The sequence below is a fragment of the Alosa alosa genome, chromosome 11 (assembly GCF_017589495.1).
Source record: "Alosa alosa isolate M-15738 ecotype Scorff River chromosome 11, AALO_Geno_1.1, whole genome shotgun sequence".
Lineage (NCBI taxonomy): Eukaryota > Metazoa > Chordata > Actinopteri > Clupeiformes > Clupeidae > Alosa > Alosa alosa.
In genome coordinates this window covers 9,808,262-9,952,440 of record NC_063199.1, presented here as the reverse complement: position 1 = coordinate 9,952,440, position 144,179 = coordinate 9,808,262, and the positions used below count along the sequence as shown (strand labels likewise).

Sequence of the window (144,179 nt, the reverse complement as noted above, 5' to 3'; positions counted from 1 at the left end):
GGTCTATTGAAATGAAAAAATGCATCCATTTGTTTTTTTTATGCCATATGACAAGAGATAAAAGGACAGGGTCAAGAGTTCAGATGTAAGGTGGTGTACGTAGCTTAGTCAAAACCATAGCTAAGTTAACTTATATGTTTGTAAATACAAAATGTTCTGGGGGAACTGAAGGCAATGTTGCTTTTACCAACTAATTGTAGAGAATCTATGTGGTGTTTCTGTAATTTTGTGTAATTTGTGTAAGTGGCTAAAAGTTACTATGACTATATGGCAGGAGAGACATGCTGGTACAAAACTACTCTGCTGCTATTTAGTTGTGCATATTGCATAAAATTGCTTTCATATCACAGCCATATTCAGTAATATTCTGCTCTGAATACATGTTTCCTTTTTGAGAAATGCCTTCTAGACATACACCTAACCTCTTGGTATCTAACACAGATTCAATGTGATTACTGAAGATACAGTATACATTTAAATGTCAGAGAAGCTTTACTCACTTTACTCCTTATTTGGATGTAGTCTGCCTTATGTTTAGTGAAAATAATACTAGTGTATTATGTCTGGTAAACCTTTCTTTGCTAAGATACATTACCGATTAAAATCACCATATTTTAAATGGGGATGTTGCTACTGTCACAAAGCCCCACCCAAGCACTGGCAGAAAATCAAAGATTTCTAATAATTTGGAGACTGTGTGATGGGTTATTAACTTAGCAGGCAGTTTTAAGTCAGACCAAGTTGCTGGGGACGGCAGTGACAGTTATGAACACTAACAATGCAACTCTCACTAGTTCACTAGGATGAACACATGACCTGGGTATTGATGCTGAAGCCAGTATAATTGCAATTGCCACACATTTCTCTGCACAGTCTGATACAGTTCAAGCCCAAAAATCGAAACCAATGTGTCAAGAATTCAGTTGTCCATAAACGCTGCTATGGGGATAATCACCAAATATAAATGCCCCTGGAAAATGCATGGATAGGAAGCCAGATAGAAAGCCTTTACTGATTTATGGATGTTGGTGTAGATAAGCTGTTTCAGGTGTAGATAAACACAGACTAATAGATAACTGACATCAATAATTGTCTGTAGTATCAGAAAATGTGCAGCTGAAGAGGTGCGTAGTAAAACATTCCTTTCTCTGCCACTGAAGTCAGACATCCAGCCAGGTATTATGCAACTGCAGGAAATAGCAGGAGACGCACCCTTCACTAGCTTGTAAGGAGGAACCATTAGCTGCTCCCTGACAAAGTCCTGTGAACCCGACTAGTCCTCCTGTCACATTTCCATAACTCCCTCACATCTCTGTTTTCTGGCTGTCCTAACTATTGGTCGGATATCAGCACGGATCAGCATATAATGACTTTGTCTTCAAAGACTTCAAAGGACGTTATCTGAAATCCCCTGCGGAAAGCCACCCGTGTGGTGCTGCATAATATCAGGGAGTATAATTCATGCCCGGAAAGAGGCTAACCTGTTGGCTTTATAGAGATTGTGGAAATATGCATGTTTGTCTATGCCCTAATTTTTTAGATCCTTTAACCAACTTTTACAACTTTCCACAATCTGACCACTGATTCAATTGTACACAATATAGGTCAGTGTTGTATAAATAACTGATAGGTCTGACACATATTGTGCAGCTGTGGAGCCCTTTATCAGATTGCAGGCCTCTCACTCACACATGTGTGATGGGGGGCCTTTCTTTCATGATGTGACACGCTCATCAGTGTCTATCCTCCAGTTCTCCTGACAGACAGAGTTGTGTCCGATGCTAGATGCAGTTCACAAGTTCACTTTATGGAACCAAGTGGATGGGGTTGAATACCTGTGGTTTGTTTTGAGTTTTATTTCTGATTTTTCAGTTATAGGATTAAGCTAAATGATCTAATTACAGTTCACTTAACAAACAAATCATTAATCACAGTGTTAATAAGATGTTATCATGCTTTACATAAAGTATCCAACGATTAACATAATTCAATCAGTTGCACAAGATCAAATGTTAAACATACCAAGTGGAGTAGCTAATAATAATAATAATAATAATAATAATAATAATAATTATAGCTAATTTAATCTGAAGTATCCCCCTCTTTTGTTTACCCAGTGTTGTGTCAGCTTTGCCAGTTTGTCAGCCTTTTTCCCTTCAGATGTTTCTCATCCTGTCATATCAGGTTTGGCTCTGTTATTTTGTGCCGATTGCAGGGTGGTAATTAATTCACAGGCAGATCTTAGAGCCCAGTGGATTTCCTGGTTGATTGCACCGAAGAGTTGGTGTAGAAAAATAATTAAAACCAGCAGCCAAGATGCACAGCCCTCGGAGGTCCAGGCTTAAAAGGCTGTTGTTCTCCCTCCCACAGTCCAGCTTTGAAACCTCCCTCACACACTTCTATTTACATATCGATATATAAAGTCTATGACTCAGTACCAAGAGAGGAAAGTGTAATAAGGCAACAACAAGCATATGGGCCAAGTAGCCTTTAGCTACTTGGCCCATCTATATGAGTACTTTCCTCATGATCATCAAAAACTAGATCCTCACTACATCTGGACCTTGCCTAGACAGGAAATGGAGTTCAGCTGTGATATCTGCTTGGATCGAGGGTGTGTGTGTGTGTGTGTGTGTTGCAGGCTTGTTTTTAATTGACACTGATCAAATGATTGTGGCTTGAAGGGTCCGGTTACAACTCTCTGTTCCTAATGTAACTTCTCTGCACTGGGCACATTGAAAGTACACACAGCCTTACAGTCCTTTCTCAGATGTGTGATCAAAGCTTTTTCAGATGTTGTGCATCTGTTGTTGGCACTCTCTCTCTCTCTCTTCATGTGAAAGCTATTTAGCTCCACACCAAAGATCTGTAATCTTGTTGTTGATTTTGAAATGAGAGTTGATCGCATAAAAATGGCCCCGTTCTCTGTTTTTATTTGTCCCGACTGACTTTCTGGGTGCACGCACTGTCTAAGCCTCTTTCAACCCAACTCAGCACATTCCCAGACCTCCTTCTCTTCTCAGACTGATCTTTCAGCAGACGGAGTCCACCGCATAATCCCAAAGGAGAAGTAAAGGGTAAAACCTTTAAAGGAATTATCCGGAGTAAAATGCCCTTTAGATCAATTTGCGGATGATTGGGAGTACATACGTTGAGTTGACATCAAAATCATGTAATTCGGATGTGTTTTGAGAAAGTTCGATTTTACCGTTTTTAGTCAAAACTCATTAGCCTGGAAGTGACCATGCAGGGCAAGTCATTTTGCCGCTACAAAACGCTATTTTTATACCTCTTCTACAGTTCCAAACAATATTACACTTACGTGGTAGTGAGTAGAGGGTCCCTAAAGCCAAACCGAAGTATCCCGAGGTCTTTATGTGGTCGGATAGAGCAGGGGCGCAGGAGGCACAGGGGATGTGGGGGATATGTCCCCTGCAGTGCTGAAGAGACAGCCGTCGTCCCCCTCACTTTTGATAAGGAAAAAAAGCTTTATAGGTACGCTAAATAAATAATAACATATAGGATTTGCGCTAACTATGTAAAACTCCCCATTAACAGCATCACATCACTAACCACAGCCATCTACAGTACTGTAAGACGGCACAATCTCATATTCACTCTTGGATATCTGAAGCCAGTTTGTCTACTAACAATCATAAAATAATCCAGGCTACTTGTTTAGCATAAATCATTCATCATCATCATCTTTATTTGAGGCAGGCTGGTATTTGAGGCAGGCTTTTTAAAATATTTCTAACCTGCATTTAGACATGCGTTTCATTTGGAGCGGCATACCGGTAGGCTATCAAAAGCATTTTCGGTTTGGTTTGGAATTTAATTTACTTTTGGACTGTTTGATTATATTGCTAAATGTTGGGACTGATGGGCACTGAAATCTGGGAGATATTTGATGGTTAACTGTTAAGTTTCATGCAGTTGAAAAAGTGTTGGGATTTCCCTGCTGTTTATTGTGAGACATTGAATAGGGGTTGTGCTGTAATGGAAACTAGGGCTGCAGCTATCGATTCTTTTTGTAATCGATTAATCTAGCACTTTATCGATCGATTAATCGGATATTTTTTTTTTGTTGCATTTTTAAACAACCAAAACGAAAATGCCATGGCTGTAAAATGATCACAGAGGAATTAGTCTAACTCCAACATTTGGCTCCAAAACTAAGCCCATTTATTGCAATTTACCCATTTAGTGTTTATAAGTGGCAGTGCCAACAATTAAATAATGTTCAAAATACTGTCTGTAAAATTGCAGCCTCTTGTGCATGACTTAGCTGGGCGAACAAAGCTGTCCATACTATGTTGTGAAGTGCTGGGAGGGAGAAGAGAGAAAGCAATTTAATGTATTGTAATATGCACAACAAGTTTCATGCTGTAATCTAGACCTGACATCAAAGTAAATATCTGTTTTATGTAGATTTCTACACCTGCAGCATTTACTATTACATTACATTATATTACATTACATTTGGCTGACGCTTTTTTAGCCAAAGCGACTAACAACATGGTAAACAGTTTAAGTTTTAGAGCAATTCTCAACAATTTTAGGACAATTTAAAAAGATTAGAGTACAGTAAGAATAAGTGCATCAGTGAGTGCTGTTTTTAACAGTTACTTGTCAGTTTAAGACGGCTGGTGAGTGCTAGGATCAGTAAGACTTGTTGTAAGTGTTGCTATGAGAGAATATGTTCTCTAAAGAGCTGGGTCTTCAGGAGTTTTTTGAAAATGGAGAAGGATGTCTCTGCCCTTGTAGGAACTGGCAGTGTGTTCCACCAACGAGGAACAACAGATGAGAAAAGTTTGGATTGGCTTTGAGCGCACGGTGGTAGAGCTAGGACGCCGTTCGTCTGGGGAGCGCGCGCGTCTGGAGGTAGTGTATGTATGTATGAGGGCATTCAAGTAGGTGGGAGCAGAACCGGAGACTACTTTGTAGGCAAGCGTTAGAGCCTTGAATTTGATGCGGGCCGCCATAGGTAGCCAGTGTAGCTGGATGAGCAGCGGGTAACATGTGCCTTTTTGGGTTGGTTGTAGACCAGGCGCGCGCCACCGGCGTTCTGGATCATCTGAAGTGGTTTCACTCACGCAGGCTGGGAGACCTGTCAGGAGGGCATTGCAGTAGTCGAAGTCGTGAGATGACTATTGCCTGAACCAGAAGTTGGGTAGCATCTTGAGTCAAGTAAGTCCTGATTTTCCGTATGTTGTAGAGTGCGAAACGGCATGACCGGGCGACTGAGGCAACATGATCTGAGAAGTTTAGTTGGTTGTCGAGAACAACTCCTAGATTTCTTGCAGTCCTGGTAGGTTAAACAGACAGGGAGTCAAATTTGATGTTGATGTAAGTGGTGTATGGTAGGTTTAGCTGGGAGGACCAGCAGTTCAGTCTTTGAGAGGTTCAGCTGGAGGTGGTGTGCCTTCATCCATGTAGCTATGTCTGAGAGGCAATCCGAGATCCGTGCTGAAACCAAGGGGTTATCAGGTGGAAAGGACAGATAGAGCTGTGTGTCGTCTGCATAGCAGTGGTATGAGAAGCCACTCTAACGGATAATCTTTATCCGTCTTTATCTGTCCCAAGGAGGTGGTGTAGATAGCAAAGAGAAGGGGGGGCCCAGCACTGAGCCCTGGGGACCCGTGGTGAGATGGTGAGGTGCAGATAGCTGACCAAGCCATGATACGTTAAACAAGCGTCCTGTGAGGTAGGATTCAAACCAGGAGAGAGCAGAACCGAGATTCCCATGTTAGCGATAGTATAGAGAGAAGGATGCGGTGATTAACCGTGTCAAAGGCAGCCGATAAGTCAAGCAGAATGAGTACTGATGACCGGCGGTCGCCCTGGCTTCTTTTAAGGCTTCTGTTACAGACAGCAGAGCTGTTTTCGTAGAGTGGCCGCTTTTGAACCCAGACTGATTTGGATCCAGAAGGTTGTTCTGTGAAAGGAAGTCAGAGACCTGTTTGGAGACTGCTCGTTCAATGCCTTTTTGGATAGGCAAAGGCAGGAGTGAGACAGGGCAGTAGTTCTCGGGCCGACTTGAGCAGGGTTGAGAGAAGCTTTCCATTTTCGGATTTTGCAAACATTCAGAGTCAATAAAATGCAAATACAAGCAGCTGCAAGTAAGCATGCTAAACTTGACATCCAAACAGTATTCTAACGTTACTTTGAGTGCTTGATTGCATACTGTAAAATTTTCCCACGTATTTGTACTTTACTTAAGTAAAATTTATAGTGCATACTTTTGACTTTTACTTCGTTACATTTTACAGCAATTATCTGTACTTTGTAAACGGCACAAACTACCGCTACATTTCTACAACACCATTTTCGTTACCACATTTTACGCCGCCCGGCCTCCTCTCCGATGAGATTGCTATCCGCGGATCAGCGAGGTTACAGGCTATGCCCATGCTTCTGTCACATCGTCTGATCATTTGCGGCACAAATGAATGGTAGACTATTAATGAACCGGGTGGCGAAAAGACGCAACATTTTCCAGATTAGGAAATATTCCTTAATTGTGTGTGATTAAATAAAGATGCATAGCCTACAATTGTGGCGTAACGTCAGCGCCATTCAATGTCTGGCGTCTGCGCAAGTGAAACTGAATTTAATCATAAAGACACCTTTCTCAGCAACTTTTCTGTTCAATCAGCGTAATTGGCATTACGATCCACCCGACGTTTCCCCTGTCTACCCCGTTAAACTTCAGGCTCTCGTGTTTTGCTGAATGATATTACTCAGCAGATCACCCTAGTAGATAACCAGAATTTCAGTCTCTAGAATTGTAGGTCAGAATGTAATGGGCCACAGATGGTAAGCACAATTGCATTAACTTAAAACTATCTAGTCGAGTATAACCTAAAACTAGCTTAGAAACTAACTAGATTAAAATGCCACAGCCCATACTGATTTTTCCTATTAGAATATAGATATTAAGAGAATAAATCATTATGCAAATACTTTTACTTTTAATACTTAAAGTACATTTAAAAGCAGGTACTTTTTTTTACTTTTTACTTAAGTAGGGTTGTCATTGTGGTACTTTTACTTTTACTAAAGTAAATATTTCTCTGTGTATTTGTACTTTTACTTAAGTACTGAGTTTCAGTACTTCCTCCACCACTGCCTACAACATAGAACATCAATGTGTGGTGGCCGGTTTTGATTTCGTGGTGCCCAGCCACAGATTAGTCAACGTATGGAAAACACTGAAGGTGTAAAATTAAAAATATTTAGCAGCACATGTTATGCTTGACGAATCGATGCTCATATTTTGCGTCGACGTATTTTTTGCGTCGACGTCATCGATTACGTGGACGCATTGTCCCAGCCCTAGTTCTAAGACATTTATTTCAAACACATGCTGGTTTTAATTATTTTTCTACACCAATTTCAAGACACAAATTGGATACTTCAGTTACCTTGGTGCATAAATCCCAGAGAGTAGGCTACCACACCCCAGACTGAGTGATGGGCCTAGCTTTCTTATCCGTTCAGTGTGGGGTATAAACAAGCTGAGATTCGGTGTCACGTCTGCCTGTCACAGACGTGGGGAGCTCTTAGAAACTTGGGATAATGTGATACAGTTACTACAGTAACAATATTTTATTTTACTTCTTATGTAATTAGTTTTTTACATTTTATAAATGCTTTGTTTAAATGCTGTTGGAACAAATAGTTGATTATAAAGGCAACTTTCTGTTGCAATTTTCTGTGTGTTCTGGACTGGTAACTTGTTAAGCCAACACTTGTTAAGTTCTAACGTTGCATAAATATTAACTGCAAACACACAGTGGAGAGTTAATTTGGTTTATACCAGACAATTTAAGTAGGCCTAACTAGGCTATTTGATCATATAGTCTATGTTTGGATCATAGGCATGATGATTCAACATATCATGTTGCTTTTTTCTACCATTGGCCCAAGTAGTGACCAGTATTCCACCATTGGCCCAAGTAGTGTGAAATAAATCTAAAAAAAAAAAAAAAAAAAAAAAAAATTAGAATTGCACATAGCAAGAAGCTGGTCTGAGGGCAGATCTGGTTGTGCTCATCTCACAGTTTTCACCATTTTTATCAAAACATATTTTGAAAACAATCAATGGTATTATCTTAATATTCTGGCAAGTTTAAAATATGATGGTCGAAAGTGGGCCAGAGGTGGCGATCCGATATCTGGAAATCTGATCTCACTATGGGTTTGTGTTCACAATTTGGTCCCCCTCACTTTCAAAATATCTCCTGCGCCCCTGGGATAGAGAGTCCAGAATGAATTTCATCAAGCCAGTACCTTTCCGGAAATGTTGCCATCTTTGCTCCCATCTTCAGGGGAAAGTCCGTAGGAGTTGATTGCTGAGTGTGGAGTAACACGCTCTGGAAATTCACAATTTTGTCGCCATTTAAAAAATAAATAAAAAAAAACATAATTCAGTCCATACAACTTCATTTCAATTTCGAAAGAATACTGGACTATGTTTTTTTTTAAAAAAAAACTTAATTTAAATTGTGAATTTCCAGAGCTGTTACTCCACACTTTCGGCAATCGAACTCCTACGGACTTTCCCCTAAAGACGCCAGCTGCAGCAGCAACATTTCTGGAAAGGTACTGGCTTGATGAAATTCATTCCGGACTCTTTATCCAACCACATAAAGACCTCGGGATACTTCGGTTTGGCTTTAGGGACCCTCTACTCACTACCACGTAAGTGTAATATTGTTTGGAACTGTAGAAGAGGTATAAAAATAGCGTTTTGTAGCGGCGAAATGATTTGCCCTGCATGGTCACTTCCAGGCTAACGAGTTTTGACTAAAAACGGTAAAATCGAACTTTCTCAGAACACATCCGAATGACATGATTTTGATGTCAACTCAACGTATGTACTCCCAATCATCCGTAAATTGATCTAAAGTGCATTTTACTCCGGATAATTCCTTTAAGGAAGCATCCTTTGCTGTGCCGAGAGTTATACGGCTGCCTCGTCTCTTCTTAGCTGTCCCCAGGGAGGTTCCTTTGAGTGACATGCGCTGGCCAGTTCTAAAAAAATCCATCGCTGTGAAGTATAGGAAGGGCATGCATAATTCATGATCTATTTTTCCCATCCCAACAGAGGACACCCATATGACTGGCACTGCTTCGAAATCCCATGCTTTCTAAGAGGTATTCTGTACTTTTTTGTGACACACACTCTAGTCTAATTTGGGTTTGCCTCCTCCTGTTTTTAAGCATAAACCAATTAAACCAAAATAGAAGTAGTTGTTAAATATGTATAATTCCCCGATCACTGCCGAGTGAACGGTACCGCGATGCAAGCTTAGCTTCCCTCTCTGTGTAATACACTGTTGCCAGAGGGAGGCATCTTTAATCGTTGTGATCCTCTTGCCATAAACATGAAAAAACACAGTAGCTTTCTGCTGATTGCTAGATAAGAGGGAACTTCCTTCCCAAAAGTGATGAGAGCACCCACATGAATGAGCTGGTACTAATGAGCTTTAATGAACAGAGAGAGCGGTGGTCAGCTAAGGGCCTATAAAACTGAAGCATTAGAGAAGCTTATCCCAGAAAAGCAAAGTGCTGCTCATCTGCCCAAACCCATCAAGCAAGGTGTGTTTATGGGAGACTGTGAATGGGCAGTAAGGGGCAGAAAGGGCTAGGCTCACTATTGAAAAGGTGATAGTAGAATTGTTTCACAGTCTAATAGCTTAACTTAAAGTCAAGTCAAGTCACATTTATTTATATAGCACACTTAAACACAATGCAATTGACACAAGGTGCTCACAGAAATAAAATTAAAACAGTAATAAAAAATATAAATGACAAAAAATAAGTATAAATACAAAAAATAATAGTAATGATAATGATAAACTGAATATGATTGTAGATAAAAGAAGATACGGTTACTAAAACTAGTACTACTACTATTATAGGCCTAGAAAATGTACAGTAAGAATGTACAGTAAAGTTAAAGATGGCAGTTAATATAATGCTGAAAAGAAATAGAAATAAGATAAATAAATAAACAAGGGGAGAATTACTGGCCATTAAAGGCCAAAGAAAATAGATGGATCTTTAAATTTGATTTAAAGCTACAGATGGTGGGACAGGACTTAATTTCTATAGGGAGATTATTCCAGAGTAACAGAATCCAGAGGAACAGGGCAGCAACAGAAAAAGCCTTATCACCTTTTGTTTTTTTTAAAGATTGCATTGGGGACTGAGAGAAGATGTTGCGAGGAAGGCCTAGAAGGACAGTGGGGACTTAAAAGGTCACAGCTATACTGTGGTGCCATCCCATTTACGGCTTTGGAAAAAAGAAAAACAAAAAAAGAACAAAAAGCAAACTTTAAAATGAATTCTGTTGACAGGTAACCAGTGGAGTTGGGCCAGCACAGGACTTATGTTTCTTAGTTTGAGTAAGAAGCCTAGCTGCTGCATTTTGGACTAATCTAACTAGGGTAGATTAGTCCAAAAGTGGTTCAGAACTAAATGCAGAGTTTCAATAGTCCAGCCAGTGGCCCAAGTGCATTTTTTTAGCTTAGAAACAGAGCTTTGGGACTGTTCGTTATTTATAAACGGGGCCACCGGAAGGATTTTGAGTGCTTCTATCAAAAGTTGCATGACCCTCCCCTGCCTGCAAGAAAATTTTCAACGACCCTCCAGCGGTATTTTCAAAAAAGACATGACCCTCCATGGCCAATTGTCAATGCCTTCCGCCCACGCGCTTAAGCGTTATGAAAACACATCGACATAGCCTTTCGTTCTATACGCAACCTCTGCTTTCTGATCTTACACATCACACTTCACCAAGATGGTGGCCATTTCAGTAGATTTACTCACTGACATTGTTGTGGAAACACAATAAGCATGGAAACTAAATGCACACTTCCTGCAACGGCATTAGCCTACTTGAAATAAGTTACTCCTTTAGTACCCAGGTAAAAAAAAAAACTATTAAAAGTATACTTTTTGAAAGCGTACTAAGTACCGTTTGTACTTTTTTTTAAAATCAAGAAAAATTAAGTGTATTGAATTATGTATTAAGTTCAACTTAATACCAACTTGGCTATACTTTGAGTGTAATTAGTGTGCTAAAATGGAACAACTTTTTTCAAACTTTAAGTGTTCTTAAGTACATTATACAAAAAGAGATTTTATGAGCATTCAAAACACAGTCGCAGTACAATTTTGTAACATCCCAAGTGTATTGGAAATGTACTTAAAAGGCATTACAGTATAACTAATAATAGTGTAGTAGTGTATTTTGAATACACTCTTATCATCCTCATCTCTATTCATTTGGCATGCTTCTGTAATATTTTAAAATTAACTTCAAATGTACTTCCTGACTACAATAAGTGCCAATAAAAGTATAGTCTTAAGATACTTTAAGCACTATAAAGGCATACAATTTAAGTATAATATTAGTGTGATTTAAAATTGTACTATTAGTACTCTCCTACCTATTCTGTTACATGACAAATTACACTTTGATTATGAGAAAAACATTTTATTGACATGAATGAAAACAAAACATAATATTCATCCATAACAAAAGTAAAACATTTTCCTGAAAGTTATGGATCTCTTGAGCATATCTTTTTTCAAGTTGGATGTGGTAACGCTGCGAAAAAACATGCATTTGGGCGTATATTATTTCACATGCATAGATTTTTCGAAAGTGGCTGTTTGAGCGCTGGTCAGATTCCTCCTCATTTCGCAGCATTTTCTTCCATGCTTGGGGAGCAGTTTCCTCTGAGTGCGTACGCGCAGAGAGAATTTGTGCACACACATTTAATATCTACGTGTGTGAAATAATATATAATATAATACACCCAAATGCATGTTTCATCGCGCAAGTGCTTTTTGCCTCTATTGTGTCGCGATACTCTACAGCCTCATTGGTAGACCATCAATTCAAAATGCAGATTTCATGAAAAACAAAAGTTGTTTACCCTCCTAGGTGAGAGAATTTGCCCTCTAAGCTTGAAATTGTTTACTGGACACCCAGCCTACAAGCCAACAACTTAACAGTCTAACATAAATTTTTAATGCATGATCATTTATTGCTTATTTGTTTGCAAAGTCTTCTGGCCCAGAAAGAAAACCATGGTTGTTACGGATCATGGCTGAGGAGGAAAGGTACAACTGGTAGAGTTGTGCAGTGAGTGAACTTCCCTCCCAACACTGAGATGTGGTGGCAAAGGCTGTGGTAGCTAGCTTCCTTACTAGCAAACCATCTTCCAGTCCAAGATGCATAAAGTTTTCGGGTGGCAACCCGGGGCTGGACAGCAGTCAAATGCATTGACCTTGGTATTAGAGAATTTGTCTCTGTTGTCTGTGAACAGAAAGAAGATGGACAACATTTTACAAGATAAACAATATTTTACACAGAAATCCATTGGCAATGATGAGATTAATACAGATTATCTGTACCTATTTGCCATTTACTTTTTATGGGTCAAATTGGTATTGACACCATCTGTTTGCCATCCTGGTATGGGTAGACCTGGCCAGGTAGTCTTTCCTTAAAGCGTTGTGCACCTTGGCACCGATATGAGTGCAACCACCCTGTTTTCTGCATTTGATTACCTTAGATTCCTTTGTTTCCAATACAACCGTATTATCGTTTTCGGGTCAAATGGCATTTTAAATGGGAGTCGTAGGGGCACTAGCCTATTATTTTGATGCATGAATCAAAATCATCATGTATCAAAATAGTTCTGCCCCTATGACTCCCCATTCAAAATGGCATTTGACCCAGAGCGACAATACAGTCAAGCTTAATGGTGGCGCTTCTGACTTAATTATGCTTTCAAACGAATGTTTGACTCAGGTACATTCACAAAAAGACCCTAGGTTGCATTTTGGCTTGAGTTATGCTTTAAGAGTAATGGGACAAGGTCCTGGATGAAGAATATTTACCTTTACTGCTGATTATTTGAGGCGTTCAGACATTCGGTTTCAAAACTGTCCAGGAACACCTGTAAAAACATAGTTAGGCTACAGATTAAAACTAGGTAAATTACAAACACTACTATGAAATGAACTTGAATGCTCTGTCAAACACAAATAATTTAAAAAAATCTAAATCTATCGCATAAACCAAGGCATAATATCAATCATGTAGCCTAAGCTTCATAGCACTAACTTAGTAGAACACCAGGTTTAATTCCCCCTCTAATATCAATGGTGGAAAAAACGCGTTCTACTTTATAAAATGCATGTAATTTCTCCTGTAGACTCATTTTAAAGAACTGTGCATGCCTATGAATAGCATCATCCTAGCACCCTTTGTGTGAGTTAACTTAGCCTACACTATAATATTAAAGAACATTGGTGAACTTTAGGCAAACGTTGCTTAATAAAGAACACACTTTCTTCCATCATAGTTTGTCTAACGTTAGTGCTAGCCAACGCTTGTCAATAATCCCACAAACACAAAGCAGGCTAATGTAACATTAGTTTTCTTCTTGATAGGGATCTGGTCGACGTTTATGACGTTAACGTTAGCTAAATTAGCTAACGTGATCTGGCATTGCTAGCTTGTACTAGCAAGGATAAAAACAAACTCTTGAAAGATTGCTAAGCCATCAATTTAACTTCTCCAAAGACTACCGAAGGTCATAAAGAGTAAGCTACATCAGAATCATTTAACAATATGCTTTGGGACTCACCTGATAACGAATAACTTGGCACTTTAGATCCAACTGGCTTCAGCCCTTGTTATCTCATATGACGAGTCCTTCTGGCTCTGTAGGACCAACGTCTCTGGCATGACTAGAATTTATGGTATCTTTAATTTGGACAAACCTGTAACAATACGGACCGTAAACGTATGCATTTTCTGGTCTCTACAGTCCATCTGTCTTGCAAATAAAGTTACAAGCATAGACTGTATAAAACAGGGGTCGGCAACCTTTGTAACATGGAGTGCCAGTTTGAAATTTTCTTCTCATCTAGTGTGCCATTATCAACGATAAGCGAAAAGTTAAATTATGACACAAAAATACAAAAAACATTTCCAATATACCTGGAATTTTATTCTCAACAATAACAGTATCTGTATTCTTAACAAAATAGCCACATCAACATTTCAAAGACTGAAAAACAGCTAGCCTACACATTTAAAACTAAAACTAGTGTAGGTAGGCTGAGGCAACATCAAATTATCAGTTGCCTACCAGACAGTCAGTGTGATCCCTGGCCCTGCTTTTTGCTTGACTTAGCTCTGTGATCTGGGGCTTGTAGTTAGTTACTTTGAGTTGCAAACAGGCCTCCTCAGAGTTTTGTTGTTAACCGACTGGCGGTGGGGCTGAGCACATGTTTCATGTGTGAGAACACCTGCTCACAGAGATATGTTGACCCCGAAGACTGACAGCAGCGCCAGTGCAATGCCCCTGAGACAGCTGAATTTCTCAGGTGTAGATGCCCAGCAGGTGAGGATGTGGGTCTGCGGATCTTTCACTGGTGTGGCTTCCAACCGTTTTCTGAGCTCTGCAAACTTGGTCACCCACAGTGTTGAGCTCTTCAGCTCAATCAGCTGCATTTCCATGTCCTCTGTATCCATCCAGTCGATCAGAGTGGCATCCAAATCAAGTCTATCAAAGCTGTCGGGTTTTGATCAAGATAGAGAACATTGGTCCGTACATTTTAAAATCCACAAATCGCGTGGTGAACTCCGCTCCAGCACACGATGTATCGTGGTTATTTCAGCCGGGTGCTGATGTTGCAGGAGGGAGGGACAGTTTCAGGTGTCGGAAGTAGCGGAACGTGGAGGTGGAAATGTCATTCGAGAATACTCGCCAGCTTACCGACAAAAGCCGTCCATGTCTCATACATGTCCAAAACAGTTTGTACTGCACCTTGCAGTCTGAGATTGAGCACGTTCAGATGTCCCGTAATGTCCGCCAGAAACATAAGTTTCACAATCCACTTCGTCCTCCAGTTCTGGATATTTTGGCCCTTTTCATTCAGAAAGGCCTTGATAGCATCAAAGCAGCTGACAAATCGCTCCAGAACTTTTTTCCGCGCAACTCAGCCATCTCACCGCTGGAGTGGAGAGGTTGTATATTCGCTGTCCAGCTCCTCGAGCAGGACTGAAACTGCCGGTGCGTCAGTGCAGATCGCTTCCAATATGAAGTTAATAATATTTGTCACCAAGGCCATAACTTCATTGAGATCCGAATTTGACATTTTTGCGCACAGATTTTCCCTGATGTATTATGCAGTGGAGTTTCATGATGGGGTGGCTGACTTTTTTCTTCAATCAGTTTGACAGCTCCCTTGTGTCTCCCAACCATAGCGGGGGGCGCCGTCTGTGGTCACTGCAAACACTTTTCTGATGTTAATCCCTCGTTCTTCAAAATGTTCAATTAATGCCTTGGCACACGTTTCACCTTTTGTAGTGTCAGGCATTGGCTTCACGCAGCATAGTTCCTCTCTGACAGTTGAATCACAGTACCTTGCCATGACTGCCAAACGCGGATGTCATTCACACAATGCAATGCGCAATGCGATAGCTTGTTTCTGTCCCTGATTTTTAGCAGTGGTAAAACCTTGAAGGAGCTAGCTTGTTTTCCATATCTGGACACAGCACGCTTAATTGACTCTACTTTGTCTGCTTGATCTTTGAAGGTCTTCTCGTGCTTCGTCTCAAAATGACGCTTAACACTTGAAGTTCTGCACACAACATTTCACAGCATAAAGTGCACACAGCACGGTCCTTTTCAAATTCAAACAACCATGTTATTGGTCAACTGGACTGCCTATACATTTAACTGTGTTGCCTATAAATTTAACAAAATGCCACATTCATCCTAGTGCCGGCTCTCACAACCTCTACTACATCACAAACGTATAGGCTACTACCTTGCTAAGACACAAAATCAACAAAGAAAAATATTATTTGATGACCAAAACTGATAGATCAGTGTGTCTAGGCTAGGTTATTGCACATTGCCATCCATGTGGCTGACATATCAGGCCTAAAAGCTACACACATTAGTATTTTATCAAAGGTGAGATGACTATGAAACTATACAAACTATGTCTTAGGCCTACAAAAAAAAAAAACTTTCCATAAGTACACTATATTACAACTCTAAGTATTAGCAATTTAATACACTTAAACTAAATAAACTTCTTTACCATTTAAAATACACTAACAACAAAGTACACTTTTTAAAAGTACATTACAAAAACACTTTGAATATTGCACAATAAGTATATTTAATTTTAGTACACTGAAGTTGAACTTAATACTATGACTATGAAACTATACAAACAATGTATTAGGCCTACCAAAAAATAAACTTTCCATAAGTACACTATATTACAACTCTAAGTATTAGCAATTTAATACACTTAAACTAAATAAACTTCTTTACCATTTAAAATACACTAACAACAAAGTACACTTTTAAAAAGTACATTACAAAAACACTTTGAATATTGCACAATAAGTATATTTAATTTTAGTACACTGAAGTTGAACTTAATAACATCTACTTTGAAGTATACTTTCTAAAAGTACACATTAAACATACTTTACATAAAGTACAAAAAGTGTAAGCATACTTGCTTTATACTTCATGTACTTTAATCATATTTCTAACACACTAAAGTATACTACTTTTTTACCTGGGTAAGTATTCACATGAAATAAAACAATAAAACATTGAGACCATTCAACAAAGCACACTGGGTAATAACAAATTCAACACATGAACTTGTTGCTATGGACTCGTCTGTAGGCTTCCTCAGTCATTAGAGTGCATGAAAATGCACTCTACTGTTATCCGAAGTTTTCTTATTATTATTCCGCTGACACTTTTTGTGCGTTTAATACAGCTTCAACCGTTTAACTTAGAAACTTCATTCAAACTGCGTTGTGTAGGTCTTACTCATGTGACTTCAGCTATTTATTCAACTTTGTAACTTTTATACTTTTTAAATTATTAATTAAAAACTACTAAAATTTCCCCATTGACTTAACATTAGATTATGACATCACAATAGAGCAATTAGAATCCTATGCCAGGTGTTCAGGCCACCTGGAGCCACTGTCTCAGGCTTTAAGCATACAATATGGCTGTATTAAAGGAGAATTCCGGTGTGATATTGACCTAAAGTGTATTGAAACATGATACCGAGTGTGAACGTATGTCTCATAGCCCATCTCGGCTTGTCCCCTGCACTCCAAAATCTGCCGCTAGTTAGCCGATGCTACCAACAGCTTTTTCAATGGTGGTGCTTCGGCATCGGGTTAGCCATGCAAATAAATCACTGTTTTACACCATTTACGAGGCTCAATGTATCTTCACACTTCATTGGTAGACTTCCGAGGGCCCTGACATTTAAAACGAGACATTGAGAACTTTGAAAAAGCACTGGTAGTTTACTTACAAGACGATTTATACAGACAGTATCTTCACAAAGTTTAGCGTTTGCAGCCATCTTGAATTTAGTCCGCGATAAGTCGGCGACAGTAAGAATGAACAGGTATGATAAGGGATCAGATTCCAAAAATAATTCAGTGTGCATGGATTCCAGTTGCTGCTACTGGAAGAATCCATGCATTTCCACTGAATTATTTTTGGCGAAAAAGGTAGCAATGGAGTTTCTCAGACATTCGTCATGACAGAGCCAGTGAAAAAGAAGCAAAAACCGAGAAAACAGTAAGGAAATTGCCAATACTGCATAGTTTACCTTTAAGCATGCACACTGTTAAAAGTTAGGCTACACGGTAAACTACAAGTAAACCAAAGTTAAATGTAGCTTTTTTAGGGCTGGATAAAGTTGACCAAATGGATATAGGCTGTTAGGCGTGAATAAAGTAGGCTACTTAAGTGTCAAGTTTTATTTCAGTAAGTTTTATTTCAGTGTCAAGTTTTATTTCAGTATTCTAAGTTTTATTTCAGTGTCAAGTTTTATTTCAGTAAGTTTTATTTCAGTGTAAGTTTATTTTCCTTTTTCAAATTTATGTTAAGTTCTAATTGAATTAGTACATATTATTTGATTGTTATATTATTATGTCTTATTTGCATTTTCATTTATGTTGATATTGTACAGCACTTTGTAACTTTGTTTTGAAAAGTGCTATATAAATAAAGATTATTATTATTATTATTATTACTTTGTTGCTCCAACCCTTACAACGTTAATGGGGACGAATGTTGACATTTTCCGTATTTTGCGTGAGAAACCCGGGAAATCTCCCTTATTTTCATTGTTCAATGTTGACAGAGCTATGGAACGAAAGAGAACGTTATATGGCGACAGAAATCAACAATCAAACAAGCCACTTTGATTTTTTGCTGTTTTCATTAATACAAAAGATGGGTGACCCCCCCCCCCTCCTAGACAAAAGTTAGGAGAAAAAAAGTTAGGTGACCCTCCCCTCAACAAAGAATAAAAAGACATGACCCTCCCCTATTTTCCTCCGGTGACCCCGTTTATAAATAACGAACAGTCCCTGAAAGACTTGACCACTGGGCTTGCAGAAGAGGATGGCTGTAGCAGCCTAATATATTTGTTTTAACTTCAAATTCAGCTTTTCCCTATGGTGTTGCCAGTGGTATTTCAGAACAATTCTTGTGGTATTTGGCAAAATTCTACTTGCATGGCCCCCAGCTATCAGTGTGGTATGCTCTAAGGAAATCCAATGTCTGTTATTATCCAACAGGCTCATTAATCAAAAGACACACAAATCAATTTGCACAATGTATGCAGTTCTGAACACGGAATACTAAAAGGAGGAGCTGTACAGCATTCATCTGGCCATTGAATTTCAAAACAGGTACCTTATACAAATGTGCTACGCATATATTCGCTTCATTGTCAGTGTCAGTGATGTTGTTAACAGTCTCCCAGATGGAATACCTACAGAGATAACCTTTTGTGGGAACCAAGACAAGGTCATATTATTATACAAATTGGTGTTCATTACATGCTGATTTAGAAATAATAAATAATAAATGTTGTATATGATGGTATTTGTGTGCCTTATTAACCACAAGATTAAATCAGACTTACTTTCTTCTCCCCATCCCTCAGTGGGGCTGATGGAGACACACAAATACACTAATTTCTCTCCCCACGTAATTGGATAAGCTCCTTGTTAGCTAGCACAGTCTTGTCTAGACACTGAATAAGCCCCCTTGTTAGCAAATCCACTCTTTTTCAGGCTAGCTTTAATTTTCTTGTAGAGGTGGCTTTCATTTCCCCACAGCTATGGCACTTATATATCTATGTTGTCAATGAATATTTATTTGTTTTTTTGGGGGAAAACAGGTCATTATTCTGTTTCGTTTGGCAGAGACTATGTCGCTAAAACACTAGTTGCAATTACTGAACTAATGTATTATGTGCAAGTAAATGGAACACACTGAACTGCTGCAAGGGCATGAGCAGCAAGTCAAACAGCAGGTTTTCACATAGCTTCCTATCTCTGTATATACACATGAATGTTTGATGAAGAGTAATTAGCTGCCAGCATCTTAAAAGGAAATGGATGAAGACTTCCAGTCACAGGAAGACAGCAAAAAACCAGATACTGAGGGCAAGGCATCACAATCCTGACTGAACAAAATGATTGATTTTCTCTTGCCTCTGAAGGCCATCAAAAATGGGAACAGGTAAAATGGCATTTTTTAAAAATGGCAAGTTTTAGCAGGTCTGTGTAAACCTCTTGTGATTTGTCACACACACAGTGTTAAAGAATAGTCAATGCTGGACTGGACGCTAAGTGGGTATTTAGGTCAGACCTTTCAGTGAAAACAGAGACAGAGGACATCACTGGCACATAGCTGTTCACCTATGGCTTATGCTGTTGCTGTAAGCCTGTGTGTGTGTGTGTGTGTGTGTGTGTGTGTGTGTGTGTGTGACTGTGTGCGACAGAGAGTGTGAACCATGTCTGAGAAACAGGGCTGTCAGCACTTTCGACACTGTGTGATGCAAAGGTTTATGAGGTGTGAAAACGTTTCATTTTTGGGACAGATCCGACAGACTCCAGGAACTTGTGAGGCACTTTGCAAAATACGAAATGCGTGGGCGTGTAGAGAACAGACCATAATTATTTGTCTTTCGCTTATCTTTCTGCTACCATGTAGGAGGAAAAAAATCTAGCAAACTTAACAACCTCCCACACAATACACCCTAGTATCTCTTAATTGTTTTGTTAAAATGCAAACTGTTCGGCACTGACTCACTTCCACGGCCCTGTTAAATACAATGTTGAACATGGCAAGTGCATGGCAATGGCAGTCACTGGAAAAGGTTATTCAGTTCTCATCAAATGAGGAGTGTGCTTTAATGACTCTGAGCCTTCACTTACCTGGTACCTCTAAATCCATTCATAGCTTTTTTGATGAGTTGACCCAGCGATAGTGTCAGAATATTTAAAGCAACACCAAAGAACTTTTCCTCTGTCAAACGCACTATTTGTTTATCCAGCACCGGCTTTGCAAATAACAATGTCCACAGACAAGGTAGAATATGTTGCATGATTTTATGAAAGTACGATGTATTGCGACTTCAGATGCAAGTCAAATTTGTAGTTTTTCTTATGTCTCATTCCATTGAACTACAGATCCGCTACCCGATCTGGCAAACTTACATAGTACATAGTTATAGCCGATAGAGGGCCGCGAAGCGAATGCAGAAGTGCCGTTCACCCTGTTACGAGTTAATGAACCACTTTAACGATTTTGGAAACATTATTTTAAGGTGCAAAAAACTCTTTGGTGTTGCTTTAAGAGTCTGTCAGTTCCCAGTGTAATTGCATGGGAAACCCTGGTTCACACAAAATTCCTGTTACTACAGGTGACTGCAAAAGAGAATTGACTCCTCATTATGCTTGTAGGAGTCCTCGACTGCTTTGGATGAAAATAGACCAGCCAATCTGCTGGTGGATGAGGGATGAGGATGGGGATTGCGAGTCAGTCCCACAGCTGTTGCCTCCCAAAAAGTCTCTCCTCAGACTGTTTCCCCTCCATTTGCGACTCTCCTCCAACAGGTGACGAGGTGCCAGATCCCATTCAGGGACCCTTTGCACCTCGGAGGGATCCCGCTGCTCAATAATTCATTCTCCAAACATTAATTAGGGAGGGAAAGAGACGGAGGGGCTGCTTAGAGAGTGGATGATCACCGCCAGTAATGTTGACCCGCTCCTTCTAACCCACCCTCCAGTGACAAACACGTGTGCATGTATGTGCTGGCACGTGCGTGTGCATACACACACACACACACACACACACAGACATGCACACACAGAGACAAACGCACCCCCCACACACACACACACACACACACACACACACACAGACATGCACACACAGAGACAAACGCACCCCCTTCACACACGCACACACACACACACACACACACACAGACATGCACACAGAGACAAACGCACCCCCTTCACACACACACAGAGACAAATGCACCCCCTTCATACACACACACAAACACACACACACACTCATTCTGCTTTCAACAGCCAGACAAAAGCCTATGACCTCATTTTCCTCCTTTATCATCAGGTTTCAAGGCTGCATTTGCCACGGCCACAGATTGACCCTTTTAAAACAGGTAGCCTACTGATTCCCCCACTGTAGTGGCCTGGGTGGATTAATTTGCAGTTATATGAACTGTGAATGGGGATCCTGTGCATGTACACTGCAGTGCTGTTATCCAGTTAGCCCCCTGAGAATATGGTCCTGCTAGCTGCGTCCTACTTCAGCATGTGCCTGGAATGTGTGCCCATATCAAATGTATCTGTGCTCAAAATTAATGGGGCCTGCCATTCACTGCGGCGTCAAGTATTAAACTACTCCTTCCTGCATAGTTAGTCCACACATTGAGAACACGCCACAAGCACATGTATAAATGTTTGTTGCTTTCCAGCAGAATAAACACAAAACACATGCACATTTAGCTAGTTCCGCTAAATATCCCACCATGTGTTTCACGCTGCATAATGTATCTTGATGCATACATATACAGCCATCTACAGGTCAGCTCCCAAAGCACCGATTTCTATCTAATCTACAGCAGTAGCTGTGTAGAATAGCTAGTAATGTTGTGAGTCTGCTCCAAATGTAATCTGTCAGTAGAATATTGTCAGCCTTCCATAGATAGATATTATCGAGGTTTATGTGTTGGTGAGTACTCAGCTGTTTCCCCCTGCTGTCAAGGATTGTGCTCTCTAGACTGTTGGTGGCGGGGGATCTATCCCTTCATAAAGGTTGGGCGCCTTGCTCCAACTGATTGATGAGGGGTTTCAGAGAGTCAGGGCCACTCAATCTGATCATGACGCACTGTTTTGTCCTCAGATGGCTTTTGCATTGAATGTGTTTGATGCCAAACAGATTTCAATGTGTTTTTCTCTCGTCCTCTTGGTTTTTCCATCAACATTTTCCCTCTCTGCAGGTCTGACATCAGTCATTTGACATTTTAAGCATTTAAGTGGCATTTAAGGAGGCTGGAATCTTGTGTTTTTGGTGAAGTAAAGCTCAGCCTGACCAGGAGTGCTCAGATCTGTCTGTAAATGTCTCCAGTCGAAATCATTGACGAAATACCATGAGGGCTTCACAGACACAGTTGTGATCCATTTATGAGATTGTAACTGACTCTTTACAAGTTTGCACTTGTATGATTTGATGCAAAAGGTCTCTCCCATTACAATCAGGTACGATGAACCAAAGGGTGTGATTACCGATGACATAAAGTTTTATATATAAATATTTGATAGTAACATCTGGTCAGTACAATTTACATACTAGGTGTAGGGATCCATTGTCATGTTACAGTGCCAGTGTTTCCACAATATTACAAGATCTGACAGTTGTCATGAAAGAAATCCAAAAAACAATAATACTGTACAAAACAGAATCCATGCATTGTACTAAAAAAACACTAATTTAACAATGAGTTAGGTGCAGACATGAAAGATGACTATTGAAAAATATTAGCCTCTTAACTAAAACCCTGGTAATTTGTAACAATTATAAAACAAAACACTAGCCATATATAGTCACTGAACATGCAGCTCAATAAAGACCTTCTCCTATTTTCTTAGCACACTGGTGCAGGCATCACAGGAATGTCACGTTTGTGGGTAGGTAACTTCAAAAATCGCCTTGTCACTCCACCTTTTGTTTTAATGTCTATGTCTTGATTGGACCTTCTGGTGCTTGCGTGTTGGCTGAAGTTTGGCGCTGCACTCGTCACGGCGACGGTGGGGTCTTGAGGGAGTTGCAGGACCCCTGGCTCCCGCCCGTCGTGCCCTGCCCTGACCACTGAAGGGGATGGCAGACAAGACAAGTGACGGGGTCAGTCGAGGAGAAGGCAACAGGAGAGCACAACAGTTAGCTGCTCGAGGGGAGGCAGTGAGTTGGGGATGGGGTGAGGGGGGTGGAGGGGGTGGGGTTATGGAGCATCGCACGACAGCTGCAACTCTCTCGGTGGCCGAACTTAGGAGGAATCTAATTTCAGGCAAAACAGTGAGCCATGAGGCGGTACTGTGCAGGGGCGGGGAGGAGAGATTTAATTCCATTTCAGAAATGGCCTGTCGTGTTCGCTCTGCTCCCTTGTGGCTTGACGCTATGCCCCTGTCCTCAAAATGGGTTGTTACGATGCCATCCCTATGATAATCTCCTCCCTGCCTCACAGCACAGTATACCAGCAGAAGAAGAAAGGACTCAGATGCTCTAATTGAATTTCCTTTATTTGTCTGGGCTCAGTCTAATTTCTGTTTCACGTCAAGGATTGTGGGGGTGGAGGTGGTTGTGGGGGGGGGGTTGCCTAAATGAAAATTTCAAAATGGTTACGACTGGAAGAGCTCTGGCCCTCACTGTTTCTCAGTGAGCGTCTCTAGAACCAGGCATCAGCTGTTGCAAAGTGATATCAGTTGCATAGTGAAGTGTGTGTGTGTGTGTGTTTTGGTGGAGAGACTGTAACTTTGGCCTGAGTGGTTTGAAGGATGCATTATTGATGAGGTCTGTCTGTGGTCTGACTGCAGGACAGCGGCATCTCACAATAATGGCCCAAACCAGTAAAGTGTGAAAAGCCCGACGATTTAATAAAATAGAGAAAAAACAACATGCCTTCTCAGATGCTGGCCTAATGGCCAACTGGGCCTTTGAGAAAAGCAGATGTCTTCTAGCCTTTGATGACAACACAAATAAAGTATTATTATTATTCACAGTCAGATCAAGTCTGCTCAGATATAAAGGGACTTTTGACTGAAAAAGAGCACTGAACTTACTTTTCAGCATCAAATATAGTTTTGATATTCATGTTATTCAGCATTTCACAATACTGATTTTTTTAAAACAGTGTACTAACCTAGCATAAATTGTTTGTTCTAGTTTAAGAATTAAATCTACTTAAGGTCTTCCTGAGGTTCCACATAGACTTCAGACCATAGTTTATAGCCCCATTACTTGCCTAGGGAAAACAACATTTTGCATTGTTTTAGGTAGGATGAGTAACTTAAATCAATTGACATAATGGTATCCAATCCAAGATTCTACTACCTCAAGTAAGACTCATGTGTTGTGACAATAGAGCCATAATGACACTTAAAAAAGGTGTTGGGGTCCTCCTTACCTCCATAAGTGAATGCCAGTGGGCTATGGGCTTGCGAGGATAAGTCAGCATGTCATTCCAGTGGTCTCTCCCCAAACTCTCCGCCTCGTTTCCCACCCTACACACACCGATCACCTCATTGTGTCCTACCCTGTGGGAAGAAGTTGAAAACATACAAATGTACTTTAGAAAAATAATAATAATAAAAAAAATAATAAAAAAACGCCGCTCCTGCTGGGCTTGGTTGTTATCGTATCATTTCTCCAAAGGCAGGAACTGCACCCGCTCCCCAACTCTCCTCTCTGCGGATGGCTGTGAGGCCTTGTTAGCCACAGCAATGTTAATAATGTTGGGCAAACTCATCATCTCATTAAATATTTACACTGAGCAACACTGAGCAACTAAAGAGCAAGCCTCTGTGTGCACTCGCTATTGCTCGCTTTCCAAGTCAGCTCTGCCAGTACAGTATGCAAATAAACAAAAAAACAATATCAAGGCAGCTGAAACTACAGTGAGCCAATGATATAGCTATCATTTACTGTGAGAGCATTTAATGACATACTGAGCATTTAATGACTCATGAAAAGCCTACAACATTATATTATGTCACAATAAATATTACCCAACCCTTTTACATTATAGTCTGGAGATTCCAGACCCAAATCCGAAAGATTAAGGGTCTGGCCTAGCCTAGAAATCTAGACGCACCCTAGCGGCGGCAAATTAATTTGCTCAGCCTGTACGTCTAGTATCAAACCATAGGGATTTCTATTGGCTGACGCCGTGGACTCCAATCACAGCAGCTCTATTTTGTTAGAGGAGAGTCTTAAAGGCGGGCTTAACAGGATAACGACAGTCCTGTGACGGTGAACAACAAGGAAGGTGGCTATGGCTAACGAAGAGTGGTTGTTTGAATCAGCATTGGCGTCAACTTTGGAGGAGTTGGACTTGTGCTTTTCTTTGAAAGTTGAGCAACACAATGCACTTAAGTAATTCCTTTCGAAGAAGGATGCATTGCCATTTTGCCGACCGGATACGGATATGGTCGTAGCGCTGCCCTATTGCATGCCTAGGCACTTTGAAAGACAATTCTCTGCCCGCCCCTTGGATTAAGCGAGGTAAATGGTTCGATTCCAGACTATACATTTCAATGATATAGGATGGCCCGCCAGGCTAGGTCTGGCCATGAATAATGTAATGGCCCAACTTGAGGGGCGGCACCAAGCATGCATTTCAAAATGTCACTGCACGCAATTGAATAACACTATACGACCAATGTTTACTGACTGATTCCAGACTTTGAGGGAATTGGATAACACTACGACTGTCATCTGTTTAGCTCACCTCTGGCCCGCCTATATCAGATACACCGATGTGATTGGTGCACCACAATACAAGGGACATAAGTAATGAGCCTCATTATTCATTGCCAAAGTGACTCGCTGAGCAAATTCAAATTGTACTCCCGGGAGAAATTTCCAGGGTATTTACATTAAACCTTTTAGAGTGTATTCACAGCAAGCTCTGGTCAGATTGCAATGCTATACAGGAAACCTGTGTGTGAAAATTGAAATCGTCTCACCGATCATAATCCATCACAGCTATCAAAAGACTTATTTGGTCAATGTTCTCTGGGGGTACGTCAAAAACTATGGCTTCATTGTAGATTGGGTTAAGAGTGTTGCGCTTGGTCGATGTTTTTCTCTTCTTCAGTCTGCGGCCACTGCACATCAAAGAAACCTTTACATAGGGATCTGTCACAGACAGCACAGAGAGACAGACACAAGGAACAGAGAACGCGCCCAACATTAAAAAGTAATGCAGCTAGAAAAATACATTGTACACATTCACTAAATCTCAATAAGTCATTGTAATTATTCATTTATGACCAGTAAGAAGGCCAGGCCCCTTGATTATAAATGCATCCATAATCTTGAAGATTGTACACTCTTACAGTAGCTATGCACTTCTTGATACACTGATTGCAAATGTATCCATGAATCTTTTGCACTTAAGCGCTTATGCTCTTAAGCCTTATCAGTGAGTCACATAAAGGACTGTAGGCCCATGCCATCCTACCCGAGGCTCCTGTGATATCCATGGCTTTCAGATTTCTGGCTTTTATCATTGTGATGGTGAGTCGGCCCGCCGTGGGCAAGTAGCACAGGGAGAACATGAGGTCGCCCAGGTCCACGTTATCCTAAAGTAACACAAACCCAAAAGGAACAACACACAAATCCCATAGTTAAAAAAAAAATAATAGGGGGGGGGGGGGTGTAGGGGTAGGGGTGCTGTGGTGCAGTGGCAGCATCCATGCCATATTCGGGGCCAATGTGTCCACAGGGACCCGGGTTCAACTCCATCCCATGGTCCTTTCCCAATCCACCTCCGATCTGTCTCTCCCACTCATTTCATGTCTTATCATAAGTAAAGCCACACAAATAAACACAACTAAATAAATAACAGTAGCAGATTATTCTACACAGGCCTTGTTAGTTGCATTTAAGTTGGCCAGTATGTCATTAACTGCAGAACAACATATCAATCAGTAATCAACATTGTGTACTTATACTGTAGATGCTAAAACATCCCTTAATCCATCTAGTTTTCATTAAGTAGGCTGCAAGTGGGATAGGATCATGACTAATGTTTATAAACTTTTACTTTATGTAACACTCAGAAATGAATAATATACAAACATATTTGACTGCTTATTTGACTGCTGAACAGTTCAGAAGGATTTGCACCATTAACTCATTAAACTCTTGACAGGTACACTGGACCTGCTCCCAGCACAGAACAACACATGTCCATGATATCTCTTTATTCAGCATACTGCTACTGTATAGGAGGTGGTGGAGTGTAGGCCTTACCGTATGAAGTAAGGTAAGGTAAGGTGCTCTGTGTGAGTGAGTGTTATGGTGAAGGTGCAAATGAGTAAGTCCAACAGTGCAACAGTGCAATAATAAAGTCTAGAGACCAGCATAAAATAAATATGGACAGCAGCGAGTAGGCAAGGTAATATAAGAAAAACTATAGAAAAAACTATATCTATATCTATCTATATATCTATATATATAACTATATTAAGAAAAGGTATAAGTGTGGCCACAATTGCTCAGTGGGGAGAGTACACATTAAGCCCACTACTACTACAGAACTCTAGTACTACAGAACCAGCTAAACTCCAGGAACGCAAGCCTGGTCTAGCTTCACTGGCCTGTGTGGTTGTAAGATATTCCATCTTTGCAAAGAAGTTTGGGAAATGTTTATTAGAGGCAGCATAGTTTAAGCTCTACTGGTTTTAATCATTTTAATAGTATTTCAACTTCTGGATATGAAATCATTTAAAAACTTTATTTAAAATATTAATATTTGGACAATAGATCTGACTCTGGCATTACTGGTATGGTGTTCAGTGGATCACAAAGAGCCAGTAAATATGAGAAGACATCTCAGCGTACCGTGATGGATTCCTTCGCCTCACACAGGCTCGCATTTGCTCATGCAGAACCCTCACTCCAATTATCACCTGTCTGAGAATAGAGCTTAATTACGAGGGTGTCAGGTTTTCCATTAAGAGTCCCTCTGAATCACAAACACACTCTTCAAAGAAAAAAAAAGGCTGTCCCCAGCGGACAGTCCATGTATGAGCATCACATCAGGCCATGCTGGGGCGAACTGGTCCAACTGTCTAAAATGTCCGATAGGCCAGATTAAGTGGCCACAGTATCTGGAGACACACACAGTTACGCTTCGAGAACTCAGGTCGGCACTGATGCACATCATTGCTATTGATTGTTCCATGGTTTTGTTTACTCGGCATGATGTCCGTCATGCTCTGTGCAATAATGGACCAATGACTGACTGTGTTATGGGACGGCATAATGGACATGACTGGACGGATGCTGTCCATACATAAATCATAAACCAGAACGACTAGTGGAGAGTGATACACCAGAGAGAAAAAAAGAGAGAGAGGAACCAGTGTCAATTACTGATCGTATCGTAATGGATGGACCTTATTCACTCAGCCACAATTTCAACTCTCTGGCAGGATCCAAACCTGCTGCAGTGTTGAGCGTGTGGCCAGGCCAGCCATTACAAGCATCCCACCAGCTATCAATCAGGCCCTAATGAGCATGAATCCCACTTGTCTGCCGAGTGGGAAGGCTAAATGCACTTAACTGCACAATGCTGTCCGTGCCTGGTACATGCGAAGACCCTAGACATAAATCCCCTTGCTATGTCCAGTGACTCTGCTATCCTCCCAGGACCTGTTTGAAAAGCTAGTCAAAGTGTAGAGCCTAGCCCCTTCTCTCTCTCTCCCTCCCTCTCTCTCTCTCACACACTCTCTCTTTTTTTTCCCTCCCTCTCCTCCTCACACACTCAACTTTCTCCCTCTCTCAGTCCTCTACCCCTTCACCCTCCCCTCTCAGTGTTCCCCCCTCGCTGCCTCTCTGTGGGAGACACTATTCATTACACATCAGCAGAAAAGGTCACCTGGGCTCTCTGCAGAGAGCGCCTCATTATCGGGTGCGGTCACCTCCCAGAGTCTCACGCCCATTCTCCCTCTCTCCCTCTCTGGCTGCATTCATTAAACGGCTGTGGCTGGTGATGCTCACAGCCAGCAGTGGGGGAGCTAGATTGACTTTTTCTCTCCCTCAAGTCAAAACAAATCAGGGGTCAGTCACACTGCCATGAGAAATGCACAAGCTTAGCTTTTTGCTGACGCATGGTAAAAAATGATATACCTGGCCTTAAGTGGCTTAAGTGTACTTTTTCATGAAACTGTGACTAAACCTGACTTTTTCTCTTCTTGTTTTAGACTGTTCAGTAAAAAATCTTCCAATGAGCTTGTGCTTCATAAGTGGCCTTTCTTCTAAAACCTTGATCCTAACTGACTTAACATAAATAGTGCCAGTGATCAGTGCCAGCCCTGAAAAGTATGAAATTAGCACTATTTATCAATTAGGATGCATTTTCAGATGCATCACATGCCAAAACTGCAAAGGTATTGCTGTACATACACAAAGGTGCTGAAGGTCAAAAAGTACTTAAATCAATATCTACTCATTCAAGTCCAAAATCGTTTCTTAAAGCTTTAAGTTTGAGCCCAGGAGACTTGCCAGAACAATGCTGATAGAACAATCAACACCAACATGGGCGACACAATATTATATTAATTTAAAGTGATCAGTGCAAAAAGCTGACAGTGGCAATATCAAGTGCAATTCCTGGCCCACTGCAGTCCTACTTTTACTACATGTTGCTCAGCCAATGAAAAAAAGGGAAATATGCTATGATGACATTAAGCATATGCTATGCTATTTGATTAGGACAAAAATATTACATTAAATTCAGTGAAATAAATTTAGCATACCGGTATTTAACAACCCTACAGCTGAATTCTTAGAGCAAAGCGCTAACACTAAAGTAAATTCTACAGGTGCACTGTACTTGGTGGATGGTCTTGACTATGCTAAATGACTAATTGTAACATTGATAGACACTAACATAAGTAATGTCTTGGCAGCTGTGTATTTCAAAATGGCTCCCTTTTATTCAGGATGAAGTGCTGGGTGTATGAAGTATGAACCCTCTCATTTTCAGTGCATCTTATGCTGAGATGAGGTAACTGAACCTCAATATTGTCCATGTGTTACAAAAAACAATTAGCAAAAGACAGATGAGGTCTGGTCTGCAGCTGCAGAATTAAACCTCAGAACTGGAGCACACCTGTATGCCCCCATGGCACACCTGTATGCCTCCATGACAATCCCCACAGTCCATGCCCCCATGGCAGTCCCCTCAGTCTATGCCCCCATGGCAGTCGCCTCAGTTCCCTAGCCTGGGTGTTCCCATGCTGCCTTGCGCGCGATTTGATTCACACTGCTAAGGCAGCCTGGAGACCATGGAACAAATTTTTGCCTGAGATAGGGAACCAATCACAGAACAGGGGGGAAAGCAAGACGATGATGAGCTATGCACAGACGCATTTGATAGACATCCGTGGCACCCAATAAACGGATCTGGGCATTTTTTTCAAATACGAGAAAATGAACGTTTGGTTCCCAGACCACGTCTCATTGAGAAGTGGTGGCGCTAGCCAGGCTATCAGTTCCCTCAATCATAATGGCAAACGGCTGATCTCCACTGGATTTGAAAGCAAAAGGAGTAACGGTGTGTTCCCAATCCATGTTTATTTAAACAACCAGTATAAATCCACCAGTACCCGTGCTATTACAGATGTCTGTGCACTGGACTGTGTAGGGCTGCAAATAATTACTTCACATTTCACTGGCTTGATTTCCCATCGAGATTGTGGAGGGGGTGGTGGGCGGGGCGGGGCACCCCAGTGCAAATAACCCAAACACTCTGTTTTCTCATTTATTCAGAGGAGGTATTAGAGGCAGACTCATGAGAACAGATTCCTCTCCAACAGGAGTAATCCAATTACCCACTTCCATCTGCAGACTATAGGATAACAGTCGCCTCCCCTCTCATAAGCACTTAAATCAAGTCAGTGGTGAAATTATGGTCACTTGTGCTCTGTCAATGAAATTACAGCCCAGCGCTGAGGGCCACTGAAGGACTGAGAGTGAGTGAGAGAGAGACAGAAGACACTGAGAGCAGATACAAAGAGTGGAGAAAGAAAGGAAGAAAGAAAGAAAGAAAGAAAGAAAGAAAAGAGAGACAGAAAGAAAGATCGGGCAATAGATAGATAGATAGATAGATAGATAGATAGATAGAGAGAAAGAGAGAAAAATAGAGAGAAAACAGCATCTATCTTATGTGATTATCCAACTCACACCTCTCTTCCCCAAAGACTCCTACAGTCCTTGAAGGACCTCTTAATAGGCCCACAGTGCAGTGCCTGCCTGCCACCATGCAGACACTGAGAGCCAGTGAGAGTGAGAGCGAGACAGGGGAGAGAGAGGGGGGGGCGTGGGAGAGAGAGAGAAAGGGAGTGGGGTAGAGGGAGAGAGAGAGTGGGAAAGAGAGAGAGGGAGAGAGTGGGAGAGTGGGGGTAGAGGGAGAGGGTGGGATGAGGGGAAGAGAGCACAGAGGGATGGGAGAGCAGAAGAGGCTTTGAGGAGAAGAGGGAGAGCAAAGTCCCTGAATGACGCTAATGCAATCAAGCAGCGTATTAATGTTACGTAATTATGACCTGTGCATGCATCATTAAAGCTGGAAAATAGCTCATCTTACTGTGACCCCCATATCATGCCAAAGAGAGTAAGACGGTTTCATACAATGGTATAAATGTTTTATGACTATAGCAAATCTGTAAAACAATATAAGAATAATGGATAATAAAAGAGCTCCACCGGACGCTGGTTTGGTCAATTACAAAGGTTGTTACGGTAAAAGCAGCCCTGGCAGGGAAAGGCTAATTGAATATGTTTTGAATAACTGCATGATTTATAACAGACATTACTCTTTGTGGGTCACCACTGATATATTCACAGTACAGTAGACTCTCAAGCCCTTCAAAGCCCTTCTATTACTCAAAAGTCAAATATGACACCTCAAAAGTCAGAGGAGGCATTGATTGTTTGTGCACCATCTATCCCTTTGCTATGTAGCTTGAAGTGATATACAGGTTATGTTATCCCCCTTGTATGAAAGGCAGGGACACATGTTCCCAAACACTGAAACTTAGTAAATGTGGCTAGACTGCATGCCTAAAAAACTCCGCCTGTACACCTGTACTCACTCTGTAGTGATTAGCCCTGTCAAGCACACTGGTTTGAACATATTTCTTTTTTTAGAATAATTTGTGATGAAAAGTGGTTACAGTGGTCCATTACCTTTTGTCATTGGTAACAATTTCGTCTGCCTGCCAAATGTTCGCTCTTGACACATATGCAAGCCTTTCTGAGCCAGTGAATGGTATCTTTAAATAAGAAACCACTGGAAAGACTATTTCTAATTGGCTAGACATTTTTACACAACCATGTGTTTGAATGTGTCCTAATATTTTGTATTGTGTTAATAGTAGTAGTAGTGGTAGAAGAAGACAAATCAATGTGTGTGTGTGTGTGTGTGTGTGTGTGTGTGTGTGTGTGTGTGTGTTACCATCTCCAATTAAGTTGTTCACACTATGTGAATCTTTGTTACCATCTCCAAATGAGTTGTTAACATTATCGGAATCTCTAGATGTAATCCATGATGGTTGGTGGAGGTGACTCCTGACAGACCATTGCCACCCTGTAAATCATCCCCCATTGACCTTTAAAGGCTTAAAGATTAAGACGGCCTCAATCTGTTCCTCCAGCTGAGAGAAATGGATTGCCATTTGCATTGCATTAATTCAGCTGTGATTTATTTATAGCCAGCCTTTAAATTCAGCACCCCGATGAGACGGCAGAGGAAAAAAGCAGTAGAGGTGTTTAAAAAAAAAAAAACATGTGCTAACACAAAATCCGTTCACAAGACAGGGAGCAGCAGCCAATTGGCAAGGAACTGCCCTGAAGGACAAGGTCCAGCTTCCCTGTGATGTAGTGAGCACATTGTAATAACTGATCTGACCTTGAAGCTGGAGATTATCTGGCTAATGAGATTTCTAGTGAGGTGTTTTAATCAGACATAGCGGAGGGCACGGGGTCAAGTGATGAGCATGTTCTATTTCATCACGCCATTCTGAATCCATTTAATAAGCCCCTCGTTAAACAGCAAGTTTATATAAGTCGATAAATTGACCTACCGCTGAATAAGGAAGAAAGGCGCAGGGCATTTACACTCAGGATCTCTCCTGACTCTAAACTAAGTAAGAGTCTGGTGGAAGACCAGAGGCTCATAGTGGCATTTATTGAGTAGCAGATAAATTAAGAAATGTGGGTGGTAATTAACAAAAGGTCAGCTCCAGACACAAATAAGTTCAATTCATAAAACTCTTAATCTTCATCATAAGACAAACAAAATTGATCTTTTATATCTCCAGGCTTTCAATTAAGGCCTTATAGAGATAGATAGCACCTCTATGAGGCTGTGGGGCAATCAATTCAGTTGTGAGAACAGTGAGAGCAACTAGCCTCTTGTGCTGTCTGTTGTTTCAGGATGTGATTGTATATGGTTTTAATTCCAATGCTCTTAGAAAGTAGAATCACTCCAATTTTCTCTAAGCACATTCAACCAATCCAACCACACATTTCAAAGGTTTTGGATGAGCAATCACAAACGTAATTAGGGGTTGGATAATTAGAAGGCTGGGAACTTGGAATATGGCAACAATCTAGGACTCTTAATTTTTTATGTTCCAGCACACCTCAAGATAAATGAAGTGACCTTTCTATTATGCTTCAAGTTACCTCATAGGAATTGCTCAGCTGAAGTGAAAAAACCAATGAAATAATGCAAGAGTGAAATGAAAAGGGTAAAAATGACTGGACTCATACCGTACTTCTTCAGTACACACATGGAGAGGTACAGCAGGCTGCTGCTCGAGAGACCCTCATTGCACATACCTTATTCATGGTGATGCTGCACTATAAATTTAATGTGAGTTTACGATTTCAAAGTCACATATGGGAGGTTGGATATATAGCCAGGCTTCAAGCAATAATTTATGCATGGACTGTATGGCTGGTCGTCCTGTGTCCCTATCTCACTTGTCCCCTGAGGTGTGGCCCAGTTGTGGGGGGCCTGAAAGTGCCTGATGTCACTCCATCTCTTTGAAACCAACCTCTGGGTCACAAGTGAGATCCCAAAGAACAACATTAGACAACTCACTGAAGGGCATCCCAGGAGTCTTCAGAATTATAACTCTCAAAAGGATAGAAAGTTTGTCCTACACAGCCAAGCAGCATGTTACATGTCAAAGTTTCAGAGTGGTGAACTCCGATAGGCATGTTCAACAGAAACATGTGCAATGTATCGGAATTCTGCTTTGACTGAAAGAAAACCCTTATGACAGACAGTCTGATCATATTTTCTGTTTGTTTACAACTGAGGATTTCCATGGCGATGATGCCTATGTTCAAAAAATCTCTTTGAAGAGCTCTTAATCGCTGGGGGCGTGGATGAGTGAGGATAGAAGTGACAGTTGGAAGGTGATTCTTCCATTCTCTCTCCCGCATCCCGATGCTGTTGAGCAACAACAGAACTCGCCCACATATTCATGTCACAGCCAACTCAGACCTGCTATTTCAGATTTAGGTCACTTCTACACACGCTTCCTGGTGCGTGTGATCATTAAATATTCACTCCTCTCAAAGTATATTTTTATAATACCCCATGTGAAGCAGTGGGAGGATTGGTGGTGGTGGTGGGGGGGATAAGAGAGTAAATAACTGCACGGAAGCATCAGAAAGAATCCGAATCGGAGTCAGAAAGAATTTTGCAGGCATTTGAGGGGAGCCCTTCTGCTTTTCAGAATGGGGCAGAATCGGCCGAAGCTCATGTGCAGGTTTGCAGTGAATCTCATGAGCTTAGCAGCCAGCTGTGCATGGATGAATGGATAGTAACATGGACCAGTCCCCGCTCCACTCCACTCCTTTTTTGGAATGGTGGGCCTCTGCTGGGAACCCATGGGGTTGGGGAGGTGAATATAATCCATTCTGACTGTGGTCACTAAGCACTGCCTAATTAATTAGCGGATGACAGGAGTGCCCCCCCCTCCCTCTATATTTAGAGGAATGAAACGTTGGCCTGATGGATAGCCCACAGAGGGACTGGACTCAGGGGCCTACCTGGACTCTGTCTAGGTCAGGGCTGGTTCGGTTCATATTGGTGCAGACCCGGAAGGAGCCTAGTGGAGTGCACTGGCCTCATTTCTTTGTGCTAACCACTTGAGGATGGAGTTAAGTTGTCTAGGTGAGATTGATTATCAAGTAGGCTTGGAGATGAGGACTCACATAAGTCACAATTTGCGCTGCCATGTTGTAGAGTGTTATATTTGGGATGTCAGCAGCACTCAGATGTCTTTATCTCATTCTTGAGTCGTGTTGCACTCATCAAAGTGATGGCTATCTTAAACCAGAACCGTCATCAAATTAGCACAGTCCACAGGCTTTGGAAGTCTCACAGTGTCTCTCTACAGCTCTCTGTAATGGCATGCTCCACTGAGATCTCCACTGGGGACTGGGCTTGTCCTTGGTTTGCTTGAGGTGGAAATTCACAAAGCTCATTTCCTTTGATCAGGAGAGCACAACCAGATTACCTATGGCTACTGGAGTCAAACAGACACTAGAGCCCTTCCTCTATACCACTCATAACACACTAAACCCATACTAGAATGCAGGCCAACTGCTAACAAGGTTAATACTTTGATTTCCATGTCGATGTATTCCATGTGTTGTATTGAGACTTCAATATCCAAGAAAAATCACTGGCATAAAAAAAAAAACACATTTGATTCTATTAGCTACATTACTGTTCAATCAATTGTCAAATCAATTATCTCTTTATTCTTGCATGTCTACCCCAGTAAATAGCTTTTTTTTTCCCTTAAATTCTCTGAAAATCATGCCTGACAGCTCCGTCAATAGACAGAGTGTTTTCATTGATCTCCTTTGAAAATCAGTGGCCAGCCATGTGCATATGATAGTGCCTGACACATTCAACCCCAGCGATTCCCTGCAGCGTATTGACTGCTGACCGGTGCATACCTCTGCGGTGTGTGTGGAGAGCGTGACGGATGGGCGCTACTCACAGAGGTGACATAGAGGATGTCCCTGCACAGCCGGGTCTCTTGCGGGAAGTCGGGCAGGTCCAGGAAGTTGTCCACCACAACTTGACCGATGATGTCGTGCCGTGAGAAGCGGTCAAAGTCGTAGACGCTGAAGTGCAGCTTGCGCATGGGCAGCTCACCGTAGGCCACTGGGAACAGGAAGACCTCGTCGAACACGGGGTTCAAAGTCTTGCGGTGCACCTTGGTCTGGTGCTTGGTCTTCCGCTCGGGCAGAAGGTAGATCTTGACGTAGGGGTCAGACGTGCCCGAGAAGTCCTTGGCGGGCAGGTCCTCGGCCCGGTGGATCTTCACGATGAGCTGCTCCAGGTCGCAGTCGTACTTGAGGACGAAGTGCAGCCAGCCACAGCCGTCCGGGTGCCGCTCGTCATCAGCGTCCACCGAGCGCTGCTTGTACAGCTCGGGCTTGATGCGGCCCAGCGTGGCCAGCGACTCCTGCCTCTGGAACTGGGCCATGTTGAAGTCGGGGTTGGACAGGTTCATCTGCCGGCGGATCGAGTTATGCCTGTCAACCACAACAATAAAGAAGTTCAGTGTACTTTCATCTGCGGCAATAACAACTGTTTGTTAAATATTTTATTAATTAAAATAAGACATTGATTTTTTTCCTGTCTCTTAATTTCTTTAATTTCTTTTAAATCATATTCTTTATGTGATACACATTTTTATTTGTTGTAGCGCTTAGATTTGAATGTATGAAGAATGGTCTATGTTTCTTTATGCTTGTACAATATTGTGATTGTCATTTTTCTACTTCAGCTACAGCATACATAATGTGGAAGTTGTACAGCTGGTGACCTGTCTATGGTTTTACCTGTCCACTTGCAAGCTACTAAGTGCTGATCGCGATCATAACATTCACATTCACATTCAGACAGCCAGGGGGACGCAGGGTTGCTGTAGGTATGGAGTATAAGCAGACAGGTAGGCTGCCATTAGAGGAGCTGAGCTGCCTAGCCCTGTCTCTGGTAGGAGGGTCATGAAGGGTCAGAGAGCTGAGAGACTGACCGTACAGACGAGGTGGGCTCTGTGATCTGGCGCTGCACGCGTGGGTTGTGGCGCATGTAGTTGGCCTTGGCCTTGCTCTGGGCCTCCAGGTGGATGTCGGGCGACGTGTGGCTGATCTTCATGGCCGACTCGGGCAGCAGCGGCGGCACCGTCGGGCCCGCGGGCTCCTTGGTGCAGCAGTCTTGGCTGTAGTCCAGCTCGGCGCCGTCCTCCTCGCTCAGCACCGGCTGCTGCTCGCCCTCCTTGGGGCCCGAGGGGAAGAAGCGCTCGCGCCATGGCACCCACCAGAGCTTGTAGGACACAAAGACAGAGACCCCAAAGAGGGCCAGGCCACAGGTGGTCACCAGCAGGGACAGCAGGCTCACCGACACATCTGTGGACAGGAGAGGGAAGGGAGGAAGAGAAATGGAGAGAGAGAGAGAGAGAAAGACAGAGAGAAAAGAATGAGAATACAAATGAGACTTGTCATTTGGGTTGATAGCTGTGGGGGAAGAGAATCTTAATTGGAGAGCAGGAAAGGAGAGGAGTTGGATGGATGGATGGCGTAGTTTCATTTATCAGTTAGTATCCCTTGGACAGTGGACTAGCCTACACCTGCACTGTTTTGAAGAGCAAAGTAAGTCATTGCCTTGGACAGGATAGCCAATACTAATATGCAGAAAAACCCACATATGATGTACAACCCTTCTCAATGCAATGGCTCTGAATCATGCCTCAGAGATATTAATGAATGAATGACTCACAGGCTGGTCAGCCTAATACCAGGAGCCCACTTCCTGCTTCATATTTAGAATATCGGAGCTCAGATTTAGTCACGAGCTAAACAAATGGTGTACCATTTCACATGCTGATACACCAACACTGGAGCATACCAGTGGACAAATCACTATGAGGAATATGACTGATTCTACTACACAAGTCTGTTGTGACTTGATTCACCAAAACAGACGCATGTATAATATGATTGAGATGACAGACGCAGGTATAATATGATTGATATGATTTAGCTTTTGCAATAATGCCCCCCCCCCCCCCCACACACACACACAGACACAGACACACACACACACACACACACACACACACACACACACACACACACACACACACACACACACACACTATTGCTGTGCATTTGCTTGGGAGACAAGGTGGAAAAATGTGCAGATATCAGACTAATTTACCTACCGCTGTCTTGCTTACTTAATTAATAGAATGCTATTTTTTACATGTGTGGCTAAATTAACTATTACATTTAACTCACAGCAGCCATACAGGGCCCAAGAACAGCATTAAGATCAACAACTGCCTTTGCCTCAAGCGATATGACATAGACAACAACAACAACAACAACAAAAAAGAGTTATCTCTGCTCTGATCTCATCAATGTTGTACTTTTTATAGGGCTCACTAGACCTTTGTGGTCCCTCTGGGTGGAACTCAGAATTAACACAAAACTCTGGGGTGTGAACAGACCACATTTTGAGGGAAAATCTTTAAAGTGTTTTTTTTTGGTGTGTCCTAAAGCCACGATGACAGAGATGTATACCAAAAGCAAACTAAATACACAACAGTCTTGCTGAGAAACAGTCTACAATCAGACCAGAGGGCTTGTTGTGCAGTCTAAAGACTGGTGAAAATATGCCTTGGTCCTTTCCTAATCATTATCATCTTCCATCAAAACATACTACTCCAAAATGGTCCTCTGGGCCTTAAGTGCTTGACCTTTCTTTTTGATGCAAAATCATTTGATTTGTAGAGTGCCCCGTATGTAGTTTTGGGTCTAATCAACATGCGCACCATAGGTTTGAAATCAAGGGTCTTGTTCGTCACCGAATAAGATGCTGGTTTTGTTTGTGTGTTTTAAATATGTATCTAGGACACCTTCAATTTCATCACTGCTGTCTGCTAGTTGTTTGGATAAAAATAATTTTCCTTATTCAGGATCTATGAATCCATGCAGTCGCTGTGTCAGGGATCTTTTTTAAACCAGGAAATAATCATCTTGACATTACCCTAACCCTCTAGACACTCTGAAGTAATCTCTAAGAAACATAAATAAATAATGTATGTCCTGCTGGACCGTTCCCAGTAACTGCACATTCTACCACAGTTCTGTGGGATGTCTCAAGTGCAGCAACATCTTGTACATATTTATGCCCACTACCTTCTGTAGACAGAGACATTCAGTGTTGTTCATTACACATATAGTATAATTACAGTAACACAAGGGTTAGGCAGCTTGGGACTCTCAGAGAACCTCAACAATTATAACATGCAAGACAGAGAATTCCACACTCGGCACTGAGGGTTTTATTGTTTATTATACCTTGGCCACAGACATATTACTTTTGAGCAATACTCTAGTGTATTCCCAGACCTAATTCTACCAATAGTCTAGCGTAGACTAACTTTTCAACAGAACTACCCTAAGCAGTTTCTATTCCACTATTTTAAAGTTTAGACATCACATACAGTAATCACATACAACAATTAATATTAATTATTAGTGTTTTATAAAAGTTTTCTATCTACTGTGAACTATTTGTGCCTTGTTTAGTTTGTTTGCTTGTCATATTTGTTTTTTTAGGATTTTAATTTACACCTTTGCATTTTTGTTATTCTAGTTACTGATTTGGTTTATTCCTCTTGCTGTCTTTTGTTTTTCATATTTGGATTTTTAGATTGTTGTTATGTTCACCACTTGTCTAAAACTTTTATCTGTGGAGACAAGGTGACATCTCTACTCTTGAGATATACTTTTGAACTAGGAAAACATCTCTAAGCTATGAACCAATTCTTTCAGATATGAGACACCATCTAGAATCATAAAGACATACATTCTTGAAAGTGGAAGCTTCAAGGCTGACCATTACTTTTTAAAGAATTGCACTACAGAACATCTCAGAGAGAACATCTTTTGATAAAAATATAGGTCTGAACCGAACAACAAACAATAAGGTATTTAGCTCAAGGTTCCCGTGTGATTAAATAAACTGTTTCTGAGCGTTTCGATATTGATCTTCAAAACAAAAGAACAAAGATTTAGAGAGCCAGTTTGAGAGTGGAGAATAATTGAAAAGTTCAAGTCACAACTGTCAAGCCCTCTCCACCTTCCCTCAAATATCACCTACAAACAGTAGCCTCGGGTCTTAAGTATGAAGTCACACGTTTCTTTTTATTTGGAGCAGATGAGACTAAATATACACAATTCATGAGGCCTGGCATATGGACTGCTTCCATGCCTTAGAGACCTCATTCTCCCAGCGTGGCTCCCAGTGAAATACAAGGGAGCTCTCATGCTGAATTCATACAGAGAAGAGCGGGCAGTTAGTCTAGTAGTATATTAATGGCCTGCTGAAGAGAGATGGGCCTCCATCCCAAATCACAAAAATCAGTGAAATAAAAACAAATGTAGGTACAGTACTTGACACACGTTCTAAACCAGTGGAGGCATTAACAAGAATTCGACATACTGCTTGCAGTTGTCTTGTATTCTTTTTACAAGACTTAAAAAGTGGTCCTTCAACACATTACCTTGAGAGAACACAGGATGAACTGATACAATGAACTCATCAAGCCTAAAGTCAATTCCATTTTGGCGGCAGCAGCATAAAGGGCAAAAAATTTTAATGTCTTTGACTTGTACTCAAGCACCCAATTATTACTTGTCAAATGAGACTCCCAGGCAGTTGGACTCCGATACTGTCTAGTGCCAGTAGATTTCGGCCACGCTTTGGATACTATTTGGATATGAGTGATATCACTTTGAATACCATCACTCTTTTTGATCTTGAATTCTCACTTACTTTGAACACTGATTCCAAGTTATTTCTCCAACTCACTCAGCAATGCATCTTTCTATTGTAAGTCCTATCTATCTAATCTATCTATCTATCTATCTATCTATCTATTTGTATATATCTAGGCTATCTATCTTAGATGTATTGACTGTGTACGTTAGGGCAAACATATCATTAACCTCTGACAATGTGGCTCTCCCATGAGATTCATTATGGATTTCTACAACAAATTCTCTGTGTTGTGGGTGGTGGAACCTTCCCACCCACCAAGTGAGCGCGCCTGAAAGGAAACGCCCATCATCTATAGAAAGGGCAGTCTCAGCTGTTGCCTTTCATTAAAGCCTAGTTTAATATCTCTTGGGAGAGAAGCTCAACAGTCATGGTTCAATACCGCCTCAGCAGTAAAGCACAGTGCATGTCAATAGCAGAGAGGTTGCGAAGGACTGGCCATTTGTGGGCTACACAGAGAGGGTGGGGCTGATGGCTCCTCACCACTCTCTCCCGCAACGTTCCATTATCAAGCTGGAAGTGAGAAGGGCATGAGTGCCGGGGCTGTGAGGAGGAGATGTTTATGTTGCACACAGCACACCATCATTTCACATCATGAACTCGACTAGCCGGCGCTGTATGAAAAAAAAAGTTGTTGGATGGATACAGTAGAAGCCTTCAGCTTGCATTAGTGTATGCCACTTGGCATGAGCACCACTGGCCATGGTCCTGAAAAAGGGCCTCTGACATTTTTACAGTTGGTTCACTTGGAATATAATTCACCTACTGGTATCTTTGTTGAGATTATCTGACAATGATGGTGAAAGCAAAAGCAATTAGAGGAAGTGATGTATAAGATGCTACACCTTAGTTTCCCTCCATGAGTACACACAAAGGGATTGACTGAAAGATTTAGCAGCAGGAGTAATAATAGTCCTGCACAGCATCCATCAAGTCATCCATACACACATACAATAGCATATACCGGTATGTCACGTACATTAAAAAAGGACACAATTCTAACCAGTCTAGATGAATAGCTCACAAATGTAAGGGAAACAATGTTTAAATTGAACATCCAATAGAAAAGGATCTCATGGTTAAATTGTGTTTAGAGATTATTACATTTCCCCCGTGTTGGCTGAAGTAACTTTAGGGAACTGCTTTAATGCATATTCACTATGTTGTACTGACACATAACACAGATATGTCTTATTTGAGGATTCGCTGATCGTAGGGTGGGGCTGTCTTCTACCCCTAACAGACAAAAAAAAGACAAATTCGACACGTTCTGTCTGAAACGTGCATTAAGATTGATTCAGAAACCCAAATCACTAACAATATATTGTTAGTGTTAGATTTTTAACAAGAAGTGTTTGCTAAACAATTACATGCTTAAATATTAACAAAAGTACTAGCCTACATTTGTTATTAAAGTTGGAAAACTCGCTCATTTCAATTCTAAACAATAAAAGCCTGATATTATGTCGAATAAATTCGCTCTTGTTACCTGACTCAATTCGAGGTCTTGCAAGATTTCGGAAATAATAAATGAAATCCAAACAGTTATCGTTTTGCACTTCCCCCTTTGAGCAAAGATCCGAGAGCAGTTCCAGCGCCTTTCGACAGATCTCATCCTCTCTGTCTGCAGGCATTTCCCCCCAGCATCCTTCTGGATTGACGGGGTCCTGGGCGGCTCCACACCTCTCCGCTCGTTTATTTCAACAGCGATACCCAGCACTTTGCAACTCCACGCATGCCAAAGCGCGCTAAGCATCAGCCGAGTCTGTCCTAAAGCCAAATAAATGTTGATTCAAGTATTTAATAGTTTTACTATTGAAATGAAACTTGCAAAGGTTTTCCAGGAAAGTGCAACTGGTTGTATGCCTGTGCAGCTCTGCAAACGTCCGTAAGACTGCTGTTTCTGCTGGAACTGAATGGTAGACTGACGCTCATGAATGGGTAGCTCCGACTGCGCTCTCTTGTTTCTTAATGTTAAGGCTTTGGGGAATCCCGTTTTCACTCAGCTGGCTTCTATACCACAAGCCGAAAGTGATTCTCTCACATTTATCCAAAGAACCGCCCATTCCAGTATGCTAATGAGATGGATCATTCATATGTTTTTGTCAGCCTGCACTATTTCAAAATACTTGAAAGTTGACTTATTCGATTCATACTTGCTTGATTATTTTCTTTTCTTTACTTTTAGTATAGCATGAGGGATATTTATGACATTCTGGATTGCTATTTGGCCCCGCATCTCAAGGTTTGTAAATGACTAATCAGGATCCTGACATATTTCTACGCATTGCCCACTGATGGTAAAACAACCAATCCAGTATTGTGAAATAACGCGACATTCATGTGATTTTCCAAGGAAACCCAATCATTATTGTTTTTGTAGTGTAATGTACTGTATATAAAGGGTTCAAATGCAAAAAGAAGTCAATTTTTGATGAATTTACAGAAATATATTTATATGGTTTTAACTTGATATCAGTCAAACAGTTGATGGGTTGTGTTAATTTGATTTATTTTACTTAAGAACTTAAAAACAACCAAATGGCAGTTTGATAGAAATTACCTGGAATTGACAATAAAACAACATGTATTTTGCACATTTGTGAAGATGGACTTAACTGTTTTTGCATCTGAACTCTTCATGCATGTATGTATGTATGTATGTATGTATGCATGCATGTATGTATGTATGTATGTATGTATGTATGTATGTATGTATGTATGTATGTATGCATGTATGGATGTATGTATGAGATGTACTTTTTAATCTGCTCTAATCTAATCTAATCTAATCTACAATAGGTGCTAGGCCTACTATTACTATTACAGGAACCATAACATTGCATTTAACTTTGCAACTTCCATTATGGCCTCCAACACTGAGTGTGCACCATAGCCAGGTGTTAGGGCATATTAGGGCAGACTTGAATCTTATTTAAAACTATTAGAGAGAGAGAGAGAGAGAGAGAGAGAGAGAGAGAGAGAGAGAGAGAGATGTACAGTACCATTGTCAACACTATGTTATTCTGCATGAGCATAGATATGGAATGAGTTTGCAATATCTGATGAATTTATTCATGAAAGGTACAACCTCTTCATCTGGAACACATATGCTAATGACTGTATAGACTTATACCACTCAGTGACAGATTCCCCTGCTACTGAGTCATTGACTTCCCTTATTGAAATGCTTTCCTATCATTTGAAATTAAATGTACAATTTCCAGCATCTCTGTTACTCTATATTTGGCCAGACACAGAAGCCAGTGTCATCTCTGATGATATCTTACAGTATTGTCATTATTAGAGATTCTTGGCAGACCAGTCATGTCTGGAGAGGTATGAGGAGATTATAGTGATATACCGGTAACTATTATGAGATTGAAATTCCAAGATAATGTTTGCCTATCATGGGTGTTCATCAATCTGCCTGTTTCAGCATATTCTCCATTTCTTTCCTTTTTTTGGCCTGAAATTTTCCTCATATTGAGGACAGTATGAGACCATTGACCAGCGACGCTGGCCAGACCACTTCAGACCGAATCAATTTGGCAAAAAAAAAACTTGAAAAGAAGAGAGATGAAAGAGAAATGGAAAATCACTACCCGAAGCAGCCACTGAAACAAATCACACATGACATCTATGTTGATTGAGCTGGAGTCACAGTCAATTGTTTAGAAAGTCCTATCTGACAACAGACCACTTACACTTCGCTCAATGCATCCGTGAAAAGGCCTAGCTTACCATTCTGCCTACCTCTTGTAGTTACCTAATTTGCATTTTCTCTCATGCCCTTAAGATTTCCCCAGTAATCTTGACCTTACAAACATGACCTGACTTCCTAGGCAAATAGTGATTATCATTTAACCAACCAACACTAAATGAGCCAGCAGTGCTCAGTGCCCTTTATTTTCGAAGGAGGATGTGCATGTGTTTTCTCTCCAGTTTAGAACCAATGAGAGTTAAGTGGGTTCATGTTTTGTCCTTTCCCTTCCTGTGGTGCATATAGTCTAAAGCAGCTAGCACACTGACAGTCCTTACTGTGAGTCTTTCTGCAATTTCATATAAACAATTTATGTGTCTCAGAGGTGATTCTATACATAGACTTACGAAAGCAAAACGGTTCGTTGATGCTTTCCCAGTCACTATAGGGAACAGAGGCTAATGAGATATGTTCTCTCTGTCTCTCTCTGTCTTTCACACGTACATACACACAGACACACACACACACACACACACACACACACACACACACACACACACACACACACACAGACACATGCCTGTGCTAGTCCACACTGTAACAGCATGAAGCCGGCTCCTCTTGTGTCTTAATTAGGCGTCACACTGATAAGTGCATCCCGCCACCATCCCATCTCCCCTCTCCTGCAGCCAATAGATTTGTCAGAGAGGGATATTCTGTCATGGAAATCACCTACAGAGTTCACACAAGGGAGGAGCAATGAGATGCCCACTCCCTTGTGGAGCTGCCACTGCATCCATCATGACAAACAGGGGCCAATGCTAATTAAGCAGAGGTCAAAGATGCACAAATGAGCACAAGACTATACACATGCCAAAGATGACTGGGGTCTGGATATCAGGACTAACATTCACTTTTCAAAGTGACACAGAGTCAGGAATAACAACAAAATGACTAATAGCTTTTTCAGATTTATTTTGATAACTGATGACTCCTAGCAAACAAGCCTTAAACTATAAAAGATCAGGAAACATTTACTTTCATGTTGTTTGGGTGAGAATTATTTTGCTGTCAAGCACAGATATCAAATAAGACATAATAATATTAAATAAGACATCTTCATCTATTCTGGACACAAAAACTGTAAGACTGATACTAAATATGTTCCCGTCACATTGTTTTCAATGCAGAAAAAAAACATAATTGCTTCAGTGTCGGCTCCTGGTCTTTATTCGTCTCCTCATGTCAAACAGCACTGCTGTGATGAAGTAGATCAGCTCTGATGGAGCGTTCCCCAGCTTAGCACTCTTCTTTTGAATCATGTATATACACTATGGATGTGTCTCAAACAGCAGCTTTCCTTTTTGTAGTAATGGGGGTGTGAGGGTATGATGAGCTGTGAATGGTATTGGTGTTGATGCCTTAGGCGAGAGATCTTACCAAAATGGGCTCTCCAACTGCCTCTGGAGTAAAGCAAACAGCCTTGAGCTTCTGAAGCAAAGTGAAGTCTCTGAATGACGATGGATATCCTAATTCCATGAGATGTTACTAGGAAATGCAATGGCGGTACAGAACAGCTGGGAGAGGCATATTGAAGTCAGGAGCTCAAGGTGTTTCTTAAGAAGCCTCCAAATGACCATAGTGGACTCAGCTGTGGATCACTATTAAAACACATTTGTTGATTTGACATTTGGTGGATAGCAATGTGTAATAAGCTTTTACCACCTGTAGGAAATAGCAGGTTTTGCAATCACACAGAGAGGTGTGAGACACAGTCAAGCGGGTGGGACCACACAATGTCCAGGCAGCTGTTTTTCACATGATGTCATGATCAATCTGTATTTCAGTCTATCTGGAAGCAAAGGTCAGAAGAGAACACAGACATTTTAAGAGGAGATGGCAGCTCACAGCAGGGTGCATATCCTTCTGCTGACCTGGGCTGTTCCCTTTAAACCTTATCAACAACTGCTGCTATCCACAGTGGCAGGTTCTGTTTTCAAATAGCAGCATGATGAAAGTAGTGAATGTGATGAAGCAAAACGAACAGTTTAAATTTAATCACACAACAAAATTTCCCTACACTGACAAATCCTGCTTTCATTTTGTACAGAGCTGCCCACTCACTCCCAGCACCAGATGTTTACAGTGCCTTTGATAGCATCACAGGTATTGCTTGATGTGCAACAATAGATCCCCTATGTCCACACATCAATCTGGTTTATCAGCTCCCATCCCAGCACACTTTGATTAACAGAAGCCCTGGCCACAAGGAATCCATGTATTGGACATGAGACTCTCTCCATTGCAGAGCTGGTTTTCTCACAGTGAGATAAAAATAGACCCAGTGTATAAACAAACTTAATGATATTTACCGCTCTCTACCAGCAGCACATCTTCTGTGTGCTAGAGCTCTGGAGAAAGGGACATAAGAACACAGATACATCACAGGGAGAACTTTCTTTGGTGTTGATATGGTGATAGAATGTACTATATTTAGCAAATATGTTAACATGCAACAGCTCTCTTTTATTTCAAATTAAAGACTAGTGAGCATGGCCTGTACTTTATGGCACAATGGACACGTTATGCCCAATTCAGTAAACATAATGCCAATGTCAATGTTTGAAGAAAGTAGAGATTTTGTTTTTCTTTGGTTACAATAATGGATACAGTGTTGTTGATGTCATGAAAATATGTACAGTGTTGGAAACCTTGGCTAACTGTGTCGATTTTATTTACTGGTCAGTGGTCTCAAAAAGTTGTTCAATTATATTTACATGTCCATGTTGTATTTATAACAGTGACAACTGATGTCCTGAAATTTAGCACTCTATACTTGATACATCTTAAATCATATACACCTTATACAGTATCAACTTAACAATAGTCAGTCCTGTCCTAATATTCTTAGGGATGGCCTGTAGACCCTTTCAACTGCATAAACAATGTTCCTATGGCTAACCATTACTCAGGGACAAAAAACAAACACAAACAAAAACAAGTTTTAAAGTCAACATTTTGCACAACATTATGTTAAAGTCCATTTAATTTTCATTTTAAAGTATGAGCGCTGGTTTTGAATGTTTAAACTGGAAACCCATGGGAACAGATTGATAGGATCTATTACTGTACTGTAAGTGCCCTCCTTTAGTCCACAGAAGTTCTGTGGCTTTTCTGCGCTTCATTATATGCTCTGCGCATTGAGCTTTGCCTGAAATGGTGATGACTGGAATAGATGTCATTACATCAGGTTGCCGGCTGCTACGGTGTGTGCAGACAGCACTGCAGGTGCATGGGTAATGGTGTAGAAAGTTAACGTTGCTATGTCTCAGGAGAGGTCAGGGCCCTATTGTTACTTTCTGTTTCTATGGTGACAGCAGGATGTTTCCTTACACTGTCATGTGGAGCCGTGGGCAATGTGGATAGAAGCTTTTAGCACAGTGGCAATCTGACAGTGACAATTTTAAATGCCACCATGTGCAACCACAGAGCTTTTTCCCTCCCTCTCTTTTTTGCTTTGTCACATGTCTCAACAAAACTATGCTTGTGTGTGAGTGTGCATTCACAAGAAAGCTGCCCCAAATAGGCCATGCAAATATATTGTACAGCTTGCCAAAAATGAGAAAAGAACAAGACCAAGTGTTGTGCTTGTGCATGTGACGAATCAAAAAGAAAGGAGAGTATGCACTATTAAAGGATGGAACTTTTTCTAAAACAAAAGCTACCTTTATTTTTCATTTCCATGGCAACATGCTTCGTTACTGGCTGGCCTGACAGAGACCTTTATGTTCAGTATAGAGGGAAAGAGGAATACATGATGAAAGAGAGAGAGAGAGAGACAGAGCATATTACCATTATCTCATGGTGAGCACATGCTCTATCCCATAATAATAGACTAAACCATGATTCAGACAAGCAAACCAGAATCCCCAGTCTCCCTATACCTATTCCGACTTCAGGAGTTCTCCTAGGCAGCAAGCAATGTTGAGTATGATGTTTTAAACACCTTGCGGCTAGGTGGCAACTAAATCCAATTGATTTACAATTGCAATCTCCCTTGTGCTTCAGCACTTCATTTCGCACAATATTACGTGCAGCGAAAGGTTCAAAATCAGCTTCAGCTTATTTCTCCTTCTCTCAGTATCTCGGGGGGGCCGTGTCTAAAGGGCAGCACAAAAAAAGACAGTGAGCCAAGTCTGAGCACTTGTGCTGAAGGTGTCATATCCCAGCAGCACTGTTAGGTGAGTGGATGTTGGTTTAATGGGGGAGAGAGAGAGAGAGAGAGAGAGAGGTGATCTTAGAGGTAAGAGAGAAGCAAGTGGAGGGAGTTCAGAGGCCACTATTTGTTTGATTTCAGTGTTTACCTCCAGTCCATATAACCCTCATATCTGTCAGCCCCAGTGGAACATGTCTTTTACAACAAACACTAGCCTGGGCATCCCGGGCATTTGATCACAGGAGCAGTGTTTTGCTAAGACAATGTTTTTGGGCATCCAATTAAGCACAATATCCTCTCCTGTGTCCTTCCCCAAAGCTAGGGGACCATCAACTATAGCTGGAGGTCCACTAGTCAAGGAAAAAGCACATGGTACAAAAGAGGACCATTAAACATTCACAAGCAGACAGCAGAGACACCCAGTTGGGCTGTCTTTCCCTTACTTCCAATGGACTGTTCATAGACAAAACTTTCATAGAGTGGAATAGCCTGCTCAATACTGATACAATACAATATCATAAGAGCATTGAATGTCCTATGTATAAATGCATACAGTAGTCTCATACACACGTCAGGCCATACTGAATGAAAGTATTTTGTCTAATACTCAGCTGTTGAATGGCCATTCTCCATTCTCTACAATAATGCATAGAACAAGGGCTGTTCAAATGTAAACCTCAAATGGAACACGATGGTTGGATCCAGCTCTAACTCACAGTCACACCCATCCCAAGTTTGCATTTTGCTGTTTGTGTGGCAGGCACTTACGGAACAGTACAATGTTTCTATCAGTTCACTACTGTACATGGACTGCAAACCAATTACACCACAATAAATAGCATGCAAATATTATATATCCTTTCATGCACCTCATTAATTTAATGTAGTGATTTGATTGCACACAATGAGTGTATACATGCAGACATACTGTATATGCAAATGTATGTTCATTTTTAAAATAAAGAAAACCTTGACAACAGCCCATTAAAATCTGAATCCTAGATTCCTGAGACAATAATACAAGCTGTATGGAGAAAACTTTGAAGTAACTAGGGCATCAGCAAAGCCCATTACTGACTGCCATGCATGCATATGAATATAATAAGATTGTTGTCTGAATGAAAGGGAGTCACTTGTTCAAGGCTTGTCTGCCCTTCTTGCTGCCTGTGATTGTGTCAGGGATACGCTCATTATATCTCTTCCAAATTAGTGTTACAGCTTTAATATGTGAAGAGGGTAGATTTTGAGTCATTCAATTTTGTACTTTTTGTACTTTTGATGCACAATTAAATTAATGGTGAAAAATCTCATGTGACTGTAAAAGGCATATATGGTTCAGGATCTGCAGTTGTCTGGTGAGTCAAGTGGCTATATACAGTATATGAGTGGACATGAGGTATTGCATATGTACTGCAGGTTTCTTCCCTACACCTAAGGTCTGTTAACTGAGTAATGCTAATTTTCATGATGCTCAGATAACTCATGTCATCGTGAAATCTATTTCTGTCCAGTGTGTGACCTTTCAGCTCTATGGAATGGACACATTTCTCCTATATGGACCCGCCGACAGACTGTTGCGATGTCTAGCGCCATGTCTGGACACTCTATTGACCCGTCTGGCTTACCAAATTATAAAAGATCACCTGCCCTCCATGACATTCAACATGACCATAGGCTCATGCAAGGTTGAAGCTGGGCTCAGCAGAGGTCTAAAAGGACTTCTCTCCACACACAGCGTGGTTCATTAGAGCTGGCTTTGCCTTCCCAGGGCTCATGTCTGTTGTATGAGATCATTTGTGTGCCGTCTGAATATTATTGATCACCCTGGAGGAGATTAAAGCTATGAGGGCTGTGAAGGAGGTGCAGTGGCATCCCAGGTTCCATAGCTGATGATGAATTGGAGATGTGCATGTGATAGTGGTACTGGTGGAGTGTGTGTGTGGGGGGGTCATTATTATTTGTCATGGCGACGGAGGTTCTTGATTAAAATCTCCTGCAGTGCAGTGGATAATTATTACTCTTGTAGAAGTTCCTCTCTTAAGAGTCAACGTTGTGTCACACTTCAGAATTTAAAATGAGAGAGGGAATGCCACCATGCTAACACATTCAAAACATGAGAGCAGACCCCGGGGAATGGGCCACACTGCACTAAGTAAGTTCCTTTAGATTGATATACAGTACAGATATACAGTGTGTTGGGATGTTTGACTTGGCATAATAGATGCTGTTTGTGGAGTTCCTTGCCTGTCCATGGCCAAGTTGAAGTTCCTTTTTCATAAAGTACATTGTTTTTATTACTATTAAATATGCTTAATGCAACTTTATTTGAAACTATTATTTTTAACTAATATCATGTTGCTATACTGTAAGTCGCTTTGGACAAAAGTGTTTGACAAATACCATAACCCTAACCATATTTTCTTGCTGGTTGTTCCAGCAATGAGAGTTATACCTGTTCATGCATGCTTTTTCATTTCTCATAGATAGATCATGTTTATATGTAGCCATGGTAACAGTACTATAAATGCTTACTGTCTAAAGTCAAGTCAGTTTTATTTTTAAAGCGCATTTAACATGCACAGAGTGCAACCCAAAGTGCTCCACAAACAAGACACAACAACAAGACAAAAGATGTCGGATGGAGCGGCGTAGTCGTGAACTGAACGTGAAACGTGAACTGCCATTGTCAAATAAACGGGTAAAAAGAGAAAATGAGGTATTCTGGTCAGACAAAGTCCTGTTAATACATGTGGATAAATCATACATTTTATGAAACATGGCATTTCAGCTTATTCTGAGCAATTCTTCTTCTGAACAATTCTTCAAAAAACAGTCTGTAAGTTTTTCCACCACACATTGTTCGTCATTGCTCTAGCTGAGTGGCAGAGGTATGTGAAGCACATGGCTAGATAATAAAGCCGCCATTAGAAGCTCAAGGCTCCGTGCTGCCTTTGAGGATCAGGAGGTGAGGACTCTACTTAGCATGCATGGAGATGTATGCACGGGGGCGATGACTCTGAAACACAGCGTGCGTCTGTTCAAATACAGGGTCAGAGCCCATGGATGAGGAGGAGGAGGAGGAGGAGGATTGAGAGAGGAGGAAAAAGATAGAGCTGATGGGAAAAAAAGAAAAGGGAGGAAGGAGGGAGGAGAGGAACGCAAGGTTATGCCTGCAGCAAGTGGAGGACTGCTCAAGTCTCTCTTGACATTGATTGCTCAATGGCATTGTGAGCTTGGCGCATTAACAGCTCGGCTCTCTCTGTGCCTGGCAAGGCCTGGACCTGCAGTTGACCCAGAGCAGGGCAGAGCGGGTGGAGGAAGGAGAGCAGAGCAAAGCCGAGCAGAATTAAGCCAGCCACGCCTGCCGCCGCCGGTCAAGCATCCAGGCCTTGCTATTAGAGCACAGGGGCTGGACTCTCCAAGGAGGACATCCTAGCCATCAACTGTCCTTTCAATTAGGGGACAAGAAACAGAGACATGCCTGAGCGGAAGTAATACCACAGAGAGTCGTTCCACCCAGTTCACCACACTCCCCCTATCTCTCAGCTATCAGTGCGGATCTCTCAAGTCCATGTCAGTGAAAAGCTCTATTTCGAGTGTATCTTTCATGAATAAACTTTGTGTGTGTGCTGGTTACTATGGCTACTATACTGCTGGATAATACTGGGATGCTTGTCTAAGTCAGTTCCCTTTGTTGTTCAGGGACACTTGGAAAAAGGTGTTCTCTTGCTATTGTGTTGGCTTGCAGTATTTGTGGAAAGGTTACTAGTAGCGTACACATGATGCTTGCACAAGTTAGACAACTCCAATTTATAGAAGATGTTCATTTTAAAGCAGCAGATTTGGTCTCAGGGTCCTCCTACAGTTGATAAGTGCAGTAGGCCTAATAAACAAACTAAATATGCATCTTTTGCAACACAACTCTGATACGATGTAGAGAGAATGCACCGACAGCAGTCTGCAGAAAGAGATCTCCGAATTCCTGTAGCATAGCAACTCTTTTCTGTTTCAATTATAGGAGAGGACTTGGGCTGTTTTATTAGCAAAATGAGGCTTTACAAAGTATTACAAAGTATGGAGGGATGCCAATAATTGTGGAAAATTATTTATTATTAGATGAGGTAGTTTCCATTCAGAGTTGGATTTTTCCTCATTGTTTTCATTGTGAGCCTAAGATAAACTACTAGAAGATGATTTTTTAAGTGCCAATAATTGTGGAGGAATTAACTCAAATGTAATATCAGATAAGACAAGAACAACAGGATGCCTTAAATGAAAGTAATTTATTCTTAATTAATACACATGTTAATACAATAATATGTAGGTTATCTATCCATTTAATTATTTATTGAATTCCCTCTTTGGCCTACATGTAGTAAGGCCCCTTCTCTTAATAATAATAACAATAATACCTTTGACTTATATAGCGCCTTTCATGGTACCCAAGGTCGCTTTACAACACATGGATGGGGGGACCTCACTAGTAACCACCACCAATGTGTAGCATTGGGTGATGCAGGGCAGCCATTATGCGCCAGAACGCTCACCACACACCAGCCAATTACAGTGGGGGATGATTAGGGGGCCAGATTGAATGAGCCAGGTTGGGAATTTAGCCAGGCTAACGGGGAACCCCCAACTCTTTACAATAAGTGCCATGGGATCTTTAATGACCACAGTGAGTGAGGACCTCAGTTTAACATCTCATCCGAAGGACAGTATCTCCTACAGTGCAGTGTCCCCGTCACAGCACTGGGGCATTGGGATCGATCTTTTTTGGCCAGAGGGAAGAGTGCCACCTACTGGCCACCCACCAACACCACTTCCTGCAACAACCTAGTTTTCCAAGGAGGTCTCCCATCCAAGTACTAACCAGGCCCACACCTGCTTAGCTTCAGTAATTCAGCTAAGACTGAGGTATCCATTGGTCTGGCTTGTCTCTTGACAAATCCGTGCAGAATTTTCCTGCTCTCTTTGTCTCTCTCTTCAGGGATTTTATCCGTGTGCCACACAGCAGGCTGTGGTGTGGGCTTCTCTTCCTTAGTGGTCAGTGTGACCAGTGTGGTTGTATTCTGGGTAGTAATGCCCCTCCTCTCAAAAAATCCACGCAGGATTTTCATCCTCTCTTCTTCCATCACGTCTCTCTTCTCAGCGGTGTCAGGTGTGCGCCACACACTGGCCTGTGGTGTGGGCTTCCTGACTGTAGGCTGGTGTCTGTGCAGTCCAGTTTCATCTGTGGCACAGGTCTCGCTCCTTCTCCACCACCATGCAGTAGGGATGAGCTCTTACCGGCCTCCTCGTCCAGCTGAGGTGTCCCGTGGTCGATAGATGACTCTGGAGAGAGAGATGATGTTTATAATTAGTAAGTCTGACAACATTAAAATGTAAGTATCCATTTCAACTCTATTCAACCATCTGAAAATGTGATACTTACAGCAGTCCTCTTTGCCAAACTCTTGATCATCTCCATCAACCTTCAGTCGAAATGGGCTCTTACTGTCCCCTTTGTCCAGCTGAGGTGTCCCACGGTCAATATATGACTCCTTCGGGTCTACAGTTGAGATGCAATGATGCTTGTAATTAGTAAATCATTCAAATTAAAACTAAATGTAGCTGTCCACTTCAATTCTACTTAACCATCTGAAAATGTGATATTACTTAACCATCTGAAAATGTGACACTTACTCTTTGCCGAACTGTTGGTCACCATCTCCATCAACATGCAGCCGAGATGGTCTCCTCCCCATGTCCAGCTGAGGTCTCCCAGTCAACAGATGACTCTTTTGGGTCTGTGGAGAGAGAGTAAATCATGAAATCATGGAATTAGTAAATCTTACAACATTAAAATACAGTTGTCCCTTTCAACTCTATTTAACCACCTGAAAATGCTATACTTATTGCAGTCCTCTTTGCTGAACTCTTGATCACCATCTCCGTCAACATGCAGTGAAGATGGGTTCCTACCACCCTCCTCTTCCAGCTGAGATGTCCTACGGTTAACAGATGACACGTTCGGGACTGTGGATAGAGATCAAATGATGACAAATTAGTCTGACAACATTAAAATGTAGGTGTCCATTTTAACTCTATTTAACTACTTGAAAATGTGATAGGCCTACTCACTGCAGTGCTCTTTGCTAAACTCTTGTCAGAGTTTAGTCAGATTTTTTTCCCCTTTTTTTTTTTTCTTTTTCGCATTGCCAATTTTCCGTCAAGGATTCCCGGGACACTGAAAGATCGGGGTGCATGAAACTTGGTGGGCATGTAGCCCCACAAGGTTAGCATGGAACCATTGTTTTTCGTTTAGATCTGTAGCCCCCCCGCTGGACTGGACCCCCGAAAGGAGGGTAGGGCGGACACAGTTTTCTGTGAATATCTCGAGAACCGTAGGGTTTAGGAGGACCACCTTTTTTTGTAAGTTGATCTTAAGGGGCCATGTCAACCTATTCCATAACCATGTATCATCATCATAACCATCATTTCATGTATAGCAACACCTAGTTAAAAACGAAAAAGTAAAAATGAGGTGTTGTAATCACAGGCTGCACAAAAACTGCACAATTGGAAGGGTAGGATCATTATGACACCCTCTGAATGCACGCCAAGTTTCGTGAAATTCCGTTCATGGGGGGCCATACAATAAATTAATTTATGTTACTGTACACCCACTGGCCTGTAGGTGGCCAGACACAGTTTTCTGTAAATATCTTGAGAACTGTAGGCCCTAGGAGGACCACCTTTTTTTGGAAATGTTGGTCTTAAGGGGCCATGTCAACCCATCCCATTACCACTAAATTAATTTATAGCGCCACCTTGTTAAATATTAAAAAGCAAAAAATTAGGTGTTGTAATCACAATATCCCTGGCTGACATGGTCAAAACTGCACAAAATTGAAAGTGTAGGATCATTATGACACCCTCTGAAAGCATGCCAAGTTTCGTGGACTTTCGTTCATGGGGGGCCATACAATAAATTAATTTATGTGTACATTTAGTGACTGTACACAAACAGAGTTTTCTATGAATATCTTGAGAACCGTAGGGCCTAGGATGACCAATTGTTTACGTATGTTTGCCTCCAGGGGTCATGTTAACCCATTCAATATGCACACATGTGCATAAACAGATATTCACACACACACATACATTCATAGTAATCATACGTATGACACATACACACACAGCAGACATATGCACACATGCATGCACATGCACACACATAGGCACACCCACAAGCACATGCATGCACGCACACACACACACACACACACATAAACACGTACACGCACACATGCACACAATTCAAGATGGGAGTGGGGGTTATATAAAATGTATTTTACATGTAAAATCTATGAACTAATCATGTTTTGGTACTTGTTGTCTAGCAGATACCAGTGAGAATTGAGTATGTTCCTATGTTTCCTATGGAAGAGTAGGTTCCTGCTGGAAGTGGTGTTGGTGGCTGGCCAGAAGGTGGCACTTTTCCCTGTGGCCAAAAGCCACCAAACAAATATCAATCCCAATGTCCTATTGCAGTGACAGGGACACTCTACTGCAGGAGATGTTTTTCTTTGCATGAATGTTAAATTGAGGTCCTGACTCACCATGGTTGTTAAAGATCCCATGGCAATTATCGCAAAGAGTAGGTGGTTCCCTGATTTGCTTTATTTATGTACACATACATAAAGACACACACACATGCGCACACACATAAAACACACACACACACACACACACAAAGACGTAAACACACACACACTATACATGCACACACACATACATGCACACACACGACAAGCACAAACACGCACACAAACACATACACACACACATGCACCCATACAAACACACCGACAGTACATACACAAACACAAGCGCGCACACACACACACACACACACACACACACACACACACACACACACACACACACACACACACACACACACACACACACACAAAAAACATATACACAAAAACAACCACGCACTCTGCACACACTTAATTACAAACACACAAAAAAGGAACAAAGTAGGAAATGAACACAATTTGACAAGCGTGACTTATTTTTGTGGAAAAAATGTGCTGGACTGGGCGGCGGTCATATTTTGTACCGCTCTGCAGTACATCTAGTTGTTAATGGGCGCAGCCATCTTGGAAATTCAAACTCGTAGTACTCTGGGCTAGACCGAGTTGACGAGTCGTGTTTGGACTTCTGAGGTCGTTCCGTTCCCTGGGCGTTTCCTTTGCAAGTTTGAACCGAAAACAGTTTGGAAAGCGACTTGAAAAGACATATAGAATGGGGCATATTTTGCATACTCCCAACATGGCCACCACCCACTTTACGACGTCAGGTGGCGACACCTAATTATAAGGCTCTTCACAATGCTAGAATGCTCCATTGACTTGAATGGGTTTTTCCAACGTTCTACAATAAAATAAGTAAGGGTTAACCATAGACATAATAGATTATGTATCTATTATGTCTATGGGGATAATGGCCGCCGAGGTGTCTTGTTATACGGAATTAATGGACGAGGGCGAGGGGCAAAGAACTCCCCGACGCGCAGCGGAGAACTCTGCTCGAGTCCATTAATTCCGTATAACAGGACACCTCGAAGGCCGTTATCCTGCTTATCACCCGGTTGCCACTATAGGCAATAGTCATGCCTTTATAGCACGCAAAGGAAACAAGCGGTTCCATTTTAAAATAAGCCGACTTGTTCAGTTTTTTGTAGAACTTTCTTTGGCCCTATAACAGCGATAGGTGATGTTTACAGTTGATTCCATTGTTGCGAAGCCTGCTTCCAGCCTCAACCGTTGTCCTACTATGGTTGTTACAGTTACCATTCATAAGCATTGATATGGAACGGTGATTAAACTTTTTTTTTTTACCAGATCTACTTCATAGGTGTCCCGTTATTCAGAATTAAAAGCCAATCAGAAAAGAGTATTTCTTCTCTCCAGGTGATACATTCATGTAATTACCGCTGCAAACATATAATTACCGCTGTCAATGGCAACAGGTTTTTTGCTTCTGATTTACATCTTTCAAATCACTCTGCAAGTAGTCCGGTGACTTCATGCAATGGAACTTCATTCAAAAGTGAAAGTAGTTGTGTTCTAAAGAATGTTTGATTCAAGTTCAGCGTGTGTTTCAACTATTTGTTTCTCCATTAGATGTAGCCTACATTTAATCACTAGCATGGGAATATAGGTGGGTCAATATATGAAAAAAAAACACCTAACCTCAAAAAAATTGATACAAAAGGTTTTTCAACTGATTATGATACCTGTAGATGTACTTAATAACATATTGAAAATCTAGTAAAATCTGACCCCAGTAAAGGGGTCATTTTCAAGATGCCGTCCAAGATGGCCACCAGAAGCTAATTTGGGATATCTGAAGCATTATTCAGCCTAGGAAAGTGTTTTTCGTGTTTAATCAGATTTAGAGGTCACTGATTCATATATGTCAGACTAAAGTATCAGTTCATCATTTTCAAAGACTTATAATTTTCAATATGGCGTCCAAGATGGCCACCAGAAGCTAATTTTGGCTATATCTTATGCATTATTCAGCCTAGGAAAGTGTTTTTCATGTTTAATCAGATTTAGCGGTCACTGAATCATATATGTCACACTAAAGTATCAGTTCATCATTTTCAAAGACTTGTCATTTTCAAGATGGCACCAAAGATGGCCACCAGAAGCTAATTTTGGCTATATCTGAAGCAGATATATCTGTGTTTAATCAGATTTAGAGGTCACTGAATCATATATGTCACACAATCCTTCATTAAATCATGCCACCCTAAAAAGATGGTTGTGGCATAACCTAAGAGGTCATGAATTAATTATAATCTATTGAATTGTAATTAGTCCCTCCTTTTCCACAACTTTCCAACCATGCTGCAAATTCAGTCTACTTAAAGCATAGAGAACGATAGACATCATTTCATTCTCCTTTTTTTTCACGACTTTCTGTCAGTTCAGTCACATACTTACGGCAGACTATTAGGGCCACACATGAAGAAAACAAATATTTTTGCCATTATGAGAAGCCAAACCCAACATGTCGTTTAAAGTCGACATGTCACCATTAAACACAACATTTTGAGAATAAAGTTGAAATATCATGTCAACTTTAATCTCTAGGAACCTTGGTGTCAGCAAAATACAGCATTCCAGAAGAGGATTTTGTCCTTCAGTCATGTGCCAATGCCTTCAATACTCCCAATCAAACAACAGAGGTGATTGGTGAATTAAGATACCAAGTGATGGCTGTACATTTTGGTGGGAAGTCCACAGACTCTCTTACAACATTACGGCACAACACCCTGAGTAGGAAGGTTGCGTCATTATTTGTGACTCCAGAACGTCTCCCTCCAACTGAATCTGCTAGTAAGCCTCACAGCTTTTGAAAGTTACGGATTACGCATCACTGCTGCCTGTGGAACATGTCAAAATGAACAATGTGACAATCTGCACAACTTCCTTTCAGAGGACTGGAGGATGATGGATGATGATGAATAATGATATAGTAATTATTTCTGATTTACTAATAAATATAGTTTAATATTAAGTTTAATTAGCTCCCCCCTTATGATAGATGCCAACATGTATTTGATGCACACAAATATATGCATGCCTATGCATGGGTTATGGTTCTAAAGTCATAGAACAGCCAGAACTATATATATTCTAAAAGCGTATACCCTGTACATGAAATATAACATCAATCAACTTATGGTCCCATCTTCTACCACACTTTGCATAATACATACTCTATTCTGTATAGGCAGATCTGGTGTGCAGCTGATACATTTTGGTATGTACAGTCCAGGGGAAACAAATTAAACATCCTAAACAATATATTTTCTGAAATCATATAACCTGTAGATGAGACATAACACCTGATAAGACATGTCCCATCTTCCTTTATGAATCCATTGCCCTCTATTCCATTAACAATACACATGTCCAGTTAGGGGAAACAAATTAAACCCTAAACAATGATTTTCTGTAATACAGATGAGATATAACACCTGATAAGACATGTCCCATCTTCCTCCATGCCATGAACAATACATTGCCCCTCTATTCTGTGGCGAAAAGTGGATACATGTTGGCCTATTTTGTCTAGGGGAAATCAGATTAAACACCCTAAACTATATATTTTCTGAAAGCATATAACCTGTACATGAGATAAAACACCAGTTAAGACATGTCCCATTTTCCTCCATGCCATGAACAATACATTGCCCTCGATTCTGTATAGGCAAATCTACTGTAAAGTGGATACATGTTGGCCTATATTGTCCAGGGAAAACAGATTAAACATCCTAAACTATATATTTTCTGAAAGCATTTAACCTGCAGATGAGATATAACACCAGTTAAGACATGTCCCATCTTCCTCCATGCCATGAACAATACATTGCCCTCTATTCTGTATTGGCGAATCTAGTGTAAAGCAGATACATTTCGGCATGTACAGTCCAGGGAAAACAAATCAAACACCCTAAACTACATATTTTCTGAAAGCATATAACCTGCAGATGAGATATAACACCAGTTAAGACATGTCCCATCTTCCTCCATGCCATGAACAATGCATTGCCCTCTATTTTGTATAGACAAATCTATTGTAAAGGGGATACATTTTAGCCTATATTGTCCAGTTAAAAACATATTAAACACCCAAAACTATATATTTTCTAAAAGCATATAAACTCTAGATGAGATATAACACCAGTTAAGACATGTCTTATCTTCCATGCCATGGAGATGGTTCATAATCCTGTATTCCATTTGCTCTGTATTAAAACGCATTGATTTTAATATATGGCTGAAAAAGGTAGAGCATTGAAACATTTTCAACATTACCATTTAAAATCATATTCTTGTTTAATATGACCACAATTTGACATCAACTTCACCCCTGTAGGCTGAATAGTAATTGAGATATAGCCATTTTAACCTCTTGACAGCCATTTTGGTGGCCATTTTGAAAATGACCCCTTTCCCAAGGTCAGATTTTTAGTATGTTATTTAGCATGTCCAACAGTACCAGAATCCATGAAAAAACATTTTGTATCAATTTTTTTGACGTTGAACCCTATATTGACCTGCCTAATGACTGAGGCATCATCTGTGTCGGGCTCGGACATAAAAATGAAAATGCCTGAACAGCACTCTATTATGGACCATTGGCACATGGGCACAGCTTCCTTCACTGTTTCTAATGACTTACGCCATCGCTGTAGCTTTGTTTGATTGTAGGCTACTTCAATCGGCAGGTCTTTTGGTCCACTTCGCTGCATTGCTCCTGAATATGGCTTCTATGCCAGTCCCATCATAGCCTGTCCACTGACCTATCTCCTTAAACTCAAGAAGATGGCCATTGAAACATAGCCACCATCTATGGGTGGTTTGCTTGACCTGACCTGGCAGGGCATTGCAAATCTTCTCCTGTCCTCTACCTGGCAGAGAACACAGAGCTCCCAATTAGTATGACAGTGCCTCATATTGGATGGGGACACCTTGGCAAGGTCAATCAATACATGATAGTTTGACATGGCAGATAATGAAAATTAGGTCTACCTTTATTATGAACATTTTATACATAAGGTTATACATCCAATGTCTCATAGGCCATGCCTACTCTCACTCATGTGTAAAATATAGATATTAATAAGCCACTTTATAAGTAGTAATAATGCTTGGTAGAATATTAATAATAATAATAATAATAATAATAATAATAATAATAATACAGTTGCTATTTTATAGTATTACTAATAAATGTAAAGAAACTAACATGTTACGTCATTTCGATTAGCATTTTTTGCTATCATGCTAACTTGTGGTGAGTGTGGTCGCTAACATGCTAATTTGTTATATAATAAATATTAAATTAAATTTAAATATAATAATTAAATTTAAAAAAAAGAAGTGAAGAAAATGAAGAAGAGAAGATGTAAGCTCTCATCCATTCATTGATCTAATTTATGAATATGTTTATTACACAGTTATTAAAATGTCATAAAAGAGCCAGATTTGTTCTAATAGCCCCAGAAAATCAGGCAACTATGCCCTAATAATCAATGTTGCAAAACAATTTCTGAGCGAAGCGTAATGACCGAGAAGGTCTAATAAGGGCTCTTGTAATGACCAGGCACAAGGCAATCAGGAAATGAGGAATCAACCTAATAGCAGGTTAACATTAGCCTGACATTGGGATACTCAAATTCTAGTCAGAATATGAGCCTGATACTGCTCCATTGGGACGTAATTATGGGGCGTTTCAACCGATACAGGGGGGGGAATGCCTCTGCACTCAATTGGATAGACCTAACCAATCAGAGCAACAAAATAGCTTACTGTGAGGTGTAGGAAGAAAACACACGAACCATCCTTCTTCTCCTATATCCCCTCCGTTTTTAAAAATAATTGTTGAACAGTGATATGCTACAAACATGTTAAACAGCTGGGAAAGGCTGTCACAAATCCCTCAAACAGGTGGTCAATCAGAGATTTCAAACGAACGAGGGAACATGTCACAATGCAACACGCTGTTTTCCCTTGATGAAAGTGAAACCACGAGTTTTCCCACATCTCAACTTTGGCCAAAGTTTTCAGAAATAATCGTTTTCAGTGATACAAACTCATTAAATAATATGAATTTTCCATATGGGGTCTTAAAAGCCATGTATTCTTCTAGCCACAGCGTTTTTGTTTCAAACATAAGCCTAATCTGTCACGCATTAACTATTTTGGCCACTAGATGTCGCCAAAAACTTCTGTTCTGTCCCTAGCTAGTCACTTGTTACCCAATCCTCTTGTTATCCAATTAACCTGTTCCTCATTGTCTCTGGTCACATGTCTCATTTCCTCATTGTGTCAGTGTATTTAAACCCTGCTCTTTGTCTGTGTCTTTGCTAAGTCTTCGTGATTACCCTGTGTGTCTCAAGCTCTAAGCCTTTGTGGAAATTTGTGGAAATTTTTGCCCTGTGGATTCTTTACCTCTGTGTTGACCCGGACTGTTTACGGTATCTCCTTTGGATTCTCCTATTGGATTTGTTTGCCTTTCCTTCCTCGGACTGAACTCTGTTATCTGAACCCTGGCTTGGCTCTTGGACTTTGATTTTCTGGATTACGCCTTGGATTGAGGTTTTGGATTTAACTTTTTGGACTGTTTTTGACTTTTTCGGATCTTCTGAGCTTTTGTGTCTAAAACCTGAAATAAACTCAGTTAATCTTACTTTGTCTGCTCTGCACTTGAGTCATTAGTCTCAGTGGCCTAGTGGGTTAAAAGTCAGTTTGCCACTCCGGCGGCCCGGGTTCTAGACCCGACCGTGACATAATCTAAGCGTGCTCAGATGACGTGATAGACCAGGCGCTGTTTCTCACCTGTCCATCATCGTAAAGCCTGATTTGATTGGTCCGCGATTTAGCGCGAGCATACTTGCCCCACAATGGAGCAATGCCAGACCGAACTTCCCATGGGGCGGGACTAAGTTCGGAATGCCACCCAGGCTAGGTTAACATATGAATGCTCATATTAACACTGCAGCCACTGCAACCCAGGATTGATACATTTCCATTCTAATTAGAGTTCTTTTTGTGTTGGTTCAGTGAACGGTGTCTTTGAGCAAATGCATTTCTGCAGCGTCATTTCAATATGAAATGGGCACAACATTTATAGATTCTAGGAAATTACTGTAACATATTATTTTTTTACTTATAATCCATTATAGATCATAGAGATAAAACGATGATTGTAATTGAGAGAAAACAGAAAGATAATAGCTTGCCGATTATTATATGATATGATTTCATATCATATACACCAGTCATCCTCTGGTTACAACCTCATACATACAGTGTCTGTCAGCGTGTCGACAAAAAGAGCACTCAAACACATATTATGTTGTGCTTCAATATGTTCAATGGAATTGAATCTATGGTTTGTACCTCCCTCTAGTGGAAAAATAGGCTTTCTTCTGTTGAATGTAATGCCCCTGCTACTGTAGGCCTACTTGCCATAGTGTTGTCAAATAGCGCCTCCAGGTGGAAAGAAATTGAAATGAAAATTGAGACAAAACATATTTGTCACATTTACTTTTATTGTAAAGGTGATTTATTCCAAAATAGTAACATACTGTTGAAAGGAGAGAGACTGAGAGAAAGAACATGGTGAGAGAGAAAGACAGGCAGAAATTGAGATGAGGGAGAGATAGAAAGAGATGTAAAGAAAAGTAAAGAAATAAAACATCTACACGACTTTGGCAAGAGCATTGAGGGACATATAAAAATTGTACACAGAAAGTAACAAAATCCCTAGTGTGACGCATGAACCCCTAAACTTAGTTAACAACCGTTGAGCCTCTATACTCGCATGGAATAAAAAGTAACAACAGATTTTGACCTATAAAAGGATATGGAGGTTCATAAAATACCTGGAATGGTTACTCACCTGTGCTTTCTGTTCAGGAGCATACATTTGAACCAGACACAGTCCATAGTATTTTCTATATATCTGATCTTAAGGTTAATTCATTGATATTTCATTACAATAAGCTCACACTATAGTCAGCCAAAGACTCATACTGTATATGTGGCTGAACTACCTTTATAACAATGAAGGGGAGAAAAAATCAATCGTTCTCAACATGACTGCTTGGATTCAAATCAATCATGTATTGATCCTGGGGGAGCCAACTTGATAACACTCAAAACAGGCGTTTTTGGATTTTTTTTACACACACACACACACACACACACACACACACACAGACATGCACACACACTGCACATGCACACACTGCACACACACACACACACACACACACACACAAACATACACACACACACACACACACACACACACACACACACACACACACACACCCTGTGACAGAGAAAAACACTGGAGGTAAACTCAATTGAACTGCAAATCCTGTCTGCCCTTGACAACGAGTAGCTATTGGCATTTGCTCCTGTCCTCAAGCTTTTGACTTTAAAAAATGGAGACCTCGGACCTACCATGCGAGTTGTGTCAAGCAGTGAGGTCCCAACGAAAAAAGAGCCCCACTTTGACTTCCATGTAATAGTGACACAAGCTATAGAAATTGTCAGGGACTGAACCAAAAACAGGTGAATCTTTGTTTTGAAATGCTATTTTGAAAAAAACAAAAAACAGACACCTGTCAAGGTCACCTGCCCGTTGTGTTGACATTGCTTGTCAGTGAGAGCGTTGGTTATATAGTAATATGTATATATGTGATATCTTTATCTGATGAGAAAGGCATCTAATTTACTGAGACTAATAATTGGTGCCAGTCTAGTCAGCTTACATCTCAGTGATCCTCTAACAATAAACAAAACAAATAAACAAAACAAAATAAAATTCTAACAAAGACCTCTGTGGAAAGGAGTGTAACCCCCCTCCTCCTGTGAGCTCCTGGTGTCTTAAATCACTGCAGTCCACCTAGGTTTACCACTTTACAAATCAAACCTGCTCTCGAGCAGCCCTATGATACTCTTCAGCTGTCATTATTTCAAAACCAAAAACAAACAAACAAAGTAGCACCCCCTATGTAATAACCAACCACAGTGCCCTCGCGTTTAGCTGTAGCATGACTGCACGTTGCAGGCGCGGATCTCCTTGCGGTCCCTGCAGGCGTTGGTCTGGGCGGCCTTGGCCTTCTTCCTGGAGCTCATGAAGCGCTCCTGGATGCCCCCTCCACACGACTTGCTGCACTCTGTCCAGCTGGACCAGGAGCGCATCTTGCAACCTGCTGCAACGGAGACAGAGCGGAGGAGATGAGGGGGTGGGAGGCGGCCACTGAAGGAAGGAAAAGAGCTAACATGCTCTCTGTCTGAATAAGGCTGTTAGTTATGACACATAGGTGCAAAAGCTCATCTATTAAAGACTTTTTTAAGCTTTACAAAAAAGACTGCCTTGACATTTTCTGAGTTAAGGCTTATTGACTATATTGTATAAAAAGTTCAACCGAGGTGGAGAGCTGTTGGGAAATTGGCATTTGAGGAAGGAACACAGCTGACTCCTTCAGTTGATGTCACTTCAAGGTCAAGGTCCTGTGAATTTCCTTGTGTCGCTCTGTTTCCAGGGGGATGCTACCTGTTGAGCCACTGCTAACATCCTGTGTTTCCTTCCAGAAAGTTCAGAAGTTCTAATTGCCAGAGTTCTGGACATTTTATTGAAGATAAACTAAGTGGACTGTTTTTATGATATTGACTGTGCTATGTTGATAGTTGTGTTGTATCCCATGTATGTGGGGATGGGAGGTGGAAATGAGTGGAAGGGCTAAAGGGTGACTTGGTATATGAAGGCAAGTGTATTGTATTGGAGACAATGTCTTTCATATATGATGTTAAGCACCAAATACAATAACAATGACTACCAAAAAAAAAAACAAGTTCAGAAGTTCTCTTTCTATATGTGTGGATCCAGATGGCAAGCGCAGAACATTAATAGATGGCTATGATTCTAGAATGCAGACCTAATGGTCATCAGTTTCACTAATGAATAAAGTCCTTTTACAGTAGGCAAGTCTCTCCACTCAGATGCCATATTGCAATGCATTTCGGGCACTTATCGCATGTATATGTAGGCAGAACTGTGTGTATGCAAGGCTTCACAACACCAAACTTGCTCCAGCTGCGAGATCATGACACATGATTGACACGATGGATTCACACATACCACATGATTGGCAGGATGTATTCACATGTTAACTTTTGGCGGCAGAAGGGATGGAATATGTGAACCATGTTTGTGTTACGAACTAACCCCATACATTTCTATGGGAGATTCTTTGAGTGTTATGTCTCCTCATTAAAAAGTCTCTATAAAGAAATTCAGAGCTTGTCTGTAACACATGATGGTCTGCACACAGTGGGCCATGACAGGCTCATCTGGAGGAGTTAGCCCTATGGCGGCTTCCCTGAGACACCACAGATGTGCGGGGCAGCGGCTCAGGGGGCCAGCCGGCTGTCTTCTGGTGGGGCGAACGAACGGCTGAGTGACCACGGCGACGGCGAGAGACTGCTGAAACAGGCCGTGAGGTTTGATTTATCTGCGAGCTCCATCCTAGAGGAGGAAATGCAGGGATAGAGGGATGGAAAAAGGGACGGAAAGAGATATGAGAGGAGAGAGAGAGAGAGAGAGAGAGAGAGAGAGAGAGAGAGAGAGAGAGAGAGGTATGGTCGGAACAACAGAGCTAATGAATGTCTTCTCAGCCCCGGAAGGCCGCCCAGTGCTGACCACTAAGCACATTTTTGAGGTGCTGAACTGAGCACACATGGGTGGGTGGGCGAGGGGGCGGAGGAGGAACCAGCCTTGGCTGCAGTTCCAGCCACGTTGGGGGAGCTGCTACCCCTGAGACGCCAGTCAAGGAGCCCTCTCCTGACCCTGGAACAGTCTGCGCATTCATCACTGTCTCCCTCTCATTAACTCGGGGTTACGGACGGGGCGTTCTCACCGAAACAAGGAGGATCGGGGTGCGTAGTCCCAGCACATTGTATCTCTCCCTCTCTCTCCCTCTCTCCCTTACCTGAGAGGTCTGAGATGGGACAACCATCTGCAAGAGAGCACTGCATCACTTCATCACGCTGACAGGGCACTTTGATGTATGACAGGGCACCCTCTCTCTCTAGATCTCTAGGTCTTTCTCTCTCCATTTTTCTCTATCTGCCTTATTCTTTCTAAAGCTGTTGCTTCCTAAGCACTTCTTATGCATTGTAGTGCAGGTAGCTTTTTTAAGTTATTACACCAATAATTTCAGAAGAATTAATTGATCAATTAATTAATAAAACAATTAATGATCAACTCACAATTTGTTATGTGTCTGTCGTACATTCACATATCCTGTTGGCCTTGAACTACTGTATCAAAGATCACCATAGCCCTGGCTTCAGAGAGTTGGAACTTTGAGCCAGACAGCCTTTCCTTGCAAGCTGTGGAACGTGAAGCCAGCTGATGTGTGTGACTGGGCACTCCAGCGCTGCTCTGGCCAGACACCTCATGTGTAATTCATTCTGACGGATCGACCGAAAGGACAATAGTGATTAGGGGCAGTTGAGGAGGGCATTAGCCTGCTCTGCCACTCTTTTGAAGTCAGCACTGGCTTGGCGTGTGTGTGTGTCTGTGTGTGTGTGTGTGTGTGTGTGTGTGTGTGTGTGTGTGTGTGTGTGTGTGTGTCTGTGTGTGTGTGTGTGTCTGTGTGTGTGTGTGTCTGTGTGTGTGTGTGTGTGTGTGTGTGTGTGTGTGTGTGTGTGTGTGTGTGTGTGTGTGTGTGTGTGTGTGTGTGTGTGTATGCGTGCTTACTGCCAGACTGACCTCCTCCTCCTGCTGGTTCCTCCTGGGGAGGGCGTCGGCCGGCCTTGCCCCTCCTCCTCTCCTCAGGCCGGACGTCGGCCCGCTGCTGCTGCGGCGGCCTCTTGGTGGGCTTCTTGCACTTGCGGATCTTGCACTTCTTGCGCTGGACCGTCTCCGGGCAGGGCGTGCCGCCAAACTGCGGCTCCAGCTTGATCATGCGTGAGCGGATGGTGTGGCCCTTGCCGCACGACTTGTTGCACTCAGACCATTCGGACCACTCAGACAGCATGCAGTCGGTCGCTAGAGGTTAGGAGGAGTAAAAAGACAGAGAGAGAGGGAGAGAGGGAGAGAGAGAGAGAGAAAAACAGAGGGAAAGGGCGAGAGAATCTCTTAGTTGTACTATATTTTGGGTTTTTCACTTGAAGGCATTGATTTTGCACCCTTTGGAAAGCAGAAACAGCCCCAGGGAGTTTGCTGAGCAAGTTTGATTTGTGCAGTGTAAAGGTGAATGTACCTCTCTCTGTGTGAATGCGTGTGTGTGTTTGTATGTGTGTGTGTGTGTGTGTGTGTGTGTGTGTGTGTGTGTGTGTGTGCGTGTATGTGCATGTGTGTGTGTTTGCGTTCTGATGTCCATCGGTTACTCACGGCACTCGGGCAGCATGCACTTCTCCACCTGCTCCAGCTCGTCGGGGCACTCTCCGGGCTCCACGGGTGATTTGAACATGCGCTGGCGCGTGCGCATGCCCATGCCACACGTGGTGCTGCAGCCGCTCCAGTCCGACCAGGGCGACAGCATGCAGCGGAAGGAGTCTGCGCACACACACACACACACACCAAGATCACTGCACACTTCACGGATGAAAACAGTGTGATTCTGTCTACAGATTTGACCATACCCTTTCATTTAGCATGTAAAAAAGTCAGCATGTGACATACAACAACACTAGTTGGTACACAACAATCCAGACTATATGGTTGTATTGAACAATCAACTCAGGCAAGTGCAATCAACTCACAGGCCTGTGGAGTGCATATGAAAATCAATATTGCATATCTAATTAGAGACTGTGCTCCAACCACTCATTTGACACACTGTACATTCTAATGAGCTTGATCTCCATCATAACGAAGTCGCTCATAAAGCCAGTAATGATGGAGATTAGTGGTGCTGGTGCAGGTAATGAGGACGGGAGGATTTATTGATCAGACAGTTTTATAGAAGGTCAGAAACCACAGAAGGCAGGTACACACATGAGAGAGAGTGCTCCTGTCCAGTCCTGTTTAGATATGTGTGAGTATTCTCAAATATCCATGTAGCATTTAGGACATCATACATTTCTTTGTCTGTCCTATTTCAGAACCAGGGACTGAAAACATAATGATTTTCATTTCGGTTTGTTCTGAGCAAAAACATTATGTTTTCGTTCCTGTTCCAGTGTTCCAAGGCCTCTCCTCTAAATGTTAACCGGTTAGAATGTTATAGAACAGTGTTTCTCAAACTTTGTCAGACCAAGGACCACTTAACCAGTAAAAAAAAACCTCATGGACCACCTAGCTAATAATAGACACAATAGGCCTACTCACTGAACCACCTTGCTAATTGTCTTTGCACCTTGCTTATTATTTTAGAGGATTCATATGATTTAAATTTAACATAGGCAGTGTTGCAGAACTGTTAGAAGTTGTTTATTGCAAACAGATACACGTCTGTTTCGCGGACCACTTGGGATAGCTTGCGGACCATCAGTGGTCCCCGGACCACACTTTGAGAAACACTGTTATAGAAGAATGGTTAATAACGTTCCTTTAAAAATGACATTGCCTTTACAAATTGATTCATGGCCGGTGTCACAATATTGCCCAACAACAGCCTTAAAGTTTAATTCAAAGCACGTTAGATATCAAGGCTAACTGTTAAAAACACTGCGGCTGAATTTAGTTGTGGGGCGAGATTTGAAAGTACAGTAGGCTATATAATATTAGATCTTCAAAAATGTTTGATAGCCTAACTTCAGGCACAAAAAATGTCATTGCTTTAAGCCCTGTAATAGCCTAACTTATGTGAGGTGCTATCAACTGCAGGCCTATAGATATTTTCCTAGTGTCTCTGGAAACCTATGTTATTTCACACAATGTTTCAGTAATTTAGTTACATACTTGGAAAAGGCAGGTCTAGTCTATTATACAGACACTGATTCATAAAACCTGACTAAATTCATCCTATAAGGGGTCTGGGGAACACTGTGGACAGGTGACTTTCCAAGCCTATGGACTTTGAATAAAATTCAAAGAAAGGTTAATCGGAACGATAAGTACCGTTATTAACCGGTTATCTAAAATTACTCTGGAACTAGTGAAATTGGTCTCATTCCTGTTTTTGATTAATTTCCATCCAAACATTGTGTTTGTTTCCAGTTTTCGTTCTTTGAACCGATTCTATTTCCTGTTCAGAACCGCAACTTCTGAAATATGACACACTGAAAGAGTCATGCTCATTCCAACAGCTTTATGGATATTTAATCTAGGCCCTAAGTGAATCATTAGTATAGAGCAGGGATTCCCAAACTGTGGTAAGTGTACCAGCGGTGGTACGCGAGCTTCCACTAGGGTGTACGCGAGATGAAAAGGGCAATGTTGGAAAGGTGTTAAAAACATTTTTAAAAATCTTAAGCCGTTCTCTTTGCTCTTTGTGTTTCATAATGTTGTTCTCCACCCTGTTTTTTTAGTGTGAAAGCTCATAGACCAGTAGGGCGGCTAATTAAACATGATGACTAGAATGCATCAATAGAACGTTTTACGTTTTTATGTGTCGGATGGTGGAGGTACGCAAGCCAAGTAAGGATGTAGGTGGTGGAAAACGGGAAAAAAGTTTGGGAACTGCTAGTTCTAATTTAACCTTAAGGTTGATGGATTAGGGATGTTTGGTGTGTGTATGTGTGTGTGTGTGTGTGTGTATGTTTGTACTCACGGCACTCTGGCATCATGCACTTGTCCACCTCCTCCAGCTGGACGTGGCACAGCGAGCCATCCGAGGGGGGCATCTTGACCATGCGCTGGCGCCGCTTCATGCCCATCCCGCAGGTGGCGCTGCAGGGCTCCCACTCGTTCCACTCCGTCACCACACAGCTGCTGGGCGCTGGGGTCAGAGAGAGGAAGAGGCCTCTTTAGCCTCAGACACAGATCTACACGCTCCCTCAGTGCAGCACTCAGTGCTACATCTTGAGCAGTTCAGTTGACAAAAGTTTACGGCACAGATAGTTACTGCTGGATATGGAAATATGTGTGTTGTGCAGTGAAAATATGGATATCCTCCATATGGATTCCTTCAAAACACACAGACACACAGACACACAAACACACCTACACCATTTATATACAACTACACTCTCTCATACACACACATACACAAACAAAACACACACACACACACACGCACACACACACACACACACACACACACACACACGCAAACACTCACAGCAGTCGTCGTTGACTGTGCACTTCTGAATTTCCTCGGTGGGCAGCATGCAGAACGAGCCGTCCTCGGGGAACTGCTTGATATAGCGCTCGCGGGAGCGCATGCCCATCCCGCACGTCACGCTGCACGGGGACCAACTGATCCACTCCGACATCATGCACGTGGACGACTCTGGGGGGTACACACACACACACACACACACACACACACACACACACACACACAAACACACACAAACACACACACACACCATTAAACTTTCCTCCCCGCTGAGATTTCTGAGATTTATGTGGGTGAGTAGCTATGCATCAAAGATCAAGTGCTTCTCCGGGGACTGAGGACATTTCAAATAAAGTGGGTATTGAGAGGCGCACCTGTGACTATATTTATCACTGCATCTCAGGGGAGGACTGATCCATTATCGCCCTTCCTCACTCTCTCTCTCTCTCTCACACTCACACACACACACACACAGACACACAGACACAGAGGAAGAGGAAAAAGCTCTTGAAGAACCAAGTCAATTTTCCTCCAGTCCTCGTCCCCTTCACCCTTTCTCTAGCACAACCTCAGGTTAAAAAAAGACAGATGAGGGAGGTCGTGGAATTGCACCGCCTTGGTCTCATCTTAAGAGTGCGACTTCACAATTATCTCCCGTCTGGCCTTGCGAATGAATTTGCAGTCTGACAGGATGGATGAACTTTCGTGGAACTTTCGACGGATCTTTCCGCAGCCTTGCTCCAACATGGATGGCAGATTGTGAGTGTGGGTGGGGATGTCAGTGTGTGTGTGGGTTTGTGTTTGTGTGTGTGTGTGTGTGTGTGGGGCAGTGGCTGCAGCAACAGTGTGGCCTAATAAAGCAGAACTAAGTGAATCATTAATAAGAGCAGTAAATAATTGTGGCCCTGATAGGGCCACCCTGGGACCCCCGCTCCCCCCATACACCAACAGCGATGATCAATCAATGCACAGTGTTAATGGACCATTAAATAAAAACAAAGGAGGCAGGCTGCGGGAACAAAACGCTCGGCAAAGTGCGAGGACCTGTTAATCGATAGTGTGCGGTGGAGAGAAACAATAGCCTTGGATGACTCCAAAACCTCACCAATCAAACACTGACACAGCCGACTACCGGAGGCTGCGCGCGTGCGCGCGTGCGTGTGTGTGTGTGTGTAAGAGAAAAAAAAGAGGGTGAAGGGAAATGAGGGATGGAGGGAGAGGGAGAAAGAGGGTTTCTAATTGATTACCTATCCACCATGAGCCAAGGCCTCTACCTCTACCAAACAAGTCTGATAAAGAAAACATGGAGGGGTAAAGGAATTTTGCCTTCCAGCGCTGGCGACTTTGGGCCAAACTAAACAAAGTCTGAAGCTTAGTTCTTGAAACATTAGCTGTCGTAAAAAAAAAAAAACAGACCATACCTTTTCACCCACAGCCTGACAAAAGGGGAAAATAGACAGAAGAAATGAAAAAGTCTGCTTGCTTGCTTTTACTGTGCTGAGGGCTTCAGTGGCTTAAGGGGAGCAGACAGCAGACAGAGCGGCAGTAAGATGTGGCTCATCTGGGCAGGGGGAGTGGGGTGTTGGGGGGTGCTCTTGTAAGGGGACGCCTCAGTGAGTAAAGCCATCCAGTAGCTTAAGCCTTTTGCACCATAAAGTGCAAATGATCTATCGATTCCCTTTAATCATAACAGATGTGCCGTGCCAGCTTCAGCCTGAAGACTCCTCAATGGTGGGGAAGTAATAGATCCGCATGGATTAAGGCGTGTTTATGTTCAATGCTGTCTCCTTTGATGCTTGTAAAGCAAAAAAAAATGCTAACAAATAGCTTCTTTTAACACCTGTGCCCGCTGTTTGATTTGAGGACTGATCGATTGCACAGGCCGAGTCAAGCTGTTTGACATCTGTTGGAAGTCTTGCCCCAGCTTCCCAAAGTCTCTGAGCTGTTGGCGATGTGGACATCGGGACAAATTATTGTTCAAATCAAGAATAAGAATGAGAATGTGCAGCTGTTTGCAGCTGTGTGTGTGTGTGTGTGTTAGAGAGTGAGTGAGAGAGAGAGAGAGAGAGAGCAGGAAAGAGGGACAGAGAAAGGAGGAAGAGGGGGAAGAGGAGTTTTCCACATGTGCTTTTACAGTTGTATGTACAGTATGTTATAAAACAAATATCAGACCCTGAGGACCTGTAAGACATTTCAGGGGAAAAAATGATGTCCATATGGTGGTCTGCATATTGGTCTATTTGTTCTTGCTGTACATGTAAGTGTGTGTTTGTCACACATTTCTGAATCTTTTTTTTTTATTTCCATGAGCTTTTAACCGTAATCATCAACATTAAAACAAACAAAAAAAAAGCTTGACATATTTCACTGCATGTGTAATGAATCTAGATTATATGATTTTTTAATTTCACTTTCTGAACTTTTCCATGATATTAAGAGCTTTTTTTTAAGGTTGCACCTGTAGGCTACAATTTATTTTAGATCAACCTACTACATTTTATATCATACATTAATATACAAGAACATTATTGACTAAAGTGTTCAACTAGGCTATATCGTTAAGTAGCAACTTTTTGCACAACCTTCTCCCCTCCCCTGCATATGTATATGTGCTGTATGTATGGAGGGCTGTATGAGCTTGCGTTACCATATGTACTGTATGTATGGATGATGGTATGAGCAGTGTGGAGGTGTTCCTTCTCACCCTCGTTGCTGCAGCCGGGCCCCATGCAGGGCTGGAAGTCTTGGGTGTGGGGGCAGGGCACGCTCAGGTCTAGTTGGGCCTTCAGCATGCGCTGCCTCATGCGCCGGCCCTTATCACAGCTGGACGAGCTGCAGGCTGACCACGGGGACCAGTTGGAGTAGATGCACGTCTCCGGGGTGTCGTCTCCTGGACAGCCGGGGGTAGAGAACACATCACACCCAGGCAAGCACGCATACACACATTTGCATGTGTGCTTGCACATCCACGCACACACAGAAAGGCACACACATACACAAACACACATACTGTACACACACACAAGGACAAACACACACATACATAGAAACATGGACGCACATGCAATCATCCAGATACATGTACTTAATCATTCAAACACACACACACACACACACACACACACACACACACACACATTCATACACAGATGTGTGTGGGAAGAGATTGTCCTTCACAAGTTTCAAGGTTCCTGTAACTTTTTACTGCAGTCACAGTAAGTCAAACTCTTTCTCCTTCTCCTTCATTCTTGCTCTCTCTCTCATTCTCTCTCTCTCTCCCCCCTTCCTCTCTTTATCCTCATTACTGCCTCCTAGCAACTGCCATCATCCACCTTTCTGACTCAAGTGCTCACCAGTCTCTGGCTCTCCACAACAATCTCAATAGGAGGAGGAGGACAAAGCAGTCATTCTGTCTGGACCGGCGAATTAGCAGAGCACTGTAATTTGCAGTGTATGATTGTAAATCATATTAGGGCCTCCTTGTCCCTCAGACTGAAGGGGGGGTAGAAGGGGGTGCGTGGTGTCTGCTTCTTATCACGACAGAGGGGGACATCGGGAACGTTTACATAGGCGGGCTTTCTCCCAGCGTCTCCTTAATTAAACTGTCTCCTGGCCATGTTTTTAAATGAGGTGTCAGCAAATTGGATAACACGGCCGGGGCTACACACCTTCCTGCGGCTCCTCGGGGGCAATATCTGCCACAATATCGTCCACCGTGTCGGGCACAATATTGCACTGCTCTCCCTGCGGACGAGAGAAAGGCACGGGTCAACATCACACAGTCGCTGATAAAGATCCGCAATTTGCCATCTGATCTCTATCAGGGGTAAGTCAGTAAACAGGGGGAAGGGAACAATATTATTCCCTTTTACTGGCAAGTGTGTTGTGGGGGAAATCAGGCTATCTGTGTGGTTGTGTGAGAGAGAGGGAGGGAGGGAGGGAGGGGAGAGAGAGAGAGAGAGAGAGAGAGAGAATTTAACAGCTCTTTATTACAAAACACACGATCACATTACCATAAAACCATCACTTTTTTTAGAAAAACTGAAAATCAAAGAAAATAACCTGAAAAAAATAATTCATTATCGACCAATGAGCATATTGCTCCACCTTGGCACCATTCTTCTTCAAAAGAATTAAAATCACCTTTTGTTTCATAAAAGTCAAATTCTAATTTTACTCTTGATTTCACCAGGCTTAATAAAATGTCAATTACATCATGGTCAGAGTCTTTTCAATCTTATTCTTCCTACTTATATAAATGGCCATCTTAGCATTCCCAAAGATATAATTAATCATTTCACACTTGCAACGTTCTTTTCTGAACATATTTAAACCCCAATATGAAGGTCTGAATAGAGAAAAACTCTCCAAAACACTCTAATAGCTTTGCCAACAACTTAAAAACAAAGGTGGCAGTCTGAAACAATTTGAGTAGGCATGAAAAACAGTCTCTCTCCAAAACAAAAAGGACATTCATGGCTTACATTTTGATTTAAAACAGAAATAAAAGAGTTAACTGCCAAAATACCATGCAGTAACCTCCATTGTAAGTCCCCAGCTCTTTTAGTTAATGGTGGTTTGTATAGAGATTTCCACTCTGGTTGAACATTACTTACTAAACCAAAAGTAGAACGCCAAGGCGTGTCAACCTTTCCATCTAGCCTTTCTTTATTTATCACTTTAACACAGGTCTTGTAAAGACATTTACCATTGACTTAAGCTGAAATCTATTTCTTTTTGGGGGGAAAAAATACCTTTACAATCATTTAATTTCAGTGTAAGTGACAATTCAGGAAAAGGGTCTTTCTATCAGGAATCAAAACGCCATCAACATAATTTTTATCATTTTGCGCTCACGTGATGTTAGTTCTGTTCTCCAGCAATGCAAGATCTTATCCACCATACGCAAGGACCTCACTCCCATGCGTACAGCCAGTGTGGCACTGTCCATAAGAGAGCCTGATACATCCACCAAATGACGCAAACGTGTAAGTCCAGTACTGCATAAATAACTGTTCAATCCAGGCATTACATTCTTTGAAATGTCCAGTCTTGATCCATAGATTAGAGGCTCTCTAGGAGCCAATGCAAAGAACCAGTCTCTTCCATTCGGCTAACATTAAATAAACCCCAGATCTTAAAAAGTCCTTTTTATAAAAAACAGGTAAATCAATACAATGTATTGCATGAGAATCCAGGAAAACAAAGATTTGTCTAAACCCAAACCACTCACATTATGCATGATTTCACAAGCCACAGGCCTCCAAACAAGATCTTCTGGCCCAGTAAAAACCTCTGAATGAACTGAAGCCTAAAAGCAGCTGCTCTACTGGGCAAATGGATTAAACACTGGCCACCTTCTTCTTTTTGGTAAATACAAAACACTCTGAGGGATCCAATGCAACTTATCCCAGAAGAAATCTATTAGGGTTGACTGGATCTTCATTAAAAAGACCTGATGGTGGATCTAAAACAGCCAGCCGATGCCACAAAAAGGATGCCACTAGATTATTGATAACCAGACAGCGCCCCTATATGACATCTGAGGTAGTAGCCATGTCCATTTTTTAAACGTCCCTTCACTTTTTCAATGACTCCATCCCAATTTTTTGTACAGTGTTATCATCTCCCAAAAAAACACCCAGATATTTGAAACCCCCTTTTTCCAATTTAACCCTTCTGGGAGTTTGGCTGGTCCATCTACCCAATTACCTATCTGAAAAGCATCACTTTTTTTTTCCAGTTGACTTTGCAGATGATATCACTCCAAAATCCTTCACAACATCATCATTTAAGGTATCAACATCATTTTGATCATTGACTACTACAACCAAATCATCGGGCATATGCTGATAAACAAAAACCTTTTCACAATTGGACAGAGAAAAGCCAGTCATTTTACACCTTAATTTGTGAAGCAAAGGTTCTATTGCCATGGAATAGAGCATTCCAGACAATGAACAACCTTGTCTTACACCTCTTAGTGCTTTAAAAGGGGACACAAACCACCATTAACTTTCACTATACTCTCAATGTCATTATAGAGCACCTTAATTAAATTAATAAAACCCGAATTGAATCCAAAAAGCCTCTAACACCCCCATAAATACTTATGCTCAACTCTGTCAAAAGCTTTTTCCTGATCCATGAAAACAAATCCAAAATTCTTTTTTTTAACTTACTAGAAACTTCAATTGTATCTCAACAAGGAAAATGTTGTCAAAATGGACCTTTCAGGAATACAGTAGGTTTGATCAACATGTATTATTTGTTCCATCACTTCTCTCAATCTAGTTGCTAGTGCTTTGGAAAACATTTTAACATCAATGCACAGGAGAGACACTTAGCCAATGCTTCAAGTCGGTCAAGTCACCTTTTTTGGTAACAGTGTCAACACAGCCCTTCGACAGCTCAGAGGAAGGATTCCTTTCTCTATACTGTCATTCAGCACTTCATGGAGATCTTTCCCAATACTGACCAAAAGCCTTTGTAAAAACTCAACTGGCAGTCCATCAATGCCAGGAGCACGCCCATTTTCCATACCCATCAGGGCTGTATAGAGTTCTTTCAGTGATAAAGCTCCATCCAGCATCTTTGCTGAAGCCTTTGAAAGCGTTGGCAAGTCATGAAGGAAACCACGTTCAATCTCCTGATTTCCAACCAATTCACTTTTAAAAAGTTCTGAGTAAAAACTCCTTACTCGTTGTCTTATTTCATTTGGCTTAGTCAACAATGTTCCTGTTTCTGAGCACACAGCATGAATTAACTTTTTTCTTCCATTTTTCTTCTCTAAATTAAAGAAATACTTAGACGGAACATCCATTACAGATACATTTTGTATTCTTGAGCGGATCAAAGCGCCCTGTGTTTTTTTCCCCAAAAAATCAGCCAATTCCACTTTTTTACTTTTAAGTAATTCTATTTGTTCTGAATTTCCTTTGTTATCAACCACATTTTGCAAATCCACAATCTCCTTTTCTAAAGTTTTCATGGATCTAGCTAGGTCTCTACTGACATTGAAAGTATATTTTTGACATACATGTTTAATTTGAATTTTTGCTACATCCCACCATTGTTGCAAAGAGAAAAAAAAAGGCTTCTCCAACTTAAAACTCTCCCAAAAAACAGCAAAAGCTTCTCTAAAAGTTTGATCGTCCAACAACATCTTATTAAAATGCCAATACGCACTTTTTGGTTTAACCGCAGATTTTATAAGTACACAACATGCCATGCAATGGTCAGAAAAACCAACAGGACTGATATAGAAACATCGAAAAGCACTAAAAAAATGCTTAAAACAGTACATTTTTTTTCTTGCCATTGATAAATGGCAAGAAAAAAGTCTTGCCATTGATAAATAATTATCCGACAATGAGACCAACTATATTGCCTTTGTTTTTGTGAAAAGATCTCCATATGTCAATCAATTCATATGCTTCAATTAACTCAATAAGACGCTTAAGAGAGGCTACATGAGGTTCTACATGATTTCTATCTAAAATATCAGCAGTACAATTAAAATCACCACCCAGAAAAAGAAAATCAGTACTATTACATGCACCAAGAACATCACCAAGCTTATCCAAAAACACATCCCTCTCTGCAGCTAAGGTAGGAGCATAAACACAAATGAAAACAAAACATCATTTTCAAAAACTGCTTTTACTTTCAATAGTCTTCCTTTTTAACCACCTCTTCCACATCATAAGAATATGGAAGAAACGATTTTGAAAAAGAGGATAGCAACACCTCCACTTAAGGACGTATTGTGACTGAGTATGGCACGCCCATCCCACTCCTTCACCCAATCAACTTCATTAGTTAAGTCGCTATGTGTCTCTTGAACAAGGAAAACATCAAAATTTTTCTGTCTGCTTAATTCATAGAATTCTGCTCTTTTCCTCCCGTCTCTGGCCCCATTCAAATTCAAAGTAGCGACTCTAACTTCGCCCATTTCAAAAAAAGAAAGTAACCAGAAAAAGACAAAGAAAATAAACATACATATTTTACTGAGTATCACCATCATTTCCAATCGGTTCTCCTTTTTCAACTTGCGCACAATCTTAACCAAGCGAAACATCTCTTGGTCAGTAAAACCTCCGTCCTCATTTGTCCTCATTAGATATTTGGCATCATCAATGAACTGTTGTATATTGGAAAAATAATCCTCAACCTTGACATTACGCACAAATTTGGTAGTCTTTAAAAAATGGCTTATCTCCTGAGTGGAGTACACGACAACTAACGGTTGAGAAAGCTCTTGTGATTGTGAACTTGACAAACTAGAATCAGTGGAGTAACCATCGCCTCATGGTCATTATCTGTAGTTGGTAGCTCAACATCAATGTCTTTTTTTCAATTGATTTGTAGCTTTATTACTAGAGAATTTCTTTCGTTTATTTTTGGGAATTTTGAAAACATTTTCCTCTCGGACCGTTTCACAGCCAGCCTCCTCTGCTTGTGTACCAGCTCTCACTAACCAACTCTGCAGCCTCTTGGCCTACAGTCTCCGTAACCCCTGCAGGTTCCTCATCCATGATCACATCGGCTTGTGCGGGCGCAGCCAAAATTATTTCAGACTCCGCTGTTTTTTTTATTTCAGCGGCTTCGTTCGATTCGGTCACTTTTTCGGTCACATTCTCTTTCTCAACCACGTTTGATAAATCCGGTGTCGGCACATGTAATTCTACCACTACAGACACAGACTCTGCACCACCAGCCGTAATAGTGGGCGGGTCAGTTGGCTCAGTTTCCTCACCAATTTCAGAATCATTTGCACGTGTATCAGTTTGTTCCTTAACATTATCTTTTTTGTTTGGGCAAGCACGAACCAAATGTCCATGTCCACCACAACCAAAACATTTCATTGAGTCTGATGTTGCATAAACAGTGTAATCATAGCCATCAACATTAAACTTGAACACTGCGCTAAAATCACAGTCCTGTTTCAGAAACATATGCACCTGGCGTCTAAAAGACACCATATGGCTCAACAAAGTTGACTTGCATCCCACAGGTATTTTCTTAACTTGAGACACCACTTTGCCATACTTCGAAAGTTCTCTGATTAACACCTCATCTTTTAAGAACGGTGGCACGTTAGACAATGTGATTTTCTTTAGATGGGCTACTAAGTGGAAGAACAGGGCAAGCCAACCATCAATTTCAATTCCAGATTGAACAACTTCATAGGCTTTTTCGATTGTACTCAAAAAGAACGATCGCATTGCTCATTCTAGATGCCGACAATACATTATCGTATCCAACAATTTTACCCACCGCTAAACTACACGCTTCACACTAACACTAGACGCCACTTTAACGCCATGCCGTCTGGTTAAACAATCAAGTTTTGATTTAGGAGTTGCCATACTACCCAGCTTAATGCTGGCAGCAGACTCTCAACTCAATTAACAAACAATACTATCGAACAAATAAATATTTAAACAAACAACAAGATAGAAAAGTTAGAATGTCAAGGGCACTCACTCAAGCCAGAATCGGCCTTCAGTCACGCTCACACTCTGCACACGCACTCACTTCCGCTCAGAGAGAGAGAGAGAGAGAGAGAGAGAGAGAGAGAGAGAGAGAGAGAGAGAGAGAGAGAGAGAGAGAGTGTGTGAGTGTGTGTGTGTGTGTGTGTGTGTGCGCGCACGTGCATACATCCACAACTACTACGGCCAGGAGTTGAGATACTTCCCAGCTGTGCAGCGGAGAGGAAACATCTGTACTACTTATAAAAAACTGAATCTCGAATTTCTGTACGATAAAGACAAGCAAAAGAACTAACCCTAACCCCTCTCCATCCCCCCCGGCTTTGGCTGACATTACGCAGATTACGGACACATGTTTGCAGAGGGGAGATGTGGCACGCAAGGCAGAGAGAGAGGCTGTGTCATGCAGGGGGGAGTGGGAGGGCATGGGGGTTGCGCAACCCTGGGTTCAGGGCCTGGGACTCGTTTTGCGTGTTTGTGCTCTCCGTGTTTGCTTTGATTACTCTCTCCACCAAACATCAGTGAGTCACCGTCCCATAAGGGCCTCATCATGAGAACTTAAACAGGATGCACCACGGCAGGAGAAGCCGCTTGGCTTCCAGCCAAAAGTAAACACACTACAATGCATTATTGAAAACAGAAGTATTACTGTAACTGCTACCCTTTATAAGGTCACTGCAATATTTCTTAACATGAGAATAGACATAAATGTAATGCAAATGTATGCTACCAAATGTACTGACATGACGTAACTCTTGGTAATTCTTTTGTCTTTGTCTCTTTGTCTCCGTCATTCTGATCAAGATTATGATCTTTACGACCTCAGCAATGTCCAAAATAAATCTGACTCACATTGACTTAAAATGTCAACAATTTCCAAATATCAAACCACCAGTCATCCTTGCTTTCCATGTGATTTGCAAGTATTGTCCAGTGTTCATGCGTGGGGGGGCGTGGAAGAGAAATTTCTTTCAGCTGCCTCAGCCTCAATGTTTTCATTCTGTCGAGCGAGGCGTGTTATCAACATTCTGTTGAGGCAGATTGCATGTATTATATCTAAGTGAGAGTGCTTAATGCAGTAGAGTGTAGCTCTCCACTGGAAATTGACTGTATTGAAGCATGAAGAGAAGAGGAGACTGTGTGTGTAAGTGTGTAAGTGTGTGTGTGTGTGTGTGTGTGTGTGTGTGTGTGTGTGTGTGTGTGTGTGTGTGTGTGTGTGTGTGCGTGCGTGTAGGGGAAGAGTTGTAAATAAGACAGCTGTGCGGAAGCACCTTCCTGGCAATCCTCTCCACCACCACCCTGGCCACGGGGGTGATGGCGCCGCCCTCCGGGTCGTAGAAGGGGCTCTGGGGGTGGTCCAGGCTGGTGAGCGGCCGGATCCGCTCCTGGGGGAGCGTGGGCCTGTTAGGTGACTGAAAGGGACAGAGAGCACATACACAAACACACACAGAGAGAGAGAGAGAGAGAGAGAGAGAGAGAGAGAGAGAGAGAGAGAGAGAGAAAGTGAGCGAGAGTGAGTGAGCGAGACAGCTGAAACAGCACATCTGTGTGTGTGTGGAGGTACGGTGGAGACTGTATGTGTGTGTGTGTGTGTGTGTGTGTGTGGGGGTTTGACAGGCCGCTGTCGTTCATCTCATCTGAGTCTGCATAATTTCCCGTCTCTGTGTCACCACCCTGGCCACTGATTTATGGCTTTGTTTCTCGTGGCCGTCTCCCCGTGACTGACCTATCCTTGAGACGTAACGCCCATGGCAAGAAGTCACACTCGGCTCCAGTGATGACAACAGTGACTAATGACCAGCGTGGCAGCGCAGTGCCTTCAGCTGACTTACTGTACTTATCCATACTACTGCCTCTGTAGTGCACAACGCATACTATCACCTTACTGTACTTACTCATACTACTGCCTCTGTAGTGCACAACGCATACTACCACCTTACTGTACTTACCCATACTACTGCCTCTGTAGTGCACTACCCATACAGTACTACCACCTTACTGTACTTACTCATACTACTGCCTCTTTAGTACACAACCCATACTACTGCCTCTGCAGTACACTATCCATACTACTGCCTCTGTAGTACACAACCCATACTACTGCCTCTGTAGTGCACTACGCATACTACCACCTCTCAGCGACTCGTGTGTTGCCCTGTTTGCTTTCATTCCAGCAGAGGGCAGCTGTGATTGTGGACCTCCGAATACAGTCCACTGACAGAGCTCAGTCTATAAGGCTATTTAGTTTGGAATCCGGTGTGGGTAAATATGAACGTCTTAATGGCATTAATAACAACACACTGAATGCGCTTCTGTATGTTTGCTCATAATATTTTTCTTATTTTTTTTTGCATGGAATGTGTTTGTGTTTGTTTTCCACTAGATGCCTGGTGACTTGTATATTCACAGGCTGTAAAACTCCAAATGCAATTTCTCAAGAGCCATTCATGGCACCTGGCAGGAGGGGCGTCTGTGCGTCTCGCCTGCCTCACAGCTACAAGGATGAGACTCTTAGAGACAAACTTAACGCGTGTTGCTCACGGCTTCTGTTTGATGGGAGTGGAGTCGGGGGGTCGTTGAGACGACGCACACACCTCGTAGGTGACCCCGTTGTCGGTGCCGGCGTCCCAGGGGATGAGGTCTTGTGTCAGGCGCTGCACCCAGCCGCACTCCTTGGTGCAGAGGTCCTCGGCCGACAGGCCCACATTCCAGTCGGGGCTGGGGCCCAGCATGGTCAGGAAGGACATGAGGTGCCTTGTGCGGTCCACCGAAAACTCCGCTGATGGGGCCGTCCGGCTACACAGTGAGGGGTGGAGGGAAAAAAGGGGGGGGGGCAAAGAACAGATATTTTTGTACCTCTTTCATGGTTTTCTATCTGGCATCACTAGTGTATAAGCTTATGGGCTATAGAGGTAACATGCCAATGCTTGCAATGTTGCCCTTTCAAAGCATGAACACTCATGTTTGTATCAAAGTGACATGTGCTTATATTGCAGTGGCATATGTTTGTATCTTAGCGGGTCACTGGGTAGTTTAGTGGGCATTTTCCCTACTGGCAGTAAACCGCTCGAAGCTCATTAAAGTAAACAAGATAATGTGTAAACTTTTAGAAAACACCTGCCACATGGTGCAATCCCTCACCCTGCAGCACTATGGATTACGACTCCTTTAATATTCATGATGTTTACATGGCCACTTGAACTCTCATGACATTCAGACACACTGAGATTGATCTGGCTGTGCAGCAGATGGAGAAGCATAGCATGTAACTCCACACGTGCTGTTTAAACTCATGCAACTGATCTGATCTACCACGGCTGCTGAAGAAGACTGACTCACGAGAGGCGAGGTGTGATGCCTAAAGCAGCAACCGTCTGGCTTAGAACTTTTTAATGGTCTATAAACCAAACAAAAACAAATTAAAATCCAATCCCAACTACAATAAGTCAACAAGAACACCCAGAGCTGTTGTCTTCTGTGAGGAGTGAGATATTTTTCTCACATACAGTACCTGGAGGGAGACAACAGACCCACAATGGCCCCACGTGGGTCCAGGCGTTTATCTTGTATACTTCTTAATCCGACAGAAATAATTAGCTGCTTGCAAACTCCTTGCGTCTAAACAGAGGAAATTGACGGCCTTAATTGACAGTCTGATACTGCAACAGGTCAACGGAATGTCCTGATAAGAGACAAGGCTGCAGGGATGCCATTAACCTCGACTGCCACAGCCCCCTCGGGACGCACGTCTCATCAACACAGAGCCCTTCCCCTCGCAAACAAAACAGCTCATCAAATATTAACTGACTCATTAGGGCTGGGCGATATATCAATGTAAATGATATATTTAAAATGCGATATGGGATTAGACCATATCGCATATATCGATATAGTTCAAATTTGCGGCGTGATCCTTGCTCCACGCAAACCGCTGACCGGAGCTCTTTGCACTGCTCCCCTCTCTGCACTGCTGTGAAACTGCACGCTACTTTTCTCATAGAAATACATTTATTTCAGAAAAAGATTGACCTATTTTATTTTATAGGCTATTTTTATTTAAGATATTTTTTTATTTAAATGAGCTTTGATTTCAAAAAAGGCACTCCAGTTTTATGTTTACATTTTATTGTTATTTGAGTAGTGAGTTTTCAATAACATATTTGACTGAACATTTCATTTTACAGCTCTAACTTTGCGGAAAAAATATTGGGATATATATCGTATATCGATATTCAACCTAAATATATCGGGATATGACTTTTGGTCCATATCGCCCAGCCCTACGACTCATTAATGAATTTTGGGAGAATATCCAGAGGCAGGCAGGTACTAAAGACATGTTGTTCCTAAACCAACCGCTGTAGCACCACTGCTATGGGAATGTACGACAACCGAGAGGGAGACAAAAACCTCAAACCGAAGAAAGGATGAATAATTTGGCAGAACAAACACGGTGTCTGCACAGACTTCCGCTTTCCACTTTGCCGGTGAATTTGATGTTTAATTAAATTCTTTCTATCTAATTATTGTTTTTTGATTTTCAAAAATAACTCTGTGAATCCATTAAGAGAGCCGAACTTTGCATTCAATGGACGTTTCATGAATAACTTAACTTATTAAAATGTGTACGCCTCCAGACTCGACAGGAGTGTGAGAGAAGAGAGAGAGAGAGAGAGAGAGAGAGAGAGAGAGAGAGAGAGAGAGAGAGAGAGAGAGAGAGAGAAAGAGGAGATGTGAGTAAACAAGGCACACTTACATATTGAGAGGCTGCCAGGCTGGCCACTGTGCCTTGGTTTTAATGACTGTCAGCACGTCATCACCCTGCAGACACAGAGGAGAGAGACAGAGAGACAAAGATGAGAAGAGAGAGAGAAAGACAGAGAGACAGAGAGAGAGAGAAAGACAGAGAGACAGAGAGAGACAGAGAGACAGGGAGAGAGAAAGACAGAGAGACAGAGAGAGAGAGAAAGACAGAGAGACAGAGACAAAGATGAGAAGAGAGAGAGAAAGACAGAGAGACAGAGAGAGAGAAAGACAGAAAGACAAAGAGAGAAAGGTTCTACAGCAGTAGCAAAACAACCAAGCTCCTGAAAAACAGTGCAAAAACGTTGACTTTCTTTTGGAAAAAACAAGAAATCAAAGAAGAAAAAGGTGAATAACTGTATGAGAAGACCCAGGGACAGAACAGAACTGCAAACAAGAAAGTAAGAACTTCAGAAATATATAATATAAGAATTAGATGATTTTTCTACTAGTGCAACTGTAACTGCTACACTAGCATCTGCTGTCTCCATAGCAACACATTGCATTGTACTTGCATTGCATTGTATTGTTTAAAGAAGAATCAATCAACTGCCTTAGAGCTAATAACTTAGGCTAACTGAAGAAAACTGAAGAATTGCTAAGATCAAACAGTGAAAAAGCAAGAAATACCCATTTATTTTTTTAAAGATATATATATATATTTCTTCATTCCATTTCATTTTATAATGAGAATGAACCTGTAAACTAGTCTTTGGATGTTTAACCAGTGGAACTGCTATACTTTGAAGTGCCAACATACTATTACTATCAATCAACAAAGATGAAAAAACAATCTACTACAAACATTCTTGAAATTAAATTTCCAGAAAATATGAAATCCATAAAGGAAAGGAAAGAATATAAACTTAAAAAGTTAATGGAGATGCCAGAGACACTTACTGCAGACTACAAAGTCACTGCAGGAGTAAAGGTGAAATGTGATCTTGTTTTCTTTACAAAAAGTACAAGAGCTTGGCATACTGCTCTGTGCCACACATACACAAATATAAAAAAGTGTGGCATCAGCAGAGGAAGACAAATATCAGTTGATGACGATGACAACACCAATAATGGCAAACTCACTTTTAATATTTATCACAATGGGACTGTCATGGTTCAAGGCTCTGAGACCAGCCTAGAACACTTTCAAAAGAGTTTCAACTCACTTGTCAATTTAGTCAACAATGAAATAAAGGTGAAACCTTGTACAAAATCTTGCCAGGATGACCAAAAGACAAACATCAACCCTCTCTCCTCACCCATCTCAAAAAATATAACATCTTTAAGGAATGGATTGTCCACTCTGGAGAGAGAGTTTGTCGACTTCAGAGAGACTAACCTGAATGGCAAGGAACTAAACATCCTATTCAACAATCAGAAAAAGGAAATCCAAGGACTAAGGAGCGTAGTGAAGGAGCTGGAGGAGAATAACCTGTCTTTGCAGATGGAGATGCGTCGCCTCAAAGTTGAGCACCTCCAACAGGTGGGGGAGCTCCAGAGGGACAATAAGGAGAACTATCTGACCCTGCAAACAGTGATGCGTTGCCTCAGTGACGAGCACTTCAGACAAGTCGAGGAGCTCCAGAGGGACCTGAGAGAGACCAGTCAGGCTATGCAGACTGAGATCCGTTGCCTCAGTGACGAGCACCTCTGACAAATCGAAGAGCTCCAGAAGGACCTTCTAATATTAAGGGAAGAACAGAGGAACAGTCCAGCAAAACCTGAGGACAATGTTTCTGTACCAGCCTCCTCTCCCACTCCAGCTCCAGCCACCACTAACATCAGCACCGTGCAACGTCCACAGGAAGAGAACTCTAAAACACCATCCCAGGACAACAGGACATCCACTGTGAAAAAAGCCATATATGAAAATACTGGAAAAACAATTAGGCCAAATATGCAGACTCCACATCAAATGAGACCCCTACACCATGAGAATAATCCAGAAATTATCCTTCTGAGTGACTCTAATGGAAAATTCATAAACACAAACCGTCTGTTTCCTAAGAAAAAAGCAATAAAACTCTGGTGCCCAACAACAACAAGTGCACTAGAGATACTAGATGATAAGAGACTGAAAGATGCCACACACATCATCATTCATACGGGCACTAATGACCTCACATCAGGAAAAAAAGACATAGGAATGAAGTAAGGCAGCAAAAAAAGCAGCCACGATTGCACCATCGGCCAAAATAATCGTGTCATCCCTGCTCCCCAGGCTCGACAAGCCCCCGCAATTAATTCAACAGATCAACAAGGATCTTCAAATGCTTTGCAGCCCTGTCCCACAAATTCATTTGGTCAATCATCCTGACATTCACCTACAACACATGTATGACCACATCCACCTGAACAACAAAGGAATACGAATACTGGCAAAAGTATTAAAGGACACAGCCCTAGATCGCAATGGCAGAAGACAGACACCCCATCAGAAAAGCAACACTGCTGAATCTCCACCATCCTACCATAGCAGTCAACAAAACAATCTGATACAAGACAGCCATGCATCTGCATCAACGGCTCAGCCAGGAAAACCAGGAAAACCATGCTGCCAGTGGCAGCAAAACATACAAAGCCATTGGACCAACAGAGCCAGATTAGAGAAATGCTAGCCTTGCTCTGTTCAAAATTACTGCACTGACCAGCTCTGCACAGTATGTATAAATAACAGTTTTTTTTAATTTTTATTATTATTATTTCATTTTTCATCATTATTATTTTATTTTATTTGTGCATTTGTATTTAGACTTTTATCACTATTAGTTAACCATAATACTTCCTTAGAATTGTACTGATAAGTAATTATAAGTTCCACTTGTAAAAACATCCAAAGCAATACAAAAACACATGTCATTGAGCATAATTAGCTGGAATATACAAGGATTATATTCCTCTACTTTTGGGTTAAAGACATCAGATCCTATTTTCCCATCTACAATTAAAAATGTTGATATTATTATTTTATTAGAAACATGGAGCAACAAAGATCTTAGGACAGGTTGTCCTTGTAACTACAAAAAGCTGATCATTCCCCCCCTGAAACAGCCCAAATCAAAGAATGGCCGTGCATCAGGAGGCATTATAATATGGCACAAAGATGCTCTAACTGAGCACATACAACCAATAAAAAAGGGAAAATCTCACATTTGGCTAAAAATAACAAACAGCTCATCTGAATATGACAACGTTTTATATCTGTGTGCCATATACATGCTACCCCTAAATTCCCCATACTATGATGAACTGGCATTTGAAAATCTCCAAAATGAAATATTGCAGTTCCAAGCCAAAGGATCAGTCCTTCTCTGTGGAGATTTTAATGCCAGAACTGGGAAAGAACTGGATTATATATGTTCAGAAGGAGATGACCATATATTTGGAAGAAATGTGTTTAACACAGGATCTTTAGAGTTACCTTCTATAAGAGAAAGTTTTGATGACATATCTAACAAAATGGGAAACAACTATTGCATATACAAAAATCTTGGTTTATACATCTTAAATGGAAGAACATCTGGGGACTCGCTAGGAAGACATACATTCTGCTCCCATCTAGGTAATAGTGTCATAGACTATGGTTTAACAGATCTACCACATAGAAAGATAAAAGCTTTCATGGTCATGCCACAACTACCAATGTCAGATCACTGTCAAATCAAAATTCTTTTGAACCTCTACAGAATACCAGTCCAAAATGAACACCAAAAAATGCTCCCCATTCTTTATAAACACAAATGGAAAAAAGACAGTCAGTCAAAGTATGAAGCTATATCTAACAGTATACACATAGAAAACATGATATTCACTTTCTTATTCTCTAAATTCACAAACGAAAGATCTAGTGTCGACTCTGCTGCTGAGGAACTAACCAATATATTCTTGAAAATTGCCCATATGTCAGGCATCATAGAAAAAATGAAAAAAAAAAAAAAAAAAACAAGAAAGAAAAAATGCTCAAAGGAAAAATGGTTTGATCACGAGTGTTTTAGGGCTAAGCACGACCTAAGAGCACTCTCAAATAAGAAACATAGAGACCCCAATCAAGATATACGCTTGAAGTACTTAGATGCTCTAAAACAATACAAATCACTTTTGAGGTCAAAAAAAGCTAAATATGACATCTAAGCTTGAACAAATTGAGGAGGCCATTGACACCAACACCTTTTGAAAGATATGGCACAAAATAGACACCTCAAAAAGGACTCACTATCTATAACAAATGGAAACATTTGGAAAAATCATTTCGAAGAGCTCTATAGTTTTAAAGAAAATTGACAACACCAAGCCCAAAAAAAAATACTTAAAAAATTAAAGAAAATGGAGCAAACAGTTTCATACCAAAATGATCTAGACAGCCCAATCAAACTATCAGAGCTAAATGAAAAAATTAAATCACTGAAAAATGGTAAAGCTTGTGGGATCTCCTCAGAAATGCTTATGCATAGTACTCCACTGACAAGAGAAGCAATCATTAAACTGTTCAACCTGGTTATGAGAACAGGATATTATCCTAGGGTATGGAACCAAGGATTGATAACCCCAGTATACAAAAATGGTGATAAAATGAACCCAAATAACTATTGTGGGATCTGTGTCACGAATATTCTTGGTAACATTTTCTGTAATATACTGAAAACAAGAATACTTACCTTCTTGGATAATAAGAACATTTTATGCAAAAGTCAGATAGGCTTCCTTCCTGAATTTAGAACCACCTACCACATCTATACCCTCCACTCACTTAATGAACAGTATGTACAAAAAACAAGTAAAGAAAAGATCTATGCATGCTTTGTTGATTTTAAAAAGGCCTTTGATTCCATCTGGCACGAGGGCATGCTACTAAAAATTATTGAGAGTGGTATAAAAGGCAATGTCTACTCTATAATAAAAGACATATACCAAGAAAATACATGTTGTATTAAAATGAATAACACCAGAACAGAGTTCTTTAAGCAGGGTAGAGGAGTTAGGCAAGGTTGCAGCCTAAGTCCAATACTCTTTAATATTTTCATCAATGAGCTAGCTGTAGCAATCAACAAATCAACATCTCCTGGACTTGTACTTGACAGCACAAATATAAAATGCCTTCTCTTTGCAGATGACATGGTCTTACTTTCACCATCAAAAGCAGGTCTACAAGAAAGCCTTGATATTCTCGAAACATATAGCAAAAATTGGGCATTACCTATTAATACTGACAAAACAAAAATCATGGTTTTTCAAAAGAAATCAGGAAAAGAAACCAATTTTAAAATTGGGGAAACATAAAGCAAGTATCACACTATAACTATTTAGGACTTACAACATCATCAGGAAGGTTTAATCTGGCATCAAAAAACCTGGCTGACAAAGCACGAAGGACATATTTCTTAATTAAAAAAACAGCTTAATAAATTCAATCCACCAACTAAATTCTGGCTCAAGATTATGGACTCCATTATCAAGCCTATTGCTCTGTAAGGCAGTGAGATTTGGGGACCCCTATACAGGCTTGATTATAAAAAGTGGGATAAGGGCCCAACTAAGTTACTGCACCTACAAATCTGTAAAGATGATTTGGGTGTACATAGAACATCATCCAACTTGGCCTGCCGCTCTGAATTGGGGAGGTTCCCTTTACTTATCGACATCGACAAAAGGGCCTCCAAATTTTGGTTACATCTGGCAAAAAGCAATGCTGGCACATACCACCATAAGGCTTTCAAGCAAAAGTCCCTTACCCAGAAGTGTGACCCCTTATTCCAAATTGCAAACAAAAATAACATAAACAGCCTAAGTCACATGACAAAATCTATACTGAAAGAAATTATCAACACAAATCAGATGCATTATACTAAATTCTGGAAGGAAGAAATAAAAACGAATGACAAACTAGATATATACAGAACCCTGAACAGAAATTACTGTATAGCCCCATATTTAAATTACATCAAAGATAGAAAGAAAAGAACAACATTGACAAAATACAGAATCAGTGACCATAGCCTACACATTGAAACTGGTAGACATAGACAAACATGGGTGCCTAGACATATGAGGAACTGTAGCTTCTGCATAAATGATGTAGAAAACGAGGAACATTTCCTTCTTAATTGCATCAGATATGCACCTATAAGGGACATTTTTTTGCTGAATTCAAAAAGCATATAACAGAATTTGAAAATCTATCTCCACAAGGAAAACTATATATATTATTGGGAGAGGCAGAAACTGTTCATGCCTAGCTGCAGATTATATTATGACCTGCCATAAAACAAGAGAAAAGTTGTAACTTTCATGTATGTGGCATATTGATTTTATTGAGTTTATCCCCTTTGTGTACATGTAAATACTATGTTTGATATTAGGTATTGCTATTTACCTCAAATTGATTTATGTAGATGTATCTGCAAGTGTAGGCATATAATGTGTTTACAATAATACATTTTTTTTTCTATTTTTTCCTACAGTATAGCACTATTGCTGAAGCTATTACTGTCCTTTTAATACCATTTGCCATTTATCCTTTCATTATTATTATTATTATATATATTTTTTTTTTACTTTCCTTTCATTATTTCATTTTATCTCTATACCAATACTTATGTAAAGTTGATTATTAACATGTTATACTTGTAGCTTTGGCAACAGTGACTTTACTCATTCATGCCAATAAAGCACCATTTGATTTGATTTGATTTGATGATTTGACAGAGAGACAGAGAGAGAGAGAAAGACAGAGAGACAAAGATGAGAAGAGAGAGAGAAAGACAGAGAGACAGAGAGAGAGAAAGACAGAGACAGAGAGAGAGAGAAAGAGAGAGAGAAAGCAGGTTAGGATTCATACGGCTCGACTGTGCATGGAGAAAAGACACACGCACACACACACACACACACAGGCACACTTGCATGCACACAGACTGAAACACACACACACAGAGACCTGCAAACCCTGATGGACACACACACACACAAAGGCATGCACACACACACACACACACACACACACAGATGTACTGCACATCCACATGGCTTACTGAGAGGAATGACACTCAGTGGTAGATAAAGAAGTGCTGAAGTCAACCGTTGCAGGTGGAAGAACGACTGTGTCTCCAATCAGAAATGTGAAGCTAAACTTTTCATGACTTTCCCTAAAAAAGCTAAATGGAGTAGTTTGCCAACTTGCTTAGCATAAATGAATACCAATTCTCATTCCACTTGTGAATAGGGCGGTAGCTTTGCAAAACAGGATGTTTGGCGTGCCGAGAAAACATCTATTGCCAATCAAACGTTTCAAGTGAAAAGAGCCTCACATGAATTCAAAGCTCACTGCTGGTGGGAGAAACGCATCCTCTCTGTCCTCACATGAAGAGCACAAGCAAGAGAGTGGCAGCAGAGGAGAATGCAGTTTGTCGCCAACTCCAAGCCTGCTGCTGAAAAATTCACATCCCGCCTGTAAACAGACCCCGTTTGATGTATTACTAAATAGGGATTGTGGGGATACTGTCAGAGTATGCCATCCCAACATGAAAGAGACGCACAGAAGGACCACAAAGGACTTGACAAATGGTCATTAATTTGAAGAAGTAGGGGAAAAAAAACAACAATTCAGCCTTAGAAGGTTTAAGACAAAATGGTGCTTCCTGAAATGAGATGATTCATTCAATTCATCAGTCTTTCATCTGCCGGAATGGGTACTGTAAACAGAGAGTGAGAGTGAGAGAGAGTGAGAGTGAGTGTGTGTGTGTGAGAGAGAGAGAGAGAGAGAGATAGAGAAAGAGAGAGAGATATGGAAATGAGAGACACAAGAGCTCAAAGACTTTTTAAAGTGTTTTTCCAGCACTGGATCTGATACATTTAGCCGGAAATGTGCATATAGAAGCAAAGTGAGTGAAATGAAAGAGGGATGGGGCAGTATCATTGCTTCCCTCCTACAGTTGATGCATTACAATCACACAGCTATCTACATGTTTAAGGGCTTATTACAGCAATGACCAAGGTGAAGTTAACAGTGTGTTTGACTGCTAAAGGGTAAGTGAGAACACATTTAGGCACCTCCTTTTTCTATGTCTGGGCTTGCAGTCCCATCAGTGTCCCAGAAAGATCAGAAAGTCAAAACAAGAAATCAAGCCAGCGAGCAAAGAGAAAAGGAGGAAGAAAGATAAATCAACCCGTGAACACTAGACGGAAGAAAAGAGAGCGAGTGTGTATTTTGTCCACGGATGGCTGGCAGCTCTGAAGCCATCTTGAGAGGCTGTACTCCTCTGGGGCTCTTTTGGGGGAGAGGAGGACGCCTGCCTCTGGCTGGCCACGGCTGGCCTTGCTCTCCTCGGGTCCCTCTGGGGCTTCCCCGCTCTCGGCCCCTGCTATTAGCTCCACTGGCCGCACCCGCCACTCGGGCTCAGGGCCTTCACTCAGGCCGACAGCACTCTCCCCTCTCAGGCCGACAGCACTCTCCCCCTCTCTCTCTCTTTCTCTCCCTCTCTGACTCTCTCTCTCTTTCTCTTTCTCTTTCTGTCTCTCTCTCTCTCTCTCTCTCTCTCTCTCTCTCTCTCACTAAGACGCTGTCAACACTCCCAGACTCCCCACAACACTGGTGTGTCCGCACACAAATACAAACGGATTCGTGATTTTTAGAGGAACTGAACTGAACTGAAGTTTTTCTCATGGAATATCTTCTGACTATAGCTAGGGGAAGCTTGGTGAAAATAAATGATAATGTCCCTAATTTACCTGGGCGGCAGTGTTGGAGCTGCTGTTTTTTTTGTGTGTTGGTGCTGTATGTGCATGTTAATTATGTACTTCATGCAAACCCTAAGGCTTAATGTTATTCTTACTTTATTAGGTGCGGATAGTTACCACTGTTGATGTCATATGCTAGATACACAGTAATTGCTGTCATGTCTAAGAGGAAAACCAAGGAGAGGTGAAGAGGCGAATATCACACAATACAAAGTTTTAAAACTCACAACTACTGAATAAGTCTTCAGTGAGTAAAACAGGCAGAACAGCAGCGAGCAGATTAGTCCCAATTTGAGTATTTAACCTCATTTAAATCCCATTCATTCCACTGTGCACTAAGCTCGTCCTAGTGTTAATTTCGTCAGACGAGACGAGAGGAAATATGTTCGTCAACGACCTTTTTTTTCATGATTAAGACGAGACGATGACGAGACGTCAGTAATGTCCTGAAACACTGACTAAGACTATCTTAAGATGCATTATTGTTGACGAAAAAAGACGAGACTAAAATGTTTTGCATGAAATAAAAACTAAGATAAAATCTCCTTCATGTTTAGGTCTACAAAATGAGAAGACAGAATATCTAGCTGTTACGTTTTCAAAATATTCCGAATGAGTTCATACGCAACAGCTTTCCTGTAGGCTAGTCTACGTGCTGCTGCTGCAACCCTGTGGCTGCAACACGAAACTACATGGAACAAGAACACTGGAGATTTCTGCCAGAGTTAGCAAGCTAACTACCTAAGCTTTATGCCACTGCTACATACCCAGAAGTTGACGCTTCTCTCATACAAATTAACATCCCCCAGAATGTCCATACGAAAATGTTCAGCATGTAATGTCAACTATTCATCTAGTTAGACTGATGATGCAAAGTTTGCTAGCAAGTAAGCTAATATAGAAAGTTCGCTAGCAAGTTAGCTATGGCTAAGATGGAGAGTCTGTTTGGGGAATGTGTTGTGTTTACATATCGCCATCTAGCTAGGCGGAGTAAAACATTAATACATTGGCCTACGACAGTGTTTCTCAAACTATTTCAGTTTCAGGACCACTTAACTAACCCTAGCTAAAAAAAAAAAAAAAAGATTAGACCTACTTCAACAGTAGCCTATAATTAGTCTATAGGCCTACTCACTGAACCACCTTGCTTATTGTCTTTGCACTTTGCTTATTGTGTCAGAGGATTCATTCTGTATGATTTAAACTGGCATATCTTACATAGACAGTGTTGCAGAACTGTTTGGATTTAACTACAAGTTATTTGGCAAACAACTCATCTATATTATATTTTACCACGTCTGCTCGCGGACCACTTGGTGATCCCCGGACCACACTTTGAGAAACACTGGTCTACGAATATGACAGTGGTCCAGTCAAATCTTTTACTGTCTATGGTCAAATCCCAGCCGAGCTATAACTGTAGCTCGACTTACCTGTGCATGTAAACATACGGACTGACAAAAAATCAGAATGAGTAATTATAACAGACGAGTAGCCCTGTGGACACACAATATTGTTGGAAAATTGAGATGTGTGAAACACTATTTGACTCAAATGGTAATCAGAAATAATTTGTTTTAAAAAAAAAAAAAAAGACTAAAATGTGTTGACTAAAACTGACTAAGACTAAGATACCTTTAGTTTTCTTTTGACTAAAACTAGACTAAAATGACGAGACTTTTAGTCGACTAAAACTTGACTAACAAAAATGATATTTGAATGACTAAATATGACAAAGACTAAAAAGGACATTTCGTCACAAGACTAAGACTATGACTAAATTAAAAATAGGTGACAAAATTAACACTAGCTCGTCCTGGTGCGCCCTCATCTGTCTTCATTGACTTTCCCTAGCGAGCGCATCCCCAGCTCTGGCAGATAATGACGCCGATGATGGTGATGGTGATGATGGCGGTGGCGCAATGGGCGCCTTCAACAGCGGCTGCCAGGAAAGCGGGCACCTCTCCCTCAAAGTTACTTTGAAAGTAATTTGGGCACGCTGGCCATAATTTCCATAATCGCCTGGGCGCAGGCGTCTGCCCGTGGGCGGCGGGCAGAGGAGCCCTCCTCTGGTGACATGATGGTGAGAGTAATTGCACGCTTGTTCGTGGGGCCGCTCCCGCACGGATGTAAAATGTAAATGAGAATGGGTGTCGCTCTTTTTCAAAGGGATTCTTCCATTCCGCGCTATTGTGTTCTTGTTTTTGTTCTGTTGTTTCCGTTTCTCACCAACTGCACCGCTCCCCCCCTCCCCCCCCACCCATCCTTTTTCATTTCAATTATGTTCTGATGTAAATGCATCTCTGACTCATACAGACCACTGACTGAGCTCCAGCACTCCATCACACACACACACACACACACACACACAGGGAGAGGGAGGGAGGGAGTGGGGGAGAGAGAAAGAGAGAAAGAATGACATACAGTACAAACACACACACACACACACACACACACACACACACACACACACGCATACAAACACACATACACACACACATACATGTACACATACTCTTACTCACTCACTCTCACAGACAGGTCCACATACAAACAAACACACATACACTAGGAGTGAAGAGATGATATTGTAGAGCTCATGGGGTGCTATGAGATAGAGAGGCTTGCCATATAAGGACTCTTCTAACCTTTTAGGGTGTAGAACAGGAGTTACAGGTCACACTAGAAAATGTCTCCAGAAAGGTTACCCTCACAGTCCAACTACTGCAATGTCAATGTGCCAATACAGACACACTTACACACACGCACACCCACACACCACACACACACACACACACACACACACACACACACACACACACACACACACGCCTAAGAATATGCTACAAAGATGTGAATGCAAATGCTGACGAGGTAGCAAACTGTCGGAGATGAGCTGTCATTGTTTCGGCGTTGCTGAGAAGGCAAACACTGGACTCTGGGGCTGGCCTGCACTGTGCTGCGTGTCTCGTCCAGCAGCCCAGTGCAGGCGGAGCGCCGATGAAGTGGCGAGTAATCTGAGGTGACCTTCCAAAAGCCAGCGGCTTCCCAGCTCCAGCAAAGTCAGGCCGGTCAGTGCCTGCGTCACATATTATCTCCAACTTCCAACTTAGCGTCCCTCTCTCTGCCTCACACAGGAGGGTGTCCTTAATCTCACCCTGCAGCTGGTGTCAGAACCAGCTGCTGTGAGTGGGTGAGGGGGGTGCATATATTAGATATATATATGTGTGTGTGTGTGTGTGTGTGTGTGTGTGTGTGTGTGTGTGTGTGTGTGTGTGTGTGTTTGTTAGCATGTATGTGTGTATACATGTGTCTGTGTATGTCTCTCCCTCTGTGTGTGTGTGTGTGTTCGTGTGTGTGTGTGTGTGTGTGTGTGTGTGTGTGTGTGTGTGTGTCTGCATGTGAAGGGGAATGGGCCAACAGATGATAGATGGTGCAAACACAAAGTATACCCTCCTAGTCCAAACAGCCCCGACCCCGACCCTCACCTGACAACTCTATCCTACCCAGCAGCCTCCCACAGCCACCAGCTGCCATCCAGAGCAGGCAGCTGAAAAAGATCTCTCCATATGTTCTGCTCCCTGACTGTCAGACAGGGATTTCACTGTGTTTGATTAGGGAGGAAAGAGAACACTGTCATACCGAAACAGAAGTCATATGTCAGTATGTGAGCGAGAGCCTGGCTCAGTGCCTCTAAAGCCACACATGCGTGTGTCGCTGTGTGTGTGTGTGTGTGTGTGTGTGTGTGTGTGTGTGTGCTGTGTGTGTGTGTGTGTGCGCGCGTACAGATTCAGATAGAGACATCCTGGATTGGGGCAGGCTGTTGCTAAGGTGATGAGCAGATGATGCAACAGTGTGTTATTGTACAGTAATGCCACCTTCTACACCCTCGCACACCCTCAATAGGTGTCAGAAGTTGGGAAACAAACAAACAAACAAAACAACTATGGCTGAATCCTAAAAGTCTCATCAAGTTTCACTCATTGCATTAGTACCGTAACATATCTTGAAGTTGTAGGCTTCGTCCTCTCAAGGTAAAACGAAATGGGCCTATGCGCTTTCACTAATGAGGCAAGTCTGGTTACTGCACTGCATTTTATTTATTTTATGTTATTTTATTGTTGTAAGTCGCTTTGGATAAAAGCGTCTGCCAAATGAATAAAAGTACATGTAAATGTACTGCTTTACTGTAATAGGATATCCATCACTTATCATTCTTTTGTTCCAACTCATAGTTGAACTAATAATGTGGTTGGTGAAATTGTGTTATCTATTTTTTTTTCTTTCCTGTGTGAGGGTGTCTGTATGTGTGTGTGTGTGTGTGTGTGTGTGTGTGTGTGTGTGTGTGTGTGTGTGTGTGTGTGTGTGTGTGTGTGTGTGTGTGTGTGTGTGTGTGTGTGTGAGAGAGAGAGAGAGAGAGAGAGAGAGAGAAAGAGAGAAAGTGTATCGAGGTAGGTTCAGGAGACATTGTTTTTTTTTTTACTTGGCCAGACATTGTCATAATCCTCTGCTTTCCTTCCCATCCTGGCGCATTGTGTGTGAAATGCACATCTCCAGCGAAGCAACCGTGGCTGGCTCCACTCTAATCCACTGCGTGGGAGGATGGAGGTGGCTCATTTCATACCAATTAAGGAAAGAGTGTGCAGCACGCAGAATCAATAGGATGTTTCATTTATCATGCCTGAGCTATCCACACCCATCAAAAATGATCAAAATATGTCCAAAAAAATCCAGTAGGATACACTATAGGATAGTAGGATACTGGGAGCAATTCAATTTACAACAGCAAGAGTAAACTTGATTATGACAGTGCACTGACAATGACAGAAATCACTTGTCAGAGAGGCATTGATACACACGTTGCAGGAGAATGGAGTGCACTGTCAAGAATAGCCAAAAAGTCCTATCACATTTTGAGCGTCTGGACAAATTGCGATGTTCTCTTGTAGCTCCCTAAGGTAACTCTCATTCCATCATTCCATGTCTCCCTCCCTCACTAATACACTTGTCTGTCTCCACACTGTGGGAAGCACGACAGGCCTCTAATTAGACAGACACTTTCAAGTATAACAAAAGTGATCAAAAAATAAATTGTGGTCTGGCTCGCTGAAATTATGAAGTGTTCCGACATTAAACAGATGGCAAGCGTCTCATAAACAGCTCAGATCAAACAATACTCGGAGAGAAAGGCCTCGGCTTCTGCCGCACTTCTCTTCACATCACTGTGTCTCTCACGCGAGACTCGCCAACATCAAACAATCCTTTTAATTTCCAACAAGGATAATAAGACCTTGTTGAAGTGTATACAGGCAGCCCCAGTCTAGTTGGATGTGGCTCTACTGCAGCCTACCCCATAACTGAGATCTAATAATACCACATTCTGCAGGAGGAAAATCTATTCCCGAAACCTTCATGTAATCCCTCGAAATAAGGAGGGAAATCAACAAGATAACATTGAACTGCGCTCTGGCTCACTCTCTCACACACAACAAGAGAACATGAGAGAGGCTGTGTGTGTGGGCTTTTTCCCCTTTTTGTGTGTGTGTGCGTGGGATGTGTCTGTGTGTTTATTCTCATCCGCCTGTTCTTTAATGTGCTTTGTCAATGTAACTTCTAAAATAAGAAATGGGTCTATTATGTAACAAACATTTTTTATGGGGCTCTTCTCCTGCTGAAGCCTCTGTTTCTCTCTGGCATACCTCTGCTGCTCCAGAGGTATGCCAGACATTTCCATTTAGCCCATCTGTGCTGCTGCGTGCCGTTTTATAATGTTTACCCAGAATTCTTATCTTTAGCCTTTGCCACACACATATGGTGACAAAGGGGGCAGGCGACAGTGAACAGATTCCTGAGTTCATTAATTGGGCCATCCTGACACTGCGGAAACTCACAGAAAGTTGTTTTATTACAAAACGGCGTGCAACCCACTCTCACATATGCCTCTGACAAGAACATCTGCTGTGAATTCACTCATGCGGAAAACAAAAACATCTCAATAATGTCACAACACAAAAACAACCTAAAAAATATGTTATTTACAACTGAAAAAATGTCTTTAGTCATTAAGTCGTGTGATCCCATGGCTACTCCGCCGATGACAAGTGGCATTTGAGATTTGCTTTATCAAATAAATTGTCTGCCGTAATTTGTAGCCGTGGCATTTCTGTGTGCGGCCTTTCTTTCTGTCTCATTAGGCAATGCCTGGCAACATGAGACAAGATATGACATATGACCAACCATAACCCCCCTCCTGCCACCCCACAACCCCAACAGAGTGACAGAAATCCTTGGTGATTAAAATCCTTTCAATAACATAACCACGGCAATAATGTAGCCATCCAACTTTACGCCAGTCCGTCAAACGAAAGCTAATTTGTCAAAGTTGTTTCTGAGAGTTTGACATTTTCTTGGGGAAACGTCTCAATCGATCACCCACAGTACAAATTAAATTTCACAAAACAGCATGATGCATGGACAGGCAGTAATGGTTTAAGAAAATACTTAGTGGGAAAATGGAGATTGCCGAATAAAGTAAGTCTCTGCCAGTAAAGAACGTTTTTTACCCGATTATTTTTTTTGTTCGACTAAACTGAAGTTTAAGGGAGTTTCAGCAAAAAACACTCCACAGGGAATCTTGCTATTACCATATGGCAGAGTGACAGAGTGACCCCACTCGTGTTGTTTTCATCTTCATGCATTAGAGTGGCTGGAAACCATGTGGATGGATGCGAACGCTCTGCGTGTAGTCATATTAGTATTATTTCAAAATGTTTCATTTCACACAAAAGGCGCATATCCTAGACAGTGCATCAACAAAACAAAAACCGTGTGAAGTTTTTCGGCTAGTTTCCGAACGAACGTGCACAGTGGCGGCGCTGCCACATTAGTCTGCTGATCATTCCTGTGGACTCGTTTTGCGTCTGTAGGTGAATATTTACTGGATCGGTCTGCGTTGCAGACAGTCAGTCAGTGCCTAATTAGGCAAACAGGCTGGGTAAACACAGATGCGTGGAGCGCCACTTCCTCCATTTCTCCTTAACACTTGTCTGGAGGAAGTGGGACGCTGGCTTAATTGACACTCGGGCTCGAGATCCACAGATGCCTGTCCTTCCTCATTACATGGTGGCTCTCGTGGCAAACAGGCCTGTTGCTGTTTATGGTCATCACCCAGTGTTAATTGGATTTGGGAGCAAGTCAATCTAATCAAGCGGGCCAAATTGAAATAATTGCGCACACTACAAGCAACACGAGATAGGATCGCAAATTTGCACAGTATAATGAGAGAGGGAACTAGCAGATGGCAGATATTTTAGAGGCCTATTTGGTCTAATCGGAGAAGCCAACATTTGCAAGCCCTCACCAGAGCTCACAAATCTCTCTCTGCATAAACTCTAAGCATGCTGGCAAAAAGGTTGACATTTATGCAAATTCTACTTATCTATTAGAGGGTCAAGATGGATTTCCAGCAGATATAAGGGCAAGAGTTAGCTACCTGGTGAGAGAAAGATTATAACTTTTTGTGCAGAGCTCCCAGTGAGTGTGTTCTGACAAATCAATTATTCGCCCAGCATGTTTCACTATGCATGCTTTTTACTGCATTCTCACAGGCAACTCCCATGGATGCAAGGAGAGAAACAAAGAGAGAGAGAGAGAGAGAGAGAAAGAGACAGATAGAGCAAGAAAGAAAAAGAGAAAGATAGACAGAGAGAGAGAGAGAGAGAGATACAGGGCCTGGGAATGTAGTAATTGCTTTGACCTTCAGCTCTGATGACTTTACTCAGCTACGTATTTCATAATTAGTTTCAGGCCCTCTGCCAGCTGAGGTAATAGACCTGTTGGGAGCCAAATTGACCTTTTGACCCGGGCGCATGCCAAAGCCAGGGCCCACACCGAGGCACAAGTTGCTCTCAACTCTCGAGATTCAGAGCACTCGGCAGCTATCTAATCGTGAGTGACAGTAATAGGCAGTGGCCACTGCATATCCAGCAGCCATGCCCCCTGCTCTGAAACAAACAACTTCCGACAGCAAACGTACAGGAGACCAGCACAGAGGGAGCGAAGGGAGAAAGTTCTGACAGGCAGCCTCTAATCCCTGTTTGTTGTTGAGGCTGCTGGGAGTCGGACAGCCATGGAGACAGGCCTTTGGAATGGACAACAGGCTTCAGCAGTAATGGTGCTGTTGCGTCCAACCTCAGAGGGGGGCTGAGTGTGAGAGGGTGTTCCTTTAACTGGAAATTAGTTGCTGCGAAACTCAGTTCACCATCGAGAAGTCCAAACTCAAGTCCTCCCATAACATCGAGTGAAAAAAAAAAATGTCAGAGATTTCACTTGCTAGCTCCATGTGAAATCAAACTTGGCACTTGAAGGCATAAGGGTCAATGCTACAAAGCAACTACACGCACACATGGGACGACTGCAGTCACAAGCAGGTTTTTCATCAAAACATCTGCAGAGTGTAATAATATTAGCTTTATGTTCATCCAAAAAACAAAGTAGTTTCCTATCTGTGAGGAGAATTGATGATGGCTCTAGGCTGAAACCACAGTTTGAAATGTTTTCTAAACATTCTGTGGGACACTCCTTTGTTGAAGGTCCATAAAACGCAGCATGTGAAAACAAACAATCCCAGGGAAGGCTGGGCACTGTTCAGCTTGTGTGAGATTCTTACCCTGCATGGCCATACACCAGCATGTTCACCGACACAGAATGCCTCACCAAAGCTCACTGATCCCCCTTAAATACGATAACTAGCTTTTGGTTATATAACTGTGCCAAACAAAACTTCAACAAACAGGCCATCCATTCTGCCTGACTGAAATTCAAAAATAATTGCAGATGTGAAAATATAAGGGCCCCTTAAATAGAGGATTTTTTTTCATGAAGAGCCTGAAAAGAACCATAAGGAACCCTTAGAGCTTCTATAGTTCTTTTTCTCTGAGATCTCTGTAGGGACCAACCGTGTTTATGAATGATGCCGCGGGTGCTAAAAGGTTCAGTAATCCATTACAAAGAGTTCTCTGCCAGATAACAGCATCAAACTATTTTCACATCCCGTATGTATTAACAAACCGTGTGTGTGTGTGTGTGTGTGTGTGTGTGTGTGTGTGTGTGTGTGTGTGTGTGTGTGTGTGTGCACGTGTGTGTGTGTGTGTGTGTGTGTGTATGTGTGTGTTTATTTGTGTGTGTGTGTGTGTGTGTGTGTGTGTGTGTGTGTGTGTGTGTGTGTGTGTGTATGTGTGTGGCAGGGATGGGTTATGTGTTGGATATTCTTTAAAATAAACAGAAACAGCACTGTAAGCTGTTGGGGACATTTAAATGAACCACTGAACAGAGATATATGTCAAAACCAACACACTCATAGGCCTAAACAACTCCATCATTTATCCAGCACTTCAGATGGCTATATGGAGTACACTAAAGGGGACTAAACACACTAAAGAAAAGTTATCAGAGTAACAAAAATAATGTGTATGTCCTTTAAAACCCCTTTCAGTTCTATGTAGCTAAAAAGAAAGTCATTGCTTGGCGCTCTGAACACAATGCGAAAAACACAATGTGGATCAGGGGCCAACCTTCTGTCCTGACGATCACCCGACTGCCCATAATAATTTTGTATTGGAACACTAGCAACTTTCGCAAATGAGACTATTGTTAAATAATATGGCAAGCAAAATGCATCGCTCATTTTGGAGAAAAAAAAGGCTTTTTTAGTATTTTAAAACAATCTACGGTTAACTCTATCCTAACTGAGCCATGAATAATTGTAGAAACTTCTAGGTGTAGAAACATGTTGTGTTAGGAAAAACATAGCTGGTAAAAAAATGGTGCACACCAGCTGTAAGAAATTGTTTGTTTTTCCAACAATAGCTATAAGTTGATTACACACACAATAAGTAATAACAAATAAGTTAATTTTCTGAGACTAAAGTCTACAATCCTATTCTGAGGCAAAATGGAGCTTTCAGCTGAAACACCCCTTCAAATGTAACAACATTCAGTCACCATTGTAATCAGTGAGTCCTCTCCTCGTCCCACCCGTTTTCCAGTCTACCATACTCAATAGTGCCTCCCAAATATGGGCATTGAGATGAAATATATATATATTTTTTTGCTTCTTCAGTCAACAAGGAAATGAATAATGAAGAAGCATAAAAAAGCCAAGTTATTGCCAAGTCATGCAACTGTGGCCAAAAGGCCACATTCAAATATAAATGCAACATTCACAACATCGTTTGCATTGTTAATGCAAGGCATGCTGGACTGTCAAATGATTCATTAGATGCCAGTGTTGTGGTGTGCTAAACAAACAGGTATTGTGCTGCAAGAACAGAAGGTTATTAAAATAAAACACTTAAGATTCACCAGCCTTTTCATTAATCACCGTCTGGGCTGTGTGATTCATATTTATTATTTTAATCTTGTTAAATGTAATCCCTTGACATCTAATGATTGCACCGAGAAGATATCTAATCAAATATCTTATCTTGGTCTCATCCTTGCCAATATTTCACTGCCAAGGAAGCAAATATTTGCTGAATTCACAGAGGGATCTATAGCTAAGCTGATGTAAAGGGGGTATAATTGGTTGTTGACAGAGAGTTGTTCACTCGTATGAGCATATACAGTGAGGTGTATCCTTGTGCTGTACAACATTATGAGGGACAAAAATGGCAGGAATGAAACACTGAGAAAAACACAAGTGTTTTTTTTACCCATAAGTGCAGGTTCAAAGCTACTTTTCAGTACTCCTACTGACCCTGAGGGTAGTTCTCAATACATGCAAAGTGTAGCCTTGCTTTTAGCCTTGTTTAGACTCTGACAAGTCAGATGAGGCTCACATGCATTCAAATCACCAGTGGGATGAGGGGATACTTCTGCTTGCAACATCATGGACAAGGCAAAGTCAACCGTCTCTTTCTGATTGATGGTTTCTTTCATATCATTAATAAAGACTGGACAATATTATTTGTAAAATCCTGAGCTGCTTTGAAATGCAATTCAATATTCAATGCAATTCCAATAATTTGATCATTAAAAAAAACGTATGTACTGTATGTGGTGTTGTTTCTGCAGCTGTGTTAATGTCTGTAGGAAACAGGAAATGATCCAAATAGACTTCTGTCTGTTTTGTTTACTTCATGTGAGAAGGCTAGCCCTTTTTTCAGAAGAAACACACTAATGGCAGAGCTGCTGTGTCACTATGCAGATCCTAATTCGTTTGTTGTGTAGATTTCACAATAGTGTTCATTCTGTATTGTATTGTATTGCATTGTTTTGAAGTTTGGTTATGCTTCAATTGGAGCTTAGTTATGCTTCACCATTTAAGACTGTTATGTAAGGGGATTTGGAATGCATATTTGCTAATATATGGCTGTCAATCTGTAAATGGCCATGACACTTGTGACAAAACAGCAGCCAAATGAGCACTCACTAATATGAAATAAATGAGTAAATGGAATACAGGTTACACACACTAAAATGACTTTGCCATTTACATTTAATTTAAAAAAGAGACATACAATAAAACTGTTGCAGCCTGTCAGCCTACATTATCCTGCATATCCTTCTAATCAGCTTTAATCAGTCTTGCATTGGGTAGCTACTTTTATGCTTGGTGTCATTATTGCCTTATTTCTTTGGTTCCTTCCTCTCCTGTATTTCTGCACCTAATTACAAAATGATTCTGTTAATGGTGTAATGCATTCATCAGACAGAGACCTACAACCAATATAATATGGCACAATGAGACAATACAATGACATAATTTCTTGGTCGTTGTAATGTTAGTTGTTTGAGAACAGTAAAATGTATCTCAGACAGCTGAGGTATTTGTTTAGCTTGTCAGGAGTCACCATCAAGGTGAGCTTGAGACGATGTTTGACTGAAGACAGTTGGAAAATGCAGTAGCTGAGGCAGTACCCTCGACTCCTTATTCTTCCCAAGGACATTATGTCTGGCAGGTTGTGACGCTTAGCAAAGCACCTAGCAGTCACAAGTGAAGTGTTGTTTATTACCCTCACCACATGGCAACTGTTCAATGACTGTTGAGTACAGAAAGAGCTCCATTCTCAAAGGTTGAATTACCCCCCCCACACACACACACCCCACACCCACACACACCCACACACCCACACACACACACACACACACACACACACACACACACACACACACACACACACACACACACCTTGCCCCATCTAACAGGAAGTTTGAATTGGATTTCATTGCAGAGGTGATTTGCCATAATTCATCTGAGACGAGACGGCGGAGCGTGGGGGCCGTGGCCGGTGGCATTAGGTGCTTTCATCTCAAATGCATAAGATGGAAATTGGAAGTGGCAGTGCAACTCATGATGCAATAATAACTCTGTCACATTTTCTATTTTTCCTGGTTATTTTCGGACGGAGCAGTTAATCAAAGCCCACAGCAGAGGGCTGACGCTGAGGAACATCCCGGCACCCTTATGACTTTAGCTTCTTTTATTTCACCTGCGTTGTCTGACATTCACATCTAAAGCCATTTTGACAAGAAGAAAAAGGCTTACTCAATAGCCAGTAATAAATGAGAGAGTGAGAGAAAGAGACAGAGGGTGAAGGAGGGAGGAGATGGGGGAGAGAACTTCAAGGGAATAGGATTAATTTAGCATGGGTGAGTCCCATCAGATAGTGACAAGTACAATGCAGTCAGTCATAATGCTAGATTTAACATTTATATTTGCCTTTTAGCGGGGCGTGGGTGAGAGAGACACACCGTGTCTGGATGAATGCCAAGTCAGCATCAGTTAATCAGCTGTCGGGGGGAGGGGGGATTTGTTAAACGGAGAGTCCCTGAATGCAATGCTAATGGTTGAGGAATTTTGCCCATGCCATGTGACTGAACTGACTGAACAGGTGAAAAATACCTCATTGTAGCACGGAGCAAAATATCTCTTTAGCCAGTCATGGCCTACACCGTTGGTTACTAAACAACTTTTACCTTATCTTTTAAATGTAATGTTTACCAAATACTCACAGCAGTTCAAATGCACCAAGATTTAAGCATTACGGCCATGCATGGAGAATAGAACATCTCCTGGTAGTCCTCAGTACTGTGTGAATGAGAGAACGCATATAAGCCACTGTTTAGCAGGTGTTCCTACGGGAGATCAACAGTAGTTTGGGCTCAGCATTTTCCTCTCACACATTTTGTAAGCTGTGAGTTCATCATTATGCTGAAGACATCATTAGCTCATATTGCTATGCAAATACCACAATTATTTATTCAGCCTTTCAATAAGGGGGAGAAAGCGCAGTTGGTTTCACAGCATGCATAACTATGCAAATTGTTTCTTCTCAGATACTGGCTCAAACCTCCATTACATCAATAATGAAGGTTTCCTCTTCAAAATCCATTCCAAATGTGAGCATCATAATATGTTACATGTTATTGGCTGATAAATTGTTCATATATTCTCATTTCAAAAAATGTCCTTGGTACTGCTTTCCAATTCAGTGACCCTATGAGAAAAAAGTGATTCTCAAACAAAGGGAGAGTTCACATGCTTCTTCAGACTGGTGAAAGGTATCACAATGCACATATAACAACCAGTCCTTACCCGTGCAATTTCATCCCTTTAACCAAGGGAGCCTTTGCACCAGTATGTGAGCTAATAAAAAAACAAACAAAAATGACCAGTTCCTGTTTTATCAAGCCAACAGACATTTAACAAAATCTACTCTGTTGTTTCCTTCTTGCTTTCACTCAGCAGTCAGATTGTGGACTTTACAGGTCATCTGATCATATTCAGTATTTCTATATGTTCCAGCTTTCTTTTGCAACTGCATAAAATAAAATACATAATGAAAAGACATTATGAATGCTTCTTAAATTAAGTGTGTGTGTGTAGAGTGGCAAAAGGCGTGTCAATCTAAAAATACCTGAAATGTATCCTTCCACCTTCATTACAAAAACAAAAAAAGTATTCAGTATTCACACAATTATCTAGTTGAAATCATTTTCAGGATAGAGTGTTTGTTCAATACAACAATTAAAAAAAACCATGTGCATTGTAGTTCAGCAGTATACAGTTGCTATGACAACGCCCCAGCTGTGATCAGGCTCCTTCCCCACGCCTGACTGAGGACCTACTTCTACCACCTGCAATGGGCACAAGCAACACACGCCGGGAATGATGGTCGTCCACCTCGCAGCAGATATCTAGCCATGGAAATGAACGTCAGCTCTGTCTGAACAGGGCAGCAGGGTACTGAGTCAAGCACTTAAGCACCCAATGGTGGGGCTGTCGGCTTGTCTCTGTGTGCTGGTGCTTCTTCTCTTAAAGGGAGGTGCTAGGCTCAATCAGGCAGAGGTGGCCATGGTCAGGTGGGAACGCTGCGAAGCCTGACCACCGCCGCTGGAGCACACGGCATGGGAGAGGCATAGCCACCCCTCAGCCTCTCCCACTGCCCGCCTATCCGCCTTGATGTAAAAATTGAATCCCCACTACAAAGTGCGCTATCAAAGGCTCCCCAATAGAGTGAGACATAAGAGAGACAGGCGGAGGGGGAAATAAAATAAAAAAACACGAGACAAAGAGGAGCACAGAGAGAGAAAGAGAGAGAGGGAGAGAGGGAGAGAGAGAGGGAGAGAGAGAGGGAGAGAGAGAGAGAAGAGAGAGAGAGAGAGAGAGAGGGAGAGAGAGAGGGAGAGAGAGAGAGAGAAGCAGATGTTGAAAATCAGACCAAGATAAAGTGAGAGACAGAGAGAAAGAGAGAAAGACAGGATGACAAGATGGAGACAGGTAGGGGAGGGAGCTGCCAGGGTGGGTGACACTGAGTCATCGTGACAAATATTTCAGCTCCGAGAGACAGAGAGAGAGAGAAAGAGAGACACAGACAAAGAGAGAGTGAGAGAGAGAGAGAGAGAGAGAGGGGAGAGAGAGGGGAGAGAGAGAGAGAGAGAGATGTGGCCTTGACATCAAGGTCTCAATAAAATGCCTTCAAATTGCCATTTTCCAGAATCATCCGCAAAACCCAGAATGAATATCCAATTCTTGATGAAGCCATTCATGGGGGAACAAATAATAGGACAGGACCTTCACTTTCACTGAATTTGCAAACCAGTGTGAAACATGGCCTTTGCCTCCACTCACAACATCGGCAGTGTGGGTTAAGTACATAGAGAAGGCTGTGAGCTGTAATGAGCTATTCTTTTTAAACGTATCCACTAGGAGTAAAGACAGGGATGCAGCAAAGATCCTTGATAACTGGCCGTGCCGCCTGTGATCAGGAGTGTAATTTAGAGAAAGGTCAAATGTATTTTCTACGAGCAGGCCTATATTAATTACACACAAGTCAACAACCCACCATTAAACCATTTTGAGAATATACTGGAAAGTAGAACAGTTTACAGCAAGACCGCCGCAAGTAAGATCACCACAGGGGAAACACTCCAAGACCTACCACAGACAGCAGCGAAGAGCATATATATTTATTAATTAATTACACATAATAAGACAACATCAACTAATAATACATATAAGAATATAGCCTGCAGCTATGCACGTGTGGCCTTGATTGTATAGATGGATTTCTGAAAGTAGGAAAACATTTTTCTCGTTGTTTCGAGGTCAACGAGTCACTATGCAAAAAAAAAAAATGGTGCTACCTAGCTCAAGTTGCTGCCGCCAAGCAGCATGAGGAAGGAATCCAAGGAGTATCCAATGAGGACATACCCAATATGTTAGCAGTGCACATGTGAGGGGTAGACATGAAGAGACACATTCTGTGAGAAATGTTTCTATCAATGCTCACAGCACTTACAACAATGCCTAACACAACGAATCGGAGTACACAATATATTCCACAATCTTACAACGCATTCATATCTGTAATTATTTTTTAGGTGGCTTAGTGAACCTATTTTCAATGTGTCTGTATGTACTGTACCTCTATGAAACAAAAAAGTAATCACCTCTCAGTAGTCCTTTTCCCCCTAGACACCTATCTTTCCTGTGTGGCCTCTCTCTCCATCTCTTCCTCTCTCTCTAACACACACACACACACACACACACACACACAGAGACACCATTAGTGCTCTTGCTAAGAATACGCTGAGACATGTTTCCAAAACAGACTCACAGCAGAGGTGCTGAGAGCTGTCAGCAGACACAGAGAGCCTCTTTTTTTAGCTGACAACCTGCCCTCTGTCACACACACACACACACACACATTTTCTCTCTCTCTCTCTCTCTCTCTCTCTCTCTCTCTCTCTCTCTCTCTCTCTCTCTCTCTTTCTTTTCTCTCTCTCTCTCTCTCTCTCTCTCTCTCTCTCTCTCTCACACACACACACAGAGAGACACACAAACATCCAGCACCAAAACCACCACCACCACCACCACCTGCCCTGGGCCCACTGTGTCCAATCAGGCCTCTATTGTCTGACATGGCTGCGCTCAACCAATTAGGTCAGTTTCTCCATGCCTGTCAGCGGTAGCCGAGCACCTGGGTGGACTCCGCTGGGTGCTGATTAGCACCCTTCCCCACCCCCGCAGTCTCCCATGGCCGTCCACTGACCACTGTACTGTATCATTTACCCCAAGCTGCTCTGAGAGCCGAGATGGTTTCCTGTAGTCTAGGGGTCTGATGGAGAAGTGAGTGGGGGTTTGGCGACAGTCTCGAGGGGGTGGTGGTGGTGGTGGTGGTGGTGAGATGTTGGAGGGGTTGAGTGTGATGAATAGGATTGGAGGTGGAGGGTATAATCAGGTTGGAAAGTGTGGAAGCCTAGTTGAAAAGGCTGGAAGAGGAAAAAGGTTCAGGTGAAACGCTGCTGAGACTTCTCTAGTGAGCAGTGTTACACAACAACAGCATTGTGTGCACAGTCTCTTCAGGAGCTTCTCCTGCTTGTTTGTCCCTGGATTTGACAGCACCTGTCAGTTGTGAAATTCTCAGCACACAGGCTGCTGTGTGGCATTGTTGTACTGTAAAGATGGCTGAAGTACACAACGCCAAAGAGAAAGATGCTGAGGATAAATCTTCAGTGCTCTTTAATCCATCATCACAGTGAGGGTGAATGACTTCACAAAGAAAGGTAGTCAATCAGGAAATGTGTGTGTGTGTGTGTGTGTGTGTGTGTGTGTGTGTGTGTGCGTGCGTGTGTGTGTTGTGTGTGTGTGCATGCATGGCTGCCTGCACGCATCTGTGTGTGTGGGACTGTCAGTCTGCTTTGTTTGACCTTCCTTTTTGAGTCATGGGCTCTCCTCGTGGCCTCCCAGTGCAGTGTGGCGAGGAATGCGCTAACCAAATTATCTGCAGATTACTGTCAGGGAGCCCTTTTAGAAGCTGCAGGCTCATCTACATAGGGAAAACATCTCGGCAAGAGAGTGCGGGAGAGAGAGAGAGAGAGAGAGGAGAGAGGAGGGCCGTTATTGAAAACAGATTTATGAGCTGTCCCTCATGAATTAAAGAAGCGCGGTGCATAATGTGGCTTTATTGTGTTTATGCAGCCAGGGCCTTATGAGGGCTCTTTTTGAGAACGCGGTGCATGGGGGGGGGTGGTGGAGGGGGAGTGGACCGAGCAAGAGCTACATTCCTCGCATCTCTCTCTCTCTCTTTCTCTCTCTCTCTGCCTCTCTCTCTCTCTCTCTGCCTCTCTCTCTCTCTGCCTCTCTCTCTCTCTCTGCCTCTCTCTCTCTCTCTCGTCTCTCTCTCTCTCTCTCTCTCTCTGCCTCTCTCTCTCTCTGCCTCTCTCTCTCTCTCTGCCTTCTCTCGCTCTCTGCCTCTCTCTCTCTCTCTCTCTCTACATCCTTCCTCCCTTGTTACAGCTGGAGCCATCTTGGAAGCAGCCTGCGTGGACATTGTAGCTTTGCCAAAGTGAGCCCCCACTCTCTGTCCATCTGACACAGCGTTACAGTAGCCCCACGGCATACTAATCGCACCTGGGACAATGGACAGCTTAGGTCCCCGGCTGAGACCGTGCTCCCGCTCATTTAGGAGGGGAGCAGAACGCTGACACAAAGTACCTGTGAGAAAAAGAACAGATTTGCCCTGGCCGCTTTAGACGTCAGTCAGGGGTTGTCTAACGGCCGACATGTCAAAGAAGTTCGCCTGGCCACTCTTCTCTCTCTCTCTCTCTCTCTCTCTCTCTCTCTCTCTCTCTCTCTCTTTCTCTCTGCCAGCTTGCCGGGGGGAATAGCACGCACTTCACACTCGAGTTTGTGTGCTTCAGAGATGTCAAGAAGTGGGGTGTTGCTTGATGTGAAATGTTGATAGCTCCATGTTTTCAGCTAATTTTTCAGCAGAGAGACATAAAAGAGAGACTGAGAGTGAGAGATTGAGTGTGTGTGAGAGGGAAAACAAGAGACAGAGGATGAAGAGAGGAAGAGAAGGAGGGAGGGAGGGAGGGAGGGAGGGAGAAAGTTTGGCTCCCCAGGAAAATGGTCTGTTGCAGTTTCACTCTCCACTCAGTCATAACGAGATAAAAGTGAAGGACAGCATTCCAGTTTGCCATCATCCCACCCATGACAATCTGTCTGAAATGAAACTCTCACACAGAGAGAGATGGAGCGGGGGGGAAAGATGAAATATACTGGCAGTACTCTAGTCAAAAGTGAAATGTGCACGAGAGAAAATGGAGAAGCCTTTCATGAATTCTGCATATAAAAAATAACCAAAATAAAAGCAGAACTTCAGCATATGGCCAACACAGAAGACACACACACACACACACACACACACACACACACACACAGGCACCTATGGTCAGATGCATATGCATACATACAGTATGTTTTTCAAAAATGTCCTTGAAAAGCACCCAAGGTTCTTTAAAGAATGTGACTTGGTTTTCTTCCTCGTTCTCCCTCCCAGTCAAATGGCAAAGCACACTCATTAATCTATTACTGTACTGCAGATAGCACTCATCACAAACATGTCTTAAGAGATAGGGATGAAATGCATTAGTCAGCATTCAGTCCTTATCAACATCTTACCTGCCAACTTCTATATCAAACTATGCCACATTTAATACATTCCTGGCGCAGTATTCAAAGCCAGTGCCGATCTCCCAGAGAAAATGACCTGTCAGCGGAAGATAACACTCCCACTAACAAATGTGTTTTCACGACTCAAGTCTATTTACCTGCTCGCTTCCAGATGGCTGCGTGTGTGGGATTTAAGGGCCCACTGATACTACCTCCCCAGGTGCACCTGGGAGTGTTTTTTGGGCATATCTGTTCTCTATCAGGTCGGATTGGGGATTTAAGGGAGGAGATCTTGGGCTTTGTATTCAGATTATTGGGGCAAATTCCCTGCTGGATGCTTGAGATTCCCCGGTAATCCCGGCTTACAAGAGCCCACGGACTGTGCACCCCACTAGCCGACTGCTTGCACAGGCGCACCCACGCCACCCCCCTCGTTTACACATGGACAACGTCAGTCCCGCTGGCAACAGTGGCACGCACACGCATGTAGACGCGGGCAAAAGTACACATACACTCGCACACATGCACCTACTGTAGTTACCTGGTTAACACTCGTACTAGAGAGGAGATAAATCACTAACAGGAAAATGAATGGATGAGTTGTGAACTGGGAGTCCTGGCCTGTAATGTAAGTAGCCAAGTATCACATTATTGGAAACGGTATAATTGACATTTTCCCTCCTGTTTACTTCCTCTGTAACCAAGGAAATAGCCATGCTGTGAAAGTTAGTGCATGTGCTGTGAGCAAGTTAACACAAAGTATAACATATGTTTTACCTTTATTTGAGCCATTTTGGAGAATATATTTACATCTTTCAATTCAGATTTAAACAAGGATTTGCCAGATGTACTTTTAATGTCGATGTGACATTCCTATTTGGAGATATGGATGTCTCCCCAGCCTGATCTTGTTAGTCAAAAACAGCCAGGAGGCATTACCAAGATGGCCGTGGAGTGGCATGACTTGCCTGAAAGAACTTAGCTGGTACTTATGGTACTTTTTGGTACTTTTTTGTGTATTTATGTATTTAGCTGACATATTGAAGTCAATATCAATATCATGAATATCAACTGAAGGGACAGTCCCCCTGGAGCAATGTAGAGTTAAATGTCGTGCTCAAGGGCACAACAGTGGCAACTGAATCCACAACTTTCTGGCTACTGCTTGCTAGCCCAGTCCCTTAGCTACTACTACATCAGTACAGAAATATATCTACTGATATACTGAGGCACACTGATTTGAAGCACCTGAACCTAAAAATCACAGCTGCATGGTTATACAGCCTTTCTAACAGATAGTTGCTGCAAAATGGGGTTTTGACACTTGGAGTGCTCCGAGGCATTCTGGAGCTCAGCTGAACGGACCCAGTGTTATTGTACAGCCCTGACTATTGTACAAGCTGCCTTGGAAGCCAGGAGAAACATTTGGCTTGTTTTTCATACGCAGGACGTCTCCGCACAATATCCAAAGCTAAGTTGACAGGCAACCAGAGAACTGCCAGTCGGTTGAAATAAGACAATTGTTCCTCGATAAACTACTGGAACACATTTCCAAACAATGCGGCAGTCTGTCGTATCCTGCTGGAACAAAGGGCCCAGCCAGCAGAAGATTCGCACAGAGGAAGAATCCAGTGGCGGCCTTCCAAAAGCCCAGATAGCTTAGGAGTGTCTGTAAAAGGCATTACAGACTATTTCCCCTGTTATCTCTACTGTTCACAGGACTGAGGCAAGACTGGACAGGCAGACAAGCCCGCGCTTCCACCAGGATCTTATTTACGCCACACTGCTGGGCAGCTGGCCTTAGATGACCTCAAGAGAGAGAGGGGTGGAAGGGGGGAGGGGGAGAGGGAGAGAGGAAGAGATTGAGAGAGGAATGGAGAGTGGCCTTTCGACAGTAAGCAGAGGTGAGAGGCAGCCATGGACCAGCATTAGGTGCACTTAGTGGAGGATGTCTGTCTAGTCTCACCATCTTCAACTGGACTCCATGTATTAGTGGCTCTAAAAGGGTTTCAAACATATATACCTTCTGAGGGTATACCTATGTGTGTGTGTGTGTGTGTGCATGGTTTGTGTGTGTGTGTGTGTGTGTGTGTGTGTGTGTGTGTGTGTGTGTGTGTGTGTGCTTTGGTGGATATGTAGGTTTGTGTGCTTGGACTGTGTTTGAGTATAATAAAAAATAGATTTCACGATAACAGCAAGGTCGTCTCACAAATCACTGCCCTTAGAATTATGACACCTGAGTGGTATGCTGTTTAAAGCACAGTGCAAGGTGAAAGGACGGAGCCATTAATATACAATTAATAGACACGAGTGGAATTCTTGATCTCCCAATCATCTATGAATAATAAGTGAACGATTACATTTTTACTCAGATCTGTAGTCAACCATTTTTCTAGTGTTTATCATAGCGGAAAATCAGACATCTAATTCTCATTACATCTCCCAATGTTTAGTGTTACGGTAAATAAGTCGGCAAATGAGGTACGGTAAATAAGTAAAAAAGTCTTGTATCTTTTTGTGTATCTACTCCTAGAGGGATGTGATTTAGTGCATCTTTACTCCAACCCACTCAGGGCAAACGTATATGTTTTAAACGTATACTGTAAATGTATAAAAGTCCTTCCTACAGCCTACAGTCTTGAGCCTACAGCTGTGGCTGAGGGCGAGCCAAGTTCTGCTTTTGTCTGATATTATGCATGAGGGTGAGAGCTGCGAGCGAGATTGAGTGAGGTCATGCATCTGCCACGCATCTGGGGGTCAAGTGTTCTCTGCTATCTGTGTATGCAATATTCATTAGAGCAGATAAAGACTCGGCGCAGGCAACAAGCATGGGTCTAAAACAGCTCTGTCACTCTGAATAAGCTCAGCCACACGTCACAGACTTCTACTTTCACTGCTGAACAACAAAGTGAGCCAAATATCAAAGCATTGGGTCAACCGGGGTAGTAGTGCACAGAAAAATATGTAACTTCATACAACCACTGCGGGAATTTTGGCATGTAGAGCAAAAGCTAACAAGAATTATGGTGCTGTAGAACACAATTAATTATTATGGGGAGTTTCAATCAGCTGTTCTAATGCAGGTCCTTGTAATTCTGGTGCATTCTGTACATGCGTGACAATGTTGCCTTCAGGCAACAGCAGGCAATCATATTGTTATTACAGTGCAGTTTATCCATGTAGATGGCCTCCTCATTTCCATCACTTTGCATTTACTGAGGGCTGTGTAATAATGTGCTTTTCCCCTGATAGAAAGCACTCTAGTATTAGGTTGAGAGAGAGAGAGAGGGAGGGAGGAAGAGAGAGATAGACATAGAGAAAAGTGAGAGAGAGAGAGGGGAGGGAGGGGGAGAGAGAGAGAGAGAGAGAGAGAGAGAGAGAGAGAGAGAGAGAGAGAGAGGGAGGGCAGGAGAGAGAGAGGGAAAGGTCTAGGGACCATGCTGAGGGTATCTATTGTATGTAAATGGGGGCACCCATACTGTTTGTGGAAATGGAAATTTCACAGCACAGTAGATCAGAGCACGCTGGGGCGTTAGTGCTGTGTGTGCCGCCCGTGCCGGAGGACAGGCACATTCTCATCTGCTTCCCCATTAGCTTCACACTGGGCCACTGGAACCCACTGGCAAATACACATATCATCAAGAGGAAGGGGAAACAATACAAATTCTAATGGCTGACATCACAAGAGCCCAAAGACAAACCGTGTCTCCACAGACAAAGACCACATAAAAACACAAATAGAGGAAACCGAAGGGTAAAAAACATCTTCCAAAACAGAACAGAAAGCTCAATTTGAAGTATATAGAGACAGATATTCCTGCTTGACTTTCACATATCACTGGCAGGAGAAGCTCAAGGTCAAGCTCTTTCACCTCACACATGCAACAGGGCAGCAATCTACTCAAAAGAGTCTTCTTCTGGAGGATTTACACGGCCCTGTGACACGGAGGGTTATGTTCGTGGCAACACTCCAACAACTTTTGACCTCTGAGCACTTTTGGAGACTGGGTTGCATACATTATGCAAGGAGAGGCACACTTTAATCAGGAGCAGAATACCAAATGGTTTCTAGAAACCAGTCTCATTGAGGATTCTAGATAACATGACAGAGGTATTTTCTTATAATGACTTTAAATGGGCCTCAACCTTAAAGGAATCAGAATATCAAAATCAGACACTCTGTGGGCAATGGAGTGTACCACAGAGTCAGGGATGCACGATATTGGATATTGGATTTTTGCTGATATTCGATGTGCCAATATTTTCACATTCATTTTGGCCAACTGCCAATGCCAAAACCGATACATACAGCCTTTTTATTTCATTGCATAGAAAGCCAAGTCTCTGCCGTACTATTGTTTTTATTATGAAGACCTACTTGTTCTAGATAGAAACATAAAACACTTCATTTAATTCTACCCACACTATTTCATTTTATGAACATGAATATTCACTAATGAAAACTTAAGAAATAATTGTATTTGAACTAAATACATACTAGTCAGGCACATTAGCAGTTGTTTTCATATCATATGCAGATAATCTACTTCTCAAGTTAATTAAGACTGATGCTGTGACAATAATAACCATAAAAAGGGTCTGTGTGGAACAGAAAGCAACTGCGTTTAGATCCCTGGGTGGCTGCCTCTTTATTAATATATCTTACATATTGCTGATGAAAAAACAAATGGTTTCCATGTACTTACACACCATCTTTATTTAATTCTATTAGCATTTTATTTCCCTGCGCCTTCTCCCTGACCTGCCTGACCTGTGCTCCCATGCACTCCTGTTGCTGTCTGCACTTTGAGTGAGTTGTCTCAAAGTTGATCACAGAATTAGTTTAATCACGCATAGTTTAGGGGCTGTTGTTAGTCAGTGCTACCGTCAATGTCCACTCCAAAATATATTTTATACAATACATATATGACATACAAGAACATACCTGAAAGGCGACAATTTAAAGCTAACTGAAAGTACCTGTTCAAAAACAATGTACTGATTTTCTTATGTGTGTCAGTCTGTGCAATCTCTGTGCCTTCAGTCTACACAAAAACAGTTCTGTGCTTTGTCATATTGTATTCATTGCTCTTATAGTGTAATGATATTAAGCAGGCAAGCTGTGGAAAATGGCACTCAATCAGCTACCAGAGCAGCAATATGGGGAGAGAGATGAATGAAAGCTTCCCTTATGAAGGTGTCTGCATAGATGTATGGCTTCCAATTATTATAGTACCTAAAAATGTCAGTGGATGAACTATTCAAATCATCAGAGCACTTGGCACTGTGACCTAAACCACTTGCTGGAATTATCAGTCAGTCATATAATTAATACATAAATGCTTAATGTAATAAACTCATGACAACATGCAAGGATCATCAAGGAATATTTTGTGAGAGGCATAATAACCATGAGAATATTTGCCATCTGGTGCATTCTTTTTCAAGACAATAGCCAGGGGTCACAACAGCAGAAAGAAATGAAGAGAGAGTGAGAATAAAAAAGAAGAATGAAAGACATATTTGCATGTGACGGTGAGCTGAATAGATTCCCTATCATCAATCTGAAATCTGTCAAGACTCCCATTACCAGTCCACCCACACAGAGGAAACCCGAAAGACAAATGGCCACATGTAAGCTAAGAACCTATCTCTGATGACCTTTAAGATTCTCTCTGAAGCAAACTTTCTCTCTCACTCTCTCTGCCCCCTTCTCTCCCACACACACACACACTCTCTCTCTCTCTCTCTCTCTCTCTCTCTCCTTGTGTCATACATTTTCACAAATTCTCCCTCTATCCCTTACACCCATTCTCTATCCCTACCCCCCTCTCTTTCTCTCTCTCTCCTTCCCTCTCTCTCTCTCTCTAGCTCCCAGGCGCTATAATCAGTGGGTGATATTTGGAATGCCACTCTGTCAGTGTGGCCTAGCAACCTTATACATCTCAGTTGTCTGTACCTGCCTCCGATTGTTAGTGCAGTGCGTGAGAGGAGGAAATTAACATTAAATTACAGCACAGGCAAAGATTAGCCCATACAGGCTAATGCATTTAATTAGGATGCCAGGGAGCCCTTCCATTAACTGATCAACCTTTGACACGCTATTTCCTCGGACGGAGGCGTGCTGGGAACAATACAAGGCCAAAGCACACTTTGAAAAGTTAGGTCTCAAAGGACACGCCTGATTCAACTGGCTGTGGTGAGATGGAGCTCTTAGCCCTTACTGCTAACCAACATGGCAGAGTGAATCAGTGTTGTGCTGTGTTGTATAAATAGTATGCATATTTGTTTTGGGTTTGTTTGTTTGTTTGTTTGTTTGTTTGGTTAGTTGGCTTGCTTGCTTGCTTTTTTAACTGCATCAGATGAATGGTCCTGTTTGGTACTGGGCTAATGATACAAAGAAGAAGAAAAAAAAGTATTCAGCCATTATTAAAAAATCTCATGTGAGTTGTGAAGTGTACCTTCTGCCGGATCTCCTCCTCCATCTTGACAGGGGAGCCCAGCTCTGCCACCTGCCGCACGCCCTCACTGGCCAGGCCCCCGTACTCCCACAGCATGTAGTTCCTGGAGTGCGAGGCGCCAATAAGGGCTGACCAATGGTTGGCACGTCCTTTGGAGAAAAATGAGAACGATGGACCATATCTCAGACATGCTTTACACACTGCTTCATTTAGACAATTACAGTAGCTAGGACATAAAAAAACAAAAACATTAGCCTAGCATTCCATGTAGCCCTCTTAGCATTATACTTACAGCAAAATGTCTGTTGAGGACAGAAAACTATTTAAAAACTCTATGCTGTAACTGTGGTTTCTCTGGTACATCACCTATATGATATACAGTATATGTATCGGTGGTGCCTACATGTATGTGTGAGAATCTGGACAAATCCAAACAGGCCCAGGCCCATACATCATGGTCACGAGTGCCTGCTTGTGACGGGCTTTTAACAAGCCTTGAAGTGCTGGAGGAATGCTGTGCTGTGTGCCGGGCCCTGCACCTGCCTAGTTCCCATCAGAAATGATGAGGCCCCTGCAGTAGCCACAGCCGGCTGCCTGTCTGTAAATAACTATCTGTACCCTCGCAGCAGCCCACCCTGCGATCCCCACTCTACCCCAACATGGGTAATGAACCCCGTCCACTGTCGAGCGTGGGCACAGGCGAGGCGAGCTGCTGGAAGAAATGCTGGAGGTGAACAGCAATCTGTCAGTCTCTCTCTCTTCCTCTCTCTCTCCCTGCATTGTTTTATCTCTCTCTTCCTCTGTCTTTGAGTGCTCTCTCTCTCTCTCCTTCTGTCTCTAAGTGCTCTTCTTTTCTTTCTTTCTGTTCTTGCCTTCTCTCTTACCCCTTCCATCTTAAGCCTTAACCCTTTTGCTGCATTAAATAATAACTGCAATAGTGCTGGTCTTGTGTTCAACATCTGTCCCCTAAAATTAGGTGGGCAGTTCAACCTGACAGTGAAGCATGTGTATTCACGACAGAAATTATGTACTGGTCTGAGGCCAGTTTGGTCCATCGGAATAAAAGAATGAGAAATAAAATATTGCAGCAGAGCAAAATCAGTGGATGGGAGAGGATACAGTTCTCTATGGGCTATTTTTGATGATCACAGATTTCCTGTAGGCTTCTCCATGTGATTCACTGGTCTCCTTAGAAAAGCCTTCCACCCCGTCCTCTCTTCCCTCCCTGTGTGACAGATTATGTGTACATCCTGAGGGAGAGAGCATATACACTATATGCAGCTAATCCTACTAAATCCATCAAATCTGGATCCAATCCCTGTGACGTGCTATAATGTACCATAGCTTGTTTTCTCACGTCCTGCCAAGGAATGGCTGTGTCGTTTTTCTGAAATTATTTATGGAAATTTGATAAGCCTTTGGGTTTGAAAGCAAACCCCACACAGCTATGGGCAATATGTTACATATGTTGATCCATACATTTAGGCGTATCACAAGAAAATGGAATGTGCACTTTTGATTAATGATACAGATCAGGCTACATAGCAGGCAACAGTGCAGCTTGACTGAGTGAGAGTCTATGAGAGAACATCTGTACTGAGGCAACACTGCGATCCCTCATACATGCTAAACACCACTGTTATTTTCTTGAGATGTTTTTTTTACTTGCCAAAATACTTAAATATCTATAGAATTGATGTAACATGTAAATTATGTCTTTCCTCAGATAAAACAAAAATGTAAAATGATATAGATGCCACACTAAATTGAATCACAAATGATCTTTAAACAGATACCAATATGTGATTTAAGAGTAGTTTTGTGAGAAGTTTCAGCACACTTTAACTACAATTAATAAGGTGCTGTTGAGCTGGTAAGCTCTAAGGATGACCAAGGCAGCCGTGGGCGTGCTGACTTACTGGGGTAGTCTTTGGGATGGATCTGCTCAGACCAGTTGCCATAGAAGGTCACCCTGTACTTGGCTGTTCCACAGGCACAGCACTCCTGCTGGGGTCTGCTCGAGCTTTCTGCCTGCTGAGGGTCTGCAAACATGCACACAACCCTGGTTATTACACACACACACACACACACACACACACACACACACACACACACACACACACACACACACACACACACACTACAACCAGCACCTGCTCCCATCATCATTAGAACCATACTAATGAGAGAGGTTAGGGTGTCTGTGTTTATGCATGCAGAGTAGCTACATGTTTAATGATCCTGAGTGGATGAGTACATATAGCAAAGTAAGATAGGGTGACATAAAATAAATTACACAAATCAATTGGTCAGGTTAAACATTCAAAAATGTTAAAAAAAACACTAGACAATGATTGTCATGCAGCATATTTCATATATACTATTTCCATAATGTGATGCTCTTACTGCACCTTGTTCACACATTCTCTTGGTTAGGGATCCTTCATCCTGGAAGTAGATGATCTTCTTCTGTACAATGCTGGCTCTGTGAATATGGGAGGCCCATCAGTCCATTAGAGGATATGTCCTTGTGAACTCTGATTTTAGACAGTGCTTCAGCTTTAAAAACAAAGTCACATCAAATGTTTGGTGAACGGTGAAGGATCTTCCTGAGTGCTAAGGATCACACAGACCAGTGTTAATACTGAGGTGATAGAAGTGTTGTAGAAGTGTTGCTCACACCGAATGTGCTAGATTGTTGTTTCCACTGGTTCATCGGCAGATCACCAATAAGATTCTCTCACAACCCATTCCACAAAGTAAACCCATTAGTCAACACCGTGCCTTTAAATGTCACAACACGTGTGTGCAACAGAAAAAGCAGTGTATACATTTAATTGACATTTCATGATTCTGGCGAACGTTTATCTTTTTTTTGGTTCCACACTCAATGTCACATGATGTCAGGGACCACGGCGGTCCAGGCTCAATTTGTCTGAAATATATCATAGATACGGACAAGACCAGGCAAGACTCTTTAGCCTAGACTACACATTAAAGCCTGCCATGGCCACTGAAGCGTGGAGGGTGTTTTGTGTACTGTATCTGGTACACCTCCTTTTCAATCCCCAACTGCTACAGTACGAGAGGAGGCAGGAGGTTGTGTCTCTGTCAGTCTCTGTTTTGTATCATCTGCACTCAACCCTCTCTATACAACAAATGGACTCATAATGGCAGTCATGGGGCTGGATTTGTATGTCTTATCTCTTCAGAATCTCTCTCTTTCTATCTCTCACTTCTGATCTCTCTTTTTAGTGGGAAGCCTCCATTGTTAATTCTCCCACAGAGAAGCAGCATGGAGCTCTTGTGCATGTCAAGGTATCCCCCTACAATTCAGTATATTCTCAAAGAGCCAGAGACAGCTGTACTAAGCTGATAATCAGGACAATAAGACTTATGTGGACATTGCTGACAAGGTATGGCAAAGATTCCAGAAAATCATATGGTGAATGCACAATTGCACATGGTTAGACTGAGCAGGGTCTGCATCCTGCTACTGTCATTATAGCCACCCTCGACCCTCTGTGATATGTAGTGTGCTTATCAGTAATATTAACTTTAATTTAAACTTCCTTTTTGGAATGCACACACTTTAATGACTGCTGCTTTAATGACTTCAATGCAATCAGCTCATATAGCCACTATTTGTCCACTACATGCTATATAATTAAAAAATGGCAACCCATCATGCAGAAATCCTCTACATGCATAAAATAACACAAATAAGCCTCCAAATTCTCAAAAAAGAGACGATTTATTTTTCAATTCTCTGTTTTCATCTCTTTGCTTTGCTTACTTTCTCCCTTTTTCCCTTTCTCTCTTGACTCCCCCTAACAGAGTGTGTGCAGCCTCTGTCCCTCTCTAAATATTTATATGGAGTCCCGTAAAGGTGCTGGGCTCGTCCCAGGGGTAATTGGAGTTTTATTTGATGTGTATTGGACAGAGCAGCCCGGTTCTGGCGCCGGGCCCGGCCTCGACAAGGTACTGTATCTCTTCCCGACACGTCAGGACAAAGTGACAGCAATAGCGTGGCATTTGCATAGCAGCTGTTTTTTCGCGAACACAACGTTTATTGGAATAATACCAGCCATTGCAATAAGCCATCTGTCGCATAGAGAAGAAAGATAAATGAAAAGGGAACTATTGTGAATACCCCCTCTAACAGTGGTGTGAGAGAAAGCAACGGGGTCAGTCTTTACTGTGTGTGTGTGTGTGCGTGTGCAGTGTCAGTGAGCAGTGATACGGGGTGGTGAGAGTGTCTGGGGGAATCGGACTCAATTATTAATGACGCCTGGACCTTAATTTTGCAATTTATATTAAAAACAGTGAACTCCTGCAGGCGGCTTCTCAGGTAACCAGGCAATCAGTGGGAGTGATGATTACTTAACATTCCATTTCAATTCACCCAGAGATTTTATTAACATGGGCCCATTGTACTACAAGGCTAATCATCAAAAATTGTATGAGTGCATGCAGGAGTGTGTGTGTGTATGTGCGTGCACACATCGTGTCTGAGAGATGGAGAGAGAGAGAGAAAAAAAGAATGAGAATATGAGTGCATGTGTAGGTGAATGAGCAATTGAATTTATTTTCAATTATGCTGACAGGCGACTGACTCATAGCAGACAGAACTGGTTTATCTAACACCCATTTGATGACATACTGTCAAAGCATTTTTGTACAAATTACTTTCTATTTTTGTTTACTCGAAGTAAGCTTCCTGTATCATATTTCTGCCAATGAAGCAAACAGAAGAAATAGATATAGAAATATCAAGAGATGAAACTCAATTGGACAATAAATAGCAACATATGCACCCTTGAGCTTCCGCAATTTTGGACGGAAGACCATGCAACCATGAGGCTAGTCTCTGCTAAAAATTGCCTTACGAAATTAAAACAAAATTCTTTCTACTCTTTTCTCATATGCTTAATGTCTCAACTGACCTGTGTTGAATGATGCAAAATATGATAAGTATGCATTCGTTTATAATTATCTAGGGGTCGAGGGTTGACTCACTTTAACTTAGTTGTTATATTTTAGTTTGTACTTTGTACATGAGGTTGGACTCAATATTAACCTATCTGGGGTATGTTAAGTTAACTTTGTCCTTGCTAAAGCACCATGGTACTGTACAGTATGACGCAACTTTCGCTCAAATAACGACCTAGTTACAACTGTGTCTAGAAAGCGCCGTTGTTTGGTCGAAAATAGCAAGTTCCATCGTTCAAATCACTGTCCAGTGTTTTGACGTTATGCTATAAGTTGATGGTTAAAAATGAGTCCACACATTCACTAGAACATCTATAGAGCTAGATCATAGTAATTATTGAGAATGCACAACCAACTTATTATGAATGTAAGAAAATGTTTCTGTTGTTTCCCAATATTTTCTTAAAGGTGCTCTAAGCTATGTTACACGGTTTCTAAGTTAAAATCTTTTTTTGTCACATACACACACACGTTTGCAACACTCGCTAGCGTTTCGTTGTAAACTGATCCTGCTTCTCGCGATGTCTGAGACTTTGTTAGATTAAAAGTCGGCGGCAGTGGCGGAACAAGTCAGAGCCGGGCCGGGGGCGGGACACATGACCGGGCCCTTTATTAAACTCATCATAACATAATTTTACAACATACACATGCCCGCAATAGCGGGTCTTACAAGCGTCAGCGCCACGGAGAGCAACTATGTAATTTTGAAGTCCATCAAACGTACATAAAGTGTAACCAAGAGAACAACAACAAAAACATTAGGCTACATGACCCCTAATAATAAAACAACAATAATACGCAGCACTATTTGAAGGGCATACGATGAGCCTTGCGCTCCGTGAACTCATCCATGCTCTGTGTATGTCCATTTTCTTTGCTCTCTCATTCTCACATGGCAAGTCCACTCAGTCTCTCCTATCCCACTGTGCTCCTCAAGTGGTTTTTAATGATCTTTAACTTGGAGAATGAGCGCTCAGAGGTTGCAACGGTGACGGGAAGAGTCAAAAATAAAATTATGGCGGTGCAAATCTCACTGAATACAGAAGTTACTGCTGGGTGGTTGCATTGGCGGAGCGAGGGGGTGGCTTCGGCGGCTCAAGCCCCGAATCTCTTTTCAAAAGCCCTGAATCTTTTTTGTATGTGTTTTCAATTTCCAACTATTCTACTGAGCCTACTGAGCAAATATCTCTTACTTTCAAAGCCCAATATTGACAGATAACCTGATTTCCCACACGATGAGTTTAGGCAATGCCAGAGCCTAGATGTAGCGGTTTGCGTCATAAACCTGGCAGGAAAATTCAGAGCGGCGCAGTCAGTTAAACAGCAAGCCGGTAAGAAAAACTATTGTCAAGACATTAGGCAATTAGGCTACTGTACCCCGGAATACAAAAATAAACTTCAGAAAGACAGAACGTGTGTTGTACTGTATTCTGTAGTCTGTATTCTGTAGTCACAATGACCGAATCAGTAGGCTAGATATATCCTACCTTGTCAGTTGAGTTCGTTCAATTAATTTATTGTAGGCTAGTAGAAACGGAGATGTAACAAATATGAAACGGGGATGTAACATGCCTATCGGCGGGATTTTGAACTTGCATGTTTCATGCATTTTAGGGCAAAAAATACCATGGGATTGATGTGTTCTCCATTTGAGGAACGTAATCAATTGCGGACGTGCACAGACAGCTCAGACACAGAGCGCATATAGGCCTAGGTTAGGCTACTTTCACTTTCTAGAGCCGCATTCATTAGGCTAAAAATGATTGAAAAAAAAGATGCTTCATACCAAAACAACGATCACACATTATCAAATGTATCATGACGTGTTGTCACAAAGACTTAGGCTACTCTTACTCATTAGAATATCGAAACCAAAATCATCTAAGTGTGAGTGTTCTCTCATTGACGCCTGTAGGAGACGATCCAATTTTGTAAATTTGCACGTGGTAAAGTTCAATATAAGAGTTAAAATAAAGCCAGTCATACAGCAGAACATTTTATTCAATATTTTACACCTACTTAATCATCAAAGTACATTTCAAAACTTTTCAGCAACCGTGAGTCATAACTCGTCCTGACTGGGGCAACCTATAAGCCTAATACCTCCCACTCTGCCAGTTACAAGTCCGAAGCGCTAACCAGTAGGCCACGGCTGTCAATGGTTACTCTCAACCTGTAGATCCAACAGCCAAACTTTTTGTAATTGATCGTTGGAGCTACCCTTTCTAGAAACACCATATCCATAAACGACGACTATAGAAGTTAGCAAACGACCCTTTCTAGAACGTTTCAGGATAAATGCATGCTAGCCCAGCTCCTTTAGCCACTATGCTACCACTGCACCATGATGTCATGCTGGCATATTAAAACCATATTTTATTCCAATTAGTATATATTTTGACCTTACACTGGCAAGGACACAAGGACATATTCAAACAACACTGTCAAAACCTGATAAGTAATATTTTAGTCATGTTGGAAGGGAATGCATTTTATCATAATAACATAAGGATAGAAAATAAATGGCATTATCAGTCCATATGGAGCTAAAATACATAGGAAAGGGTGGACATGACAGAACATGGTCACTCACTTGAGGGTGATGCAGCCGGAACCGGAGGGAGGTGCTGTCCAGAACACCTGGATTCTGGTGCGTCTCCTGGGAGTACTCTCAGTCACAGCAGGCGGGCAGTTGGTCATGAACTGAGTGTCGTCCTCGTCGATGATCTGTGGAACAGCCATAAAGGCACAGCCGCAGTGAGGGCACCATCAAAAATCGATGCCATGTACTTGTACGTGATGCGTCCATTCATTGGTGCTACAAAGTCAAGAGTTTAACTCTGGTTTAGGGATTCAAATAAAAGTGACAAAAGTTTGCATTCAGTCAGATGTCCTCTGCTATTTCAAATAGCAAACTACATTACACTACACTACACTACAAACAAAGAATTGTGCTGGAAACTACATTATGACACTAACTCCAAATCAATTATGCATTGAGCAGGTCTGCTTTTCATAGTGATCATGATCATTTAGAGGGAGGATGCTTAACGTGCCAACAATTCAGTGCAATCTGTATTCTGCAATCACCCGCACTGTGTCACAGCCCAGCAATCTCCAGAGACGGGATCGATACTGCATTTCACAGTCACACAAGGCCAACTGTGCTCAAACACTCAAAATATTTGGTAACACACACACGAACACACACACACACACACACACACACACACACACACACACATCCACAAATACCTTGGTATTGTATTATATTATATTGTATTGTATTGCATGTACCAGGGTCTCTGGATCGACGCACTGTGAATCAGGAAAAAAAAAAATGTTCCCTCAAGCAGTCCCTGAATCTGAGTAATTCTATTCAGACAGTTTTGTTCAAAATGCTATTCTTATTGAATCTTCCAGGTTCAGGAGACTTGTTCCCAAACATAAATAAAAAACAGAATGTTTTTCGCATGATGAAAGCACTCACTCATGCATGCAAGGCTTGTTGGTTTTTATTTAGTATGTAAAAGTTGTCTAAAGACATTTTAACTCATTTTAACAACAAATCCCGAGGTACCCACTCCCCACCACCCCACCCCAATATTCAAATCTGGCCAGTGTAACTCCACCAATATTCATATCATCATTATGAATGAAATATGCATAATGAAGATTAACTCAAAGCACCTGATAATAAAATGGAGTATTTTGCAGTGATTTGTTAGCTTTTAATATATCCCCCAAACACCAATAGGACAACATAGGATGTTCTTCCACTACTTGTGCGATGAAAAACAACTGAACTTGCAGAATGAAGCTGAGACACAAAGCCATTTTCTACCGGCACAGAAAGGAAATGAGGGATTTTTCTCACTGACTCCCAGAGCGCTACTAACCTCCGTCAGAACTTTTTAGGCAGCGGCAGTTAAGTTCCCCGTATACCCAGTCCTGAATACGAAGCTAATAAAAGCCAGGCGCGATTACTAGCCCACTCATTCAAACTCGACCCCTGACCTCTTTGTGTGTCTGCCAGCTGTCCTCGCCGCTGTAATAACACTGACTCAACAGCTCTACTTTCCCAAGAACTAACACAAATATGTGGGTCACTTTTGTTTCTCACACACACAGAGAGAGAGAGAGAGAGAGAGAGAGAGAGAGAGAGAGAGAGAGAGAGAGAACAATATAGACACACACTCCCCTTTTCAATCTTACACTGAGACGAAAAAATTATAATCTTCTCCAAAGTGCCTTTTAGAATTAAAGCCTCTGTGCTGACGTGTCTGAGCTGTTTCAATTACGTTCACCCCGTTCCCCGGGCCCCCAGGAGCGTTGCCTTGGTCCGCCTTTCCACCGTGCAAACACACACACACACACACACACACACATACACACACACACACTGGGGCCGGGATAATTACTTTCTCTCCTGTGCATCACCAGCAGCTTCAAGAGTTTCACTGAAAACACTGTGTTCTTCTTACTGAGAATGAGCTATTCCTGTCAATCAAATTGCCATCCTCAACACACAATGTGACCGCATAATTTTTGGGGCAGCCTTGGCCTACTGGTTAGCGCTTCGGACTTGTAACCGGAGGGTTGCCGGTTCGAACTCCAACCAGTAGGAACGGCTGAAGTGCCCTTTGAGCAAGGCACCTAACCCCTCACTGCTCCCCGAGCGCCGCTGTTTTCAGCAGGCAGCTCACTGTGCAAGGATTAGTGTATGCTTCACCTCACTGTGTTCACTGTGTGCTGAGTGTGTTTCACTAATTCACGGATTGGGATAAATGCAGAGACCAAACTTCCCTCACGGGATCAAAAGAGTATATATACTTATACTAGGTCAATTTGTTCCTAGCAGGGGCACTCATTCTGGCTGTGGGCATGGTGGATGGGGGTCTGGGGTGCAATTGTTGTCATGTGGTAAAGTGGCTGTCATATCTGAAAGGCGGGCATCCGGCCAGGAAGTGGAGTAGAGTGGGGAAGGCAGCGGCGAGGAGCAGTGCGGAGGCAGAGTGGAGCGTCTGGCATGACAGAGCGTCTCATCTCGGCTCGGCTGGCTCCTGCCTTGGCTCGTCGTTTCCCCGTGAGGTTAGGAGTGCTGGGGTGAGCAGGGGCGGAGGGATTTGGTAGGATGTGCGCTGACGTTGTCATGCCCACACAGCTGCCTCCGTCCACTCTCCCAAGTGACAGAGTTGAACACAGTCTCCCGCCACAGGCCCAACATACTTGGGGATGCCCCCCCCACACACACACACACACAAATACAGCCCCACCCATCACCCCTCCTGAAGGGATTAGGGTGGGATGGCTTGACTGGTGCTGAAGCAGATCCTCCCTCCCTCTCTCTCTTTCTCTTTCTCTCTCTCTCTCATTCTCTTTCTCTCTTCTTCCCAGAAGGAACGAGATAGCATATATAGTATATTTATATAGTATATTTAGTTTTTTAGTTTCTTATCTTCTACTGTCTCTATTGTACAGTGGAGTTTTGTTATATGTATATACTTATATTTACTCTGAGGCCTTGAATTTCCCCTTGGAGATCAATAAAGTATCTATCTATCTATCTATCTATCTATCTATCTATCTATCTATCTATCTATCTATCTATCTATCTGTCTATCTATCTATCTATCTATCTACAGTATCTATCTATCTATCTATTTATCTATCTATCTAACTATCTAGCATGGTCAGGTGATGAGAAAGGCCTTTCCCCATACCGGACGCGCTTTTTGAGTGGCATCCCTGATTTCTGTGGGGAAGGTGCGAGGCAGAGGAGCTTCAGAGCAGCATGGCATGGTGCAGCACGGCACAACACGGTGCCCCTCTGAGTAGGCATGGCTGCTTTCGGGCACGGCTTTGATTTGGCATTCAGCAGTCTTGAGAGGCCAAACAAACAACCGTTTCCGCATATAACTCTGAATGAGGTTGAGCAGGGGGGAGCAGGGGAGCCGTGACTCATTTACATTACAGTCAATTCAGAGAGAGAGAGAGAGATGCAGTTCACTGACTGAGAGAGAGATGCAGTTCACTGACTGAGAGAGAGAGAGATGCAGTTCACTGACTGATAGAGAGATGCAGTTCACTGACTGATAGAGAGATGCAGTTCACTGACTGATAGAGAGATGCAGTTCACTGACTGACTGATGTTCTTCTGCTTATATTTTTTTTCCAGAAATTCCAATGGGAAAGTTTAGCAATTATTCACATTTTGGGGAGTGACATGCACAGAGGTTGAGAACTGTTCTTTCACAGTTTCACCTCCAGGCATCATTATTATCCAGGCCTTCAAGATACCTTTACCAGATGCCTACAGGCCGGTATAACCACCAGTAACAAAGGTTCTGTCAGTTTTTAAATTTCAGTAAAGATAAAAATGAAAGGACTTCAGCATCATAAACGTGTTTCAAATTAGTATTTGTATCATACTACTAATAATAATAATAATAGTATACACAAGTCAACAACCAGGAACCCAAAGTGTTCTTTTCAGAGCTTGAGGTGTGACTTGTGGGACACTCTGCACAGCTCAGTCTGTGTCCTACAGCTCATCTTCAAGGCTGCAGAGGCAAGTTTGGATCATCAGCTGTGGGGGTTTGTGCCCAAAATCAGACAGAGAAAATACAGGGCTTCCCTTCTTAAGCCTACCCACATCTGGATGGTATACACATTCACTGTGCCCTTGTTCTGTTTAAATCAATACCTACAGGAATTTAGTCATTTCAAACTCACTTAATTCTCCAGTGGTTCTAAAACTTAGAACATACGTTCAAAGCCTATTTAACCAACAGTTTATTTACATCTGTCTCTAGATGAACAATAATTTATTGTGGGTATTTCCCTGTGCGCATATACACAATGAAACCAATAGGATCCTACTCCTGTTAATTGTGAGATTGCGCAGTTATTCCCATTTGGGGGTGGGGGTTCTTTAGTGACCAGGGCCATGGCTGCAGTGCAGGCACATCACCATTCTGCTTAGCATCTTTTGCTCGGCTGTCACAGAGGCGCTGAGCCCACTTGCCCCTCACACACATAGCATGGCTGTCATGCCTCCCTGACTGCCATACATGACATCACAGTTGTCACTGCACTTTGTCTTCAAGCCACCTCATATATTCTGCTTCAGGCATTTTTCATTTGGTCTGTCAAACAAAGTGGCATGGTATTTGAGATTGGGGAGTCAACAATAACAAACTTGGTTCATGCGACTCAACACTACAGAGGGGGTGGTGGGGGGGGCGGGGCACTTAGGCCATTTCTGTCCAAGAAATGATGACTAAAACTGCACAGGACTTCACGTCAGCAGGCATTAATATAAAGTTCTGCCTGAATAAAGAAATGCCTGTCAGGAATCTGAGACTGCTGTGCAGCTGCTGTGCTCATGTCATCATGTAGGCTACAACCTACATTTTCAATCAGTCCCATACATTCAATCAGTCCCAGTCCTATACATTATTTTTACTAAACAAATTGCAGAGCAGGTCACACACAAAGGAAAGTCATTCCTCTAAGTATATATTGACATCGAGCATTCCAGCTGGATTTCCTCCTCGCCATGGCAACCCCAGGGCAACCCAGAGAGCTCCGCTGAGAGTGGCCCCAGACTGTAAATCTTTAATACGACCAATAAAACGCGTTGACACGCACCCCACAACTGCTCCTTAAAACAACAGCTCTGTCTCCAAGTTAGATCAGAGCAAGTTCAGCACCCAGACATTGCTCTATTGCACTTTCACTTTTTTACATCTCCTAAAAAGCTCTAAATTGACATATTAAACCATGCAAAGCTTTTTTGGTCTCACAAAGTGATAAGGGGATATTGGTGTAAAACTGTTTGTTTTGAACATGATGCCAGACACATTCTAGGAGCGAGGCCAAACAATTTAAAAGAGGAACAGTGGATGTTCATTAAGTTTTTATATCCTAATCAGCACTTCAGCTGGCAGCGGTCTTTTTCGTTGTTCTGCACACCAGCTCTAGTAAGAATACATCCAAAATGTATTCTGCTTGTTGGTTCCATAGAACTGGAACAGCGTAATACCAGAAAATACAGGCAATTTTTCCTTCATGAGTAGTCAATACACAAGAGATTTTCCTCTGATTTTGACAGAGTGTTCCCGTAATATTTTGAGACAACATTTGATTGGAACAACACTGATAACCATTCATGGGTAGGGTTTTCTTCTGAATACATTATAGGATGCTGCAAACACACTTTTTGGAATGCTTGCCTTTGGCCTGGTTGACTTGTTACATGAGTAAACTTAAGGCACTAGTTCCATAAACATTCAACGCCCACTGAGAGGGAGAACTCTCCTTTCCATCCAGCAGGAACTAAGAGAAAACAAAAATAGAGGCCATTTCCTATTTCAGCAAGCAGTCGGCATGTCTGGACACAAACAAACACTCCTGTGTTTTTATGCATATGACAGTTCATTGCATGCTTTGTACTTTGAGTTTATGGCCAAACACCCAAAGGCATAACATAACATCAGTAGGGTGTGCTTGTTTCATAGCATCTGATGACATAAAAGTTGGAGCATATGCCATATGTCTCTTACCTGGAAACTGCCTGCATAATCATCATCACGCAGCCCCTCTCTTCCCTCTCTCAGGGCTACCAGTATAAAGCCCCGGAAAAATGCTGGGCTGGTGGCAAGCAAACTCACTAGAAAGAAAGAAGAGGGAGAAGATGGCTGAGCAGATATATAGGTCAGATATGACAGAGATGTGTGCTGCATAAAAGGGTTGCCCTCCCAGGTGTGTCAAAACCAGCAGCTAACTGTCTGGACCCCGCTGGAGAAATTCTTAAGAACTCTTAAGCTTTTGTGCTCCCTAAGAGTGCATTCAATCCTCTGGCACGACTCCTTCAGGAAAAGCATGTAGAATCATGCTGAAGAGGCCACGCGTGACACACCTGAAGGTAAATACGCAGCTGAATCCAGTGCCAGGTAGGCAAGTCATTCCATCCACCCCTTAACCACTGCACCTGGGTGGGTTCACGTTCAGGTTCAGCGGCAATCACATGAGATGCCACTCTTCCACAGGCAGTTATTTCAGGACTCAAAAGAGTGAGCGAAGTCTCGAAAGAGGTGTCTGCATGTTTGTTCTCCGCCTGCTCTAATAATGCTACATGCACAAATTAGTGAAGTGTGTGCAATAAAGGAAACGCATGGCCGTTTATCCCATGTTAATAGTCCATGTCAGCATGTTTAATAACACAACAGGGTCGTTTAAACAGACAACTTAGAGACATTGCAATAACACCATTAATAGGCTATCAGTGTATTTTCATTTGCATATCATGCCTGCGTGTATTTGTATCAATGCTACTTGGTTTCTGGTCTTGTGTACATTATGTTGGTGCCAAGGAAAGTAACGTGCGCACACTGCCTTAATGGATACGTCCTCTCTATGGAAGTAAACTAGCCTACTAACTTTGTTTAGTACCCATCTCAATGCAGATTCATTACATGTCTCTGTTCCATTACTTTTGCTATATGGTGCCTTTAAAACGGCATGTTGTTTCTAACGAAATGGTTTTGGAATTGTGCTCACTTCTATAACATTTTGAAGTTTACTCTTAGATTTATCAAATAAAACAGCGCACGTCTCGCGATTTATTACACCTTACCTCTATATGTACTCCCAGGTTGGTAATGTTCAGGATCTCCTTCAATCCGTAGCCGAAACTCATGATGGCCATCCTTGCGAGTGCCCTGAGTCTGAGCCCGCTGAATCCTGCTACAATAGCCATCAGATTTCCCCGATCTCTCCGCCAATTCGTCTGTAAAGGCGAATGCGTTGCGCACAAAACTGGACAACACGTACAGCACAAGCAAGGTAAAGCGACACATCCTCATCATTGCTACTTTGACTGTACTTGCTTTTCAGTCCCTTTCAGCGAAATGGATTCGATCTCTTGTACGCACACAAAACCGGTCAGAAAGAAATACCAACTGCAGAAGAAAAGACCAAACTTGACTGTTTGGTGTGAGTCCATTCACTCAGCAGGAGACGGCTGGGGTAGAAGGACAAGACCCATGCCCGCGCTGAGAGGTCCCTTTGACTGATGAACCCACTGCTGAAGTGTGTGGGCTATAGTGTAAGGAGCGCGCGATGTTGACTTAAGCGCGGTGTCATTCACAAGCATTCAGGAAATAGCCAAACGGATGGGAGCGCACAAGCAGCAGCTGTCACCCTCGTACCAAGAGGAGGGAGAGCGAAAGGGAAGAGGTATAGCCACCAGACTTAAACAAACCCCAGACATTCCTGCCAGTGTCTCTTATGAAGACGAGCGCTTTGACATTCTAATTGAAAGCAGGGAGTTGCCAGCCAATGGTTTCGCAACCGTTATCCGAACCAGGGGAAGTGTAACACACAAGGGGGACAAAAGTTTAAAAAATGTTAACATTTATTTATTGATCAATGAGAAAATCAATATTGTTTTAACTAACGAAAGAAGTAAGTTTATTTCAATCTACGTTTTACTGCATTAGACCCAATTAAAATTGGATTAGATGGCGATGCCACATGTTTCATTGCGTACACAGTCGATTTCCGCAACGGAGTCAATGTAGGAACCACGCTGACCACTTAGCCTATGGGTCTTTCAATAAAACGCTAGACCGGTAGATGTCACCAAGAGTATCCCGGCCGTCAGCTCATATGACCTCCAGCCAGAGGCAGCAAAAGAGATGCTCGGTTTGTTCCTTGAATGTAATAATAAAATGGTCTGAGAGTAACTCTTTTTTTCAAGGGCGGTAAGACCATTCATACCTTTTCAGTTTATTCTATTTTATTGAATTTTCTCTTGAAACCAATGAGTTGTTTCAAATGTATCATAGATGAGGATAATTGCAACAATTATTATTATTTTTAAAATTGATGCTTAACACACACAGAACAATATTTACATAAAAAGTACAGCAGTTCAAACTTGCAACAATAATGGCAATGATAGCTGCTCTCAGAGCCATAGGGAGATAATTTTCTCTCTGTTTTCTCTATCACCCTGGCTGTTTTAAGAAGTTAACATGCACATTTAAATGTAAACATTGGTAAAAAAATTAGGTAAAAAAGTCTTAGGTAAAAAAATGTTTTCTAGGCTATTTTCAAGTTCCAACCGATTTTGCGTCTACACCGATCTGAAATAAAATAAGTATAGGCGATACTTCAGACATCATTCCCTGCTGTCAATATGTAGCTGGCACATTCGTCAATATTTAGTGTGTTCTTTTGCCTCTGTTTTAGACATTGTAAGCCAGACTGAAGGTTATCTTATCAGCATGCTGATAGGAGAACAGATCTAACAGGTGCTTATCAACCCCATCTCACATAATCAGAACATTGTCCTCTGACTGATAGAGGGGATTGTTATTAGCCTGTCTTCAGAAGGCAAACAAATGGCTTAACCCTTCATATCTGACACAGTTGTCTCCAAATCTGTCATCTGCAATTGGTGTAAATGAAATGAATTACTCTGTCAACATTCTTGCATCTGTGAGGTTGGGACTTTTTTAGTCCCCACAGAGGCCTTGTCAAAAGAGACTAATTCCGCTTTTGTAGTGGGGACAGAAGCCTTCTTCTATGCCTCTGTGCCTGAATGCATTAGGGCTGCATTAGAGAGGGTTCACTCCAGTCAGACGATCCCTCATCTGTGATGTGGGTGCCCTCTTGTAAGTTTGTACACATTGGCAACAACCCCCCTCTCTCTCTATCCTTGCTTTCCCCCTCTGGCTCCAGACCATAAATCGAAAACGTGAAAGCTTGCATCACCCTCTGGCAGATGGGCCCACCAATTCACCCATAACATTTCTCAAGTGACTGTCCCTATTATGTACCCCACAACAACGTAAAATATCAAACTTTTAGATACGTGCATTATATTAGGTATTGCCTACATACAGTACATCTAATACATGTTATTGTTATTTTAGATATACAGTATATTTTCATGTTTTACCACATGCATCTATCTGTCCATTATAATGTAGATGACTGACCACTCCCTGGGAGTGTGTTCCACCCATAGTTTCCACCCCAAAACTGGCCTGTAGCCTTAGCTGCAGTCTCAGACAGACTAGTATAATAACAACAGTGCCATTTAAATAATAGGTGCAATCTGAAGTCACACAGACAAAATTGCAGGTTATCACACATATTACCAACACACACAATCACACATGCACTGAAAGAGAGAGAGAGAGAGAGAGAGAGAGGTGGAGGAAGAGGGATATGTACTGTACACCCACGGATGGAGGGAAAGAGAGGAGGTGAGAGGAAGAAGAACGAGCAAAAGCCAATGTGTGCCAACATACTATCAGAGCGCATCCAGTGGGTGGTCATCCAGCATTATCAATACAACACAAACAATGTACACCTACAAAAAGCTGAAAACATGACAGATTCAGGTCAGCATGACATAAGGTATAGCAGACGAAAACAACCATTTATTGTGGAGGAAAAAACAGCTCTTCTTTCTACATTAACAGAGCCTGAATAATGGGTTTTTAAAGGCTGGGTGACTGTTTTAAACTTCCTGTTCAGTATTTACTGTATGTGCTTCACTCCTCCTGAGAGCAGGAAATGCTGCTGACTGCACGTTTACTGATTGCACTGTGGCAACAGAAGATACATGAAAAGCCTCTAACAGCACCACCATTAGCTGCTTTGAGAGAAAGGGCTGTGTTTGATGACAAGATGTAAGTTTAACATTTTAAAAAGACCGTTTAAAAATAAAAGAGATTTGAGATAGGGCCCGCATGAATGATGCAACATGAAGTTGTTGTTGCTTTTGAATTTGGTCTAGACAATTTTCTGTGAGCTTTGAAGTATTGTCGTTGTCATGGTACTGATTAAAATGTATAATTTGGCAAATCGGCATACTGAGTAACACTTTATGACATACAAAAAGGGAGGGTGATAATGATTAATTTAATAGCCATTTAATTTAATAGCCACAAGTCAATATTTTAGGATATTCCACATTTTTCACATATTCGTGATATCTTGAGTAAATCTCTGTGAAATCTGTGAGGCCTTAGGAAATGCCCAGACATACTGGGTTCAGAGGAGTTTGAGTAAGCACAGAAGTGCTTTTACAGTTTAGATACACTTTGTTGCCATTTACACATACATCTATTCTGGAAAGGGAAAAAAATAATGAAATAGACAAAGATCTGGGACTTCACATCAAATTTTGATTACACATTTTCATGGGCCCCCAGCACCAGATGAAAACTTTGCCTAAAATCTCAGGTGTAAAAAATCTCCCATATATATGTTAATCACTTGCAGCATCAGCAGAGTTTGAACAACTTGTAGTCCAGGGGCCAGAGAGGAGCCAACAGGGCTGAGTTTCCCCACCGATGTTTTCCCTTTCTCTCTCTCTTGCACACACACACACACACACACACACACACACACACACACACACACACACACACATATATACACACACATACACACACACACACACACACACACAAACATACATACACACACACACATATACTGTACACAAGCACATACAGAAACAAAATACTCAACATACACACACACACACACACACACACATAACATGGATACACATATACAGTCTATACACATATATAGCCTCCCACGCACAAACAAACAAACAGGCTTTCTCTCTGCAATGTTTGCTCAAACAAATAGCTTTGTTCTCCCCAGTATTTCAGACTACTCTGAGAAAGGTCTTTGCATTGTTTGCTGGTTTAAGCAGCTCCTCTGATCAGATTTGATGGAGCAATGAGAGACTTCTTCGGCAGGTTGACAGCTGGCCAAGCTGAAGCTTCTCTCTCGACTGCTGACGGTGCACTGTGTGATATTCCTGACTTCCTCCTGTTTCGCCTTTGATCAATTCTAACTAACTTTGCAAAGTGTCCTCCTTGTCATTTTTTCCAGCTGAATAATTCCTGGCGAATGCAAGCTGTAGACCTTCATGACAGGTCGGATTCTGCAAATGTGTTTTGAGATGTTTCAGCCCTGAATATTTAATATCCTCCCATCCAATCATTTGCCATGAAGATCCAGACAATGTCCTCTTCCACAGATTCCCTCGCAGAGGGGAGCTTCCACTTGGAAATTTCCCATCAAACTGAGAATTGCTGCAATAGGCCTACGCTCTTCCACTCCCAGTCCAACTTTCTGGTTGCTCATATAGCCTTGTATGTGGTGTTTAGCAACCTGTGGCATGACAATGTGATATGACTGAGGTTAATTTCATGATTCAAATCATATTCAAAATGAAGGCGAGATGAGTTATATAACCTGTAATTGCATATTTAAAATCCAATGTAGCACTATTAATTCACCACCATCATTCTTTGAAGGTAGAGTTTTTTTATGTTGAGCTGGAGAGAGATATGCCCAAGTGGAGGATGCCTGCTGTGTATTACATCAGAGAGATAGCCACTGGCAAACATCTTAGCCTGAGAACAGGACTGCTACTTAGAGCCACTGAGATACACTCCTTAATGTTTATGAAATTTAAAAAAAGGAAAAATGTTGTGATATATCTAATGTTGTCCGCTGATCATTTTATCCTGATTCATGATATTGGTACTGCGTATAGTCTATTCCTTGATCACAGCCATGTAAGAGCTCTGAACATAACATGTATGACAAATATCCCAGTCATTGTTGAATAGTGATTGTTGGTCTTGTACATATGAAAAATTTACAAAGTACAGTGTAAACCTACCTTACTGACATATGAAACAGGCTATGATGTAGCATGTTATGACAGCTAATTGTGCTATTGGTAAGTCTGATATAATATTCTCATCTAAAACAGCACCAGGTAAATAATTGAAGCTCTTTAGGATGGCACATCACCAGAGGTACCATAGACTTCAAAAGGTGTTTCAGAAAGATGTCCCATGACAGTGTAACCCTCACAATAATATATTTGGGAAAGAAATGGCCCTTGAAGTTATGCAGTTGAAAAGTAAACTTTGCATCAGAGTCAATGAGAGAAGCTACAGTATTGTGATGTTGACACCATTTGGAATTCATTGGAATTTAATTATAATGTACTCTCTTAAGTCATTTAATCTAATGTAGAAATAATTTAAGACAATACAAATCATGGCAAATGGGATTTCACTAGTAGAGTTCCCCATCAACTATAGGGCAAAATTTGGATGCGAACTCCATGACCTGTTGTCCCCACCCCCCCTGTCTGCCTGGTGCACGTCCCTGAATGTTTACTCAGTGGGCTAGAGCACATTCAGAGAGAGAAAGAGAGAGAGAGAGAGAGAGAGAAGGGGGGGAGAGAGAGGGAGAGTAAGGTAGGGCTGGAGGGGTCCGATGGCTTCCTGGCCTAATCTGATGAACATTTCTGGGAGCTAATGTACTGTACCGGCAGCAAACCTTTTCCACTGCAGATCTCCATGGGCTGAGGTCCACACAAAACTAATCAAACCCATCTGAACAAATCCTCCCACGGTTTGCTAATTTTACAAACAGGCCTGTATCATACAGGGCCGTTCAATTTGTCATGGACATATTTGAAAATGGAACAACACTGGTTTACAAGACTCATGTTGTTTACTGTGTAACCTTGTTTACTCTCCCAGGGATAGCTGTGTGACCATTCACTAAATACTTCAATCTCCTGTAAGCATAGTAATTCAATGTTCCCACTCAATCAGCTTATATGGTAAACCTCCGCCTCCGCTTGTTTGCACCTTTGCTATGGTTACATGTTGCTGATTGACCTTTTCTTGTAAATCAACCATCATCTGACTGCACCACAGATCTCAACACTGGAGAGACAGAGACCAGAGCACTGAGGGAACGTTCAGAGGAAAGAGAAAGGAGATGGCAAAAAACAAAACTGACTGGCAGACAGGGCTGCCTTCCTGAAGGAGCTGCAGCCGAGAGAGAATAAAACGCTGTAAAAATTGGCGTCTGACCAAAGGGCACCATTAAGAGCTCCCCGAAAGCCAGGAGCTCAGCAGATCCAGCGCTTGATGAATACATTATCACCCCGGGCAAATTTACAAGCACCATTATGGATGGCTTTGGTAATTTTTTTCCTTTTCTTGTTCATTGGTGAAGAAAGGGAATAATTCTTTACTGCATGACAAAGCAGAGAGGTATGAATTTCTCATACACTTTCACCTCTCATCAACACCCCATGCATTCATCCCTGCTTCATGGTTGCTATTCTTACCACATTCCCTGGATGGATTTTTAAATAAAATGTAATTTGTAGCATTTTTAAAGACTCTTGACTTCACAAGGTGTGCACACTGCACAGACAATTACTTCAGAAGCACACTTGTCTCTTTCCACTTGAAACATTTAGCTCTAGTTGAGAAGAGGGACCAGAAAATTGTCCCGTTTGTGTGTGTGTGTTTGTGTGTGTGTGTGTGTGTGTGTGTGTGTGTGTGAGTTTGTGTGTGCGTGTGTGTGTGTGTGTGTGCACTTTCAAAGTTGCCAGAAGCAGAACATTGGCTGGTAAATAATTGAAAGGCAGGCTTGGGCTGTGGCCTGTGATGTAGCCACAGTGTGGCTCTGAAGCTCCCAGTCTAATAGCACAGCTCTTTCAGCCACACGGAGACCCCTCTCCACAGTGCAGCCCGCACAGTTTCATTACCATGACGTGGATGAAGGAACCAGGACTGCACTGAATGCTAACCTGCCACTAATAGTCTTGGCCACTCACATTCCCCCTTCAACTCTCTCTCTCTCTCTCTCTTGCCGCGCCAGCGAATCGGTGGGGTCATTTTCTCCAGTAAATTTGTGTCAACAATTCCCAGGACACTGAAAGACCAGGCTACACGAAACTTGGTGGGCATGTAGCCCCATAAGGATGAGACAGAACCATTGTTTGGGTTTTTGTTTTGATCCGTCGTCCACCCGCCGCAGGCCAGACGCAGCTTTCTGTGAATATCTTGAGAACCGTTGGGCCTAGGATGATCAACTTTATTCATATGTTGGTCTCAAGGGGCTTCAACTGGGGGCTCTTATTTTTGTGGAGAGAATATGCAGGACTAGGCAGTGGTCATATTTTGCATAGCTCTGCGGTACATCTAGTTCACTTTCTCTCTCTCGCTCTCTCTCTCTCTCTCCCTCCTCCTCTCTCTCTCTATCTATCTCTCTCTCTCACACACACACACACACACCACACACACCTCCACAGCTAATACTTGTATGCTTTTATAGCTAACACAAAATAATTACAACAATATTCAAATATTGTTTTGCGCCTGTCTGTAATCCAAGACTCTGCCCAGTAACACACACGTAAGTAAGCACTGTCAACAAGATTAAAATGATACAAATTCTGCAAGCAAGTCAGGAGCATTTCTCTATGAACACAGTGACTAGGAATGCAGGTGAGTGCAGCTACACCACCAAAATGCTGTGTATGTTGCTTCTGAATGAATGCATGTGCAAAAGCGGGTGCCCTTTGATGGCCTCCACCACCGAAGCGGACTGTGAATTCCTCCACTCATGCAAGCACATAATAAAAGCAGCAGAGTGTTTGTCCTACTTCTTTTGAAGGGCCACAAGGACGCCAAGGACAACAGTGAAATATTTCCCAATAACCAGGCCCCGGCGAACGACCCAAATGTTTTCTCTCGGAGTGAAAGGAGTCCTAAGGACGACAGATAAACATGGCAGACAAAGGCCCCAAATATGAGAAGCACCCCAGCTTGTGATGGATGTCGCCGGTCTCCCTGACCACAGCTCCTCCGACGTGGATAGAAAAGCACGAAGAAAATGCACACATCCCGGATTTCTATTTGACAACGCCACAGACACGCCACCCCATGCACCCCATCCCATCCCACCTCAAAAAAAGATTCACAAATTGAATCCTTGCAAATACTCTCACAAATATTCAGCACTAATTCTGATTATCTGGGTTTTCCAGCAAGAACACTAAACTTTCTCTTACTGACCCAGACTGTCAGGAAAGTAAAGGTTTTTCCGACCCTTACTGAACCCTCTGCATCAACAGGAGTCTTACTGTATGAAATGTAAGAAAAGTTTCAGAGAGAGAGAGAGAGAGAGAGAGAGAGAGAGAGAGGCATCTTGTCCCCCTTTTTAATAATAGGCCTTCTTTCCTGACCTTATCAAACTGTTCTTTAAACAGAACTGGTTAATAAGACACTTTTGCCGAAGGGCTCCACACCTCCACCATTGGAATCTGCCCACATATCTGAACTATTTCCCTCATGTATATAAAGCCATGGACTGAGGAAGCAGAAGATGGTGATCACTTCATACCTATGGGGAGGTTTTGTTAGTTGGTTATTAAGTGACCACACAGTGGGTCAGAAAGTATTCAGACTCATTAACCCTTTTGTTACAACCTTATGTTAAGATTAAGATTATGTTAATTTATTCTAAATCCATATTTAAGCCTATAATTTTAAATAATTTCTCTAAATGTCCAAAATGTAAATGTTTCTAGTATAAGGGTACATTCAGACTTGACTTCTTTTTCTGCCATGCAGACAGCTTTTTGAGTTTTTAAAAATGATGCCATCGTTTTTGTTCCAAAAAGCAGCCGGAAGCATATTTTTCGTGATTCTTTTTGTGATTGTTCAGCTGTAAAAAAAACAGCGTGACGTATGCCGTTTTACCGCTAGAAGTTGAACATTTCCCAACTTTAAAAACAACTCTGAACTGCAGAAAAAGACACCTGCGATAGCGTTTTAAAAGAAGCTGAGGACTTTTTTTGAACACGGTCTACTCCATAGGATTATAATGTAAAACGGATGCCGGTCTGAACATAGACTAAGGCTGCAACCTACAAAAGTATGAAAAAAATAAAAAGGGTCTGAATACTACAGGAAATATTAAATCAACTGGTTTGTTTGATTGTAATGCAATTCCAGATTC

The 144,179-nt window shown here is 42.0% G+C and overlaps 2 protein-coding genes across 5 annotated transcripts; both read right to left on the bottom strand.

The window, feature by feature from the left end:
- Positions 1–22,708: 22,708 nt before the first annotated feature.
- Positions 22,709–43,054, bottom strand: syt9b (synaptotagmin IXb). 2 transcript variants are annotated; one of them, XM_048257138.1, is made up of 8 exons: positions 42,593–43,054; positions 37,292–37,664; positions 36,248–36,788; positions 26,671–26,791; positions 26,174–26,345; positions 24,613–24,742; positions 24,108–24,167; positions 22,709–23,300 (listed from the first exon to the last, which is right to left on the bottom strand). In XM_048257138.1, exons 1-8 carry the CDS (start codon positions 42,735–42,737, stop codon positions 23,229–23,231), a joined length of 1,614 nt encoding a protein of 537 aa, XP_048113095.1. In that variant the 5' UTR covers positions 42,738–43,054; the 3' UTR covers positions 22,709–23,228. The 2 variants fall into 2 exon arrangements, with proteins under 2 accessions (XP_048113095.1, XP_048113096.1); XM_048257139.1 differs by lacking the exon at positions 24,108–24,167.
- Positions 43,055–64,910: 21,856 nt separating this feature from the next.
- On the bottom strand, positions 64,911–135,555 carry spon1b (spondin 1b). 3 transcript variants are annotated; one of them, XM_048257479.1, is made up of 16 exons: positions 134,929–135,555; positions 133,856–133,962; positions 127,882–128,015; positions 122,708–122,781; positions 122,216–122,338; positions 120,297–120,445; positions 86,098–86,162; positions 83,936–84,137; positions 82,613–82,753; positions 75,516–75,591; positions 74,552–74,737; positions 71,848–72,018; positions 71,338–71,505; positions 69,015–69,179; positions 68,379–68,669; positions 64,911–65,826 (listed from the first exon to the last, which is right to left on the bottom strand). In XM_048257479.1, exons 1-16 carry the CDS (start codon positions 135,158–135,160, stop codon positions 65,654–65,656), a joined length of 2,457 nt encoding a protein of 818 aa, XP_048113436.1. In that variant the 5' UTR covers positions 135,161–135,555; the 3' UTR covers positions 64,911–65,653. The 3 variants fall into 3 exon arrangements, with proteins under 3 accessions (XP_048113436.1, XP_048113438.1, XP_048113437.1); XM_048257481.1 differs by having other exon boundaries at positions 64,911–65,823; positions 68,391–68,669; positions 134,929–135,554; XM_048257480.1 differs by having other exon boundaries at positions 68,391–68,669; positions 134,929–135,553.
- Positions 135,556–144,179: the final 8,624 nt, after the last annotated feature.

Excerpts from the sequence above, each read along its gene's own strand:
- syt9b (XM_048257138.1), bottom strand. The coding sequence starts at position 42,737 with ATGCCTGCAGACAGAGAGGATGAGATCTGTCGAAAGGCGCTGGAACTG. Across the intron at positions 24,743-26,173 it reads GCTGTGATGGATTATGATCG|GGTAGGACACAATGAGGTGA; the intron begins GTGAGACGATTT and ends TTCTTCCCACAG. Across the intron at positions 24,168-24,612 it reads ACTGGCATTCACTTATGGAG|GCTAGAAGACATCTGCTTTT; the intron begins GTAAGGAGGACC and ends TTGTCATCAAAG.
- spon1b (XM_048257479.1), bottom strand. The coding sequence starts at position 135,160 with ATGATGAGGATGTGTCGCTTTACCTTGCTTGTGCTGTACGTGTTGTCC. Across the intron at positions 120,446-122,215 it reads CCATCCCAAAGACTACCCCA|GACGTGCCAACCATTGGTCA; the intron begins GTAAGTCAGCAC and ends TTTTCTCCAAAG. Across the intron at positions 86,163-120,296 it reads AGGAGGAGATCCGGCAGAAG|GGTGATGACGTGCTGACAGT; the intron begins GTACACTTCACA and ends CTGTGTCTGCAG.